The sequence below is a fragment of the Syzygium oleosum genome, unplaced genomic scaffold, assembly GCF_021117445.2.
Source record: "Syzygium oleosum isolate NSW1041296 unplaced genomic scaffold, Sole_v2.1 Sole_v2.23, whole genome shotgun sequence".
NCBI lineage: Eukaryota > Viridiplantae > Streptophyta > Magnoliopsida > Myrtales > Myrtaceae > Syzygium > Syzygium oleosum.
The window spans coordinates 5939471-6065499 of NW_026607507.1; the positions used below are offsets into that span (position 1 = coordinate 5939471).

The 126029-nt window shown below is 40.8% G+C and overlaps 15 protein-coding genes and 3 long non-coding RNA genes across 24 annotated transcripts; 10 read left to right on the forward strand and 8 right to left on the reverse strand.

The window, feature by feature from the left end:
* Window positions 1-2926: 2926 nt before the first annotated feature.
* LOC115680608 (uncharacterized) lies at window positions 2927-5390 on the reverse strand. Its single transcript, XR_008814240.1, has 2 exons — window positions 4667-5390; window positions 2927-3102 (listed from the first exon to the last, which is right to left on the reverse strand). It is a non-coding gene; the product is annotated as an uncharacterized LOC115680608 (long non-coding RNA).
* Window positions 5391-12043: 6653 nt separating this feature from the next.
* Window positions 12044-18050, forward strand: LOC115680759 (arogenate dehydratase/prephenate dehydratase 1, chloroplastic-like). Of its 3 annotated transcripts, none has more exons than XM_030604591.2 (11): window positions 12045-12731; window positions 13503-13570; window positions 13717-13809; window positions 14301-14501; window positions 14646-14726; window positions 14808-14903; window positions 15600-15677; window positions 15771-15860; window positions 15951-16018; window positions 16835-16916; window positions 17362-18050. In XM_030604591.2, exons 1-11 carry the CDS (start codon window positions 12461-12463, stop codon window positions 17416-17418), a joined length of 1185 nt encoding a protein of 394 aa, XP_030460451.1. In that variant the 5' UTR covers window positions 12045-12460; the 3' UTR covers window positions 17419-18050. The 3 variants fall into 3 exon arrangements, with proteins under 3 accessions (XP_056158250.1, XP_030460451.1, XP_056158251.1); XM_056302276.1 differs by having other exon boundaries at window positions 12606-12735; XM_056302275.1 differs by lacking the exon at window positions 16835-16916 and having other exon boundaries at window positions 12044-12731.
* Window positions 18051-19083: 1033 nt separating this feature from the next.
* Window positions 19084-25844, forward strand: LOC115680726 (uncharacterized). 3 transcript variants are annotated; one of them, XR_008814280.1, is made up of 4 exons: window positions 19084-19471; window positions 19563-19709; window positions 23484-23558; window positions 24705-25844. It is a non-coding gene; the product is annotated as an uncharacterized LOC115680726 (long non-coding RNA). The 3 variants fall into 3 exon arrangements; XR_008814279.1 differs by having other exon boundaries at window positions 19084-19456; XR_008814278.1 differs by having other exon boundaries at window positions 19099-19709.
* A 1824-nt stretch (window positions 25845-27668) lies between these two features.
* On the reverse strand, window positions 27669-28710 carry LOC115680725 (aquaporin SIP1-1-like). The gene has a single exon (XM_030604553.2). It carries the CDS (start codon window positions 28615-28617, stop codon window positions 27895-27897), a length of 723 nt encoding a protein of 240 aa, XP_030460413.2. The 5' UTR covers window positions 28618-28710; the 3' UTR covers window positions 27669-27894.
* Window positions 28711-33379: 4669 nt separating this feature from the next.
* Window positions 33380-37745, forward strand: LOC115680724 (L-ascorbate oxidase homolog). The gene is made up of 8 exons (XM_030604552.2): window positions 33380-33937; window positions 34122-34231; window positions 35150-35420; window positions 35561-35663; window positions 35761-36106; window positions 36369-36734; window positions 36903-36981; window positions 37194-37745. The coding sequence occupies exons 1-8, from the start codon at window positions 33788-33790 to the stop codon at window positions 37395-37397; spliced, it is 1629 nt and encodes a 542-aa protein (XP_030460412.1). The 5' UTR covers window positions 33380-33787; the 3' UTR covers window positions 37398-37745.
* Window positions 37746-42540: 4795 nt separating this feature from the next.
* On the reverse strand, window positions 42541-44187 carry LOC130140983 (leucine-rich repeat extensin-like protein 3). The gene has a single exon (XM_056321508.1). The coding sequence runs from the start codon at window positions 43754-43756 to the stop codon at window positions 43301-43303; it is 456 nt and encodes a 151-aa protein (XP_056177483.1). The 5' UTR covers window positions 43757-44187; the 3' UTR covers window positions 42541-43300.
* A 3379-nt stretch (window positions 44188-47566) lies between these two features.
* LOC115680749 (uncharacterized) lies at window positions 47567-50043 on the forward strand. The gene is made up of 2 exons (XM_030604582.2): window positions 47567-48109; window positions 49385-50043. The coding sequence occupies exons 1-2, from the start codon at window positions 47827-47829 to the stop codon at window positions 49765-49767; spliced, it is 666 nt and encodes a 221-aa protein (XP_030460442.1). The 5' UTR covers window positions 47567-47826; the 3' UTR covers window positions 49768-50043.
* An 8877-nt stretch (window positions 50044-58920) lies between these two features.
* On the forward strand, window positions 58921-59677 carry LOC115680753 (pterocarpan synthase 1-like). The gene has a single exon (XM_030604586.2). It carries the CDS (start codon window positions 58985-58987, stop codon window positions 59546-59548), a length of 564 nt encoding a protein of 187 aa, XP_030460446.1. The 5' UTR covers window positions 58921-58984; the 3' UTR covers window positions 59549-59677.
* A 1196-nt stretch (window positions 59678-60873) lies between these two features.
* Window positions 60874-61497, forward strand: LOC130140994 (dirigent protein 22-like). Its single transcript, XM_056321561.1, has one exon. It carries the CDS (start codon window positions 60874-60876, stop codon window positions 61366-61368), a length of 495 nt encoding a protein of 164 aa, XP_056177536.1. The 3' UTR covers window positions 61369-61497.
* A 641-nt stretch (window positions 61498-62138) lies between these two features.
* Window positions 62139-73832, forward strand: LOC130141001 (uncharacterized). The gene is made up of 2 exons (XR_008818956.1): window positions 62139-62366; window positions 73174-73832. It is a non-coding gene; the product is annotated as an uncharacterized LOC130141001 (long non-coding RNA).
* A 1374-nt stretch (window positions 73833-75206) lies between these two features.
* LOC115680611 (mitogen-activated protein kinase kinase kinase 18-like) lies at window positions 75207-76683 on the reverse strand. The gene has a single exon (XM_030604429.2). The coding sequence runs from the start codon at window positions 76476-76478 to the stop codon at window positions 75243-75245; it is 1236 nt and encodes a 411-aa protein (XP_030460289.1). The 5' UTR covers window positions 76479-76683; the 3' UTR covers window positions 75207-75242.
* A 4232-nt stretch (window positions 76684-80915) lies between these two features.
* On the reverse strand, window positions 80916-86094 carry LOC115662873 (aspartic proteinase A1-like). The gene is made up of 14 exons (XM_030584957.2): window positions 85935-86094; window positions 84903-85281; window positions 84726-84786; window positions 84365-84459; window positions 84171-84283; window positions 83731-83899; window positions 83579-83618; window positions 83423-83487; window positions 82401-82514; window positions 82235-82299; window positions 81945-82101; window positions 81740-81859; window positions 81491-81579; window positions 80916-81256 (listed from the first exon to the last, which is right to left on the reverse strand). The coding sequence occupies exons 2-14, from the start codon at window positions 85272-85274 to the stop codon at window positions 81172-81174; spliced, it is 1545 nt and encodes a 514-aa protein (XP_030440817.1). The 5' UTR covers window positions 85275-85281; window positions 85935-86094; the 3' UTR covers window positions 80916-81171.
* Window positions 86095-91141: 5047 nt separating this feature from the next.
* On the forward strand, window positions 91142-94572 carry LOC115662875 (uncharacterized). Its single transcript, XM_056321562.1, has 6 exons — window positions 91142-91318; window positions 93215-93286; window positions 93363-93500; window positions 93660-93702; window positions 94179-94285; window positions 94435-94572. Exons 1-6 carry the CDS (start codon window positions 91142-91144, stop codon window positions 94570-94572), a joined length of 675 nt encoding a protein of 224 aa, XP_056177537.1.
* A 241-nt stretch (window positions 94573-94813) lies between these two features.
* LOC130141000 (uncharacterized) lies at window positions 94814-95999 on the forward strand. The gene is made up of 3 exons (XM_056321582.1): window positions 94814-94995; window positions 95119-95188; window positions 95628-95999. Exons 1-3 carry the CDS (start codon window positions 94835-94837, stop codon window positions 95754-95756), a joined length of 360 nt encoding a protein of 119 aa, XP_056177557.1. The 5' UTR covers window positions 94814-94834; the 3' UTR covers window positions 95757-95999.
* Window positions 96000-97085: 1086 nt separating this feature from the next.
* On the forward strand, window positions 97086-100988 carry LOC115662874 (uncharacterized). The gene is made up of 3 exons (XM_030584958.2): window positions 97086-97421; window positions 99001-99024; window positions 100149-100988. Exons 1-3 carry the CDS (start codon window positions 97211-97213, stop codon window positions 100493-100495), a joined length of 582 nt encoding a protein of 193 aa, XP_030440818.1. The 5' UTR covers window positions 97086-97210; the 3' UTR covers window positions 100496-100988.
* A 250-nt stretch (window positions 100989-101238) lies between these two features.
* On the reverse strand, window positions 101239-106066 carry LOC115662872 (condensin complex subunit 2). 2 transcript variants are annotated; one of them, XM_030584953.2, is made up of 13 exons: window positions 105612-106066; window positions 105411-105512; window positions 104932-105049; window positions 104660-104733; window positions 104501-104561; window positions 104216-104413; window positions 103817-104103; window positions 103552-103696; window positions 103214-103470; window positions 103097-103127; window positions 102877-103016; window positions 102594-102704; window positions 101239-101743 (listed from the first exon to the last, which is right to left on the reverse strand). In XM_030584953.2, the coding sequence occupies exons 1-13, from the start codon at window positions 105867-105869 to the stop codon at window positions 101522-101524; spliced, it is 2004 nt and encodes a 667-aa protein (XP_030440813.2). In that variant the 5' UTR covers window positions 105870-106066; the 3' UTR covers window positions 101239-101521. The 2 variants fall into 2 exon arrangements, with proteins under 2 accessions (XP_030440813.2, XP_056177555.1); XM_056321580.1 differs by having other exon boundaries at window positions 101239-101740; window positions 105612-106064.
* A 1276-nt stretch (window positions 106067-107342) lies between these two features.
* Window positions 107343-112524, reverse strand: LOC115664738 (uncharacterized). Of its 2 annotated transcripts, none has more exons than XM_030586625.2 (3): window positions 112127-112524; window positions 108458-109756; window positions 107343-108047 (listed from the first exon to the last, which is right to left on the reverse strand). In XM_030586625.2, the coding sequence occupies exons 1-3, from the start codon at window positions 112307-112309 to the stop codon at window positions 107820-107822; spliced, it is 1710 nt and encodes a 569-aa protein (XP_030442485.1). In that variant the 5' UTR covers window positions 112310-112524; the 3' UTR covers window positions 107343-107819. The 2 variants fall into 2 exon arrangements, with proteins under 2 accessions (XP_030442485.1, XP_056177556.1); XM_056321581.1 differs by lacking the exon at window positions 112127-112524 and adding an exon at window positions 110089-112064.
* A 1337-nt stretch (window positions 112525-113861) lies between these two features.
* Window positions 113862-119574, reverse strand: LOC115664740 (chitin elicitor receptor kinase 1). Its single transcript, XM_056321583.1, has 12 exons — window positions 118746-119574; window positions 117933-117966; window positions 117830-117834; window positions 117547-117708; window positions 116779-116981; window positions 116355-116444; window positions 115885-115978; window positions 115640-115791; window positions 115477-115568; window positions 114793-114931; window positions 114391-114489; window positions 113862-114301 (listed from the first exon to the last, which is right to left on the reverse strand). Exons 1-12 carry the CDS (start codon window positions 119365-119367, stop codon window positions 114137-114139), a joined length of 1857 nt encoding a protein of 618 aa, XP_056177558.1. The 5' UTR covers window positions 119368-119574; the 3' UTR covers window positions 113862-114136.
* Window positions 119575-126029: the final 6455 nt, after the last annotated feature.

A 126029-nucleotide genomic window follows, 5' to 3' on the forward strand; every position in this document is an offset into this window, starting at 1 on the left:
TTTGTCAACTCTTACATGAATTTAGCAATCTCTATTTGTATTACCTACGAAGTTTACTCTTGATTACTAACTAGGTTTGGTTTACCAACTTTCAGTTGAGTTGCTTACCAACGTTGATATGATTTTTTTAAAAGAAAATTTACCAACTTATCAACCTGTTAAATTTATCAACTCTTTAAACTACCAACCCTAATTGGGGGGTTACTAACTTTTCTCTGATTAGCATAGTAACTAGTCTTGAGTTATCAACTCTTATTTGAATTAATTACTAGCTTCTATTAAATTTTTGATTGAATTATCTCTAACAAAAAAAAAAACTTCTTTATCTTTTACTAACTTTTATTTATATTTTTTTTAACGATGCCTTAAATATACCAACAATCATATGAACTTACAAACCTTTATATAAGCGACATACCAATTTCTCTAATTAATTTACTAATTAGTTTTAGGTTACCAACTTTCAATATAGTTACTTACCGACATTTATTTTCTTTTATTTTAAACTTTGCCAACTTTTTTTTATTGATTACCAACTTTTGCCCCGCTTTTAAATTTACCAATTCTTTATAGAACTTACCAAAATCAGTTAGAGTAATTACAAACTTTTGTTTAATTAAGTTACAAACTAGTTTTATGTAGGATTTCTTCATTGAGATAGTTACCGGTGTTTTTTTAATTATTAATTTCTCTTGTTAATGTTTACTTTTTATATATTAAGGTACCAATTAGTTTGGTTTTACAAACTCTTATTATAGTTAGTTACCAACATTATCTGGTTTTCATTAAAATACAAATTTCTCTTATTTCCGGCAAACAAATCATCCTTATCTTTTACCAACTTCTATCTTTCTAACCAATACATTGAACTTACTAATTATTAGATAAAATTAGCAACCATAATGCATTTGAGTGACTTACCAATTTTTTATCGATTAAGTAACCTAAGAAAAAAGTTGGTAAACTAAAAGAATAAGCAAATAAACGCTGACAATTAATGGCGCGTTTGGCAACCAGCCAAACAGTAACTATATTTATTCTTTTATTCTCAGAATCAGTTTTGGAACAAAAATTCGTTTGGTAAATTTTTTGTTCCTAGGCACAAATTTGCAAACATTTGTTCCCAGAATCAGTTTTGGAATAGAATCAAGAAGCAAAAAAATGTTGCTTCTTGATTATGGGAACAAGAATGAGAAATGGAAAAGATTTTTTTTTTCTTCTTCTTCTTCATGGCCTGTGGCCGATCGCCGGCCACCGGCGACCGGCCAGAGGCCAGGGCTGGCGAGGGCGTTGCGGCCCTTGCCAGATTTGGCGAGGGTGACCCTCACCCAGGTTGCCGAGGGTGGTCCTTGCCCAGGCAGCTAGCTGCCCTGGCCAGATTCGGCTAGGGCGGCACTCGCCCAAGCCACGAGCCGCCCTCGCCGGAGTCGGCGAGGACCGCGATGCCCTCGTCAGCCCTAGCCTGTGGCCGGTCGTCGGCGACCTGGCCATGGCCAAGGAAGGGGAAGAAGAAGAAAAAAAAAAGAAATATTAAAAATTTTAAAATATTATTAATAAAAAGAAATTTTGTGTAGTTACCAAACGCATTTCTGTTCTTTTTCTATTCGAAGAATAAAAATTTTGGGCAGTTACCAAACACCTTCAAATGCTTAGAAATTGTTCCCAGGCACGGAATAAAAAAGAATCATTTCTGAACAGAAATTATTTCCGGAAACATAATATTTGCCAAACACACCCTAACTCAAACGAGAGTTGGTAAATAGCTAGTTGATAAGTTATTAGAAAATAAATGACGAACGACTTAAATCAAAATGAGTAATTTCGTATAGTAGTTAGTAAACTTAGATGTAGTTAAGAGAGATTAATAAAAGTTGGTAAAAGCTGCAAAAAGGTGTCTTAAAAGAAAAATAACCTTTGTAAGTAACTCAACTGAGAATTAGTAACCCAAGTTAGCTTAGCTATTTAAGGTTTTTCATTAAGATTTGGTAAATTTGAGGTTGCTAGGAAAGGCCAATAAAAGCTTGTAAACGGCAAGAACAAATGGAAATTTAATAAAAAAATAAACATCGATAAGTGACTCAAATGAGAGTTAATAACCCAATATTATGTGGTAATTTTGGCGGAGAAAAGTTTACAAGTCATGTTAATTTTGGTTTATATATTTCTAAAAAGAGCTGGTAAATTTAAGAAATTGCTAACCAAGACAAATAAAAATTGATAATTCAATAGAAAGTTGGTAAATATGAAGAAAAATAATCAAACATCGACAAATGATTCTAATGAAAATTGGTGACCCAAAACAAGTTGGTAATTCAATATGTCTAAAGTTTTTAAGTTGCTAATTTCAAATAAGAGTTTGTAAATTTGAAGGGCTAGTAAGTTATGCAAATAAAAATGGTAAGTTAGCATAAGAATTAGTAATAAGTAAACTATTGAAAGAAGTTAGTAATTTCACTTGGTAAATTACCTAGCTATTTTGAAAATTAGTCAAAGGTTTTTTTTTTTGCCAATAATTTTTTTGAAATTTATCCACAATCATTCCAAGTTGCCAGCTCAGAAAAAAATCCTGATCTGTTTGCACATCCTGATCTTTTTGCACAAAATAATAGAGTTTTGCTCGACATGACCTTTTTAATATAGAATTCTGTCATTTTGCACTTTAAAGTTGGCAATTGTACTAGGTCGCCCCCCTAAACTAACGTTGTATGGTAACAAATGAGTGAGGTGAAATGTCAAAACATGGCATGCGTCCCATATTTGGAATTGATGTGATATGATATAATGGGATATGGTCATTATGTTGCCCTAATAATTAAGTGCATCTCCTTTCAGTTCCAACATCCCTTCAAAGTGGGGAACATACGATTCTAGAAAATGACAAACCAAAAGCTACAGCCACCTGAATATCACTTGTCCAGAAATCTCCTCAGCAAAACCCTCGTATATTTACATCTTCTAGAGGGAAAACCAAATTAAATTACATATTTCCTTCAAGAGCACTTCGAGGTGAGCACTGGTACATATACAAGAAATGGGTAACTGTGGAAACCACTGCCAACTGAAAGATTTTCTCTGTCGTGGTTGCCGTCCATTAGAATATTTCTGCAAGATATGCTTTTACACCAGCTAAATTCTGACTGTATTTTCCCTTTCGTTTTCTTGGACATATACTGAATCCAAGCTTGATAATATGAGCAAGCGCACACTAGCGAGTTTTAAAAGCTTTTTGGTCAGCACAATAAGCCTACACTTTTTGGGCAATGCATCCTCATTTGGATGCTTTAACTCTTGACAATGGCGAACACAGAGGGTTGATGGTGGCTCTCGCCCCTTGGCCAGTACTACAAATGTGCCTAAACTTTGAATCTTTTATATGGATTTCAAAATTTGTCTTATGCAACTTATCTCGTCGTCCTCAATCTAAATCTTCTGTCTATGCCGACTCTTGGTACAAAAGAGGGATTGGAATATAGCTGCGATTTCGTAAATTGGTCTACAAAACTGCATTAAAAAGTTCTGCTTAAATTCGACTAAACTACATATCTACTCACGCGCAATTCAATTACCAAACGTTAATATTAATTCTAAGGATATTAGGTTTGCTACAAATGCTTGGGTTTGTCAGTAAGTAGACCCAAGAGAGAAATAAATGCAATCCCAACTGAAACCAGAGTTTGGTAGGCCCAAGTTCACGTACGTCGCAGTAATGGTTGTTGCCGCTTAGCACAACATACCGTCTCAATGTCATCATCCATCGACAACAAATCCCTTGGTTTTGTATTAGATATCCGAAAGGGTTACCAAAAACTTCCTAGTTCGTACTGACTAATCTCTATATGAAGACACTTTAATATAATTTGATCCTTCAACAATATTTATTTTTCAAATCTCGATCCTCACTACCCTTAGGATCCTAGGTATACTTATCAAGGGGCCAATATCATCCCAACTGGCTTCATTTTTTTCCAATTCAACTAAAATATAGAGACTACCTTAGCTTTAGATCAAAGAAGACTTGACATATTATTTGGATAATTATATAAAAGGGCAGGTCCTTTTCGTGCGATTAGTGGGAAGATGAGTTTTTTTTTTCCTTTCTTTTAACTAAATTTTTAGGTAAAAGCTAGAGAGAGGAGATGAGGTTATGGAGGTGGCCGACCCATTACCCGTTTCTCACCTACTCTCTATCTTTTCCAGCTTTCCCTCGTCTTTCCTCTTCATTATTGATTGATGGCATATTGTTACATGCACCCCTCTCTCTCTCTCTCTCTCTCTCTCTCTCTCTCTCTCTCTCTCTCTCTCCGTGGCACAGAAAAACACGAGATGGCTCCAAGAACAGAAAACCCTAGCTAACATGGAGGAGTTAAAAGGTATGATCATGGAAGTTTAATTTTCTGGCCTAATTTACAATTTCAATTAACCCAATCTCGCTATAAGCACTAGGCTTAAGGCCAAAGTTTGAGCACCGTACCTGTATTGCGTTGCAGACAAAATATATATATGCACACAAAAGCAAAGTAAATCAGAGAAATCACTCATGAAAAGGCAGGCAGGCAGGCATGCATGCGTGTATATAATTTCCTCGGCATATTCATCAGGATCGATAAAACAATGGATAACATAAGATTGAGGAAGAGTGTATGGTTAAGTGCGATGATCCACATACCTGTGATTGTATGGATCACATAGAAGGAGAACTAGCTTTTGCGAGAGAGAGAGAGAGAGAGAGAGAGAGGTGTGTGGAAAGAAGGAGATATTGACGCGGCTCAAGCCAATAAGGTGGGGTTAGGGATGAAGAAGAGTCAATTTCTAACCACGCCATTAGTTTGAGGCGCGCCAACATCTTCAAGTCTCTTCATCTTTTGCCACACTTCTCCACTCCCATCTCTCTCCATCCAACCTTCAATTGTCTATCTCCCCCTTCCGTTCTCATTCCTGCTGTCTGTTGATCTCCTCATTTACACCAAGCTCGAGCGCAACCCTCGTACAGAGAGAGAGAGAGAGAGAGAGAGAATCCACATAAGGAAGAGATGGGTGTCGATCAAAATAATTTTGAGGGTTGTCATATTAATGAGCAACTCTCTCTCTCTTTTATAAGGAAACAAAAGATATTAGCCTTTATTTTCTGTTCCCATGGGAGGCGCGTGGTAGATGGAAAAACCCTAAAATTGTCTCTCTTCTCCGTCCTTTCGATGGGCGACGATGCATTGGAGCGAGTCCCAGATGGAAAAAAGATTACGTCCAAATTTTCCTTAGACAAAATAATGTTCTTAAAAATGATTAAAGTAAGAATACTCGAGGAGACGTCAAGCTGACGGGGGAGGGGGCTAAAGGCCGCCTCACCACCAACCCGTGGGTCCCGTCGTTTCATGTTTGTACAAGCAAAATTGAATACAGGTCCAACCTTATGAGAAAAAAAACATATTGATCTGCTCAAGTTGTTTTTATTAGAAACTTAGCTGGTCGTGACGTGATAATATAATCTATATAAGTCTTCCCCACTATTTCCACAAAGGCAAACCCTAAAGCCACCAAGCTAGAGACGTAGAAGAATAGAATGAAAGGTGCCAAGTAGGTTGTAGATGGGATCCGTCCCCTTTCGATGCGAATTAGTCATCGAATTTTGTCGGTTCACTCAAGGATGACGTCACCCCAACTCCATATATATATATATATATGATCTAAAATATAAATGTATTTGATTGGGTCGTTTCATTTTGTAGCATGAACATGAATATGGATATCTATATGTTTGACCTTATGTGCATGCATCTTAAATGACTTGTTATGACATGGTGCGTGTTTGCATATGATATGGGATGTAGCCATGGCCTATTCCGCTCTTTAGAGTGATGCCCCCATTGTTGGGATGCCTCGTTTATCAAGATGATTATATGTTATGGACTACAATATGATGGTATCATACGATATGGAAGCATGGGTACATGCTATATTCTCCGCACACTCTAGGATGCTTCGCTAGTTTGGATGAGTCACGGAATAATTATGGTTATCGTATAATGGTTTTTTGCTGTGTTAGAAAGATACAATTATGTTAACTGGATATCAGATTAAGATCAGATCAAACCCACAAGTGATTATGGATTTATTGTTGATTGGGTTACAGTATCTTGGAAATCGACCAAACAAACTATTCTTTCAAGATCTACTTTTGACTTCTTGAGTCAGGTAGTAGTGAGGCTGAGAAATTCCTACTAGGGAATTCTATTAGACATGAAACCAACGCTCTATGTGTCTATGTGTACTGATTGCAAAGTAGCAGTAGCTGTTGCTAAGAAGAAAACTTACAATTGTAGGAAAAGGCTTATTAAAAAAAAAACATAATATCATAAAGCAACTCCTGAAATATGGAATTATGTTGATCGATATGTGAAGTCAGAAATGAATTTGACCAATCCTCTGACTAAAGTTCTGCGAAGGAAGCAAATATTTGAAACATCAAGGGGAAGTGGATTTATGCTAATTCGAAATATCAACTACGGTGGTAACCCAACCATGAAATAAGTTTATATGTGTAATTACAAGCTATTTTGTTGATCCTGTAGCACCAAAAATGTACTAAAGTCCCTCCACCTGTGGTGTATGTGATTGGTGCTAAACTACGAATTAAGCGACGATGAGTGAAGCTCTTGAAGAACCCCATATCCTTTAAGGGTAGTTTATTTATTTGCAATGTACACTTGATGGAATCACCTAATATAAGTGTGGAGTAGGGTTACTTCCATGATATTCATCGCCAAATCTTTATAGCACTTTTGAATAACCAAATGTGCACGGCTATTCTTGCAAAGCCGGGTTGAAAAAAAAAGAATTGTAGGAGTGTAATGTGATTAGTGAGAACTCTAACTTACAACGAGGGTCATTGGTTCATAGTCCAAAAGACATCAGATTCAATGCGTTGCACTCCACTGTGAAACCGACCTTGTTCTTTTCTCTTCTTTATAAACTTTGGTAAAATGAAACAAATAGAATGTATTTCAAAGAAGTTTATCTACTATAAAATCAAACATTGAATAAATTAAAAATTTAGGGATCATATTATATATTGAGGTAAAGTTCAAGGACATTTGTATCATTATCCCATAAACTTTTTGAAATATGTGAGGGGTTGTTAAGTAGAATGTATTTCAAAGAGGTTTATCTACTATAAAATCAAACATCCATACATGTGACGTTTGACCTTTGTTGCCTTTTTACTAAGGGATAATGACACAAACGATCCTTAAACTTTGACCCAATGTGTAATATGGTTCATGAACTTATAATTTTTTCAATGCGGTCCCCGAACTTTAGCTCAATGTGCAATGTGGTTCCTAAACTTTTAATTTATTCAACGTGATCTCTGAATATTTTCATATAATCCAGGGATTAGTTTGAATATATACCAAAAGTTCAGAGGCCATATTGAACAAATTAAAAGTTCAGGGACCACATTGCATATTAGGCTAAAGTTCAGAGGCCGCATTGAATAAATTGAAAGTTCATGAACTAAATTATACATTGAGCCAAAGTTTAATGATCATTTATGTCATTTTCCCTTATACTAATCATGACTAATTTAATGTACAAGCCATTGGTTAATTATTTCGCCGGCCGTCGTAATATTTATTCTTAGACAAACTAGTCATTGCTCATTTACTAGGTCTTTCTTCTATAAATTAAATACCGACTGCTTTGTTTATATTTTTATTTGCCCAAAACTATGCACCCAAAGATCTTCTTCACACACGAAATGCTCTTTGCTTTTTGCATTCCGATGGTTTTGCATGTCGTGTTGCTCCCATTCTATCTAAAAAGCGAGGTTAACACTACCTGGAAGGTCCATTGAATCCCGAAAGATAGCCGCTACACTTCTTCTTTATCTGGAGGGCTTAACTTATCCTCGAGGACAATGATTGGACACCTCATACACTCTCTATTTATATATCACGTGGATTTTACATGATGAAAATTTGTTATTAATGGTGTAATTTTGTCGCGACCTAAAATTTCTCAGGTTAATGGATTATTAAGACTAAGTCTAACTCGAGCCCTCCTAAGCCCTACCAATTCACAACTTAGGATTTAAGTCCTTAACATACAAAAGTTTTCATGCTCGGAGTCGCCACTAATTTATTTGTAGTAGGTCGATTAGAAACCTAAATAAAACATAGGGAGATATGTTTTATTCCTACGAACCAGAGATTCTAAGCTCGGGGACTTGATTACGCTAGATCTAGTCTAACGCTCTTTCGGTACCTTTTCTTTTCAAAAATGTTATGCAGGCAGTCTAGATCAATTTTAATTTAGTCACTAGCATGTGAGGTGATCATGCGGGTGCGCAAACCACCAAAGTAACACCCAATAATCAAAACATTAAATAAATTGCAAGATTGGGAGAATTACTTACCTCGAAGCAACGTAAGCATCTGCATTGTTAGCTAGAAAATCACATCAACAATCCTAATATGATTTCTAATTAACAAGCAGTTCACTCAATATTTTTTTGGATTCACTTATTTAAATGAAAACTAACCTATATGTAATGATGTGCAAAAATTAACATGCGATTAATGCAGCCTAACATGCAAACTATATGTCATGCGATGACGTGACCTAATTCTAATGACGGACAAATGATTTATTTTTGGTATTTTCAATGAAATTCGGAACAAAAAATTACTCAAATTAACATGCAATCTATCCTAGAGAAAATGATTTGATCTATCCTAAAGTGATTCTTTTTTTTGGGATTTTTATTAAAATTCGAAATTATTGAATATCCTAAATATTCTATTAGGATTAGAATAACACCTAATTTAAACTAGGAAATAAATTATCTCAAGTCCTAATTTAAATTAAATAATTATCCTGTCTTCTAGATACATTTAGGGTTCCCTAAACATGCAAAACTTCTAATTTAAATCTAACTAACAAATTTTTGGATTTTCTTTATTTAAAAGGAAAGCAATCAAACAAAGATAACAATCACGTTCAAACAATCCACGCAATCCGCAAAATTCTTCTTATCAGATTCAAATTAGGCAAAGAAATCAAGCTAACGGTCATATCTATAGGGTTATAGATATCGACGGAAAACTGATTGTTCAAATTTGGAAATCAAATAAAATTTATTATCATATCCAAATGATTATGGATAAGATAACGATTTTCCGTATCGCCGCGTATCGTACCTTAGGGATAAGGTCGGATAGTCGTCCAGATACGTTGCCAAATTAGGAATGATTCCTAATTTTGGGTGTTTTCGAATATTGTGGATATTACAAAATTATCCTAAAATATATAGCTATCCACCAAAATATTTACGAAATATCTAAATTATCCGAAAACTAGGAAATTAAATATTTAAAAGAAATATTCGAATAATCTTACCTAATTTCGCGGATAACTTCCAAATTTGAATCACCAGTAAATCGGGATCGTGGATCGGACGATGTGGCCGACGGCGGCTCGTGGCCAGGGGACCAACGGCGGGTTGCTGCTAGTGCTTGGCTCGGCTTGGAAATCTGCAGATGATGGAGCTTGATGGATGCCTCGGCTTGACTCGTGGAAGGGGGACCTCAATGACTTCGCAAATTGCCCTTCCACTTATAATTTTTCTTCTCTTCAAGATCACTACCTGTATCGTGCAGGCCCACTAATTCCAAGCTTGACCAATCCGTGAGTTTTTTACCGAGGAATCCACGTTCTTCAACAATCCACCGCTTCTTATTTTCTTTTCTGTTTTCGATTTACTCGGCCATTGTTCTTGTGCGCACGAAGGGTGTGAGATGGTCGTCCAAGAGTTGGACACCCCGCTAAGAGCCGTTGAAGGATGAGACTCGCTCACGGACAAGCAGTTCACGGTTTGACTCGTCGTGTGGAACGAAGACCGTCGTCGAGGGGGAAAGCAGCAGAGAAGCAACATCGTTGGGTAGCTCGGGTCGCTCTTTCGTAGTCGGATCAGCAGCTTCGTCGCCTGGGCTGAGATAGCGCTGGCAGTGGGCAAGGCGGGCTCGGGACTCTCGTGGCTGCAGGTCTGGCCGCGAGGAAGGTGGTGGCACGGCACGGGCACGAGGCGGTGCGGTGAAGGTTGGCGCGTGCGCGACCGTCTCTCTCTCTCTCTTGCACTCTCACTCTCACATGTGTTTTCGCTCTCTTCCTCTCACGGATGACTCTCTCTGTGGTCGTGAAAATTATGAGAGCCCCATGATTATGACGCATAGGTTAATTAACTGGGCTTTCTAGTCCTAATGGGCTTAGACTTAGACTTTATCATTTAATTTAATTTTAATTCCAAATGGGCTAAATTAATTCGGGCTGATTTAAGCTCAAATTAAAACAACCAAAGCCTTTTAGACTTGTGAATTTTGGCCCCCAATAACTTGAGTGAGCCGAGTGCTCGAGCTCGGTTTACGCGATGAATTTTCAGCTTTCTCGCCACCGCCGGTCCGATGCGGAATGCAATTAAATTATATGATCCTAAACTATATGCTATGCGATTTTGACGTTTTTGTTTAGGGGTTAAAATTTAATCCCTAATTTTCTATGCAATTAATCACTAAATGGTTAGTCAAAATTTAGGTGTCAACATATATCGAACAAATTTAGCTTCTAATAGTGGCCTAACTACTCGGAGCATAATGAACATATGTTATCGACATTAAACACAAATTCGAAAATGTTGCTGGACATTGTTCACCCTCGAGGCAAAAGAAAAAGAAAGAAAAGAAAATCTTGACTTGGTTGTCCTCAAGGCAACCTGGGCAAAGCAAATATTTGATTTGTTGACTTTTCTTCTTCTTCTTTTTATCAGTCATCAGGTGCGACTACGATTTATCCCTTTTTTTCTTTAAACATCGCATAATATATCATCACCGAAAGGTCAAACGGGAGAAAAAAAAGAATATTTGTTTGACAAAACTAAAGTCTTTCGATATAAACATATGGTAATATTTAGATCAATATTACAGGACCGACCATCAAAGTTGGCGTGCACTTTTCATATGATTATGACACCCTAATAATCTCTTCTCGAATATATAGAAAAATAAAAAAGAACATTATATATCATTAAAAGGATAAATATCTCCACACTGTTACCGACAACCCCCTATTCCTCTGTTTTGAAGTTCATATCCATGATGTCGGTTAACAATCATAGAAAACATCTATTTCTAATCGAGCACATAACATAGCGCGCGCAAAGGAACTGGTCTAACCAAAACAAATATTTCCTAAATGTCATTTGGTTTGGCCTTTCAGTTCCATTGCATTGCATCATATTGATTGCAAAAGACGAGAAAGCTTTAGGTTCTCCTCCTTTGATTTAATGAAAAAAAATAATCGTTACATCTTAAAGCTTCCACCATTTTTGAAGAAACCATTTCTCTCAAAAGATTTGATAACAGCTGGATTATGAATAACAGCTATCGTAAGCCGTTAATAAAAAAAAAGGGATAAGTGCATTGAAGTTCTAAAACTTGTTAATTGCATAAAACTTTTAAAAAGTGCAACTAACTCCTAAAACTTATTACGAAAATGCAATTGAGTCACAAAAACTTTCAAAAAGTGCAATTAAGTTCTAAAGCTTGTTAAATTGATTTAATAAAGTCCTTTCATTAATTGCTTTTTTAAAAAGTTTTAAAAGTCGATTGCACTTTCGTAATAATTTTTAGGACTTGAATGCATTTTTTTTAAAGTTGTAGAGCTCAATAGTACTTTCGTAACAAGTTTCGGGACTTTATTTTTTTTTTTTATAACCCAAGAACCCCCCGCACGGCCGACAGCCGGAGGGGTAAACCTGGGTTGACGCTAGCGCAGGACCCACCACCACGGCGCCACATTTAAGAATCCCTAACGACTACGCTGGGGTTCGAACTCCAATCCCCTCGTGGGGGGACAAGAGCGCAAGCCAACGCAGCCGCTGCGGGCGGACTTCCGGTGTACTTATTCCATAAAAAAAAAAAAAAAGACTTTTTGGCTGTTTGTTCATTGCAATATTTCATGTATGGACTGCCATAAAGTATTCCCTCACCATCTCAAGAACTTTCTCAACAACTTTCTCTATGTACCTAAAGCTTTGATCAAACCCACCATAGCTTTGCTAATGGAGAAATTGCAGACAAGTGGTGTACACTTGTCCGTGCCTATCCATCTACCCATCCAAGTCTAATCTGATTCCAAGAAGAAAACGTGCACTGCACAAACAAATGTTCACCTAATGCTCCCCACCGCCGTGTGCTGCTTCATGCGCTCGTATGCTTTCTCGCCCACGTTGTCGGACCCCCTTCTGACACTGACACACCTGTCCAGATCCTCTGTTTCAAGAATTCGTGTTTTTCAATCCCTCGTTCCAGCGACAAAGGCGCGGCGGATTCGTTTTTCTTCCTTTTTCCTCGGCGAATTAATGCGGTAGACGACGAAGGGTCGTTTGTCGGGAGCTCCCTTTCTCTTTGCGATGACGACGGTGCGAAATTCGGTCGTGTTGGGGAGCGCCAGCGATGTTTGGCAACTGGGTCGTGGTGGGCGTTTTCGGGTCGCGCCGAAACGGGTCTGGTCGCTTAAATGGGCGTGCTTCGGTGGCTTTTCTGGGTTGTCGGTCCGGCGGGCGATCAGGTCCGCCGAGGACGATGGCTCGTCGAAGTCGGCCACTGAATTGCGCAGGGTCGTTGACCAGACGGAGACGAGTGTTTCCAAGAGATTGCACAAGGACTTGGCTTCTTTTCCCAGTGGGTAACATGGAAAAGTTTCCTATGTTTACTTGTTTTTCTATCCGAAGTGATTGTTCCGAGCTACACATGATGTGTTGAAGTCTCTCTTTTCGTGCTTCGACTTCTAACTAATAGTTTGTGTGAAAATTTTGGTGTAAAAGATTAGAAATGGATTGCCTGTGGAGCTTGGATTGGTGTTTAATCATGGTCTTATGTGATGGAGTTGAGCTTGCCTGCATACAGTTATTTCATTTGCAAATGTTTTATACTAGTGGAATTTCAAAACTGTCTATAGGGATTGAAGCTCACATTGGAATCGACTTGCGTGAAAGATTGTGAGTTCAGCTTTCTGAGGGCATAGATGCTGGTAATGCTGATGGACAAGTTTTAACTATGGATTTCTGTAATTGGACTTACGTTTCACGATGAAGATGTTGCAATCCCAGCAAAGGAGAGAGATGATAATTTGGATAGGCTAAACTGACTTCTAAATTTAACTGCTCCATTGACGGGGTGAAGCAATCTAAGAAAGGACCCAATTATAAGCATCTTTTATAGGTTTATTCTTCAAACCAGGGTGACCTGTCAGGGTCTTGTTATCTGAGCTTGTAGCGACTTTCTATTTTCTATACTTTGGCCTGTCCTTGACCTGTCACCCAGAATTTGCTTAAGATGTTAAGTTGTGTAAGGTTCACAGGATTTTGCTATCAACTGCATACTGTGATGGGATCTATACTGCCTTGTCTAACCACGTGCATCCTGATATTTCTATTTCTCCAATAAATGCAGGGCCTTTGACTGTTTCTGATTTCTCTCCTACTCCAGAGAATAAGTCGAAAATGCGGATATCGTTCAAGGTAATCATTTGCGCAGTTTTTCCTTTTGCTTCAGTGGAGTTGGGGAAAGCATAAGAAAACAGGAAAATGAAGTTGAGTAAAATGAGGATGAATACATTGTCTGAGACAGAGTCTATGATCTAATATATGCTGAAAACACATTGCAGGGGGTACCTGGTTCATTCAGCGAGGATGCTGCTCTTAAAGCATATCCCAACTGTGAGACTGTTCCTTGTGATGAGTTTGAAGATGCTTTTAAGGTTCAGAATCAACATACAGATACTTGCACGTAGAAGTAGCAATGCAAGTGACCACATATCTTTTTGTAGTTCTCAAGGCCATGACAAGAGAAAACGTGCCACCCTGCAAAATGCTGAAGCATGTAAATTTATTTAAACAATCTTACAGAATTTTCAGCTGTGTGAGAACTTGCCCTGGTGTAGGCACTTGTTAACAAACCAATTAAGAAAATTTTCAACTTTCAATGCACCGATTGCCCTCGTGTTATGCATAATCAGTGCCTTGAAGACTGAATCATTTCAATATATATATACATATATAAATGTGTGTGTGTGTGTGTGTGTGTGTGTGTGTGTATATATATACACACACCTAACTAGGGGGCACTAGTTAACACAACCGTTTGTACAATTTGCCAAACTGGCCCTGGTGTATGAATTCCAATTTCATGGTCACACATATCAATGGATATCAGCTTTCCTCCTCATTTCCTTTTTAATTTTTTTTGCAGGCTGTCGAACTATGGTTAGTTAATAAAGCAGTTCTTCCCATTGAGAATTCTTCTGGCGGAAGCCTCCACCGCAACTATGATTTACTTCTCAGACACAGACTTCACATAGTAGGGGAAGTTCAGATGACTGTCAACCTCTGTCTATTGGCTCTTCCAGGTGTTAGAGCAGAGCAGTTAAAACGTGTTTTAAGCCATCCACAGGTGAGATTTTTATCCGATCGGTCAAAAAGCAATGCTTAATCATGTCTTTATGTGATGTATATGCAATCAGCAGCAGGACTATTATGGGCTGAAATTTCAAAAGACAGAACCTTTATGTATTGCGAAATCCATTTCCCCTTGCAGGCGCTTTCTCTAAGCGATAATGCTTTGACCGGGTTAGGTGTTACCCGAGAAAGTGTTGATAGTACAGCTGGCGCTGCTCAGGTATGCCATAGATTATAAGTTGGGTTGCCTTTTTCTTCTGCACTGAACAGTACCGATTGTTCTTGACATTAGATTTGGTAGTTTGTAGCATTGAATGAACTGAGGGATGCTGGAGTTGTTGCAAGTGCTCGGGCAGCAGATATTTATGGGCTTAATATACTTGCAGAAAGAATCCAGGTGACTGTTTTTCTTGTACTTCATTACACTGACAAATGCTCCTTCCTTTTGTTTAGAATATTAATTCTCTCATTCCTATCCCTGATATGACGAAATATGGCTTTCTAAAAGTTTCATTTGTTTTCTTGGCCTTCTCTCGTGGTTTAGATCTTCGCAGAACTAGTGCAGAAGTATTATTAACAGAAATCAAAATTAGTGTTGATCTCGTATATTTGATACTGTGGAGGAGGATTGACATGGTATTTATTAATATAGTAAAGACTTCTTGTTGTTTTCGTGAAAAAGTTTTGCTGATTCATTGTAGTCTTGACTGAGGATAATGGCGGTTCCAAGAGGTGGATTAGAAAACTCGAACTACTAAAGAACTGTTCTATTTTATTAGAATAAGTACAAGAAGAGAAGAAGTAGAAATACAAACACATAACCATCTACGGTGGGCACTGTTTCATTCTCTAACTGTCACCGGGACCTATGTTCTTAATTAAACAAAAGAGAACATGAAGAATGCTAGTTGAGATTCTTGTAGAACTGATGACCAAAGCAGGCTAGTAGTGGATGGATCCTACAGCAATGCATGGACATCGTACCAGTTTCTGACTTATCTTCACCTCTTCACATGACTTGAACATGTTATTGCAAAATGAGTGCAGTCACATTCTTTAGTATTCCACTACCTAATAATTATGCACCTTGCAGGATGACTCTGATAATGTCACTCGTTTTCTTGTGCTAGCACGAGATCCCATTATACCAAGGACTGACAAACCTTTTAAGGTGACATTTCGCAGCTTTGGACACACATGCATTACCTATTTTCATTTTTGAGTGAAATTTTTTTAATTCTAATTTGGCCACCCTTCCTCCCAGACGAGTATTGTCTTCACTTTGGAAGAAGGCCCTGGTGTGTTATTTAAAGCCTTGGCTGTATTTTCCTTGAGGGGCATAAATTTGACAAAGGTATGTCTGCAAGGCTTTCTTTAGCTTATATTAGATTTGCGTGACTTGGTAAAATAAACTTTTACCTGAATATGAAACGCATAATGTCAGATTGAAAGCCGGCCACAGAGAAAGCGACCGCTTAGAGTTGTTGATGACTCCAATACTGGAAGTGCCAAGTGAGTTGTTAGATTCCTATTCCATTAGATAATTTGATCCTATACTGCATGACTTTGCATCCTTTTGAATTATTTTAATAGGGAAATTGGGAGTCTTGGACTCTGAAGTTGAGTAGTTTAAGTTGAATTGTGTTCTGATATTTAGAAGCATAGATGTCTGGAAATATGTCATACAGCAAATGTCCAAACGAATTTTTTCTTTTTTTCTTTTTGACAAGTCAAAAGGAAAAGATCTTTGTGGGAAAGAACAGCTGCTTTGTCCACATTTATTTTGTTCCCAAGGGCGAAGTAAAGTCTCTCCATGTTAACCTGCAGATCATGGCTTCCAGCCACGAAAAAGAAACAATCATCTTGTCGTTCCAGAAAAGGACCCAACGAAACATATTTATTGATAGTTACATCCATAAAACATAGGAAATGCCCATTTTCTATGCCAATCCTCTAAAATTTTTAGATTACTTCGCCCTCTCCATGTTAACCTGCAGATCACGGCTTCCTCCCACAGAAAAGAATCAATCGTCTTGGCATTCCAGAAAAGGACCCAACGGAACATATTTATTGATAGTTACATCCATAAACATAGGAAATGCCCATTTTCTATATAAATCCTCTAAAATTTTTAGATCTCCACATTGTTAATGTGTGCTGCCTTTTCAAAGTGTTGCCTTTTTTGGGCATCCTGATTTCCCTATATATGGTTTGACTCCTCTATTGTCAAATTCATACTTTGTCATTGCACTCACCCTCTGTATAGTGCATGCTTCTATGTGTAGTAAGTCAAACAATATATGCGGTCTGATGGCCCTAATTTGGCAGATACTTTGACTACCTCTTTTACATTGACTTTGAGGCTTCTATGGCTGATACCCGTGCTCAAAATGCTCTAGGACATCTGCAGGTATTATCATCATCATTCTCATCACGAGAGATATTCTTTTTGCTTGATTGTTAGCCTTATCTAAGTATTCATAAGTTTCAGCTGCAAAAAAAACCCGAGAAGGAAAATGAAAACACTAAGGTCCATGGACAATTAAGTTGGTGAACCTTTCAACAATAAAACGAAAAATGTTTAACTGCATTTGGTTAATCAGCACTTCAATTGTTGAATAAGAGAGATCAGCGAATCAGAGTTCGGACTGTGAAATAACGGCCATCACAGCAACTGTTGCCCGCTCCAAGTACATTAATCTATTTTTTCTATGCTGACATTGATGAGTTCCATTGGAAAGCTATATTCATCTTAGATTGAAAATTGGTCAGGTAACTGTAGTTTACCCATACGTGGTTTCTGCATTTATGCTGGCATAACCTGCAACTATGACGAGTTCACTACCTCTATGCAGGAATTCGCAACCTTTCTGCGTGTACTTGGTTGCTATCCCATGGACACGAGTGTTTAGTTGCTTGTTCATGCCTCTTCATATCACTGTTATCCTCATAAATCATGGATGAGAATGCCAACCCTTTAGAAATCTGAGTCGGCTTGAAGCTCACATTATCCACTCGTCATTCACTGAGGTGGGATCGGTATTATACACCCAAGTGAGATAACGGCCATTCTGCCTTGGTTAACTGCCCAACTACAGGAGCAAAAGGATAGGCAGGGCTATAGGATATTACTTGCTAGATAGTGGTATGTTGGGACCTTGGCGAGGCACTTATGCATGCTAAGCAGAGGGGAAACAGCGTCGTGTTGAATGCTTAGCCTGTGTTTTAGATTGTGAGCTTTTGAGATATCTTCTAGAGGATCATGCAGGCATGGTGCACGTGGATTTGTTATTTGCGGGGGCGATCAATTCTTCATCAGCTACAAGACAGGTCACAGGTTTTCCTTTTAATGAACCAATGAAGTTAATTCTTTCTTTGTCATCACTATCTGCATTGTTCATGTGCTCCCTCTTCGTGCTATGCTGAGGAAGTTTTCTTTTAAATCTGAAAAGTATGCTTTGTAAATACTAAATTCTCATCTAGCTATTCCTTCCTCCTGTGGAAGATAATAGTGCATGTGGGTGGCCAGTTCTTATTCGGACTCCGACAGAAAAGTCAGATCATGCTTGTCGTTTGGAATTCTATTATACTTGTGTTAGGTGCGACAGAATGGAGTTAAATGGCAAATGGAATGAGTTCGTAGTGAAATTGGGCGAGACATAGAACGGAATTGGCATTACTCCTGCATTTGGTCGTAACTAAGGAATGGCGTGAGATTAACATGCCGGACCTTTTCCTGCGTATGGATGGTTTTGGCATCCAAGTGGTTGAATCAAAATGTTGAAAAATGTCAAGAGTTCTACACAAGGTTTATAGGTGTCAACTTTGAATGTTTAATGCCATTCCGGCTCTCATTTCGTAACCCGATATAAGGAGCAGAGCTGTCCCAAAGTTAAAAGTAAGTCTTATCAAACCGAACATACTCTGAAGTCTTGCTTTATCTTAAGTTTGATGACGGGTTCTCATTCATGTTATGATTAGCAACAGTAGAAAGAACCGTTGGTTAATTATATAATAATTTATTGCATAGAAAATTAGGGATCAATCCCGACCCCTAGCAAAAATAACTTTAAATGAGATTGAATATGGTTTTTAGAAGCATTTCATGGCATATAAATAAAATCAGAAAAATCGCATTTTAATTAGACCGGCGATGGATTATGGACTGAGCCCATGAGGAGTAGCAAAATTGGGCCAAGCATGGGGTGACAGTAGCGGTAAATCACATACGAAAAGTGAGCTTCTGAGCTTTAATGAGATGGGTTAAATCCATATATTTAGGGCTGAAATTTATTGAGAATTTTAACCTTAATTGAGCTCACAAGAGAAATCAAACTCGGCCAAGCCTATGGGGACCTTTGTGGCCAAAATTTACAAGGGAAAAGAAGGTTCTGGACTTCGATTAGAGTTGCGTTAAGCCCATGTGAGTTGGGATTAATGTGAAGGCCTTGGTTTTAATGATATATATCCCATTTAATCCTTTAATGAGGTTGGGCCAGCTTAATGCAGTTAAACCTAGCTCGCAACATAATAGATGTTTACGCCTCATAATTAAGAGGTCAACAATTAGAAGTTAAAGAGCACATAAAAGAGAAAACACACGAGAGAAAGAGCCCGCGGCCAAGCACCTCACGGCCCCACCATCGGCCGTGACAGACCCTACGGCCAAGCGTCTCACGGCCACATCCTCGCCATGACCGAGCCTTGTGACCCGCTCCTGGCCGAGTCCCTGACCGAGACTCCGGCGCCGTCCTTACTCTAGCTCCATCGAGCTCGATGCCGCTGCTGATCTCCCAGCCCCATGAGCTGCTGCACCGACCACCACAACGGCCTGTTGACTTACCTGCACCGTGATGACAAAGCTCCCGACTCCACCGCAACACTCACCTGCGTCGTTGGTGTCCACTGCCATGAGCCAAGCCCTCGCCTCACCGCGCCTGCTCCTAGCGAGTTGCTGTCCTTGCCGTCGATCCCTGCTGCACCTACACTGTGACATCGAGCTGCAGTCACACCTATCCCTGCGCCGAGCAGCACCTATAATTCCTTTGTTTTGCAGGTTGTCGACCATCGATTGAGAATTCTCCTCACCGTTAACTGCCAAGACGACGGGCTGTCCCCTCCCCCCTCACCGGTCATCATCACCGAGAGCACCCACCATCGTCCACCAGTCGCCATGAGCCCTAGCCGTCGGTCTTCAAATTAGGTAAAAATCTTATTCGGATTTAAATTGAATTATTGATTTACAGCCTATTTTTGATAGATTGATATCTAACTTCAATATCTGAGATTTTAGTCATTATTCAATTAGGATTATTTCCTAATTTGACAACGTGCATATGGTCGGTAGTTTGATCTAAAAATTGATTAGGGACGACTCCAAAATGAAATTAATTTGCATGTTAAAGATTGAATTTAAGTTGCGAATTGGTATGGACTTAAGAGAGTCCGAATTAGGTGTAAGTTTAGTAATCCATTAGCCACAACCCTAAGTGGTTCACTCGAAGGGTACGTCGTGACTGAACTACTATTATTCTAACGCAATATCTACTGTTGACCATTGAAAGATTAGACCGAAGAAACTTTAGAGAAAAAAGTAATAAGACATGGTGGCAAAAAATTAGAACCACCGAAAGTTGGAAGTCATAAGGGAAGCTGACTACATGAGTGTTCGAGTTATGCTGTCAAACCTGTTGGTTGGTTTTCTTCTGGGGTCCATGAATAGATCCTCTCATTTCCTTTCTTTTTCCCCTTTTTTTTCTTTTGTTACGTGCTATTTCTGGGAGGTAAAATCAGTGGTCATGTTCACAAAATCAGAACCTCTGAATTCAGTCCAACTTGTCGTCTCCGTGCTCTCTTTTCCTTACGAAAACAGGACAGCATCGTACAGTGTCCATACCATAGAATATGCAAGTGTAGGATCACTAATTACTCAAATTAATGCTCTATGCACATGCTATTAGGCATGTGACCCAGCTGATAAAGAGCTTTGAGGGTGGAGAGTACTAGGTTCAGAGTTCGATCCCTGTGATAAATCACGTTTATATATAAAAGAGATGAGTGAGACAAAATATATATATATATACACATGACACGAAAAAGGGAGCACTTAATTGATAGTACATGATGTTCGCCAAGGGAGGATGTGATGTCCCTTGAAGTTTCTCAATAATTTCAGGAATGCATTTTCTTCTTGTCATTTTTTTTGGCGGAAATTTTGTTCCCTTTGTAAGGAGCTTTTACGGAACCTATCGAAGGACTCTGCGTGGCAAAGTGACGGGATTGTCCCGACAAGACTATACCTTCGAGAGATCATTCATTCTGATTGCATTGAATGTAGATTATACACCACTTAACCCTTATCAAATTGGTAATCACAATGGTGCCGCTATAACTAAAAAGCCATGCATGCACTGGTTCTCCGAACGGTTTGACCACTATAGAGCACTACGCATTGTCAGGAAGCCAAGTGTCCTTACCGATGGAAATTTGTGCACATATAATTGCCAACTGTCACAAAGAGTCATCACCCGTTAGTGACAATTCGACAGCTCGCTAAGAAAAACATCTATATATGAGAAAGAGCTCGTCCCGGGGAGGGGTTGGACTATCAAAAATCCCACAATTCGAGTTCTTTGTACCCTTCTTCTTTTCGAGTCACTGACTCAAGCATCAGAGAGCTAATCCGAGTCTTAAACCCGGACGCCTTAACCCGAATTTTATATTGCCTATTGTTATTAATTCTAGAAGCTGGGTATTGGTTGGCAATCTAGTCCCGAAGTTCAGTATGAACACTCTCCCTTGATGTGACGAATTCTGTTTAGTTATTGGTTTTCTCTATTCGACCCGACTTGAGTTGGTGGAGACAGATATGGTTGCTGTCATTATCAAACGATGTAAGACTGTTTTTTTTTTTGGTGGAATAACGATGTAAGACTGTTGTCATGTTATTCTCCCGAATTTGCAGTAGATGGAACCTTTACGAAAAATAAAGTTTAAATTTTCCGTAAGAGAAATTTTTATTTAAAAATCTTAAAACTCATTATGAGAGTACAATTAAGTTCTCAAACTTTTAAAAAGTTCAATTAAGTTCTAAAACTTGTTACGAAAGTGCAATCAAGTCCTGATTAGATCAAGTTGACAAGTTTTAAGACTTGATTACACTTTTTGAAAGTTTTACAATTCGATTACACTTTTGCAAAAAGTTTTAGGATTTTATTGCCCTTTTTGAAAGTTTTAGGACCCAATTGCACTTTCGTGACAAGTTTTAGTAATTCCAATGCACTTATCTATTAATAATTTTATCATTCACCTTATCAATATAGTGAAACTATTGAGTCCAGTGCAACATACAAGAATAATTTCTCTCTCTATATTTCTTGTAGTCTTGATTAAGTGGGAAACATTCCGAGGGAATTGAATGGATTATAGTGTGTACATTAACTGCTGAGTGAGAAAAATCTTCTACCCTTCAATGACTTTTGATGTGGTAAAACATGGACGTGGAGATACTAGTAAATTTTGTGGTGGTGAAACAAAGTAAAATCCATAAACGATTGATCAAATGGCACTTTCCCACTTCAAAGATTACAAGGTCTTAATCTAAAAAGCAGAATGCTTGCGAAAGCAATTTTCTTCTGTGGTCATGATTATGATAAAAACCCTTGTAAAAATGCAGTAATTTCTAGAAAAACAAGTCCTAAGTTACGCAATTTACAAAAAAAAAAATTGGACATTATTATCAAGAATGCTTCTTACTTTCGCAGATTTATAATGATAAGATATTTAAAAAAAGGTAAAAGGGATGACGTTACTGGAGTCTCTACATTTTTACTCGAAATTCAAAACTATCTCTCTACTTCTTTTTGCAAGAGTCCGCTCAAGGTTGAAGTCTAAGATGTTTTAGAGAAGTGAATGGGAAGTAGAACTCCATCGATTCGAATCTCTATTGATGGTGAAAATACATACACGGGGAGAGAGGGAGAGAGAGAGAGCAGAGAGCATTTTGAATCATGAAAAGAATTTCACATATGCAATCCATGTTTTGGCGTTGCTTTGAAAATTAAACCTACATCAATAGTTTTCAACGACATCAAGTTCACGTCAGCAATCAGCTAAGTCCGTCATTGGAACGGTGCAAAGCCGAACGATAGCACTTCTTAAAAAGTGCGAGAACCATTTTGAACATTAAAAAGAAAAAGAAAAGGAGTAGAAGTACAGTTTTGAATTTCGAGCAAAAGTAGAGAGGACACTGATGACATAATCCCGAAAGGAAATTAAAATATAAAGTGATGTGACGGAGTGCAAATAACTCTTTAGATGACCATGTTTGAAATCGAGTAAAACTATGGAAAGCCAGTTAATATGTCGACTCAGTAAACCCATCATGCCATACTTAACATATTAGTTCAATAACATATTTTACACCCCTCATCAACATGCTTATATATGAGTGAAGTCAAAAAGCGTACTAAAGATGTTGGTTAAATATGTAACAATTCACTTATTAAAATTGATTACACGTAATACGAAAGCAGTCAGGACAATGAAAGCGATAAAACCTTCTTTTATCGAGTATTTTTTTTTGTCGAACTTTTATCGAGTATTTAACAAGTGTCACCAGGACGCTCATTAGCTACTAACTAGGTTCTCTATACTTGGCATCACGAATTGTCAACCCTACTCAGACCATCCATCCGCGTGCAAGCTTTATGTGAAAAAGTCCCTCCTCTTCTCGCAGCCCGTAATTCGTATACCGTCGAAGGTGATTCGGTGGTCGCCACTCTGCTTGGAAAAAGCGTCTTGAGATCATCAAACGTGTCTGTCTGCTAAAGCCTAAAGGGGAATTGATGTTGTCGTCTATGGTCTTTTACGACACCGTGAATCCGAGAACGGGACCAGGTTCAATGAATCTGGCCTTCTTCTTTGCCCCGTCGCCACGCTATAAAATAAGCCCACATTTGCTGAACTGCACTCGCAGGCTGCTTGGGGCTGTGAGATGTTGCACACCCTTCGCTCTTCTTCACCAACTCATCTTCCTTACGACAGAGAAAAGGTATAATTAATCTTTTCCCTCTTTTCTCACCTTCGTTGCAAAAGGGTCGTGCTTCAGTGATATTTATTACCTTCTGTAACCTCAAATTAAACATATGCTCCTGTTGATTTCTGCTTAGAAGAAAATTTTCCATTAGAAATGTTTTTGTCAACATAAGAAATGAATCAGCAAGCTCTCATAAATCTGAAATGAAAGGACTGAGTTTCTTTTGTTTTTATTATTTTTGTGGAATGTTGTCAGATTACCCTTTTTTCATGAATTGATTACATAGATCAGGTTTTCATTTAGAGGAGAACTACGATTTTTTTGTTCTTTTGTGTGCTTGAACTAATGCATTTTTGCGAGAGTTTGAATTTGGTCTTCACATATGCTGTTCACCAATTCACCACACAAGGGTTGTACTGGACTTTCCAATTCAAATCGTAGCTTGAAGTGAATGGACTTTGCCTGCATGTTTAGTTATGTAAACCCTTGAAAGTATTCATTTCCAATCCATGTGCATTTTGGTTCCTCAATCCATCTGCTGATTTGCAGCAGATTTGATTCCTGATGTTTATGGCATCTCACCTACTTGAAGTTCCATTTTCCTTAATAAAAAGATCTATTGTTAATCTTTTTGGGTCAATCTTGTTTGAGCTATTACCAGGAGAAAGTCTCTGACATTTGAGAGGATATGGGAAATTGCAATTTATACAGAGCAACGATGCTGACTGACTGGTTCATAAGCCGTTGACGTGTAGGCTCTACTCATCAAAATCTGCTGTGCTCTCTGCAAGTTAACACACATAAGAAGTCACCATCACTCGATCATGATAATTTAACTCCACAAGATTCTCTGTACCTAATCTAGCTTTACATTCCCTTTTGTTTATGGTCATGCTTTTCATGGAGATTTCCACACATGGGCCATCTCTGCTCTAGTCCCCAGAGCTTTGTTATTGCTCATTAAGTATTAATTTCGAACTTTGTCCACTAGTCTCCGACCACCATGGCACGGTCCCTACATGTATAACTCAATAATAGCAATTGATTGGTTTGCAGCTACTATTGAACAACTTGCCAAATCCCCCTTCGATCTAGTGTGTTGTCCTTTTATTTTTAACAAGGCCTTTCTTGTGATTAGTTGTGCCGATAATGCATATACAGGTTCGAATAGTTTCGAGTGGAAGTCCTGCTTTGTGGATCATGGGTTAACTGGTCACCGGCCCGCCCATCCCACTGTTCAAGCGACTCGAAGAAAGTATGTTTCTGGTGAGACTTGGATTCTTTTATGCAGTGTTGAAGCAGCAGCATTCGTTTGCATAGAGGACCAGTTCAGAGATGAGTTTGATTGTGGCCTTCAGCTTGCAGAGTCGTGGAGTTGTTGCTAATCGGTTCTGAACGTGTGCACATTGGCCTGATTCAAATATAAAAACCACGAGAGATCGACAGAAGCTGAAGACAAAAACCAAAGGAAATGTTCAGGATGATGTTGGTGATCGGGCTACTAAATGGAGTGTGCAAGGAGATGTAGATTGTTTCGCTGCCATTGTCGGCACTCTTAATAGGCAAGCTTTGAAATGTGTCTGATTTGTGACGAATTCTTCGGAGTCTGAAGCATTATCTGCACTGGTTTCAGTACTCTGAACGTGACGCTTTTGCAGAATTGAAACGATTTCTTTGTGGACGCTATTAATTCAGCAGTTCTGTCTGCTCTCTTGCACGTGAATGGAACCTCAGAAGACTCTATCATTGAATCGGCACGGTATTGCTTGGAGTTGTAGCAGTTCATCCTCGACCACGACAAGTAAAAAAGCATTCGTTCATTGGTATTCGGTGGAAATTCTTTTACCTTGCGATGTTTTCATATATCGGGTTGCACATCCACCATGAAATAGAGCCCCAGAAAGGAGCGGCGAAGCGGCTCAGAATGACAGATTGGGCTACGCCCAGTTTGTCTATCCGCGCCGCCACTTCTCTCCACAGACATGCCTGAGGTATAAGTCTTCCTCATCATTTGTGTGACGAGTTCCCCTTTGTGACTTCAATGTTGTCCCACAGTTAGATATTGCAAGACCGCCAGACCGTGCGCGGTTATCATCGGATTCCTTCTGTAGGTAATTTATGAAGAATATGGTGAGTTCCATGCGCGCAGCGCATGCTGGCAAATAATATGTTTCCTAATTGGGTCTTTTCAGCGCGAAATCGCGCTTTCTTTTCTTGTTTGATGTCAGTTGTCACGAGTATTTACCACTTCTTATGCACAATAACAATAAATGCATACTGAGTTGGTTTGGTTTTCTCTTCCCTTATCTTCTTGTTCCTTGTCTATTAGCCACGAACACCTCCGTCGCAAGGGCCATTCCCGAACACTCGGCCTTTACGGACTCGGAGCTTGCTCACTCGATAATGAGTATTCTCGTCGCGACGAAAAAAAGGAGAATAGCTCAATTCGGCTTTAGAGTTGCATAGGGTGGTTTATGCTCCGGAGAACTCTTCTGTGTCATGCACTCCAAATGGATAATGAGAGGCATGATCCTCAGCAGAGAGTTTCTCTATTGACCTCTGTTTTGCCCTCCCCCTTCGGTTATGCGGAGGGATAGTCCATGCTGATGACACAGGCTCCCCCTTTCTAATGCCATCGATAAGGACTGAAGTGTCAGGGACAACCGCCAATGGCCAGACACCAATTCCGAGTCGAAAGACCGGACCAAACTCGATTAGGATGCAATTTGTGCCGGTGGCACGTTAGCACGATGCCGTTAAACAATCAACCGGACATACTCGTCGTGGTTTTTCCAGCACAGCAAGTGGATGAAAAGGGCACGGTCGATTCGACGATACGACCTCGCCTCTTTCACAGGATAAAAGAGTTCCACTAATTTGCACCTTTCACTATGGTTAAAGTTGATGTTTACCGGCAATTCCTTCCCAAGGGAATATATTCCAAGCAAAGTCACCGTTTTGGACCCCAGGATCTACCCCGATTCTTCCTGTAATATGCTCAATCTTGCTTTCCTAGGAGTCCTCATCGCTACCCTGGTTTCGTGGGAAACGGATCGGAATCGGCTGTCTCTACTCCGTCCCGGCACGATGAAATGGTGCGTTTGGTTCGGCTCTCGGGAATGTGTTCAGAATAGAGTTCGGTCGGCCCTTGGGAATTGCGTGTTAAAAGCCCATCAAATTCCCACCTCGTCAGTAAGCTAAGAGCCCATCCAAATCCAGGCGATTGCATTTCGATTTTTTACGCCGAACATAATAAAGAGATCGTGATAGTGACGTGAGTTGGTGGGCCCTCACGTGAAAAGTGGTGGTGGTCTGATTCCGCCAGCACGAGCCACCTAACTTCGTGAGGGTAGCTCTTAATTTATTTAACATCAGAATCATATTTTGTATAGCTCGACCTACCAACAAATTGGGGACAACAAAAAAAAAGTTAAGAGAATACAAATTGTGATTTTCAACCTTGCCTCCATATAAAGTATCTTCGCCACATTTTAAAATTTACAATTATTTCTTTTTCCATCGGATTTCAAGTCACATCTCCTACTTACACATAGTATTTATAGATTGTCATTTTCGTCCGCATATTAACACATTCTCGATATTGTACTTCAAATTTTATTATTTTTTTGGCAGATTTCGGGTGTGCACGAGGAGGCCGGATACCCTTTTCGGATTATAGCGCAAAATATAGGTTTTGAATATGCGAGAAGGGTTTTTTAAAAGGGTTTTTTTTTTCTTATAATAATTGGAAAAGGAAAAAGAGATGCCTTTGCATCTGCATCTGCATTTGCATTTGCATTTGCGAGTAGCAGTATCCTGGTTTCCTGATTGGTCGGATGGGGGAGCGGGAATCTTTTACACGACTCTTCCACCCGCCGAAACTTGCAGATGAGAACAGGACTTACTTGCGTCCAAGAATCTCCCATTCATCCCCTCCCCTCCCCACCCCACGATCAATTCCAGAAAACGATGTCTCGCGGCCTGAAAGATCTTTCCATATCGAATGCGACATCAGACTAGCAAACATCTGCTCGTCACTGATGAAAAAGAGAACTGGAAATGCAATCGACAAACGCCAGGAGAAGGTGCAGAAGAAGATGCAAGAAGCTGATCGAACGCGAGAGATGGGACGATGGGTTTTTCATTTTTCGCTTTTCAGAACCTGCGCGGTGTTCAAAAGCTCGCTCTGTTCTAGACTACAGTCACCCAAAGCTTCTACACATGCGTTAATGGCGGTTGGGATTTGTCCCTTTCGAATTCGATTGTTCACATCGACAAGGTGAAGAGATCGAAGAGCAAGAATCGACGGAAAAGACGAACCCCCTTTTTTTGTTCCTCGTGTGTTCTTTCTTCAGGCCTTCTTCTCCTTGGGTTTCTGGACTGGGAACAGGAGCTTGAACGCCCAACCGGCGAAGACCGCACCCACGAAGGGGCAGATCCAGTACACGTAGAACTGGTCCCACGTGTTGTGCCGGTCGTTCACGTACGCCCACCCGAACGCGTTCGCCGGGTTCATCGCCGGCCCGGTGTAGCTCGACCCGACCACCACCAGCCCCACCGTCGCCATCGCCAGCAGCCACACCTTCACCAGCAGGCTCCTCGGCCCCTTCACGAAGATCACCAGGGCGGCGAGGCTGATGGCGAAGGTCAGCGCGCCCTCGGCGGCGGCGCCCGTGTGCAGGTCCACCTTCAGCGACGGGCCCCGCAGCATGTGCCTGTACGCGGCCGGCATCAGCCGCAGGATGGCGTTGGCGCCGGCCACGCCCCCGGCGGCCTGGGCGGGGAAGCGGGCGGCCATGGAGAGGAGGGAGGCGTCGGGGCGGAGGCCGGCGGCGCGGAAGGCGACGGTGGTGGCGGGGTTGAAGCTGGCGCCGCCGAGGAGGGCGCCGAGGACGCTGAAGAGGAGGACGAGGGCGGCGACGAGGGCGGTGGTGAGGAGGAGGCCGGCGGCGGACTGGGGCGGGACGGAGAGGGCGGTGGCGGCGAGGTAGGTGAGGGTGCCGACGGTGGAGACGCTGGTGACCCAGAGGCAGGTGAGGACGGCGTCGCCCGCCGCCGATCTGAGGAGGCCCATGGCTTTGGTTTTTGAGAGCTCCAAGGCAGTGCCAAGAACCAACAGAGGAGGAGGAGGAGGAAGGAGGAAGGAAGAAGGAAAGGAAGAAATGGAGAGGATGCTTAAGAGGAATGGGAGGTGGGAGATGCGGACTCCATTATCGTGGAGATGATAAACCTAGTTTTTTTTTGTTGACCAGTAGTAATTTAAATAAAATAAAAATCCGTAAACCCCTCCGCGCAAATGAAATTTCAATTTGTTCAATATAATTCCTGAATTGTAGCCCAACGTACACTGTGATTCATAGACTTTTAATTTATTCAACGTGGTGACTGAACTTTCGGTATATGCACTGAAATTTCAAAGATCACGCATATCACATATCGAGTTAAAGTTTAGGGGATTATGTTGAATAAATCGAAAATTCATGAATCGCATTACATATTGAGCTAAATTTTACGAATCATTCGTGTCGTTATCTCGTATACCACGTGCTTCGTAAGTTCGTAGTCGTAGGTGAATCAAGACCCCACCAGTTTAATGGGACCAAAAGGAAGGAACCAACCGATGGCTCGGCTTCTTTCCACGTCTGGAACGAAAAAAAATGTGGACAAACGACGTTCAAGAACCGGACGCGTCCGGATCTGTCATCCGATTACCGCGAATTTTGGTAATTCTATAATAACATGAAAATAATGGCCTCCGTCTTTTACCTAAAATAAAATAATAACAATAACAATAATAACAATAATAATAATAATAGTCATATTTGTAAAAAATAGGTATTGATCATGGCCATTAGGTAGATGGACGATTCTTGCCAAAGACGTGAAGCATTTTGGTAGGTGGAGGACCATGCCTCCTGCATTTTTCATTAGACCCTGAACGGGTTAGGTTGCAAATTCTCAGTGTCTAAGGACCATGCCTCGTGGCCTCCGCCGCGAGGCCACGTCGCTCTCGCCCGAGGACGACCGCCGGAGTAAGGCTCGCCTTCTGCGCCCCGGCTTCTTTAATTCCGACCTTCTTTTCCTCTCTCAAAAAGGGAAAAAAAAAAAAGAGTGCTCGAGTTTTTAATTCAAATCGATTTCAGAAGTTGCGATACCGACGGTGGTGAAAGCGAATATTCCGTTAAATTATTTTTTTCCAATCATGATTTTTCCCTTGCTTTTGTTTTTATGCTTTCTTGGATTTTCCCCCACTCCCTTTTTTCTTTTGTTTGTATTTATCTTCCAAATGGGAGAATATTCATCCGGCTTCATACCAGCCTTTTAATTCATTAGCATTTAAGCTCTCTTGTATAAATATAACTTAAAAAGCTAGCTTTTTTTTGTCAAGAAAATACGGTCGTAATGGAAATTTCCATAGATACGTAGGGAAACGATAAAAAGGTGTTGATGAAATATAAAATATACATATGGAAAATCGCGACGATTTTTATTGCTATTTCTCCTTTTGGAAATTTACCTTTATTCAATGAAATTTCTCCTTTTGTCTCCCTCGATAAATATGAATGAAATATTATATACCTTCATTGCATATTTTGGTGGCATGTGGAAAGAACATGCACCCTCCTTTGTAACACTCCTTTTGGCCTTTAACATGAATATCTATTCCATGGTGTTGGACAGAAACAATCCTTTTCTGATGGAATTGAATAGCCAAATGAAGATCATTTAGGGCGTGTTTGTTTCGCGGAAACAAACGATTTGAAAACAATTTTTTTTTTCAAAAAATGGTCATCTGTATCGCTTATAGAATGAATAAATAAAAAATATTTTCAACGTTTAAAAAAATATTTAAATATAAATTGCTATCGATGATGAAAACATTTTTCATTAATTAATTATTTAGGTGTTATATGTGATCATTTTTATAAAAGTATATTATGAATTATTCATTTTTCGCGAAATAAACGGAGCCTTAATGACTTGATATATTCCGGGGAATGAATAGAAATTATCCAATTAAAGTTTAGACTTAAGGTTTGGACAAGAGAACAATGAAAGCCACTTAAACTTAGGCCTCATGCACCAACCTAAAGCCCAATTAGATACAACTCGCCATTAGGCAGCAACGTTAATGCGCAGCCACCGGAGAGATGGAGGTAGCTTTTCCTTCTCCTTAGGGGCCTACGGATAAAAATAAAGTATCTCGTGTGGCGATTATGCCTGCTCCCATTGTCGCCGCCGCCGCCCCGCCACCGCGATAACCACCGATCACTGCTTCCGTCGATGGCGCCACCAACAGCTCGTGAACTCGGCCCTCACGCCACACGGCCATTTCCCTAGCGGCACGATCTATTCCCCCCCAAACAGGAGGGCACGACTGAGATGTGACCACCAAGTCTGGAGGACCTTCCTGTCGCCGTCGCTACGACTAGCTCGTCGACGACGACGACAAGGTGGAGCTGGGCAGGTGGTGCAAGGTCGACGCCGGCACAAGCTTGTCAAGCTTTATTAGTATTATTATGTTCGAAGGAAGGTTCCAATCTTGTTTAGTGGTCGATGGGGGAACTTTTACCCGTCACCCATCAAAAGAGACCATGACATGGGATCATTCAACTACACGACCCGCCCCCGTCATTCCTGATCGATATCCCACCACAAAACCAGTCCAAATGATCCTCACATCATCGTGCATTGACGGGGCGTTATTGACTATAATTACGTTGATAATTCAACGCAAATCTTGCGTAATCTAAGTTCAGAATCCAAGCAAAAAACCCCAAGTTCCTATGACTCAGATAAGAAGCCAAGCCCCCACTTTTAGAAGGCAAAGAGCTGCTGCAGCTACAGCTACAACTACAACTACAACTACAACTACAGTAGATGGAAAAACGGCCCGTCGTATTAGGGCTCAAAGCTAGCAAAGAACAGCCCATGTTTTGCTTTTGGGGAAGAGACGTCTGTTCGTAACGTGGGTAGGTAACCCACAAATCCATCCGCGAACGAACCCAATCTTTGGAGGTTCCCGCTTTCTGTCTTTTCCGGGGCCAAGACGTCTCGAATCCCACGGCACTGACTCAGAATGCCTGAAAAAGATGCACGTGGCACGTGAGCTAATTCCGCCCCTTTTCTTCCATCTCACGGGTCCGACCCGGATGATGTCGATGGAGCGCCCCATGTTTTTCCATAAGATGCTTCATTAGAAATAGGGAAAATTTACATAAATGATCTCGAACTTTGATCAAATGCGTAACATGGTACATGAACTTTTAATTTGTTCGATGCGATCCCTGAACTTCAGTTTAATGTACAATGTGGCTCCCGAACTTTTTAATCTGTTCGATGTGATCCATAAAACTTTTGGTATATGTTCAAACCAGTCCCTGGGTTATATGAAAATGTACAATGTTATCCTTCCATTTAATTAAGTCAAAGAATGACATCGAATAATTTTATATAGTCTAGAAACTAGTGTGAACATATACCAAAAGTTCAAGGACCGCATTGAACAAATTAAAAATTCGGGAGCCACATTGCATGTTGAACTAAAATTCAGAGACCGCATTGAACAAATTAAAAGTTCGTGAACCTCATTGCATGTCAAGCTAAAGTTTACGGACCATTTGTATCATTATATCTTAGAAATACCAACATCGATTTACAAAATCAGTCGTTCAAAGTATCCGATTTTGGCCCACCACGCCATTGCTTCGGACTTAAGTCTTCCTCCCTCGCTGGGGGATTTTTGCCACTAGATTCTCCTCGTCTCTTCTTGACGCTTCTTGAGTGCTTTCTTCCATTAGAAGATTCGGCAAAACGACATTTAGTGTCGCTCTATATTTTTTTAATTAACTAATAATAAAGCACTCTCATTTATTATCGCTAATCAAAATTGCATGGAACTATCCAGTAATTACTTCGAGATCATAGATTCTCCGAATCGATCGTATTACTTCTTCATACATCTGCAACGATCGCTCATCGGCCTTATAATAAAACGACATGAATTGTCGAGGCCAGGGAACAGAAAGCGACACGCCAAGCGCGGCGCCAAAAATGTCGGTCAATCTCGGACGAAGAATTCACCTTGGTCAAAGGCAGCGCTTCATTTCCCCGAGAGGCCCGACTGCACAGATCAGTTCCGGCCGTTCCAAAACAAATAACAAGTTACAGTAATTATAGTACCGGCTAAAAAAAAGAAATTCTAGTAATTTTCTAAATATTTTTTTTGTAATTTTCATCATCGACTTGGTAAAATTTTAGATGTACTAAGAAACGTGACTATTTTTTTTTTTGGATTTGTCGCTCCTTCAATCCTGAAAATTTTTAACAGAATTCTTAAGAAAATGATATATTTAGGGAAAACGACACAAATGGCCCATGAATTTTAACCCAATGTGTAATGTGATTCCTAAATTTTGACCGAATGTGCAATGCCGTTCCCGAACTCATAATTTGTTCTTTGTGGCCCATTCCTAAACTATATGTAAATATCCAATGTTATCATTCTATCAATTAAAGTTCAGAGACGATATTGAACATTTTCGTACAGACAAGGGAACAGATTGAACATGTACCAAATATTCAGGGGCCACATTCTGAGGACGATATTACATATCGAGTTAAAATTTATGGACCACATTGAATAATTTAAAAGTCTATAAATTATTTTGTATAGTGGGTCAAAGTTTAAGGATTATTTGGATAATTGTTCCAAATGTTCATGTCTCACCAAACAATCTTTGAAGCAAGGGGGAGCATGGTATAGCTAGGAAATGAATTCATTGGTCAGGTCAAGCAAGGACAAGATTTATGAGTTTCAGGTTTCTGGGGTTCTCTGCTGTCACATTACTTCACTGCTTCACTTCGTTCGAGGTCGAGAGGGAAAGACCCGAATCCTGTCCCGCCCTGTCAAGATTCTCAGACCTTCTTAACTCATTCACAGCTCATGGAGGAGGGACTGAGGTCCGTTCTCCAAACACCGGAACGCCCATTTTTAACACACTCTGCAGTCTGCATTGCTGTTGGAGGACATAAATAAAGCAAAGATAAAAAGTGCAAAGCTTCAAAGCAAAAGAATAAAAGGAAGAATAAGAAGAAGAAAAGCAGGGTGGGTAAACATAGGGACAATCTCTCTTTCTCCCTTATCAGTAGATTTCTTTATAGATTCGTGTACCCCAGTTTGTTGTTTTCTGTTCCTTAGTGAAGTTCCGTTGGACCCGTTTGGAAGCTTGAGGAGAGCAAAAATGGGAGCTGGCGGAGGCCCTTGTGCAGTGGTGTCGTTGGCGGTTCTGGTTCTGTCGCTAGCGAGCTGCGTAAATGGGGATGACCCGTATAGGTTCTACAACTGGAACGTCACTTATGGTGATATATACCCTCTTGGAGTAAAACAGCAGGTGCGAATCTTCAGTCTCTTGCGCTCTCTCTCTCTCTCTCTCTCTCTCTCTCTCTCTCTCTCTCTCTCTCTCTCTGTGTGGTGTCATTTACATTTGCGCTGTGGTTTTGCTTCTCTGGGTGGAAGCTGATGGGTCCATGTGTTGAAGCTGAGTTTTTTTTTCTTTTTCGTTTAAAACATGGCAGGGAATATTGGTAAATGGGCAATTTCCGGGGCCTCAGATTGAGTCCGTGACCAATGATAACTTGGTCATCAGTGTCTTCAACGCCTTGGATGAGCCTTTCCTCATCTCCTGGTCAGTCCTCCCTTTGTTTCTTCTTCACTGATCTGGTGGATTTCATTACTTTTATGTGGATTTTGGTATGTTTTGCGCATTGTAGACTTGATACATATGTTGTTTATTAAGAGTCAATCTATGCGATGGTTTCTCAGGTTAATCATGTCTGTGTTGGCTTGTATGCAGACTTTTGTTAATTTTCTTCGGTTGAAAGACAGGGCCGACATTCAAGTCCTGGGACCAATTACTTGAACTGTAGTCCTTGACTGAAGTCGCTTAACCACAAAGTCATATACTGAGAGTTGAGCATTTTCAGAATAGTTAACTTCAATATACAGACTCTGAACTACAGCTGGACAGAGGGCAACATTATGAACAAGCATTTTTTTAAAGGATCGTTTCATTGGAGATGGATTTGTTGGTCGGATCTATTACCTCATCAGAAAACTGAGCATCTAAAAGTTTTTCTCATAGTGCTTAAGAGATGTCTTTTTTTTAAGCTTCTGATGTTGTATTCTGAATTTCGTATCGAAATTTACTGGCTACTTTTATTCGTAAGAAGTCCCTATAAAGCTGCTTCTGTCCGAGAATGTAATGCTTGATGATGTGCTGTGAATGTTTAATGTGCCAAGTCACAAGTTCACTCAAATTTCCTTCTTCAATATATGTCCATAAGCAATTTTGTCTCGGTAGAATAAGTCAAGATCACAAGACAATTTGAACCAAGTGACTCTCCACCTTGATAACTGTGTCAAAATAACTGGCAATGAACTATTACAACAACAGAATAAGTCTGATGAGTTCGGGAAATTCGTGTTACTAACAGAAGCCCCAAGAGTAAAAGCTTCAACTTGGACCTTAAATATATGTCACCCAGCACAAGTGCGCATTTTGCGTAACATATTTCAAGTAGTCACTCATCTATTTTCTATTCAGGAATGGTGTGCAGCAGAAAAGAAACTCGTGGCAGGACGGAGTTTATGGCACAAACTGCCCGATCCCACCAGGGCAGAACTTCACTTATATCCTTCAAGTGAAGGATCAGATTGGTAGTTATTTCTACTTCCCTTCCCTCGCTTTCCACAAGGCCGCAGGAGGCTTTGGTGGCTTTAAGATTTTTAGCCGATCGGTGATTCCTGTGCCTTTTCCACCTCCTGCCGATGACTTCACTATCCTTGCTGGCGATTGGTTCACGAAAAACCACTCTGTAAGTTGCTTAAAACGTACAATCATCATAAGCTTCCGCCATTGAAATAGAGTACAAATTTTGGAATCAAATGCCTCATCTGCAGCTGGATACATGTCAACACATTTCCATTATCGCTTTCTTTCTCACTTGATTTTTAGGACTTGAGAGCAATATTGGACGGTGGCAGTGATCTTCCATTCCCTGATGGGCTACTCATCAATGGCCGTGGATCAAATGGTTACACCTTTACGGTGGATCAAGGTATTTCGATAAGCTCTGGATATGCAAGACAAATTATTTTGTCCCGATAGTGGTATGCATGAAGTATACTGTACCAAAATCCAAAATTGTTCTGCAGGGAAGACGTACAGGTTTCGAATATCGAACGTAGGGATCGCGACTGCCATCAACTTCAGAATCCAGGGGCACATGATGGTTCTAGTGGAAGTTGAGGGGACCCACACATTGCAGAACACTTACGGTTCCCTGGACATACACTTGGGTCAGTCTTACTCTGTCCTGGTCACCTGCGATCAACCCTCACAAGATTACTATATTGTCGTCTCCACACGCTTCACCTCCAAAGTGCTGACCGCTACCTCGGTCCTCCGTTATAGTAACTCGGCTGGAAGTGTCTCTGGCCCCCCTGCTGGCGGGCCGACCATGCAGATTGACTGGTCTCTTGAACAAGCAAGGTCTATCAGGTGTGTCCTGGCATGGTACCTTTTTGCTTGAACTTTGTTCATATGAAAACTAACTATTCTTGCTTCGTCAATCAGAGTTTTTGGTTTTCATTAGGTCATCTATCAATGACTATAACATAAAATTTTTCATAATTTATCACCATTGGATAAATTGTCAAAACAAGACCGATTGGTCATGTGCTGTAAATTTCCATGTACTTTTTCACCGTATAAGCACTGACACCGATCATTTATCTGTTCGTCGTGTCATGTATCTTTTTAGGCGGAACCTAACTGCAAGTGGACCGAGGCCTAATCCCCAAGGCTCCTACCATTATGGAATGATCAACACGACGCAAACAATCAGACTCACAAACTCTGCTCCGGTTATCAATGGGAAGCAAAGATATGCTGTCAATAGCGTTTCTTTTGTTCCAGCCGATACTCCTCTCAAGCTCGCTGACTACTTCAACATTCCTGGAGTCTTTGGACTAGGGAGCGTCTCGGATAGCCCCACTGGCGGTGCCGCTTACCTCCAGACTTCAGTCATGGCAGCTGATTTCCGAGGTTATGTGGAGATTGTGTTTGAGAATGTTGAAGACACTGTGCAGTCCTGGCACATCGATGGCCATAACTTCTTTGTTGTGGGGTGAGTTTATTGGCCCACTGCACTTACGAATGACTATTCTCCAGATAGGCAGGTCTTTGCACCCATGCCCCTGGATTACTATAAAAAAAAGAAAGAAACTCTTTAAATTTTCATGGATATTAGAATTTGAAAGTTTTTGTCTTCGTGATGTGCATTGATATTGGGCAGGATGGACGGAGGGCAGTGGACACCTGCGAGTAAATTAAGTTACAATCTGAGAGACGCGATTTCTCGCTGTACTGTTCAGGTATTCAGGCGTCACCTTTCTCTCATTTCCCTCTAAGACTGATTTCACATTGGATTTTGTTGACATTTTGGAATTTAAAGATTTGTTTCCAGGATATCTGACTGTCTGGCCTTAATTACGATTTATCTGATAACTTTGTTTCCGATACTTCGGTTTTATTTAAACAGAAAGAACAGCTTCCATGTTAATTTTGTTCATTGATCTGGTTTCAGGTCTATCCTAATTCATGGACTGCTGTTTACATGCCTTTGGACAATGTGGGGATGTGGAACGTGCGGTCCGAGAACTGGGCTCGCCAATATCTGGGACAACAATTCTACCTCCGCATCCATTCTCCAGCCAACTCTTGGAGGGATGAGTATCCGATACCTAGCAATGTTCTTCTCTGTGGTAGGGCTGCCGGCCGTCACGCTTGATCCCAACGAAAGAGTGAATCGAATTGAGTTCGTCATTAATCGTGAAGGTGTCAATCCACTAGGAACTAGTAGGAGCTTTTACGGTTTTCTGGGTGACTGCTGAAGATGTAATAAAGGCTTTACTTGAGCCATATGGATTTTCCAGTATGCTTTTTGAAATCGGCTGAATCGAATGTTCTTTTATCAGAACGATCTCTTGATGCGTGCTTTTCTATTCGTTTTTGCCTTACTCACATTATTTGGTCCGTTTTCTTAACTTTTGTCCATTTTGTCCTTCTAGTGAGAGGAAATTTGTTATGTCCCTTGATGATGAATATACCCTTGAGGACTCCATGGAGATTTTGATTATCGTTAGCCCGGATTCTGTCTGTTCTTGGTTACAAATCTAATTAATCGATGCTTTCATTTCACGAAGGCCGTAGTATTCAAGAGATGAGTTATGGACGCTCGTGGACGCTCCCGAGAGTCCCGGCTTTAATCACTGACGAGGATATATATGCTCACTCCGGCCCCTATCGCTGTATGGACAATGCATGGTTCGGGTGAGACTGTCTTCTTCCAAAAGCTGGACACACATATTCTACTATAGCTGTCCTATTGAACAAACGCAAAATACCATCTTTCCCTTCATTTAGTCGCTGATGTCTCAGCTTGTTGCCTTTTCTTCTAGCATTAGTGATCCTTAGACATTCATCTCTTGCAATCAATGCTGAGTACTATGCTTTCCGGTTGAATTTTCTTTTGTCGGCAATACGCGATAACAAATTTATATTTTGAAACAATTTTTCTCAGGTGCAATGTAGTAAACTTAGCGAATGCGAAACCCGGTTGATGCCCCAGCAAAAGCAGTCCGATTCACATGGACGTCCGTGTTTCTGTATATTCTATTTTTGGTAACTAATGGTTGTCCTTGGTACAAATTTTGAATTGGTTACCGATTATTTGTCAAAAAGCATAATGCTGCTTGTCTTGAATTATCTTTTCACAGGGCAGGAGAGGTTTTAGATTTTGTAGACACATAAGCAGTAATATTTGAGTGCAGGTATAGCATCATATGTTGAATTTTGATAGTTTTGATGAGCCTCATGACAATCTGCAATGAAAGAAACACGAAAAGAACTTGCGCAACACTGCTTGCATGGCAAGTCTCACCTGTGGCCTTAGAGCAAAGAAAATCCAATCTTATAATAAGGGTGCGTTTGGTAACCATTACGTTCCCGGAAACAATTTCTGCTTAGAAATAATTTTTTTTATTCTATTCCCGGAAACAATTTCTAAGCATTTGAAGGCGTTTGGTAACTGTCCAAAATTTCTATTCCTGGAATAGAAAAAGAACAGAAATGCATTTGCTAACCGCACAAAATTTCTTTTTATTAATAATAATTTGAATTGTTTTAATATTTCTTTTTTTTTTCCTTTTTTTTCTTTTCTTTTTTTCTTCTTCACCTTCCTTTGCCCATGGTCAAGTCGCTGGCGTCGGCGACCGGCCACTGGCTAGGGCCGGCGACGGCGAGGGCTGGACCCTTGAGGCCTAGGCAAGGGCCACCCTTACTAGATCAGGCAAGTGCGAGGGTCCAGCCCTCGCCCAGGCTGGGCGAGGGTGGCCCTCGCCGCTCGCGGCCTGGGCGAGGGCAACTCGCGGCTTGGGCGAGGGCCGCACGACCCTCACCCAAGCAGCAGGCCGCTCGACCCTCGCCCAGGCTGCGAGGGTCCAGCCCTTGCCAAATCCGGTGAGGGCGACCCTCGTCCTTGTACCCCTCGCCGGCCACCAACCACAGGCCAGGAAAGAAGAAGAAGAAGAAACAAAGAATTTCTTTTCCATTTTTAATTCTTGTTCTTAGAATCAACTTTTTTTTTTGTTCTTGATTCTATTCCAAAACTGATTCTGGGAATAAAGTTGTGTCCGGGAATAAAAAATTTACCAAAAAAATTTCTGTTCTTTTTTTGTTTCCTGAAATAAAATAATAGAATCATGCAATGTTTGGCCGGTTACCAAATATGCCATAAATGAACCCTTTTGTTTTTGGCCGTGCTAATAAATAAGCCCTTCAATCCAATTCTTTTCGTTTATCGCTGGACTATGTCAACCATACAATGATGATACAAGTTTGACATAGTCTAGCTAACTCTAGAGGGCGAATCCATAGGCTCTTCGAGATTGAAAATGAAATTCGAATAATCCTTACAATGTATTTGTTTGAGCGAAAGATATTCGCAAATAGGTTTTCAAACTTTCATACATATGGGTTGCTGAAAATGATGAGTCGGCGAAAAATCATTTACAGTAAAAAATAAAATTCATGCTAAAAATTTGGAAAACGAGTTCCCTAATCTGTGAAGGAAAAAGCCATTTTTTCGAAATCTTCTTAACAAACTCTTCTTCGCCGAGGCTTAGTCGCTTTTCCCATTCTTCAAGGTGCGCTCTTCGTTCATTCTTCTTCGCCGAGGCTTAGTCGCTTTTCCCATTCTTCAAGGTGCGCTCTTCGTTCATTCTTCTTCCCCTTCATCAAGGTTCGCTCTTCTTCACCAATGCTCAACATCTTTGCTGAAGGTTTAACTCTTCTTCATCGGCATTCAACAGCTTTGTTCCAGGTTCTCTCTCCCCGCCAATTTGAAAATAATCACTAAAAATTCGATCAATCTTTTACATCGTGAATCTGTTGTTGATTCTTCTGTGCTACGGTTGTTTGATTCTTGTTTCCGTTCATTTTCTGTGCTCGACAGAAGAGAAAGTGGATATTGACATAGAGGTGGAAAATGAAGAGAGTCACAATGTTTTGATCAAGCATTATACTTTACATCTCAGTTTTTAATACTAAATGAACGAAGGACTCGTTATTCTTTGAAAACTTGTTGCAGTAGCTATTCAAGCAGCTCTTTGTGGCAGAATTTATCCTAACGTATCATGTCATGAGAGAATGATCTATGCTATAACCAACAATGAAATGTTTAGTTTAGGTACTGCCTGGGATATTGTGACGAAAAGGATTAATAAAGATGATTTTATTTTTTTATCTGTTTGTTTTTTGAGCTGAAAGCTACTCCTGGATTAGAAAGGTGAGAGGCATTCTGTTGTAATCTGTCAATTCAAATATTTATCTATTAGACCACCTTCAAAGTAATCTACGAGATTGAAATCATTTTATAAATGAGGTCCAAAAACATTTTTAGTCACACTTTTTAACATACCACCAAACAAATGAAAACTATTCATTTTTCTTGAAAATAATTTTTATGAAAAGCATTTTCTTTTAACATTATGAAGTTTTTTTAGAAACAGGCACCCTTCATTTTACTTTCCAAAAGAAATCGACCGAGTAACAGTTGATATTTTTTCGATAAAAAAAAACAGTTGATATTTATTTTCAGACCAAAAAAAGAAAAAAAACAGTTGATTATTTCAAAGGTTACAACTTACAAGTAGCTGCTTTTCTGAGCGTCGGCCGCTAGGGTTGACTGCCTTCAATGATAAGGTGGGAGCAATTGAGTCGTCCACTGTTTCAACGATACAATCTCAATAGATTTCTTGATAATGTTGTTTAATCATTTGAATATAAAAAATAATGTGATAGAGAGAGAAAATCCCACTTCGGCGCTGATATGATCGAGCATTAGGATAGGAACAACACACACAAGCAACTGCATGCATGCAATTTTTTTTTTTCCTTCTTTTGGTGCTTTACGTAGGTCTGTGAATTTGACATGAAGAATAATACGAGAATTTTCTAGAAAATAATGACTAAAATAAGATAAAAAAAAATAATAAGGTATGGATCCTCTTATTTTCATACTTTATTATCGAGTCTGCTTGTCACAATCATAATAAAAACAAGGGAAAATACTACAAAAAACCCCAAACTATGTTACTTGTGACAAATTTACCTTGAACTTTTTTTTGTGACATGAAAAACCCTAAATTATGTCACTTGTGACAAATTTACCCTGAACTTTTTTTGTAACACGAAAAACTCTAAACTACGTCACTTGTGACATATTTACCCCACAATACTTTGGCCCATGGGCATTTTCGTCTTTTTCCTTTTTCTTTTTTTTTTTTTTCCTTTTTTTTTCTTTTCTTCTCTCTTCCCTCCGCCGTGTCCGGCGGAGGGAAGCCGACGAGGGCTGCCTTCGCTGGCGTCAGGCAAGGGCTGCCTTCACCTGATCCTGCGTCGGGCGACCCTCGCCGGCCTCGGGCGACCCTCGCCGGCCTCGAGCGAGGCTGCCCTCCCTCGCTGGATCTGGCGAAGGCAGCCCTCACCGGCTTTCCTCCGCCGTGGCCGGCGAAAGAAAGAGAGAAGAAAAGAAAAAAAAAGTAGAAAAATGAAAAAGACGAAAATGCTCATGGGCCAAAGTATTGTGGAGTAAATGTGTCACAAGTGACATAGTTTGGGGTTTTTCGTGTCACAAAAAAATTTCAGGGTAAATTTGTTACAAATGATATAGTTTGGGGTTTTTTGTGGTATTTTCCCTAAAAACAACTCTCCTATCCAACTTTTTAGAAACTTTTACAATACACAACATTTATTTCAGGGACTACATGGAACATGTTCTGAAAATCCAGGGACGACATTGAACAAATTAAAAGTTCAGCAACCACATTATACATTAAGTATGTACCAAAAGTTCAGGGATGATATTGAACAAATTAAAAGTTCAGATATCACATTCATATTGGGTTAAAGTTCCTGGACCACATTGAACAAAATAAAAGTTCACGGACCACATTGAACAAAATAAAAGTTCATGGATCACATTGAATATTAGGACGATATTTAGAGACTGTTTGTGTCATTTTTCCTTTATTTTTGTATTTGTGAATATCCAAGTTCGTTCATTCTGTTTGACAAGGAGTGAGCCTATCAGCTAAAAACCCTACCTGTGAAATTCTCTTTAGCTTTTGTTCCTAATTTTCTGCTAATTCCTATGTAAAATGAACATGCAAATTTAGTGGCCTGAGAGTAACCTGACAACTTGCTCCTGGAGTCCAGTTGATGACTCCATGAGTGCAAATCGAAAGTCAAACTTTGACCTTTATTTCCATTTAATGGGCGGGGCGATCGCCCAACGGTTCCACGCGGCACATGAAGTGATGAACATGCACTCATTTATTGGCTGTTTACGGTGGAGCAAGCAGTGACAATGGACAAATTGCTAGGGCTAGCCGGTGGATGAAACCTATATAAATACGAGCGTGGATGACCCAACAATAGCAAGCTTAGTCAGCTACTGATTCTCTCTCTCTCACTTACACACACAGTCTCTCTTTTGGTGTCTGAAGCCATGAGGGTTTCCAGAAAATGGCTCTCCATGGTTCTTCTCGTTTCATGCATTGTGCTCCATTTGAGTGCACTTGCTCTCAGTGACAACAAGGTCGACAAGACCAGGTTCGGGGACGATGATGACTGTCGTTGGGGACGGAGACGCTGTGGCGGCAGATTCGGTGGTGGGCCAGGGGGTGGGGCTGGAGGAGGCGGTGGATTTGGTGGAGGAGGAGGTGCGGGAGGTGGAGTTGGAGGAGGAGCTGGTAAGGGTGGAGGCTTTGGAGGCGGAGCTGGGGGTGGCGTTGGAGGTGGTGCAGGGGGTGGTATAGGTGGTGGCGGTGGTTTTGGTGGCGGTGAAGGTGGAGGAGCTGGAGGTGGAGCTGGGAAGGGTGGAGGCTTTGGAGCTGGGGGTGGCGTTGGAGGTGGTGCGGGAGGTGGTGCGGGAGGTGGTGTAGGTGGTGGCGGGGGTTTTGGTGGTGGTGGAGGCGGAGGTGCTGGAGGTGGCACTGGAAAAGGAGGTGGCTTTGGAGCTGGGGGCGGTGTTGGTGGCGGAGCTGGAGGAGGTGCTGGTGGTGGTGTCGGAGGTGGTGGCGGAGCTGGTGGTGGAGGTGGAGGTGGAGGTGGTGTTGGTGGTGGGTCTGGTCATGGTGGAGGTTTCGGGGCTGGGGGTGGTGTAGGCGGTGGAGCTGGAGGCGCAATTGGAGCTGGGGGTGGTGGAGGAGGCGGTTCTGGTGGAGGTGGAGGTGTTGGTGGTGGTTCAGGCCATGGAGGAGGCTTTGGTGCTGGAAGAGGTGTAGGTGGCGGTGCAGGAGGCGTTGGAGGAGGTGCTGGTGGAGGAGGCGGCGGCGGCGTCGGTGGAGGAGCAGGACATGGGGGTGGATTTGGTGCTGGCGGCGGCGTAGGAGGTGGTGCTGGCGGAGGTGTTGGAGGTGGAGGAGGAGCCGGAGGAGGTGGCGGCGGCGGTTTAGGTGGAGGATCGGGCCACGGCGGGGGCTTCGGTGCAGGCGGAGGAGTGGGAGGTGGAACTGGAGGAGGTTTAGGTGGTGGTGCTGGAGGCGGGGGAGGTGCCGGTGGTGGACTTGGAGGTGGCCATGGCATCGGCGGAGGTGGAGGGTTTGGAGTCGGGATCGGGGTCGGGATTGGAGTTGGAGTAGGGGCCGGTGTCGGTGTCGGTGCCGGCAAAGGGGTGGGCGTCGGAAGCGGCTCAGGCGGCGGAGGCGGAGGAGGAAGATAAAACCCCGGCCAACCTCCAAAACCAACTATCTACTACATTGTCGAAGGAGTCCATCGATCTGCATCGGAGTGATGAAGACACGTTGCCTTGATTTAAACTAAGTGTGCAATCTAAAGACCACATGAAATAACAACTACCCTTTTTGTACCACCTGCAGAATGCACCTTGTTTTTGCAAGTTATCATGTATCTTGTGTCGTATGAAGAACTAGTCTTTCAATTCAGACAGTGAAATGTAATATTTATTATCATGATCTGTCCATCGACTCCACATTTTTCACTCTCATGCTCTCTGAATCCAATAAAGAACGGATAATAAAAATAATACCCGAACTTTGATCAAATATGTAATATAGTCGCTGAATTTTTAATTTGTTCGATGTGATTCTTGAACTTTAACTCAAAGTGTAATATGATTCATGAACTTTTGCTATATATTCAAACTTAATTGCTAAGCTATATAAATATTTAATATTGTCCTTCCATTAATTTAAGTTCAATGACAACATTGAACATTTTCATATAATTCAGGTACTAAACTGAATATGTACCAACAAATTCAGAAATCACATTGAACAAATTTAAAGTTCAAAGATCACATTGCACATGAAGCTAAAATTTGGATATCACATTGCATATTCGGCCAAAATTCATGGATTATATGTGCCATTTTCCCAACAAAGATCATAAGAATCTCGACATTTATTTCGCGAAGGAGAGGTGGTTGAGGCCTCTTAATCATGAAGCAAAACCAGTGCGTGATATGCACAATGCAGCGGATGGCTCTAGTGCTCCAAGCAACAACAGCAGGCTCGAAAAACATCCTTTACTCATCCTACGGACAATCTGTTTGAACAACACCAAATTACTACAGCTCGCTCCACGTACTGACAGATGCAGTTATGATATAAGGTCCCATGTATTAAAGCCCAGCATAGAGAAGACAGGTTTTCCTGCATGAATGAGATTGGGTTTGTGAGCCATTGTTTCAAGGACAATCTTTTTAGAACTAAATTGACACAATTGAAAATTTTAGAATTAAATTAACAAATCATAAAAAAAAATTTGGACTAGATTGACGTAATTGAAAGGTTTAGGAATAAATGAGCCTTCGTACAATAAATTTATGACTTTCTGGATAATTTTCTTTGAGGTAAATTGCATTGTTACTTATGAGAAGTGACGATGCTGTTAGGCTAGCGATGTTCTAAATTCCATAGCATGTTGTGCCTAATACAACATATTCGAATCCATGGGCTAATAAAACTTATTGCATTTGGATAAAAAGTTACTAATGATACTGAAAGTCAGTACGATGGATATAAAAAGTAACTAGTCATGTATGAATATTTATGTAGATACTAATGAAAATCTTCTGATTTGAAAGCTTACTAATCATTGTTCAATATCTTCTTATATTGTAATTGAAATATGGATTAACTGGAAATAGCACAGACTTGGGATTTTTCTACTACAGATCTCCTATAGATATACTTGTTTGTAAAATTTTTAATGGCGGGTGATTTTGCATAAACATATCGCTAAGTTGCTAAAGGGTTTGATTGCATGTGAAAAGGGAACATAGCATTCTAACCAAAAAAAAAAGTAACAATTATAGCATCATTCACCATTATGGAAATGCGTGTAGGAGTAAAATACCGAATGTACTGGGTCGACAAGGAGAAATGCGCCCTTCAGATTGCTCGGGAAGTGAACCAACAAGGTGAGCAAAAGCTAACTCGAACACCACCTGACTTGCTATACCTAGAAAAAATAGATGGATTTGAGGCTGGGAAAATTGTCCAAAAAATCTTAAATTTATTGTATTTTTGTCAAATCATTCCTACACCTTTTAATTGTACCAATTTAATCATAAACATTTTCACATTTTGTCAATTGAGTCCACTCGGTCAATTTTAGCTAGAAATCGCTGACGTGGTCACTGGCCATCCTACATGGCATTACAGATGTTGACATGAATAAATTTTAATAATGTTTTAAAAAATTTATATTTATTTTCCTTTTTTTTTTTCCTACCCTTCTTCCTCTGGCCCCAAAGGCGAGAGTTGGCGAGGTCGACTTCATCGGCCCCTGGCGAAGCTCGCTCCTGCCGGCCACTAGCAAGGGTGAGCCTCTCCCGCCCCTGCCAAGGCGAGGCCGACCTTGCCATCGTCAGGCAAGAGAGAACCTAGCGACAACGAGGCAGACGTCACAAGTGGTGTGGTGTTAGGCTTGACAATTACAAGACAATAAATGTAATAATGTCTGCACCTTGTCATGAAGTTCAACAAATGTTTTCCGTGGATTACCACGCTTACTCGTTGTTTTAGAGGGAAGCACTTGACCCTAAGCGTTCATCTTTCCTCTTAGAACTTGTTCTTTTTATACTCAAGTCTCATTCCTAAATCTTAGAAATCCCTAATTCGCTTATTTTGAGCAAAATTACCTTTTGAATTAGAGATAATTGCACTGAAAATTCTAAAACTTGTTATGATACAAATTTTTAAAAGTATAATTAAGTATTGAAACGTGTCAAATTGATTCAATCATGTCCTTTCATTAACTTTGTCCAGCTAGGCTAATGAAAAATGTTAACGTGTCTTATTTTATTACTTTCTTAAGACACGTGGAGACGATGTATTGTTCAACAAGTGCCACGTCAAAACAACATTCAAAAATTAAAGAGAAATATAAACTTAAATTCAATTAAAAAAATGAAAAAGCTAAAAGTTAAAAGTTAAAAAATGTATAAAACTCAAAAAAAACACACACACACACACAAATCTAGGGCAAGGGTCGTCCCCTATCCCAGAACTGGGCTCCCTAGGTGACCTCCGCCTGCCCTTTCCGGCGATGGGCGGCGACGGCGGCCACCAACGAGGGCTTGTTCCTCCTTTTTTTAAAACTTGGTTTTTTTAAAACAAATTTATCCTTTTAAACTTTTTCTAATCCAATTTAAGTAAAATCTGAAAAAATAAAAATAAAATGCCATGTAAGAGAGCGAAAGTAAGAACATAAAATATCACATAAGCATTTTTCATTGGTCTAGTTGGATGGAGTTAACGAAAGGACTTAATTGAACCGACTTGATAAGTGTGAAGACTTGATTGCATTTGAAAGTTTTAGAGTTTAACTACGCTAACATTCGTGACAAGTTTTAGAATTTTTGGTACACTTATCCTTTGAACAATTTGGGGCAATAGACAGCAAAGAAGAGGAAAACAATGTTTTGCTCTCTTGCTAAAGCTCCCTCTTTCACTTATCATGAATCTGATTTCCAAAATCGAACACCTAATCGAACAGAGAAGTGTAGCTGCGGTACTTCTCGTTCCTTGCTTGCTTCGTCTTCTCGCTCAAAGGCAAACCGAAAAATTACAAAAGAAAGTTTAGCATATGTGTGTACTGTTGAAGGCATGGCACAACCGGACTCAAAATTTACGATTTCCACGACGTGTCAGCTCAGGTAATTGATAAAAAAAAGTTACCATATTCAAGCGAGCTCTCGTACGAAAGTAATTGCACTTCCATCGTCCCAATGACCTCTAATTTTCGAAAAGCAAAACCGTTTGCGAAACTCTTTGAAATCACAAGATATCAAGATTCGGACACGATTTGTCATTAACGAAGAGGGGCGCAACCGTGCAAGGAGGAAGGGGCCGACCCTTGGAACACGGCAAGCACGCGACGACGCGTCGCACATGAAAGAAGCATGGCGGAGCACTCTGTACCGACGTGGTGACCTTCCTTCCCACTGGCAAAAACATCGTTATATAAATCCTCCCCACCAGACAAACACCAGTAGTTGAACCAACCAAATCCGAAACTTCTCTCTCTCTCTCTCTCTCTCTCTCTCTCTTCTCTGCAGAACTTTTCCCCATCACTTTTTCTCGCGATTCCGGGTTTTTCTTGGGGGACCCTTTTCTGTTCCGGGAAAGATGATACAGCTGCTGTACACCGTGATCCTCGCCGAGATGGCGCTGATCCTGACCCTCCTGTTCAAGACCCCCCTGCGGAAGCTGGTGATCATGGCCCTCGATCGGGTCAAGCGCGGGAGGGGCCCCGTCATGGCCAAGACGGTCGGCGCCACCGTGCTCGTCGTGCTCGCCTCCAGCCTCTACAGCATGGTCAAGATCCAGCGCCGCACCGCCGAGGCCGGCGCCGTCAACCCCACCGACCAGGTCCTCATGTCCAAGCACATGCTCGAGGCCTCTCTCATGGGTAAGGATTCTTTTCCCCTATAGCTCGCTCGCTCGCCCCTCCGCTGGTGCGAAGCTGTCCGGTTTCTTTCGTGCTTGATGGAGGGTAGCTGTTGCTGGCGTTCTTGATGCGTCGGCTGGTTTTAGCTCTTAGGGTTCTTCTTTGTTCCGCGTTAATCGGGTTGTTTGGGTCTCCGGTGAAAAGGGTGGGGAAGAGATGATGCTAGATTTGAAGCAATTTGGCGCTGGTGCACAAGACTTGTTAGGAGTCACGAGACTTGTTGAGATAAAAGTGCATCTGCAGTGGGACGTAAATTATGGCAAATTAGCAGTTTTACAAGTTGAAAGTGCTGCTGTCTGTAGTTGCAATCCCGCAATTAGAATGCGAAACTCCATGCCTTGGTTCAGTCGCTCTATACGATAACTCTGATTGGTTCATACTCTTGTGCATTGGAGATTTTGTCTCGTATAGGTTGGAACTGGAGTTCTCTGACACAGGCGTCGGAGAAGTAGCGCATGATATTTGATTGCTAAGCTAAAATACATGGTTCCCATGACCCAGTGGATCTGGATTGTTACTGATTCCTGGACATTGATAATCTGGGTCATGCTATAGAAAACAGAATGGTTGGGGTCCTAGAGGACTAAATTAGTAACTGGTTATTCAGGAGAATTTATTGATTGAATCTGTAGGTTAATATCGGTGCTGTTACTTGGGGTGCCTGATCTTTGCATAATGTTGTCTGATGCGAAATGCATTTTCTCATTTCAGATAATTTCTTCCCTTGTTGTTTTTGCGTTAATGGGTTTACTGGAGCTTGACTGTTGTCTTGTTAGTTCCCACGTTTTGAGCTCATTGCGTTTGCTTCAGTTTGTTTTATATTTGGTAAGTTTGAAAACTCTGTCTGAATCCCAGGGGATCTGTTAGTTTTGATTTATCACTATGGGTTGATTATAGAATGCCATTCAGTCCTGAACTAATGGTTCACCTGTATAGCATTGCACTCTGTATTAACCTGTGTAGTGATCCGATAATTTTGTATCATTTTCTTTTGCAAGCGACTAGTATCCAGCAGCCGTCTCTCTGGTAAAGAAATTTAAAAGAGAAGGGTATAGATACAATTACAAGACCATAGAAATACTAATGATGCGTTTGGCTAAAATTCTGGATGTTGTATGCCAAAGTTTTAAAGCATTGGGTACCTTTCTCTGAAGAAAGGTTACCATTAAGCTCTCCTATATTATCATTGTTGTAGGTACGGGTTGGATCTGATTCTATGTGGTTGACTTCTTGCAGGATTTGTGCTATTTCTGTCTTTGATGATTGATAGATTGCACCATTACATAAGAGAACTTCGCTTGCTCAGAAAGACCATGGAGGCAGCCAAGAAACAGAGTCGAGGCATTGACGAGGGGAAAAATGGCAGTGCAGAGGAGGTCAAAGGCTTGAAGGAAGAGATTGCCACCCTGAGGACAAAAGTGAAGAAGCTGGAAACTGAATACGAGACAAAAGACAAAGAAGCCAAGACAGCCGAAGCCGAAGCCGAGGCTCTAAAGAAACAATCCGAAGGCTTACTCCTAGAGTATGACCGCCTGCTTGCAGATAACCAAAGCCTTCGAAGTCAGTTGGAGTCTATTGATCTCTCCATGTCCAATTCTGATGGCAAGAAGAACACTTGACAAGAAGTTTTGTTGGAGCAGGCGAGTTCTTGATCTAGTTTCATGAGTGTTTTTTAAAAGAGATAATAGTTTTTCGGCAGGGAAGGCAGGGAAGACTGTACGGCTGTCGTGTTGAATCTGCTTGTACAAACAGAAGAACAAAACCTTGCGATGAGTGCTGGAAACTTGTTGGTTTTGGGCGGAATCAGGGTTGTACTAGGTACTTACTCTTTGATCATTCCTTATATATGTAATCAGTATAGCATGGCAGCAAATGGGATTCTGAATTTCCTTCTATCCATTCTGTCTTGTGTAATTCAAAGAAGCAAAGCCGGTAAGTTATGTTTCATTGCAATTTTCTCCTCAACCAAGAGGGAACCAAACGAATGCGAGACTCAAACAAGGAGTACGACTCGGTTAGAAAACAAAGATCGATCTGTTTGCAGGCACAAGAAATGAAAATGTCCTGACCTACTGAGTGAATTGGCCGGCAGCATATGCGGGTACTCCTTAAAAGCCAGTATAAGCAGTTCTGCTTCATAATTACTCTTTATGGATTCCCTGTGATTTCATACTTGGGCAGGTTCAGTGGATGCATAACTCGTGAACCCAAGCCATAATTTATTCCTTCACTTTTGTACCCTACTCCTCGATTTCCGCAGAGGTCAGACCTTGATGATCTAACTCTAAAATTAGATGACCATAGAGTACGTGTTGGTTATGCTAATAAAGATGCTAAATTCAGCCCCCAGTTTTGACCGCCTCGAGTTCTTGAAAGTAAACTGCATATGGGATTCTTCCCCAAGCGATTGCTCTTTTCTGTTCTGTTCCTCGCAGAATCGCCTTCTTACTGTCATTCAGGAGCGTTGCCTGTGTCTTTCCCAATCATTGTGAGATTGGGAAAGAGCTGACTAAACTAATTAGTCCCATTCTCTGAATCCTGGCTTTGCCCAATCCAGGATAGTATGCCTCAGAGCCTGTGGTCTCCTTGCTGGGAAAATTGTTCAAAAAGTCGTAAATCACACAATTCAGTCATAAATCCTTCGATTTGTGCCAATTTAATCCTAAACCTTTTAAGGTCTTGCCAAGTAAGTTCTAAACCTTCTAACAAATTACGTGGCATACCTCCACATCAGCAATTTCCGCCAAAAATTGACCGGAATGACTATTTTGGAATTTCTTGCAAAGTTTAAGTACTAAATTTGCATAATTGGAAAGTTGAGGACTGAATTGGTTTCGGTACAATAAATTTACGAATTGCTGGGTAATTTTTCCTGATCCAAATATGTATTAAGTAACAAGAACATCTTGGACAAAACAAAACGAAATAACTTAGACAAATCTTTTTTATCTATAACCTCAGACGAATCAATAGAATATTGATTAGAAATTAATCAATCGGCCTATATCATTTCATGGTGGATCAACGAATTCTTGGGCCGCATTATGATAGGAACTCTCAATCTACCTCATGTTCTTTTAAAGCAGCATTCATTTTGTAAAAAAAAATTTATTCGACTCATCGACCTTGAAGTAGTTCGATATTTAAAACATTGAAAACTCATATAATCAATCAATGGCTGCTACTAATTCAACAACATCAACTTGACAACAGTTGAAGAGAAGATTGAATAGATTAAGACCAAAATTTTCTTCCCTGGAATACTATTCCCGAAAATTAGGACTCTATGCAAAAAATTCATGCGTTGGCTAATTGTGGATGAAGGCATGTAATGTAACGGTATGACATCTCCTTGTTGGGAAAACGATAAGAACTAGACAAACCTTCTTCACATATGACTGTGCATCCCTCATTTCTGATAGACTTTCTATTTGTGATCAGTGTATCTAGCTGGAGTTCAATTGTTTCCTTTACAAGTCAAAGATTCATCTGTAAATGTCATGGCATGTCCATGACATTACTTTGTGGCTTATTAGGGTTCTTGGGATAGACATGACAGTGGAGTTTATTCTTTATTTATATTATTTTAAAAGAGACAAATTAAGTGATAGGTAACCCAAAATCAGAGAGAGTTCAAAATTTGGATTGGGGATTTCCTCCTCTGAAGGATAAGATGGTTATTGAATTATGGGCTATCCTGTTTAATGTTGGGCTAAGGATTAGTAACTCAATTTGGTGGACATCAAAAGTAGTTTCACTTACCTTTTCTTGCTTGATTCACTTTCGATGTCAAGGTCCGCTACTGGTGTAAAAAATAGATTACACATGCATCGGTAGATTAAAAGCATGTGCAAAAATGCATTTACGAAATTAACTTACAACACACGGATTACTCATCACAAGATGAATGTGTTAGAATACTCTTACACTAACGATGGATCTACCAATAATCCAAAGTAGTGATTTTATTTAGGAAACCACAAGCGAACTTCTTTGTTTGTTGTGTTGGCTAATATGTCAAATCGAGTATATGGTGAATCGAAATCTTGAATCTATGTACCGAGATATGGTTTTGTAGGATTGATAATAACAAGATTTTGCACGTGTTTTGGCTTCGAGGGTTTGGCACAAGATGAAGATGTGTGTTTTGCACTTCATTCTGGGTTCAAGTCTATTTTTGTCAAAGGGTTCCACTACCTCTTAAAATTCATTACCCTAAGCACTCAATAATCACGCGATTACGCCATTAAGAAAACCCTTGAGCCACATTCTTAAAATGAAGACAATAAAAAAATTTCTGCTGTTTGACAGAACAAAAAAAAGAACAATTCTAGAGATAGATTGATTTCCAAAATAGATTTTTATAACTGGTAAGAGGAGTAAAGTCATGCTGTGTAAATACAGCCCACTTTCTGACTAACCGGTTATAATTTCCACATCACTCATTAGTGAACTGTTTTTCTTTACAAAAGCTAATTCAGTGCGATTCAAGGGTGAGAAATCTAATTAAGATGCCAATTAACGCTAATTGGAGATTATTCCATTGCTTGGATTCTAAAGTTGGAATAGTACTTTCTTACACGTGAAACAAAAAAGGCACAATGCCCTGAGAGTTATTATTGATCCATCAAAGTCGACACACCGAAGTCATAAGCACTTCATACGATTACAACATGGGTTTTCTTGTCACGGATCCTTTCAGAGAATTCCAATTATCGCAAAAGTCATACTCCTTGGTTTCGTTGTTGAACAAACATGGACCACTGGGTACTATGTTCCACAAACAGTAGTGACAATTGGGGCGTTCCGGATCATCTTCTTTGTATATATCGTAGTGGTGAAAATTAAACGGCCATTCAAAGCTACAGAAGTACAATGTTGTTCCCCAAATGTTGGGTCGAATTTGAAATCCCCAGTAATCTCCTGGAACAAGCAACTGATAGCCGCGATCTTCATCACTTGATTGGCAATGAACTGTGAGGTTCACTTGTCCCGATACATAGTTGGCGATCTGAACATACACTAGCTTTCTCTTGTTTATCGCTTCACTGCCACATCGGAGCGGAACGAGAATAATAGTCAAAATCAGAAACAATCTAGTTGAAGAACAAGTCATCTTGATCTGCTTTTGCTTTGAAAATGAGTCAATTACTTTGATATATAAAGCAAACGGAAGCGTGGCTTATTTGGTAGAAAATGGGACATTAAGAACTTGAATCCGTCTTTGACAAACAGGATTGAATGTTTTGCCATAATATTAGATAACAATCGTTTTTGAAAGGGAAAAGCATATGTCTATAGTTGTCGTTAATTGAATTCTTAAAGAGTATTTATTCTCTTTTTGGCGCATCTCTATTTGGTGAACTTATAAATAAGATGATATAAAAATTGGATGGATGGACAGTTGGTAGGGGGATGATTGCTATCATTTACCTAAGTGAAGAATAAGGCAAAGGCAAATTACTTACTTGAGTCAAATCCGAAACAATCGATAACTTAGTAGGGAAAATTGTCAAAAAAAATTCTCAACCTATTGCAATTGTGACAACTCAATCTTTTTTTTTTTTGCCAATTAAGTTCTAAAACGTTTGCATTTATGTTAATTTAGTTCATTCGGCCAATTTTGCCCTACCGATGCTGACGTGGACGTCAGCCGTTCTTCGTGGTGCAACTAACGTTGACATGGATAATTTTTATATTAATATTTTAATATCTTTTCGAATTATTTATTTATTTATTTTCTTTTTTTCTCTTTCTGTTTCTTTCTTTCCTTCTTCCTTCGACGACCGGCCAAAGGCATAGGCCAACAAGCTCGCAAGCCCCTAGTGAGGGCGAGGTCCAACTCACCCAGCCATGGTGAGGCTCAACCTCGTCGTCGCCCAGCCTGCGAGGCTAGCCCTTGCCGTCGTTGGGCAAGGTCGAGCTCGCCCTCGCTGTCGTGAGCGAGGCTCGCCCTCTTTAGTGGCCAGTGAGGTCGACCTCATCGGCCAGGGGAAGAAGGAAAGAAAAAAAGGAAATAATAAAAATCAAATAAAGATTGAAAATATTTTAAATTGTTCATGTTAGCGCCCGCGCCATGTAGGACGGATGACATCCATGTTAGCGCTAGTAGGCCAAAATTGGCCAGATGTATTGAATTGGCACAAATGCAAAAGATTTAAGACTTAATTAGCAAAAAAAAGTTTCGAATATATGGTGAATGTTTAAAATATATATTAACTAAAGAGTATTAAATAGACAATCCACATTTTATGCAACAAAAAAGTTATATCATAACTCATGATATATCTAATCCATATTATTTTCGAAATATGAGTTTACGATCTCGAATAAGAGACAAGCACAACTCACCTGGGAAAGCCTAAAACCAAACAACAAAAATTAATTGAACTAACGAGCTTGCAATCACGTCAAATAACCAAGAAACAAAGTCGAAAACAAGTAAAATGCTGCCTCAACTATGAATCGACTAAACTAAACTTAATGGCTAACAAAATAACTCTTACATGCCAACAAAATGCTCGCCCAAAGCAATTATCCAAAGTTGTCCGCTACGCTGAGCTCTTTAAAACTCAACGGCTTTACAACGTTCTAACTTATTATTTTCATATAATTCCACGGCTTAACAACTCTTAAATCGAATCCCGTAATTGGAAATTCACATAACTTCGAATTTATGGTTTAACTCCAAATAGATGAGCAAATGATTCTAATCCTTACCTGGCGCTACGAAACGGAGTTAATCTGGCTTAGGGAGATCTCGAGGCGCGCACTCCTTTTCCTTTTGTTTCCCCTTTCTTTCTTTCCTTTTCCTTCTTTTCCCTCTTTGTACGTGCCCTTTATCTTTTTTTTCCCTTTATATCGCTGTTGCTTCCTTTTTGACCAAGTGAATTTTTATTTATTTATAAATATGTCTTTATTTGACCAAGTCAAATATGACAAGTGACGACTTGAACAAGGAGTATGACCTACGGAGTGAAGTGGCCGGCAGCATATGCTGGTACTTTTTCTTCAAGCTAGTCCCAGCAGTTTTACTTGTCAATTGCTCTCATGGATCTTTGTGACTTCATATATTAGCAGGTTTAGTGGTATTATCTGCACCAATGGATGCATAAATTGCGATCCCAATAGTTATACCTTCCTCTTCGTTCCATACTTATTGATTTCCTCAGGAATCAATGCATGGTTTGTCGCTAAATTAGATGACCGCAGGGCGCATATGCTGGTTACGCTAATAAAGAAGCTTGATTCGCTCGTCGATCCTGACTGCCTCAAGCTCATAAAACCAAGTTACACATGTAATTCCCCCAAGCGATTGCTATTTTCCGTTGTGTCCCTCGCAGAATCGCCTTCTCTCCGCCATTCATTCAAAAGTGTTGCCATCGTCTTTCCTGTGCTCGCGGTCCTCTTAACTCCGAATTCCAGCACAGGGCATTGTGAGATCGGGAAAGAGCTGACTAAGGTGCTGCATGAAAACCATTCTGGTTCTGTCCAAAATTGATTTTTTGTTCCCAGAATCAGTTTTGGACCAGAAACCCGTTTGGTAACGCAATTTCATTTTTCTATTTCCGGGACAAGTTTGCTTCCAAAACTGATTCTGAAACCAGAAATGAGAACAAAAAAAAAGTTGGTTTTTCATTTCTGGAACAAAAGTGAGAACCATTTATGAGGAATTCATTTTCTTCAACACACATATTCATATGGAAGTCACGATCTTTGAGATGAGAAAAAAAAGCAAAAAATCAAAAAATTCAAAACTTAACATAATGGTTTAGAATCTGTGGCTACCCACTTTCAGTGAAATTTAAATTTTTTTAGGTACCGAAAAAAATAAAAAAAATAAATAAAAATAAAAAATTTCAAAATTTCACAAAATGGCTTAGAAAACCTATGGCCACCCACTTTGAGCAAAATTTAATTTTTTTAGTTGCCAAAAAAAAATAAAAAATTCTAAAATTTAAAAACTTCACAAAATATCTTAGAATACCTGTGACTACCCAATTTGAGCGAAATTTTATTTTTTTAGGTGCCGAAAAAAATAAAAAAAAGCAAAAAATCAAAAATTTCAAAACTTCACAGAATGGCTTAGAATACTTGTGGCCATCCACTTTGAGTGAAATTTAAATTTTTTTAGGTGCCGAAAAAAATTAAAAAAATAAAAAAATTCAAAACTTCACAGAATAGCTTAAAATACCTATGGTCACCCACTTTGAGTGAAATTTAAATTTTTTTATATGCCAAAAAAAAATAAAAATAAGCAAAAAAGTAAAAATTTCAAAACTTTACAGAATGGCTTAAAATACCTGTGGCCACCCACTTTGAGCGAAATTTTATTTTTTTAGGTGCCGAAAAAAAAAAAAAAATAAAAAATTTCAAAACTTCACAAAATGGCTTAGAATACCTGTGGCCATCCACTTTAAGCGAAATTTAAATTTTTTTAGGTGCCGAAAAAAATAAAAAAATAAAAAATAAAAAACTTCACATAATTGCTTAGAATACCTGTGGCCACCCACTTTGAGTGAAATTTAATTTTTTTTAGGTGTCGAAAAAAAATAAAAATAAGCAAAAAAGAAAAATTTTCCAAACTTCACAGAGTGGCTTAGAATACATGTGGCCATCCACTTTGAGTGAAATTTAATTTTCTTTAGGAACCAAAAAAAATAAAAAAAAATAAAAAATACCATTTGGGCATCTAAAAAAAATTAAATTTTACTCAAAGTGGGTGGCTAGAGGTATTGTAAGTCATTCTGTGAAGTTTTGAAATTTTTGATTTTTTATGTTTTTTTTCACCTAAAAAAATTTAAATTTCACTCAAAGTGGATGGCCACATGTATTCTAAGTCATTCTGTGAAGTTTTGAAATTTTTGATTTTTTGCTTTTTTTCACCTCCAAAAATTAAAATTTCACTCAAAGTGGGTGGCCACAGGTATTCTAAGCCATTCTGTAAAGTTTTGAAACTTTTGAGTTTTTGAATTTTTTTTGGGCACCTTAAAAAATTTAAATTTCACTCAAAGTGGGTGGCCACATGTATTCTAAACTATTATGTGAAGTTTGAAATTTTTGATTTTTTGATTTTTTTTTTGCACCTAAAAAAATTTAAATTTCACTAAAAGTGGGTGGCCACAGGTATTCTAAGCAATTCTGTGAAGTTTTGAAATTTTTAATTTCTTGATTTTTTTTGAAAAAATTCAACAAATTTCCTATTTTCCCGAAATCTAAATTTTTTTTATTTTCTCGACATTTTGATGATTTTTTCTGGAATTTTTCAATTTTTTGGGATTTTCTGAATTTTTTTAAAGATTTTTATGAATTTTTCGGATTTTTTATTATTTTTATTCCATTTCTAAAAAAATGGATTTTTGTTCCTGGAAATAAAATTTTCTGTTGTTTATCAAACGGGTTTTTATTTCAGGAAATAGAAATTTTGTGCTGTTATCAAACGGGTTTCTGTTCTAGAAATAGAAATTTTTTGTCATTATCAAACGGGTTTTTTTTCTCAGAAACTCATCCAGGAACCAGAAATAGAAAAATCTATTTCTGGTTCAGGAACTCATTCCGGAACAGAATGGTTATTATTCGCTACCTAAGTCACTCAGTCCCACTCTCTGAATCCTGGCTTTGCACACCCAACCCCCCCTCCTATCGACGATAGCACGCCTCATGGCCTGTGGTCTCTCTCGTCTAAGTTGTGAGCAAAATAGAGTTTGATCCATATTTGCCAAACGAGAAAGAGAGTAGTCGGTCCAAGATGAAGCCAAAGCGTTTTGAACTATTGGATTCAATGGGTGCCACTTGGGATTTATTCATACGCGACAATTCAAATCGTTCGGTTCGTTCTCGATGTTGAGGCAAGAACTTGGCTTGAGCTATAGTAGTTGGCCATTCTTTGGTGGAACTTGGTCCTGGCAGCTCGAGTATATTAGCAGCTTGACTTTGATTCGTTCGCTACAAGGGAAATAACACAAATAAATGTCGGGCTTCTAATGGACAGCCAAGGGAAATCCCTTCTAGCCGCTGATCAAGGATCGCAAGCACATGTGCCAAAGCAGCTAAATTTATCCAACTTGACAGCACGATATTAATAGATTAATTGTGTTTACATTAAAAAAAAAGTATACTCCACGAAGATTTTGAAGGATGTAAAGTATCTAGAACAACATTTTATTAGACGGCATGGCACGGAATATATGGATGTATAAGAAATGACAAAATGGAGAGACGTATGAATGGATAAGAATTGACAAGACGGTCCATGTTATCAATTTTTATTACATCCATGCGTACGTCCCATGCCATCTAATAAATTAAAGGTTGGATAGAACTAGTTAATCACATTAATTCAACGAATGAGGTGGCTTCACAAATAATTAAAAATGACAGAAAAGAAAGAAAGCATTTCTTCCTCTTCTATATCCAATATCTATATCATTTTTTGCGTCCAAGGATCGAATTCCTCTCTTTCCGTATCTTTTACTCATCTACCAGTATTATTATTCACAATATATCAAATAACAACTCGTATTTGATTTCAAAAGTCAAAATTTTCATTGATATATAGATTCGTCATTCCTAATTTTGTAGCGGCCAACTCGATCCTCTTTCCCTCGAGATTCTTGCGGGATAAGGATAGAGAGAAACCCAGCAAAAGCTACTTTTTTTGGTCATTAAGCTCGTTGACTCAATCGACATCTACTTTGTTAGCCCGGTCGTGATTGCAGATAGAAAATGAATAGATAATCCAATCCCCCTCCTAAAAAAATAGAAGGAGCGAACCCACATTTTAGCCAAGGAAAAATAGCATCACCCACTGCCTCACCTTCTCTTCTTGTTCGTCAAATGGCACCAATCTCAGCTCCTAAAATTCTCACCACCTCAACATTCTCACGTCTCTCTCTCTTATTCACTCTATCCATTCTCATGCATTACTATTCATCAGAGGCAACCCTACCTCCACAAACCACCGAGATGGTGTTGTACTTCCAGGACTTCGCTTCCGGGGCCAACTTCACTCTCATCCCGGTCGCAGGCATCGCCGGGAAGCTCTGGACGTTCAGCCAGTTCGGGACGGTGTTCGTCACCGATGACTTCATAACCGAGACGCCCGACCAGGACTCGCCCATGGTCGGGCGGGGACAGGGCATGTACGTGACATCGGCGCTGGACGGGTCAAGCACTCACGCCATGTTCTCGATCGTGTTCGTCAACCAAGCCTACAACGGGAGCACCCTGTCGATCCAGGGCACGGGCAAGCAGTTCGAGGCGGTCAGGGAGTATGCGGTAGTTGGGGGCACCGGGAAGTTCCGGTTCGCACGAGGCTACACGACGTTCGAGACTATCTCCGTGGACCCGCCGAGGGGTCACTCGGTTATCCGGTGCAATGTCACCATCCGTCATGATTAGAGGAGTTTCCAACGCGTTTGACAAATTGCGTGTGGATTTAGAGTATTGGGACCTACTAGTAAATAAAGTGTTTCCACTGTAAGGCTCTGTCTTCTCGCAAATGTCATTTATAAGATCAGAAATTTGATAGCTCCATTGCCCGAAATCTTACCTATCCTTGGTAATTTGAAAGCAAAAAATGAAAGACACGGTGGAGAATGCCATGTGATCCGACAGTCAGAAATAAGTTGTCTAAACATTCTTGTTTTATGGCAAAGAAGTCCTCCTAATCAGTAAATAAGTCTCGGTATGGGAAATTTTTTGAACAACACTATTCATATTAAAGAGGTTCCGTTCAAGTATGAGGCTCTAGCTCTTGGTATAAGGAAAATGCCGAGTCCCAGTCTAGAGCGAAAATGGGGATGTCAACCACAAGTAGTACTCTTATTGAGAGAGCTAGATTCAGGTTTGATAAAGGATCATCTTTCTCTATATTTATGAAGAGAAAAGTAGTAGAAATAAGCAAACTTATAAACTCGTTTAGCAAATCCAATGTCCACCGTAATGTACATGCCTTCTGAGAAGAATAACCAGATGGCCCATCTTCTGAAAAATTACAAAAAAAGTCTTAAACCTATTACAATCGTGCCAATTCAGCCTTAAACAACTTCTTTTTTTGCCAATTCAGTCCTAAATATTTTGTAATTGTGCTAATTCAATCAATCCAGCCAATTTTGGCCAATTTAGCCTCTGCAAAAAAGTTTCTGGTTGGGTGGCAAAAAGATAAGCTTCTGGTTGGATGACTGGCTGGGATTTGGTCCTTCAGGGAAATGTTAATAAAGTGAAGAGGAAATGATGGTCAACAACTTTTTGCTTAGAGCAGGTTTTTGGACCTTTTAAATCTTCATGTATTTGATGATGATCTTAACCAATGCATCCGTGCCATTCCTATTGCTCACGGTTCTAGCTCGGAGGACCTCATTGCTTGGAAATTCTCGCGAAATGGTGAGTTTAGAACTACTGATGCCTATGATCTTGTGATCAACAATGAGCCTGATAAAGGTTGTTCCGGATGATTGGTCTTGGATTTGGAAGTCAAAAAACTATCCCTCAAATCCAAACCTTTATTTGGCTTGTGATCCATAAGAGAATTGCCACCAAAGTTTTCCTCCACCAGAAGGGTCTTGTTCCTCACGACTGCTGTAATATTTGTTTGAGTAGCAGAGAGGTCATTCTCCATCTTCTGGCTTACTAAGATATATGTGCATCTACAGGGGACGTAAGTCTGGGAAATTAGCACTTTACAGGTTGAAAGTGCTATTGTCTGCTGCAATCTCGCAATTAAAATGCTAAACCCCGTGCATTACTATTCATCAGAGGCAACCCTACCTCCACAAACCACCGAGATGGTGTTGTACTTCCAGGACTTCGCTTCCGGGGCCAACTTCACTCTCATCCCGGTCGAAGGCATCGCCGGGAAGCTCTGGACGTTCAGCCAGTTCGGGATGGTGTTCGTCACCGATGACTTCATAACCAAGACGCCCAACCAGGACTCGCCCATGGTCGGGCGGGGACAGGGCATGTACGTGACATCGGCGCTGGACGGGTCAAGCACTCACGCCATGTTCTCGATCGTGTTCGTCAACCAAGCCTACAACGGGAGCACCCTGTCGATCCAGGGCACGGGCAAGCAGTTCGAGGCGGTCAGGGAGTATGCGGTAGTTGGGGGCACCGGGAAGTTCCGGTTCGCACGAGGCTACACGACGTTCGAGACTATCTCCGTGGACCCGCCGAGGGGTCACTCGGTTATCCGGTGCAATGTCACCATCCGTCATGATTAGAGGAGTTTCCAACGCGTTTGACAAATTGCGTGTGGATTTAGAGTATTGGGACCTACTAGTAAATGAAGTGTTTCCACTGTAAGGCTCTGTCTTCTCGCAAATGTCATTTATAAGATCAGAAATTTGATAGCTCCGTTGCCCGAAATCTTACCTATCCTTGGTAATTTGAAAGCAAAAAATGAAAGACACAGTGGAGAATGCCATTTGATCCGACGGTCAGAAATAAGTTGTCTAAACATTCTTGTTTTATGGCAAAGAGGTCCTCCTAATCAGTAAATAAGTCTCGGTATCGGAAGTTTTTTGAACAACACTACTCATATTAAAGAGGTTCCGTTCAAGTATGAGGCTCTAGCTCTTGGTATAAGGAAAATGCCGAGTCCCAGTCTGGAGCGAAAATGGGGGTGTCAACCACAAGTAGTACTCTTATTGAGAGAGCCAGATTCAGGTTTGATAAAGGATCATCTTTCTCTCTATTTATGAAGAGAAAAGTTGTAGAAATAAGGAAACTTATATACTCGTTTAGCAAATCCAATGTCCACCGTAATGTACATGCCTTCTGAGAAGAATAACCAGATGACCCATCTTCCGGAAAATTACTACAAAATTCTTAAACCTATTACAATCGTGCTAATTCAGCCTTAAACTTCTTCTTTTTTTGCCAATTCAGTCCTAAACATTTTATAATTGTGCTAATTTAGTCAATCCAGCCAATTTTGGCCAATTCAGCCTCTGCAAAAAAGTTTCTGGTTGGGTGGCAAAAAGATAAGCTTCTGGTTGGATGACCAGCTGGGATTTGGTCCTTCAGGGAAATGTTATATCGGGCCTCTTAATAAAGTGAAGAGGAAATGATGGTCAACAACTTTTGGCTTAGAGCGGGTTTTTGGACCTTTTAAATCTTCATGTATTTGATGATGATCTTATCCAATGCATCCGTGCCATTCCTATTACTCACGGTTCTAGCTCGGAGGACCTCATTGCTTGGAAATTCTCGCAAAATGGTGAGTTTAGAACTACTGATGCCTATGATCTTGTGATCAACAATGAGCCCGACAAAGGTTGTTCCGGATGATTGGTCTTGGATTTGGAAGTCAAAAAACTATCCCGCAAATCCAAACCTTTGTTTGGCTTGTGATCCATAAGAGAATTGCCACCAAAGTTTTCCTCCACCAGAAGGGTCTCGTTCCTCACGACTGGTGTAATATTTGTTTGAGTAGCAGAGAGGTCATTCTCCCTCTTCTGGCTTACTAAGATAAATGTGCATCTGCAGGGGGACGTAAGTCTGGCAAATTAGCAGTTTACAGGTTGAATTGTCCGCTGCAATCTCGCAATTAAAATGCTAAACTCCATGCTTTTGGTTCATTCGCTCTATACTATAACTCTGGTCCGTTTTGTTGAGGAAACTCCTATTGATTTTGAAGTTGACAAAACTTTCCATGTTATTGTAAATCTGATACTTATTCTGAACTAACTTATTCCAGGTATGTATACTCTGAAAGTTCAGAAGGAAGTTATTCAGACTTTACAAGCTGGCAAATACCTTATTGAAGACCTACATAATCTTAGTTCTGAAGATTCAGACGAAGAAATTATTCAGAAGCAGACGCAGAAGTTCTTGCGACACAGACGCAGAAGTTCTTCAGATGCAGACGCAGAATTTCTTCAGACGCAGAATTCAGAACAAAACAAAATAGCTAGTAATCTGGTATGGATTTCATAGAACGAAAGTTTTGATTATTTCAATCTAAGGCTATAATTGATTGACAATCAAACACTGCGACAAGTATGCATTACAACGGATAAAGCTTTACTTATGGAAACCAAGATTCTGATTGTATGGGCGACCAGAATCAGCGGGATTCAGAATCTGTCATCCAACGGCTACTCAATCCTTTTTATACAAATCTGTCCAAGGTGAAGATTGGAAGATGATCATCTGAATGTTGTCCAACGGCTAGTTTGGAAGTAGATGAGTATTTAAGGAGATCAACGAGCAGCAGAAGGAAGTACAGAATCAAGAATCATCAAGTCCAAAGTCTGAGCATATTCCGATCATTTATCTTGTCTTTCTGAGCCAAACATTAAGATCTTGAGGGATACTTTGTAAAAGTGATTGTGTGAGATAGAGAGTCCTATCATACACAAGAGTGCTAACACTCAGAAGTTATAATTTCTCTTGATTACATAGTGAAATCCAGCCGGTAGGCTGTAAGCGTGAGAGAGTGGACGTAGGCTTGCTATAAGCCGAACCACTATAAACTTGTGTGCAGTTTTTCTTTCCCTCATCTCTTACTTTACATTCTGCACATCAAGAGCACCGTCTATACAATCTGTCTTGAATCTGAATTTTATTCAGACTCTTCTGTGATTTGTTTTGTTTCCGCATAAATTATCAAAAGTTGTCTAAGATCACCTATTCACCCCCCTCTAGGTGATCCTTGCTAGCTACATCAATTGGTATCAGAGCAGGTTGCTCATTTATTGAAGTGTTTTACTTCTGAGCTAACGATCTACATGGCTAGCTTTGGTGCTCCAGGGCTCATTGAAGGACAGAGCAACAACAGACCACCATATTTCGATGGCAAGGAATATAGTGTCTGGAAGAATAAAATGAAGGTATTCATAAAGTCAATTGATCACATGCAATGGGATGTCATCATCAGAGGAGTCAATCTAAAATCTTCTGATTTAAAAGAAAAGGCAAATGCAAGCAAAGCAGCAGATCCTCCATTATCTCAAACTGAGATATCCAAAAGAGAAACCTTAGATTCCAAAGCAATTTATTCTTTATATTGTGTTTTATCTCCTGTTGAATATAAAAAAATTGCTGCTTGTGAATCAGCTAAGGAAATCTGGGATACTTTCCACACTACTTATGAAGGAACAGATCGAGCCAAGGAAACTCAAATCAATCTTTTGCTTGGTCAATATGAATCTTTCAAAATGACGCCTGAAGAATCAATTGCTGATATGTATGACAGGTTTACTGACATAGTAAACGGTCTTGCATATCAAGGACAACCAGTACCAGATGCAATGAAAGTCAGCAAACTACTGAGAGGACTGACAAAAAAGTGGGATAATATCAAAACATCTCTTCGAGAGACACAAAGGATCAAGCCTTTATCAGTAAATGAGTTGATTGGAACTCTTCAATCATATGAGATTGAGCATCGGAATGAGGAGAATGAATCCAGAGGTAATAAGTCAATTGCATCAAAAACTAACATTGATTCTGATGCAGATTCTGAAGATGAAGATGTTGACGATGAAGAACTAGCTCTCTTCATAAAGAAGTATAAGAAAATGAAAATCAAAGGAAGAAACCTCAAAGGTAAGAAGCCTTTTGAAAAGAAGAAGTCTTTCGATGAAACAGAGAGATCAAAGGATGTTATATGCTTTCACTGTAACAAACGTGGACATATCAAGCCAAATTGTCCACTTCTGAAAAAGAAGATCAAATTTGAGAAAGCAAAGAAGGCCTTAAAAGCATAAACCTAGAGTGACACAGAATGCGAAGACAGTGATGAAGATATCTCTAATTTCTGTCTAATGGCTAAGTCAGATTCAGACTCAGATTCAGATTCAGATTCTGATCCTAAAGTGAAAATTGAGGTAAAGCATTCTGATATACCTATTGAAGTATCAAATTATATTGATGAATTATGCTTTGAATTTAAGACTGCTCTTAAAAGAATCTCTTCTTTGAAAAAGGAAAATTCATCACTGAGGCAACAGGATGTTTCTCAAAAAGAAAAAATCGATTTCCTTCAAAAAGAATTTCATCAAATCAAGGAAAGTCGAGATTTTCTTTCCAAAGAAAATGCTGTTTTGAAAAAGGAAGTTTCAGAAATTACTTCCAAGTTTTCAAAAGATTCAGAAACCTTGAAGCATATCCTTTCTATCCAAATTCGTTACTATAACAAATCTGGTCTCGGATTTGTGAAGGAAAGTGATAGTTTGATTGATTTTCCAAAGGTTAAGGAGAGATTAAGACAAAGACCTCCTCGACAAGCTTATAAAAATCATTTCAAAAGAAATTTTGTTAAACCTGTTGGCCGAAGTGCTCTTAAGTGCTCAAAATGTGGAGATCCACAACATTTTGAGAATGAATGTCCTAAGGTCTGGAGACCTGTTCGAAGAGACTTTGTTAAGACAGCCTATACTAATCCTCAAGGACCCAAACAAATTTGGGTACCAAAGAAAACTTGAGATGTTGTAATTTTTGCAGGTTACCACGAAGAGAAAAAGAAAGTGGTACCTAGACAGTGGATGTTCTAGACATATGACAGGAGATCCAAGCATATTTGTTGAACTACAAAACCTGAATGGTGGAAAAGTTTCCTTTGGTGAAAATAACAAAGGAAAAATAGTTGGCAAAGGAACGGTTGAAATTGGAGGACTCACAATCAATGATGTTTCATTGGTAAAAGGACTCAACTACAACCTGTCAGCATAAGCCAACTATGTGATACAGGTTTCAGAATCAACTTTCAAGAAGATACATGCTCAGGAACAAGCAAAGACTCTTCTCAAACATTCACATGAAGAAGACATGGCAATATTTATCTTCTAGATGTCAATCCAAACTCCACTCATTGTTTGATCTCAATCAAAGAGGGTGAAGATCTATGGCACAGAAGATTGGGGCATATCAGTATGAAACAAATTTCAAAGATCTCAAGCAAGAAACTGGTTCGAGGTCTGCCAGATTTGAAATACAAGAAAATAGAGTTATGCAATGCCTGCACTCTAGGAAAACAAGTAAGAAGCTCTTTTAAATCTATACATCATGTTTCCACTAATCGTGCTTTGCAGCTTCTTCATATGGATCTATTCGGTCCAACCAGAACTCAAAGTATTGGTGGTAAGAAATATTGTTTAGTTATTATTGATGACTTCACAAGATTTACTTGGGTGCTCTTCCTTGCTCATAAAAATGAAGCATTTTCATATTTTTCAAAATTTGCAAAAAGAGTTCAGAATGAAAAGGACTATTCCATTTCCTGCATTAAAACTGATCATGGGGGAGAATTTGAAAATCAAAGTTTTTCAGAATTCTGTGAGGAAAATGGTTTTCAACACAATTTTTCTACTCCTTATACACCAGAACAAAATGGTGTTGTAGAAAGGAAAAATCGTTCTTTGCAAGAAATAGCAAGAACTTTGTTGATTGAAAGCAAGATTCCTTTTCATTTCTGGGCAGATGCAGTTTTTACAGCATGTTATATCATTAACAGAGCTTTTCTCAGACCCATTCTTGAGAAAACCCCCTATGAGCTTTACAAAGGTAGAAAGCCCAATATTTTATATTTTCGTGTGTTTGGTTGTAAATGCTTTATTCTCAAAAATCCAAATGATCGTCCTGGTAAGTTTGATGAGAAAGCAGATGAAGGATTTTTCCTTGGATATTCTACTACAAGTAAAGCATACAGAGTCTTCAACAAGAACTCTCAGACTGTGGAAGAAACAATGAATGTAAGGTTTGAAGAAAATATTCAGACTCACAAAGATGAATCTGAACCATCTCTCAACATTCAAGAGTTATCAGAAGATCAACAAGAATCTCCAAAGATCGTAGAATCTGTAGAAGAAGGAAAAGAATATACAATACAGACTCAACTAGAACCTTCAGAGTCTGAAGTTATTCAGAAGGAAAGATTTGACAAAAACTGGAAACATAAATCCAGTCATCCGAAGAACCTAATCATTGGAGAAATAGAAGATGGCATCAAGACAAGATCTAAACACAAAGAGAATATCAGCAACTTGGCGTTGATATCAGAAATAGAACCAAAAGAAGTTGGTGAAGCATTATCAGATGAAAGCTGGATCGAAGCTATGCAGGAGAAACTTCAGCAGTTCAGAATCAATAAAGTATGGGAGCTTGTGCCAAGACCCAAAAACCATCCAGTAATTGGAACAAAATGGGTATTCAGAAACAAACTGGATGACAAAGGGAAAGTAACAAGAAACAAAGCAAGACTGGTAGCAAAAGGCTATTCTCAAGAAGAAGGCATAGATTATGATGAAACATATGCACAGTTGCCAGGTTAGAAGCCATTAGGCTACTTCTAGCTTATGCTTGTTTCCATAACTTTAAATTGTTTCAGATGGACGTGAAAAGTGCCTTCCTAAATGGATATATCAAAGAAGAAGTATATTTGGAACAACCACCAGGCTTTGAAGAACCAAGGAAGACTGAGTATGTCTATAAACTCAAAAAGGCCCTCTATGGTATGAAACAAGCACCCTGTGCTTGGTATGAAAGGTTAAGTAACTTCCTTCTGCAAAATGACTTCACCAAAGGTAAGGTCGATACAACCTTGTTCATTAAGAAAAAGGGTAAGGATTTTCTGCTTGTTCAAATTTATGTTGATGATATCATCTTTGGATCTTCTAACGAACTGCTTTGCAAAGAATTTTTTAAGAATATGCAGAATGAGTTCGAGATGAGCATGATGGGAGAATTAACATTCTTTCTTGGCCTACAAGTGAAACAAAGGAGGTACATTCATTTGCCAAGAGAAGTATGCAAAGGAGATTGTCAATAAGTTTAGTTTGCAAAATTGCAAGAAGACAGACGTTCGCATGTCTCAATCATCCAAACTGGACAAAGACGAAAATGGTAAAAAGGTTGATCAGAAGGTATATAGAAGCATGATAGGATCTTTATTATATCTTACTGCATCTAGACCTGATATATTGTTCAGTGTATGTATGTGTGCAAGATTTCAATCAGACCCAAAGGAATCACATTTTTCTGCAGTAAAGAGGATAATCAAATACATTGGAACTTATCCAATGTTAAGTCTTTGGTATTCCAAAGATTCAGATTTTACTCTTACTGGTTATTCTAATGCTGATCTCGCTGGATGTAAAGTGGACAGGAAAAGTACTACAGGTACATGTCAATTACTTGGGAATATGTTGGTATCCTGGTACTCAAAGAAGCAAAATATAGTTGCACTTTCTACAGCAGAAGCAGAATATGTAGCTTTGGGAAGTTGCTGTACACAGATTCTGTGGATGAAACAACAGTTGCGAGACTATGCTATTGAAGATTCAAGTGTTGCAATCAAATATAACAACACAAGTGCTATCAATTTGACCAAGAACCCTATTCTTCATTCACGTGCTAAGCATATTGAAATCAAGCATCATTTTATTCGAGATCATGTTCAAAATGGTGATGTGAATATTCAATTCATTGATTCTAAGAATCAATTAGCTGATATATTCACAAAACCTCTTGAAAAATCTTCATTTGAGTTCATAAGAAACAAACTGTGCATCACTTATCCATTTTCGTGAAGTGTTTGATAGACAGGAATTTTTCAGACTCAAATATTCTCAGTCTGAACATTTTTCAGACTCACAAAGAAAGGTACGTCCTTTATTCAAATTTTGGCGGGTATATTTTTGGCATTTTTGGCAGGATATTTTCATAATCGATACTTTAGGAAGCAAATCAGGTACATATTCTAATTTATCTGATTAATTGTGCTTAATATATTATCATGCGTGTTTGTGCTTCAAAAAGTATATTTCCTTCCTACATATTCGGGTTTACTTTTTATACTTTCTAAAAATAAGTTTTTCCTTCCAAAACCTATCCTCCTCCTTTATAAACCCGTCCTTTTCTTTTCAAAACCCTATCGTACGAACTTTTCCTCTCCAAAACCTATCGATATTCAGAATCGCCTTCTTCTCTTCTTTCTTAAAAAATCTAATCTTTTCACTCCAAAAGTGATCAAAATGCCGTTCAAGATGGTGGCCCGTCGAAGATCTTCACGTATTCTCAACCAAGATTCCAAGTCTTCATCATCGGCAGAGTATATGGATATTTCAAACTCAGATTCCGACCATCATGAAGACCCTTCTGAAGCGACACCACCTCAGCGATCGTCGCCACCCAAAACAACGGGTAAAATAGATTTTCGTTTTAAAAGTATCAAGCTTGTATAGAAAGTTTATCAGAGGTTGAAGAGAAGCAATGCCTCTGAATCGGTTCTACGTGACTGTCTTAAAGACAATGGGTTCCTCTCTGAAGAACATCTTACGGAAAACTACTCTAAGGTTTGTCCTAACACTGACTATGTTCCGGCCAGCTCTACCCCAAAAGAGCATTCTTCCAGAAAGGGCAAGGAGAAAGTCGGAGAATCATCCACTCCTTCTGAAAAGAAATCTGTTCCTATAAGCCCTAAGTCCACAAGTGCCTCAAAATTTGTTGTTCCTGATGATGACGCTCGATTTTTTGATATTTTTGAAATGAAGGTGGGAATAGCATCTGGTGTGCCAGGTACAGGAGGATTATTCAGAAGTACTGAGCATAATGTTTGTTATAAGTTGTTACTTGCTCGAGGGGTCATGAATAATAAGACTGTGGATTTCGACTACCTAGAAAAGGTTGGCATTTCAGTAAAGCACCTGTTTGAGAATTTAGGGATTTATCAATTTTGTCTTCAATCTGCCAATGTTTATGCTGAATTAACTGCCTACTTCTATTCCAATCTTTCAATTCTGTCACCCAATTGGATTCAGTTCACTGTTGGTGACAAGAAGATTGACTTAAAAGATTGTCCAGACGATCTGTGATCTTGCATAAGATCATAATCAACTATTTGAAGCCCAAAGCTGCCTCAAAAACTGACTTATCAAAATCAGAAATCAAGCTCATTTGGGCTATCTTAAAAGGTCAATCCTTCTCTCTCCCTCACATCATCATATTCCATATGTACAGAGTATTACAGAAGGACAAGGGTCAACTTCCATATGGTGCACTTATCACTAGAATCTTCATGTTTTTAAGGATATCTATTCCTGATGAGTTGCGCGAAACCATTATACCTTGTATGTTTGTTGGAGAAAGAATGCTTTCCAAAATGAAGCAGTTTGATGATGTAAAAGAAAGAGTAAGAGGAAAAGAGGCTCAACAGTCGGAGGCAAAATCTGTTGGAAAGAAAATTGAGAAAGAAAAAGAGCAAAGGAAAAGAACAAGTTCAGCCAGCAAGCAGCCTGATTCTCCTACCCCAATCAAAGTGTACAACAAGAAACGACGAATTCTTCTGCATGATGAAAATGATGAAGCAGAAGCAGAGCACTTTGAAACAGGAGGCCAAGAACATGTTCCTGAACCAACTTCAAAGGCTTTAGAATCAGTTCCTGAAGAACATGTTTCTGAAGATCCAGCACCTGTTCAGGGGGAGAATCAACCAGAATCAGCCACAGGGTACAATTAGTCTGAGGAAGCTAATGTCCAAGATCAGCCATCTGAAAATCAGAACATCCTCTCTATTCTGCTCGAGATTAAAGAAAAGCAAGCTGCTCTAGAAAAAGATACGAAGAATCTACAGAGAATTGTTGAGGAAAACAACAAGACTCAACGACTTCAGGCAGCAGCAGATAAAGCAGAACTTGAGGAAACCATTGCCATGTGCTCATCCAACATGGATAAGGCTATAGGTCAATGCAGTTCGAAGATTGAGGAGGCTGTCTTTATTTTGGACAATTTTCAACTCATTCGTACCCCTTCTAAAAAATAGCCAGCTTTTTAACATTTCTCTTCAAATCATCTATTTTTCATTTGGTCTGTAATATTTCTAATAATCCTTGTTAGGCTGTTTTGATTACTTAATATCAATGATTTATTCTCTCTATCATTATTATTTTTGCTGATGAAAAAAAGGGGGAGAAATTATATGCAGATTTGCAAGTTATATACAAAGGAAGAAAAAGACACAGATATCAACAGAATTTGCTCTTTCAATATGTGCTTCATGAGCTTAATATGTTTATTTACTTTCAAATCAATTTCAAAATAATTCAATCTGCAGGAAAGTTTTGTCACCATAAAAAAGGGGGAGATTGTTGAGGAAAACTCCTATTGATTTTGAAGTTGACAAAACCTTCCATGTTATTGTAAATCTGATACTTATTCTGAACTAACTTATTCTAGGTATGTATACTCTGGAAGCTCAGAAGGAAGTTATTCAGACTTTACAAGCTGGCAAATACCTTATTGAAGACCTACATAATCTTAGTTCTGAAGATTCAGACGAAGAAATTATTCAGAAGCAGACGCAGAAGTTCTTCAGACGCAGACGCAGAAGTTCTTCAGATGCGACGAGAATTTCTTCGACCTTAGAGTCGAACGAAACAAAACGACTAGTGATCGGTATGGATTTCACGAAGGAAAGTTTTGATTGTTTCAATCTAAGGCTATAATTGATTGACAATCAAACACTACGACAAGTATGCATTACAACGGATAAAGCTTTACTTATGGAAATCAAGATTCTAATTATATGGGCGACCAGAATCAGCGGGATTAAGAATCTGTCATCCAACGGCTACTCAATCATTTTTATACAAATCTGTCTAAGGTGAAGATTGGAAGATGATCCTCTGAATGCTGTCCAACGGCTAGTTTGGAAGTAGAGGAGTATTTAAGGAGATCAACGAGCAGCAGAAGGAAGTACAGAATCAAGAATCATCAAGTCCAAAGTCTGAGCATATTCCGATCATTTCTCTTGTCTTTCTGAGCCAAACATTAAGATCTTGAGGGACACTTTGTAAGAGTGATTGTGTGAGATAAAGAGTCCTATCATACACAAGAGTGCTAACACTCAGAAGTTGTAATTCCTCTTGATTACATAGTGAAATCCAACCAGTAGACTGTAAGCGTGGGAGAGTGGACGTAGGCTTGCTATAAGCCGAACCACTATAAACTTGTGTGCAGTTTTTCTTTCCCTCATCTCTTACTTTACATTCTGCACATTAAGAGCACCGTCTATACAATCTGTCTTGAATCTGAATTTTATTCAGACTCTTCTGTGATTTGTTTTGTTTCCGCATAAATTATCAAAAGTTGTCTAAGATCACCTATTCACCCCCCTCTAGGTGATCCTTGCTAGCTACATCACGTTTTTCCTATTGCATTGTAGATTTTGTATCGGATAGGTTAGACCTCGGAGTCGGAGTTCTCCAACAAAGGCATGGGACAAGTAGCGTATGATATTTGATTACCAAACTAAAATTCCTGGCTTCCATGACCCAGTGGTCTGGATCGTTACTGATTTCTAGAACATTGATAATCTGTACAATGGCTTTGGGAAACCGAAGGGATGGGGTCCTAGAGGACAAAATGAGTACCTGGTTATTCCGGAGAATTTATTGATTAAATTTGTAGGGTTAATATTGGTGCTGTTACTTGGGGAGCCTGATCTTTGCATAACGTTGGCTGATTCAGATAATTTCTTCCTTCTTTAGTCTTGCCTTGTTGGGTGTACTGGAGCTTGACTGTTTTCCTGTTGGAGCCCACGCTTTGAGCTCATTGTGTTTGCTTCAGTTTGCATTATGTTTAGTATGTTTGAAACCTCTGTCTGAGTTCCAGGGGATCTGTTAGATTTGTTTTATCACTGAGGGTTGACTATAGATTGCCATTCACTCCTGTACAAAGGCTTCAACTAGATAGCATTGTTCTCTGTATCACCATGTGCAGTGTTCCATTTATTCTGTTTCATTTTCTTTTGGAAGCGAATTGTAATTAGCAGCCTTCTCTCTGGTGAAGAGAGTTTAAAAGAAGGGTATAGACACGATGACAAGAGCATAGAAATACTAATTATGTGCTTGGCTAAAATTTCTGGACATTGAATACCAAAGTTTAATGCATTTGGCACCTTTCTCTGAAGAAAGATTACCCATAGGCTCTCCTATTATCATGGTTGTAGGTTTGGGTGGGATCTGATATCAGAGTGGTTTTCTTTACTCAGGATTTGTGCTGTTTCTGTCTTTGATGATTGATAGATTGCACCATTACAAAAGAGAACTTCGCTTGCTCAGAAAGACCATGGAGACAGCCAAAAAACAGGTTTAGGCATTGACCAGGGGGAAAATGGCAGTGCAGAGGTCAGAGGCTAAAAGGAAGAGATTGCCACCCTGAGGACAAAAGCGAAGAACCTGGAAAATGAATACGAGACAAAGGATAAGGAAGCCAAGACAGCTGAAGCTGAAACCAATGCTCTAAAGAAACAATCTGAAGGCTTACTAGAGTATGATCATCTGCTTGCAGACAACCAAAGCCTTCGAAGTCAGTTGGAGTCTATTGATCACTCCTTGTCCAATTCTGACGGCAAGAAGAACACCTAACGAAGAGTTTTGCTGAGCGGGCGAGTTCTTGATCTTGTTTCATGAGTGCTTTCTGATATAGATATTGTTTTTAGCGTGGAAGACCGGATGGCTGTCGTGTTGAATGTACAAAGAAAAGAGCAAAACCTTGCAATGAGTTCTGGAAACTTGTTTTAGGACGGAAATCAGGTTTGTACTAGGTACTTGTCGATCATTCCTTATATATTTAATCAGTATAGCCAGGCAGCAAATGGGAATCTCAGTTTCGCTTGATCCATAATACTGAGTCTATCCAAGTTTCCCGCTAATAGTTGACTTACATACTACTTTCAATTTGATCTTCTTGAGTACTATCAAGGCTTCACAGAACTGTTCATTTTATGGTGCCTCCTAGTATCCTTGAAGTTCCCGTTCTCTCTGACTTGTTCACCCTTTATCAAGGTCCATCAAGTCTCTACGAGACTTTTTAGTTTGTACTTCGAATTACATCAACGCGATAGAGCATCCTTTATATCACGTTACCCGAAATAAAACAATGTCTACAACATCTGCATTTATCGAATAATAATGAGAAGTTGATGGTTTTGTCAACTTCAAAATATCATAAGAGATTTTCGCAATATAATTTAGAGCAAAAAAAGTGGATGTTAACCACAAGTAATGCTCTAGTTAGGATAGCTCGATTCTAACTATAAAGGATGCATTTAGTCGATATTAACTACCCAGATGAGATGATTCCGCAATTCCGAGTATCTTATGTCTCTCGCCTAAAATAATTTCTTCCCCTTGGACTATCTGATGACTCTGGAAGAACAGAAACAGTGAAGTTCTTGGAGAAGGTACATTTGCCAAGGACACTGCCGCGAGAGATTGCAGCGAAGCGGCTGAATATTGGAGCTGTTTGACCAAACCCCATGCCTTAAAAGAAGGCAGGGAGGCCTAATGAGAACTGGCCCCCATCCTAGACCTGGTTGGATCAAGCTTAATACCGATGGCTCAGTGCGGGGTAATCCTGGCATTGGGGGTGCTGGGAGTGTTTTCCGCGATCATCTCGGTAAAAGTATCGGTGGTTTCTCCCGCAATATTCGCATTACTTCGTCTGTTCTTGCGGAGCTACGGATCCACCGAGACGGGCTCTGTATTGCCGTCGACAACACTGTGTAGAGACACTCCCTGTAGAGATGGATGCCTCGGCTGTCGGCCACGTAATGGGTAAGGCTAATATCAACAATGTCAATCTAATGAAAATTGTTAACGTGTCCAGGTCGTTGGTAGCTCAACTTCCGGAAGCTCAGACTCAGCAAAGGCACTGTGAGATGACTAGATGTACAGAGCTTTTATAGCTATAAATGATAGAGACCAGCCGGACTTTGTTGTAGACACTGCTAGGAAAGAAATGCCTAAGGACACGTCTGTTTTCATCTCAGATTTCCGTAGGGAGCACCACTTGAGTGTTGGCAACCTGTTTTCGGCCATTCCGTAATGGCTAAATCAGAACGCGTATTCAATCATCGACCCTCCTCATCATTCACGTTATGGTTTTTGTCGGTCATCGTGAGGTTGGGATCGCCTCGCGCGGACGATGACACTTGTGTCGGAGCTAAGATACGACGCCTGTCGAATGACCGTTTCTTCATGAGCTCTACATCCGAGACGCATCGCGTGGTACGATTTCTACGAAGAAAAAAGAAATCGATGGCTATATGTATAGGCCTCGTAGAAGTATATGGAGATTGAATTAAAAGTAATTATGTCATTAAGGGCCGCAAAAGTATATGGTCACTGTTCCTAATCGCAAAACCAATTTCCCCGCAATCCCATGCCCCAAAAGCATGTCTACTCATTGCTCCATTTAACGCCTCACCGCCGACCTTCCCACCAACCGCGTCCACTTCCGACCAACCATTTGAACCCGCCGGTCCATCGTTCTCCACGTCGTCGTCGACGCATCCCCTGACGTGGATCCAGTCCTCACCGTCGTCGTCGTGGTCCCGCGTCCACCTGGGCCCTGCTGAGCCCACCGACAGCCGCCTGATCCTGTCGCCTGCCGCCGCGTCCCCCTCGTGCGCGCCGGCCGTGCCCGTCGTCTCCAACACTTCGGCCCGACTCCAGAGCCCTCGATCGAGGACGCTCGTCGGAGAAGCCGAAGCGCTCGATTCCCATTCCTGAACTTGCTTCGCGTCGCGAACGTGCAATTCGGACTTGAATTCTCCGAGGAGGAACGGGTGCTCCAGAAGCTGACGGGGCGTCCACCGCTCTCCCGGGTCCCTTCTCAGGCACTTCCCCAGGAAATCCCTCGCTTCCTCCGACAGCCACCCCGGAATCTCCGGCGACTCGCCGGAGTACGCTATCCTGTAGAGGACCGAAGCCGGGTCTCCCCCGCTCCACGGCGCTCCTCCGGTGGCCATCTCAACGGCCGTGCACCCGAGTGCCCACACGTCGCAGGCGTGCCCCTGCTCCTCCCCCCTCGCGACCTCCGGCGACATGTACATCGGAGTGCCGCCGAACGGCGACCCCGCCGCCGACGGGTCATCCACCCGCCTCGCGCACCCTAAGTCGGCGAGCTTCGGGCCGTCTTCGTCGATCAGGATGTTGCTGCCCTTCACGTCGCAATGCGCGATGCCTCGCGAGTGCAGGTGCTCGAGCCCCTCCAGAATCTGGCGGGTGTAGCGCGCGATCGTCGGCTGGCTGAGCCTGCCTCCGAGTTTCCGAGTCAGGTCAGCGAGTGTGCCTCCGGGCACGAACTCCATGAAGAGGTTGTACATCAGCTTGTTATTTCCCTCTCCGGTGACGTCGAAGCCTCTGTACCCGACTATGCGAGGGCAGGCCAAAGAAGAGAGGATCCGCTGCTCCCTCTGGAGGGACGCCGACGACCCCAGCTCGGCAGACTTCACGGCGAAGACCTCGCCGGACTCGGCCGAGGTGGCGAGCGAGACGACGGCGGTGGAGCCGTGGCCGACGGTGCGGCCTCTGGTCCACTCCATTGCGGGGTTCAAAGAATTGTAGAAACAGGGTCGTGGTTTGCGTGAGAGCTTTAGCAGTCCGCGTTGAATGATTGTGAACAGAGTGGCGTTCGTATATATATATAGAGGAGGCCCTTTGAAAAGAACGAAACTTTTTCAACGTGTTGAAACGAGTTTTGGGTTGACAGCTTTGGCCGATTGGGACGGCGATGGCATGGCGAAATGGGTGCGCGACATGTGTAAGATGGTTGGGGGGCGTTAAAAATTTATGGGTGGCGGGCATTGCGTGGGCACCCGGACCATGAGAGAGTCTAGTTCACATGAACTGTTAAATGAGATGAGAACTACGTGACACTAACATAATTATATAATCAATCCGAATTTAGCGCATATGACTGGGATGCAGGAAATATATTCCGAGTTTGGTACGAGTGAGAAAGGGATGGATCGATATGGATAAAACGCACACTTGGATGCTTCATATTGTTTGAGAGCGAGACTTGTAGCTTGCAAGAGGATTCGTATTTGGATTAGGGAGCAGATGGGTTGAACCACCAAAAAGAGAAGACCACATGGGTTGATTTGGAGCATCTTGGTAAGTTACCCGATCACACAATACAATAGTCAAAGAACTCGATATAGAAGTCTTCGGGCTGTGGAGAGGAGATGCAAAAGTGAATATTGGAATTTCGTCAAAAGTCAGCACAATTAGGGGAGGGGCAAAATACAAAGAAATCGCCACTTGGATAGAAAGTTAGGTGCACCTCATAACAAGAATCAGGTCGATGTTTCGGACACTTGGACTAGAAAGACCTTAAGTTATCCAAAGTCAGTAGCACCACCATTTGCGTTCGGTTCATACTTTTCGAATTTGACCCTTGGAAAAAAAGGAGAACATGCCCACCTGGCATAGATTAGCACACAGATTGCAATACCCAATTGAGAAGAAAACCATAATCCCACGTCCATATCTTGTGTATAAAGCTTAGCACAGAGTACCCTACGTGAGGGATTAGGACTTAGGAGTGATCTGTGAATTGCCAAGTGTCTGATGCTTTTTGTGTTACGTGTGAGGTTTCATTACTTGAACGCTCGGTGCTTGGTTACCTGCGAGTGAGGTCGAAGTAATCCTCCGCACCAAGCAATTGCCCCTCTCTTCCTGCATCATACAGAGCTGTCCGTTTTCTAGTTAGTAGTCTGGATACAAAGTGTGATTGAACGTTCGATGTTTTTCCCCCTCCATTTGCCGTAAAATCATTGCTTGACATCACTTGGAGAGACACATGGCAATCGCAATCTTATACGCATACACGCCCAATTGCTTCGTCTTCCTGAACATTGAAACCAAGACTCTGATCTTATCAGTCCTATACGCGTACATGCATATACACATACACACCCAGTTGCTTCATCTTCCTAAACATTGAAACCAAGATTATAATCTCATCATCTCTCTGTAACCCAATTGTTTGTTCATACGTTTATGTGGAGGGAGAATACATATATATATATATGGCACGTGGAATTTGGCTAATAGGGGGTGGACATACATCAGCGAAAGGAATAGCACTGACCAGGCATCGTACGTGCTATTTCGTGGCTAAGGATTTATCGGCCAGTGTACCTCTGGTCAACCCAATACTGCATGCATATAAAGAGCATGTGATGTGAGACGATATTTCAATAAGAACTGTGATGAGATAATATCTTAGGTTCCGTTAGCTGGACCGACGAAACGGTGCGATGAGAATTAGATGGGGACCGTTGAGTTTTGGGGGGTGTACGATGCGTGGCTTGGAAGACAGACAATTGACAAGAGTAGCTTTCACCAAACGCATCTCACGTGGACTCTCCGTGGCTTCTCGTCTCTTGGCCTTTCGCGTATTGAAGGCAAAACGGTGTGTCGGGCCCACGAACGATCGAACCCACCCAAACCCATCAGGCTACGGTGCCACGTGTACCTTGAAGTTCAGTGAGCCAAGACATCCAGCGAAGCACGTTTTTATTGCATACAGAGCATTTGAACTCTTTTCCTTTGATCCATTTTTTCCGACCGACCTTGCAAATATTTGGTCAGCCGCCGCGGTGGTGGTAGAGCCAGAAAAAAGGATGCATTGAATGTCGCTGGAGGACCTGCAGATAGAAAGGATCGATGACAATGAGAGTACGAAACGTGCGTGGAGCCTCCTGACAACTCTGTAAAACGATCTCTAAAACGTCCCTTAATCGAGTTTCTATCGAGTGTTGTTGTTTCCGGTTTTGATTAGGTGAAGGGAAAGAGTTAAATTAAGGGTGCTCGACTGTCGCTATCACTAGACTCTTCCTTCTCTGGTGGTGTTGGGTTCATTCATTGCCCGCCGAACTAAGGGTGCGCAAACAGGACCGCCCGAATCGGAAATCGCCCGGACAGGACCGGACTGACCGGTGCGGTCCAGTTCTCGGGAGTGTTAGTCCGGTTCTCGGTTCCAAAAAATGAAACCAGTGTCTGGGCGGTCCGGTTACCGGTTCCAAGGTGAGAACCGGACCGCTTGGACCGGATCGACTAATATATATGCACGCGTGAGCTACATTCTTTTTTTAGATGTTTTGGCTTTTGCTGTTTAGACATTAAAATGATGTCAGCATATATCTTCATTCCTTTTGAGCATGCTGATATCATGTATGATTTGGGAAATCTCACCATGTTTAGTTGGGGAATTTAAACATTGATCGGTTCCATTGGACCGGACCGGGAACCGATCACCCCTACGCCGAATGAGCTCAATGCCCGTTCGTCGAATTTGTCCGTGAACTTCCACTGCATCTTTCAATAAATTCTATCACCCAATAGTCGATACTCAATGCCGAATAATGAACAACGTGGAACAAACCGTCGTTAGAACTATGCTCATGTCATCGTCTCTTGGACACATGCTGAGTATGCTTGATGTCAATTGGGTTTCAAGCATCGAATCTCATGATCACGACTTTTACCCGCTGTTGAAAATGCTTCCAGAATGTTTAGCATGAACAACAAACATTTTTCAGGTGAGCTGAGAGAACCTCATGCATCAGCTGATGATGATGCTTGAAGATCAAGTTCCTCCACGAGAATCTTTCTGCTTTTCATTGCTGACGAAAGACTCCACCGGCCTAGTGAGGGCTCTGGGGGTGTTTGGTTCAGCTTTGGGAAGGGGCTTTGAGTCTCGAAAGCCCCTTCCCAAAATGCTGGAATGTTTGGTTCAACATTTGGCTTAGCATTGGCCAAATGCTAGCATTCCACGAATGCCACTGTTCACTCTTTTTTTTTTTTTTGAAGCTGTTGTTCTTCTTCGGCGAGGGTGGCAGACGAGGGTGGCCGGCGAAGGTGGCCGGCGAGGGAGAAGGGCCGGCAAGGTCGCCTGGGGTCGGGCGACCGCCCAGGCGACGCCGTCGCTGGGGTCGCTCGACCCACGCGCGACCTCGGGCGACGGCCGCCTGGGTCGCGCGACCCGGGCGACGGCGCCTGAGGTCGCGCGACCCGGGCGACGGCGCCTAAGGTCGCGCGACTCAGCGACCGCTTGGGTCCCGCGACCCTCACCGAGGGTCGTCTGGCCTCGGGCGACGGCCGCCGACCCCAGATCTGGCCCGCTGGCTGTTGCCCGACCTCAGGCGACGGCCGTCGGCGCCAGATCTGGCCCGCCGGCGGCCGGCCAGCGCCGGCTCCGGCGAAGGGTACTAAGACTGTGTTCGTTTGCGGAAAAATATTTTTCCGGAAAATAATTTCCGAGTTTTTCGGTGTTCGGGGGCGGAAAATATTTTTCGTGGGAAAACATTTTCCTTCCCCACCCCCAAATCCTTCATTGTTTTGAGGAAAATGATTTCCTCTTTTCACAAAGAGAAAATCATTTTCCCCCAAATTGAAGGCAAAATTGCCCATGGGAGGGAAAATATTTTCCGTGGGAGAGGAAGTTGATTGCCGGCCGTCCGCCGCCGGCCACCGGTCGCCGGCCGTCCGCCGCGGCGGTCGCCGGCCGTCCGCCGCCGCCGGTCGCCGGCCGCCGCCGCCGCCGGTAAAAAATATTTTCCGAAACTTTTTCATATTGATCGCCGAACACCGGAAAATTATGTTCCGAAAAAACATTTTCCAGGAAAATGACTTCCGGGAAAGTATTTTCCAAAAGGAGAATATTTTCCGCCAAACGAACGGAGCCTAAGTTAGGTTTTTTTATTCCCAAAGTCCATTTGCAAAAAAAAATCACCAAACACAATATTTTGACCAAAGTAACTTTACAAAATATTTTTACCAAATACCATTTACATTGCTCCAATTGACTTTCACCCAAAGGTATTTACATTCTCCCAAATAGCATTTTCAAAGTTGAACTAAACAGGCCCTTTGTCCTCTCCTTTTTGCTAGAACCAGGTGACTGGTGAGTCGGATAAATTTTCGGAATTTCAAATTACTAAGCATTTACATAAGATTCATCCGAGCCACCGACAGGAACTCCTTTCTTTCTTCATTCAGTAAAAAAGAGGCATCACTTTCTGGGTTATATGTTTTTATACAAGGACCAGAATCTAGGATGCCATTAGTTTTACAAAGAGTCATAGAAGACGAGTTGTACACGCCCATAAACTATTATACAGGAGTGTAGAGACAGAAGATGTTTCGTGTCGTGTCCATGAACTATATAATACATGTGTAGAGATAAGATGAGACGTGGCAGTGCAGTAAAGAAAAGTCTCAATCCGTTCACGCTGCTTCGGCGAATCCGACTTGCATATTCCCGTAGTCGAACACCGTGTGATACCGGCCCATGAAGACGTCTCCCAAGATCCTGCATCAGAAAAGCGACACTAGTTTAGTCCCTGTTAAGTTGCAGCAAATATTTGATGGCTTGTGATAAGCAGTGACCCGTGAAACTGAACTATAACTATGACGCCAAATGAACGAATATGGTGTCCAAATGTTGGTCATGATGTGGAATGACTGTTTGAAACACTAGAAAGATTTAGGGTAAAAAATCAGACGGCAATTGTCAGAAAGATGTTGAAGTTAAATAAGAGTATACCAGAGAGGTCCACGAGGTGGCGCCACGTCTAGAGCGATGAATCCACTGACGCACTGAGCGGCAAGTCCCTCCCCGACTTTAAGCACATACTGGGGCAATGACACCACCATCCAAAAGTATATGAACGAATAAAAATCACGTAAATTGCATAGGAATGGGAATGAAACATCGCAAGCTATAGATGCAACATCTATAAACTACGGACAAATACACGGCGAAATGCTTTTACAGTCAGCTTCAATAACGTACCTCTTCTGGGGCAAGATCAAATACTTTACCACCAATTGTGAAAGAAACGCTGGGTAGAGAAGATAGATCACCACAGTCAACCACTGATTCTCCCATTGGACTCGGCAGACGATCACACAGCTGCAAAGTGCAATTGGCATTGAAAAGATGAGTTTCATGTGAGGCCCAGCTTTCTCTAGGAATAGTCATGATCGAAGCTGATTACCTGGTTGACGTAATCCAAGATTTGTTCTTCCGTTTGATTTTTCCTCAGCTGGTTCTGCATCCAAACAACTGCCATTTCACAAGCAGTACACATTCCATCACGCAGACCACCTGATGACTTGTGCTCATTCTCGTCCACCACGCTCTCAATCCCCATCCTGCACAAACATGGTCATGATAGTGGCTCAAAGAATCTATAACTATACGGTTTTCTAAGTCGTCAAAAAAGGAATGTTACTATTTTCTCATACTGTTGTTTCCCACTAGGAGGGGAGAAAAAGGCAAACTGACCTAACGCCACGAGTCCCATCAAATGTACAGAAGCCCATTTGAGAACAGATTTTCTGCGGTTGTGCCTACAAAATTTCAGCGAGAACAACATATGATATACCCCGTGAGGCACATTAAGCAGAAACAGAACAAAAGCTTGATTAAAAAGAACTTCAAAAGGTTTTACCTCGGCTAACAACATCTCCAGGATGGTTTTACCATATTGGCCAACCACCATCTTGCATTCTTGGCTTACCACGCCAGATGCTCCTATGGCATGGTTGATTTGGGTTATCACAGTCTGAAAATTCCACTTAATGTCAGAACAGAGAAGTACTTCTAGAAGGTTACCACTTTAATATAAAAATGATGTGCAAAAACTGTAAAGCCATGCTCAAAAATAGGTACAGTTGGTTGAAGACAAGCTACAAGAAGAAAAAAAGAATTGCACAACATGGAGGGTCTCCATCATTCACAGATAAAAAGAAAATTCTACGCTTTATTCCTGATTATATTAAGTGTTTCGCGGATGGAAAGGAATGAAGCTTTTCACATTGAAAATTTAGGCTAGATGAAACAGACCCCTAAAATATCAAAATATTGGTAAATATTTTGAAATTGTCAAAGTATGATGTTACTGACAAGTTCAACCCCTCGCCAATACAACTTGTGAATATTATTAACTACAGTATAGGATAAGTAAGAAATTCAGTGAATCCTTTTGATTACATTTTTAGTCTTGTAGTAATACTCTTTGTTAGAACAAGATAACAAAAGGCCTAGAAACCAAGGAACTAAACAGCTCCCATGTAGTACTAACGAAGATGAACGGAAAAACTTGTAAATAGTAGTACTAACGTTCTGCGCTAGGCACGACTACCACTCAAAAAAGTCATCGAAAGGTACTAATTCTAGAAAGAGAGGTTCTATGCTATATGAAGCTTATATATTGGATTAAATCCAAAACCAAAAGTGCTTCACAGGGGTATTGCCGCACAAACGCAGGAGAGACCAGATTTTTCAATGACAGCCTCAGGCAATAACGATTTCTTTTCGCAAACAAACAAAAACAACTGACAGATATTGCATAAATTCCACAAGAAATACAGTTTCATTCACCATGATTACCAGCTATGCAGCTGTTTAACATTTAATTAAGGGTTTTATAGGAGAAAGGGAAAACAAAGTTCTGCTGTTAAAAGTACATACTGTAGGGCCTGCCAACAAGGATGTTCCGGAATCAGCAATTGCTGAACAACCACCGCCGCAAAATCCTGCAAAAGAAGTAACCGGATCTCAATACCCTAAAAGGAGGAGAACGAGAAAGTAAATGAAGGAGACGCGAGCAAAACAACGCAGGAATACCAGTCGTTTCACCATCAATCAGCACATCACCCATGTCAAACTGCCAAGAGGATGTAAGTATGAATGAATTTAAATGAAACAGTTGATAAGAAAGCAACAGAAGTAAGCCATGCAAACTGTTACAAGGACTAGTTGGACTTATAAATATTTACCTGCCAGTAGCCTTTCTGTGTCACGGGAACATATGTATGCTCACCCTTGTAGTGACTAGAATCAACCCCACCAAACACAAGCTCACCACCTTCTTCCCCTTTAGTGTTTCGGTTTAGCCAAAATGAGAAAACAGGCTCCGGAACAAGACCCTGATTGACCATGTTATACCTGTGAATTTGACCGAAAACAAGATATTTAATCCAGCACTTGGCACAGAGAGATAGACAGATATGGAAAAGGTGGAATTTATTAACCTGTCCAAAAGCTTAGCATCTCAAGTGTTTGAATATTTAAATACATCAAGATAAAACTGTGATGTAAGATAAGACTGTAACTTGTAGGCGTTACACGCTCTCCAAAAGCTTAGGAAATTACATACAATACCGTCATGTAAATAGGCTTGCAAGTGTAATTCCATTGTTGTAAAGTGCTGACTTACCAGACTGGAACTGCCTTCCCAACTGATATCTCTTGAAAACCAAGCCCCAGTAGGCCATCAAACTTTGCAGCCACGAATGCGATGCCAGGCTCTTTGGTTGCCTCAATAAATTCCTATATGGTGGTAGTAGAAAAGGCATCATTGTACAATCTATTTGACATTATATATAAGAAGCAAATTGCAGAAACTAATACCTGCTTCTTGACAACAAGATCGCCAACTTTCACATTATCCTGGCTAAAGAATCCCGAAATCGCTCCAGATCCATAATGGATATCAGCAGATTTTCCTGCATTATTCACAAAGATATCCTCACTCTGCAGTACTATTTGAATTGCATATCCATGAAATGATAGGAACTACTCATTTAGAACTTCAAAACTATGTCTATGAGTGGGTCGCAGGCAAATCTATCCTACTATTTAAGAGTATAAAAGAAGAGAGAGATTAAGAAAGCCAAAAATAACATCACTTGGAAGTTGATGTATTTCAGTAAAAACAGCCAAATTAGCACTCTAGACAAAGCAAACAGATTTTAGGGATGAGAACAACTACCGTTCTTCTTGTAGGTACTTGATTCACTTGACTTGTACTTAGAATGCAAATAGCATGCAATCTGCAATAAAAGTTTTCAAATAGATAGTACAAGATGGATTAGCAACAAACTCAAAAAAAAAACTATAGCCCACTTAAGTTCTCTCCAGACAAATGATCTAAAACTAGGAGACTAACCGAGAAGTAACACTTTGAAGAGGGCACCCAAAGATTAGAGCTCCCTGTGTCAAATATCACAGTGAACTTTTGGGATGGGGTTCCAATCCCAATCTCGCCATAGTACTGAGCATCCATGTAATTCTTCAGTGATACGATATCAGTGTCCTCGGAGTCGCCATTATAACCATGGAACTTGTACTTCCTCCCAAGCCGCCCCAGAGCCCCTCTTTCCTTGGAAAATCTCTGTCCTGTGACGCGGTTGAGTTGGTCCAACTTCCTCTTCTTCAGTCCAACCCTGATCAGCCCATCATTGGACGAAGAAAACACGGCAGGCGACAAGAGCAACAAAAGGAAGGCAGCAGCCAGAGCGGCTCCAGATTTGGTACCCATGGTAAAACTGCAAAATTCAACGACCCGCAACTCAGAAAAATAATTACCAAAGGAAGCATGTAAGCTCAAAACGATCATGTCTGTTTGAATCACAACAGAAAGCTTAAGACTTTATGTAGACAACGATTTCTGTCTGAAGAAAAAAGAAAAGAATATTCATTTCAGTCTGATCAAGTCGCGAGGCAGAAAGCTTAAGACTTTATTAGTCTCTTGATAATTTTTCCGAAGGGGGGATACTTTCACTTTGCAACCAAAAACAAAACCCAAGTTTCAGACCCGACTTCAGTCTCTCAGTTAGGCTACAACTGTTAAGCTTTGGAGACCAACAATTACAGCTTATTAGCCCCAGCACCAGAACCATCGTAATCAAAGATTTATCGCTACATGCAAAAACTACCCACGGTTCGATAAGAGCAGGTACCCAAGTGAAAACTCAGCTTAATTTCAACCTCAAAGAAGAAAAAAGACAGAAAGGAGGTGAAATTCAGAGCCGAAAATCCCTCGAACGCCGAAGATATACGTAACCGCAGCTCTTGCATACCACAAACAGAGCGAGGTATTCGCTTCTAAAAGCTACTTTTCCACCATAAACCCGATCCTCCAAAACCAAATTCACGCAGTCACGGCGACACAGAGAGAGAGACAGAGGTTGCGTCCTACCTGAGAATCGATTCGAGTCGCCGGCCAAAGGAAGCTGTTTGGGAAAAACCAGACAAGAAAACAAGAGAGAAACCAGAAGAAAGTGAAAGTGAAGGAGAAGATAAGACGGAGACGAAGAGACGATTTTTTTAATATGCTCCCTCGCGGCTCATCAGCCGTCGATGCGGCATCCAACGGCCCGCGCGGCTCGAGCCCGCGCGTGACGTGTCGGCACCTCAGCCGCTGCATGTTTGGTCAGATCATCACGCCAATGTGTTAGAAACCGAGGAAGCCGGTTACCCAGGTGGCCACCTTAAAAAAAAATATCTGCCATTAAAAAAAAATGAAAAAATATTTGGGAAGAGAGAGAGAGAGAGGCATTGGGAAAGTGGGCCGTCGGATGGAGGTCGAAAGTGAGGCCCGATGAACGGACGAGATGAAAGATCCCTCGGGAATCTATCTGCCTTAGCAGTTGGATATACCGATCTTTTCTTTTTTGTGTTTTATTTTTAATTCCGTATTTCTTTCGGTTTCGTCGCCGATGATAATTCTCAGGTGCCTGAGATTCCAAGTTTAGCAGTTGACCCAAAAAAACACAAACAGATTCCAAGTTTGGTCCTCAAGATTTCCTAAAGATCGAATGGGGAGTTTGAGTTCGAAAAGGATTTAACGGTGGTTGCACGAGGACAAAAGGCTCATTTTCATGTTACTGCTCGGATGAGTAAGGTATCAAAAGCTACTTGCCATTAACATGCGGGAAAAATTACACGTCCGGTCCTAAATTTTTTGTACGGCTGCTAATTCAACCCTAAACTTTCTAATTTGACTAATGCGGTCCTAATTATTTGCACGAAATTTCAATATAATCATTCCAGCTAATTATCAATACGGGACGCTAACGTGGTGATCCACAAGTGATAGTAGGTCGCAGCGTCAGTGATTTTTAGCAGGCAATTGGTCGGATATAAGTACATTGGGATTTCACCCAAAATTTTAAAATTACATTGGCAACGTAGAAAAGTTTTTAAAATTGAATTGGATCCATATAATATGTTTAAGACTGATCGGGTAATTATCCCACCATGCGATATTGGTGATTTTGCCGCTTTGGTCATTCAACTTTACAAATGGAAAATGGGATAGTAAATTAGTAAGAATTTAGCATCGCTTAATGCGTCTATGCAATTTTGAGTTGTTTAATATTTTTTCTCAAGAAATGAATATGATTTTACCCCATAATATTGTCTTCTATCATACGAATTGTTCTTCTTAAAGATTGTTGCTCGAATTTCCGCTAAAAGATAAGAAAGAGGAACTCGCTTAATCTGTTTGACCCAATTCTCCTCTCGGTTGACTTTGGCAGTTTCGAGTGACCTCAACTAGGTTTGCACATATTTCAAATTTTACTGTTCTAATGATTTAATTTTTATTTATCTCAAAACAACTTAAAGGTTTCAAAATGTAAGTTTATTGACATTCAAAAATCACACATCCCACGCTCTGCAAAGGCGAGGAGGAGCGTTGCTTGGGTTGTGTGACCTCGGTGAAGGTTTGGCAGGGTCGAGGCCGAGCTGGAGCAGCGGTTTTGGACTCCTGCTAATGGTAGTCACGGCCGACTCCTACCCTCCCTGAAAAACTCTCATTTTTTATGTTCTTCTTTTCTCAACTAAATTTGAAAATTAATCTTGATTTCTTAACTTTTTATCGGCTTTCTCTTTTTCAAAAAATTAAAAATCGTTTTGTCATTTGCCACATTGACATGATTGAGAGTGTTACTATTGACAAAAGGATCCTATTTTGCAACTCGGACAAGTTGAAATAAAGTTTTCATTAAGTTAAGGGATGAGTATACATAGATGTAAATTTAGAGCAAATCAGAGCCCAAAGAGTTTGAGGGGGATATAAGGTCCAGTTAGAAGGAAGGCTTTTCTTATGTTAGGCTTTGGCAATCTAGTTCGCCATCTTATTTTCTTCTCAATTGCAATACGTTAGCTTTAAAAATTTGAATAAAAGCTAAGTTACTAGGCCTGGCTTTCCTTGATAAGCAAACTCACCTCCCAAGAAACTTCTTCTTCACCGGATAAGTCATCTATCATATCAAGTTGATCTAAGTTCACTTCAAAACAAGTACTTGAGCGTGATCCAAAGAATTCAAGAGTTTCAAACAAAGCCAAGGCCTCGGTTCGAGCTGCAGATGATGCCATGACAGTTTGCGCAAAGATATCCACAAGAAGACCAGAGCTAACGCGATTAATACATGCTATGGCTCCTTCATTAGTCTCTTCCAAGTAAGCTCCATCAATGTTTAATTTTAGGATTGATATCACGAAAAATCCTAAACTGGTATACATACGACAAATTTATCCCGAACTATTTTTTTTATCACGAAAAACCCCAAACTTGTACATCTGTGACAATTTTATCCCAAATTAATTGTTTGACCATCAAAAACCTCAAACTTGTATATTTATAATAGATTTACCCTCCGTAAATTGGATTAATACCACGAAAAATCACAAATTTGTAAACTCGTGACAGACGGAGGAGGCTATGTGTCATCCAACTCAGCAATTTGATAGTAAAATTTAATGAAAACTAACGAAAGGTAAATTTGTCACAGATATACCAATTTGAGATTTTTTATGGTCAAAAAATTAATTTGGCCTCCAATCGACCAAATAACCTCAACGAAAACAACTCATAATAACTCAGTTCTTGGTGGGCAACTTGAAATCCTTCATACATTGATTAAACATCTATCATACAAGAGAAAAAAGCATCCAAAGACTTTTTAATCCATTCAACAAACCATTGCAAGGCGTACTCCAACCTGGGTGAAGTTCTTTTCCATAAACTCTACTTTCAATACCTTTTCTCAGTAAGAATACAGTATTGAGTCACCTTATGTGCTGCCCAATCTCTGAATCTAGCATTCCAACTAAAATCCAGGCCAAATGTATGCATTTTCGACAATCTTCAACTTATGTCAATTGTAATATATGCGTTTTTGCTAAGGTTGTTTTTCTTTTTGCCAATTGTATTTGGGTAAGGTTGACATATTTGTGATAAGAGAGGTTACCAATGATTGTCGCGTAGTCAGTAGTATGATGGTGTGCTACTTAGAGAAAATGGTATTTTTACCGACATGAAGTTATTAGGATATCCGCAATTTCAAGTAAGAAATCTCCTGCACCTGCCTTTCCAAGAGGAATGGATATAAATGGTATATTTGCTCCTCAACCAAACAAAATGCCATTTAAGTTGAGCTCTCAAGCTAATCCCAAAAATCAATTACCAAATCAGTGCTAAACTATTATACATACGTCATTTCAGTCCTAAACATTTCGATTTTGTTGATGTAATTCTAAACTTTGGGTAAAATTCTAATGTAATCCTCCTGGCCAATTGTCACGAAAAATTGCTAATATAGTGTTCATTCATTATCGTCCATCCTACGTGGCACATTGATGTAAAATAATTTGGATTACCGCATTAGTGATTTCCGGTGACAATTAGCTGGAAGGATTAGATTGGAGTTTTGCGCAAAGTTTTAAGACTATATTGGTAAAATTGAAAAAGTTTAGGACTGAATTAACATTTGTACGATAAGTTTAATGACTGATATGGTAATTTTCCCAAAAATCAATTATGTGGAGAATTGGGTCAAACAGAGCAACCAAATCCTCTTTCTTTAAAAAGTTAATCCTTTTGTGGAAAAATGTTTAGAAATGTTTAGAAAATGTATTATTTAAGAAGGCAACATTTGAGGTAATATCATCCTTATTTCTTAATAAACCAATAAATCAAAAAAAATCTTGTGAACTGGTTAAAGTGGATCAAATTTATTTTGGCATGAAATTGACTGCTTCCATTAAGAGTAAGTATTCTCATATGGAAAAATACCCAAAAGGGAGTTCAGTTTTGGCAGCAAAATCAACTTTGCATACCATGATTATCCAGAACATCAGCTTCCTTCATAAGAGAAGTTACCCTTATATGACAACTATTCAAAGTAAGTACTCTTATTTGCCTAGTTTTGGTGGTTGATGCTGTCATGTATGGAAAACCATGAATAAACTAAAGGGTTATCACATGTTGCTAGAATGGTGCTTTTTCTAGCACAGGGTTATTACACGCCATGTTCTTTAGCAGATAATTTGTAATTTATCAATGACATATATTCATATACAAACATACATATATGCAGTTTAAACGAAATTAGAACCTTATCCAATGGGCAAAAGAAAGAAATATGCCGTACGATGTATGGATGAGATCCAAGGCTGACATGCACGTTCACTTTTATACTGCAAATGTTGTATTTCAGGACTACGAAAGGACACTCGTCCTCGTGATAAGATTCAACTTGGTGTTGACTTTGTTGCTAGAGGCTTCCTTAAGGTTTTGCCAACATTGTCTTCATTTTTGTCCTGATAAACCATGCACACCCACATTGCACCGCCAGAGTCTCATGTATGTTGGGTGTGCTCGATGATATAGTGGATACATGAGATTATCTCCACCTTAATACTTCTTTTCCTTGTGATTACGCCTTAATCCTTACGTGTATAATGCCCACATCTTAGTTCTCTGCTTAAGCAGATACCATTTTTGCTCATCTAATGGTCACTGTACAATTATGATAGTGCAAATTCTCTAGCCATACGCGCGGTATCTTTCCGTTTCTGCACGTGCACATGCCATTAGCAACTTCTCGCCATTGATTTTGAGACTGAAGCGTATCCGTTTCATTTGCACCGTCCGTTTGGTCGGCATTCAAATAACGCGATGTTTGTTGAGTGAGATCACGCGACTGCTCGGCTGGATTTATTTCCTTTTAGCGAGGCCTTTCCGCATGTGCCCCCGGTTTTATAGAGAAGCAAGTGCTGCCATAAAATTCACTAGATGCAAGATCGTGCAGAACTTGAATTCCGAGTGAGTTTTCTCGCGAGATTAGGTTAAATACAGACTCTCATTGCAGTGGGAGTCTCGCTGTGTGCTTCGTTGCTGAAAGGCAAACCCATATTCTCACAGATCAATATAGCGGTAGTGCCTCCTAAACCTCTGTAGTAAGAATTCAAAGCCCTTTCAAAACCCTTCTCTCTCATCATTAAGATTCTCAGTCCTATCATTGTACAGGCATCATCGCGCAAAGTAGCTTCGTCATCCACGCTGTTATCGCCATCGCCATCGCTCGGTGCAGACTCTCTCTCAAGGGTTTAAGCGAAATGGAAGACTTTGGGAAATGGTTCTTCGGCGAGTCCTCGAACTTGACTGGCTCTTCCTTGTCGAGGGCGGCGGCCTTCTTCGCAGAAGGCCAGGGCATGAGATTCCGAATGGAACTTCAGATTCTTGCCCTTCAACGCGACGAGACGCGAGGAGATGCTCTTCGTTTCCTTGCCGCGGTACAGAATTCACCCTTCTCTTTGGTCCTTCTTTTTGGCGACGGTTTTAGGGTTGACTTTTGTCTTTCCTGTTCATGCGTGTCTTGTATCGCGTTATTGCAGTGAGGACGACAACCGTAAGCGTTCAAATTTTCGTTTTTTGTCTTGCCTTCGATCGTTTGGAGTTTTGATTTTTATTTTGATCGTCACCTTCATGCATTGCATATCCATTCGAGTTTCGAAAGTTCTCGATAATTAAAAAGATGGGGCGGTTGTAATTTTATTTTTTTTATTGATTATCTACTCCATTAACAAATCTTATTTCCCTAATTTTCTAAGTCTCACCGATAAAAACCTACTTTTTCCTTCAATCAAATGTTAAAAATTTTGCATCCACCATGTTTCACGTATCAAGGAGTAGACGACGACATTTCATTTTTCTTGTTCTTTGACATTCAAGTTAAATTAGTGGGTTCTGTTTTATCGATTATTTACTCCATTAACAAACCTTATCCCTAATTTTCTCCGTCTCACCATCCTCTTTTAATTTTCAAAAGATAAAAACCTACTTTTTTTTTGGATCAAATGTGAAAAATTTGGCATCCACCATGTTTCACATATCAAGGAGTAGACGAGGACATTTCATTTATCTTGTTCTTTGACATTCAAATTAAATCCGGTGGATTTTGTTTTATCGATTATCTACTCCATTAACAAATCTTATTTCCCTAATATTCTCCATCTCACCGTCCTATTTTAATTTTCATAAGATAAATTCCTACTTTTTTTTTTCGATTGAATGCGAAAAATTTGGCATTCACCATATTTCACATATCAAGGAGCAAATGACAACATTTTATTTATCTTGTTCTTTGACATTCAAGTTAAATCAGGAGGGTTCTGTTTTATCGATTATCTACTCCATTAACAAGTCTTATTTCCCTAATTTTCTTCGTCTCACTGTCCTGTTTAAATTTTCAAAAGATTATTACTACTTTTTTTCAATCAAATTTGAAAATTTTGGCATTCACCATATTTCACATATCAACAGGTAGACGACGACATTTCATTTATCTTGTTCTTTGACATTCAAGTTAAACCGGGTGTGTTCTATTTTATCGATTATCTATTCCATTAACAAATCTTATTTTCCTAATTATCTCCGTCTCACCTTCCTGTTTTAATTTTCGAGAGATAAATTCCTACTCTCTTTTTTCAATCAAATGTGGGAAATTTAGCATTCACCATATTTCACATATCAAGAGGTACACGGTGACACATCATTTATCTTGTTGCTCGACATTCAAAGTTAAACCGGATGGGTTTTGCTTATCGTGTTGCTCCATGCGCCGCGTGTATCTACGCATGGAAGGCTGAAGTAATTGTGATAATCACGAGGATAAAAGAACCAAACGTTTCTCGTGCAACTGGGTCTGATCACTCCCATTTTTCTACTCATCTTATGTTCTTGTCTTTTTCTTAGACATATAATATAAGATAATAGTCATCCATAGGTTGACAGCTGACCCAATTTGGCACGCGAAGATGGGGTGGGTTTTGTATTTCGTGGAGCAGGGTGAATCCAACGATTTCCTTCTCTTTTTTTATTATTATTGTTATTATTTGCTGCATTTAATTTCTGTCTCTCAGCTTTTTAGACCAGCTGGGAAAGTCCAATTTGACCTCATCAGTGTTCTATCACTTCGGCAGTTCACTTAATGCCAACAATATATAATCAGAAAAAGAAAGGTTCGGTCGAGCTTAGACCGCGAGCTTTATGCATATAGATGGTTGCATCAGCAACTGAAGTGATGACCCACTCAACGGGCCAAAATCACCCACAAAAGCTGCACTATATAGAGTAGATTTTTCGACGTGATTTTAATATATCTAGCATTACTCTTGTCCCCTCGGCAGCACCGAGAATTTCACGCGAAATTGGCGCCCATGCTGTGGAACATCCCCAATACCGTGTTCGTGCTTATTCAGGTACGTCACAATGCTCATGCTTCTCTGGGTCATCATGTACACAAGGCACAAGCAGTTCTCACTTGACACTTGACAGCAGCTCTCTTCTCTTTCCCACCCTCTAATTTTCCTTTCACTTTCACAGGAAGTCTTTTCTGCATATCCCATGCTGAGAACGCCGTTTCTCACCATGGCGGCGGCAGAGCGAGCTTCCAATGCTCTCGTCCTTCTGAAGGTTTGTTATGATCATATGGCTCTGGTTCCTTCCTCGTATTTGTTTTACTCATTAGAGACCTGAACCTTGCATATTGAAATGATTGGAGGAGTCGCGTGTATTTTGCATCTCACCCCCAATGAATGCATGTTTTGATTTCCCTTTTCTCGTCTTGGACAGTGCGTAGCTTCTCATCATGATGCCAAAAGGTCGCTTGTCAATGGTAAGTCGAAAACTTCTGCCAAGTGCATTGTGTAACTTCTGGTGTCCGATATGAAGGGTGATTTGATTTTGAAATCTATGCATACGGAGATAACTCAGGTATTGCATTTGCTTCGGGCATCCTAAATGCTTAAGGCGCGTTTTTCCCTCCATTTTCTGTAGTAATCCAGTTCATCAATACCCGTACTTATTGAATTTCATGCATACTTCTGGTGTTTCCTTGTGGAAAGTTGTTGCTTTAATGAGTCAAGGCATTGATACTTGACAGTTGATACTGCTCTAAGTTCATTGAGGTTGGTTCCACCATCACCATGCTTCAGCATTTCTTGTACGAGACTCGCTGTTGAAATCAATCTATGTATTGTTTTATCCGACCTGCTGCATATGCAATTGAGGATGCATTTAGTTGATATTAACTACTCAGATGAGATGATTCCGCAATTCCGAGTATCTTATGTCTCTCGCCGTTCACTGCAGCTAAAATCCAGGAGTATCTGTATCCTATATTGAGAACCACACACAGGGACAGGCCTCATGAAAAACTGAGGCTGCAAAGCTTGGAGGTCATCGACAAGCTGTTAGAGGTACTCCCGTCTTCTCTCTACAGGATGTTCCTTTTTATTGTCGCATATGTCTCGATAAATTACATCCGCAGAACCTAGTCGCCTTCCACTATAGCTAATTAAGAGTAATGATTTCTCTATCTCATCAATTTTTCTTTCCTTTTACTTAGCATGTGGAGGATGAAGAGATTGTTAAGGGGCTTGCCGAAGCTCGCATGGTGCTGTATTGTCTTCGTTGCATCGTGGCGAGCCACATATCTACAAAGGAGGTCAGGGCTCGGACTTTTCCACTAACTTTGGTCATTTAGTTTGTTTTTATACCGTCTTCCGCACATTAATAAGGAACGCACAAAGACTGTTTGATGTCTGACCAATTTTACCGTGTCTCGTGCAACTCTGAGGCCTTAAACATGCCTAACGATGACATTCCATCAGTGAAGAACTTCTCTACATCGCAACTTCTGCTTTTCTAGAGTAAGGATATCAAGACTCCCGGGTTGCGCTTCTCTGAAATAACATGGAACATAATTTTACAAGCAGGTCGCTGCTCTCATTCTCCAAAGGATCTTGATGCATGAAGCTGGGATGAATTCTTGTTGTTTCCCTATTTACCGCTTCGTAACGATGTCCCATGCTCTGACGTTCGTAGTTGAAGAGCGCGATATTGTGCTCTCTAAACTGCTGCTAAGACGTATTGCCGGTTGTTTCTTGAGCCTCTCAAAGCACACGAGGTTTGCTTAATATTGCTCATTGTTTCTTCAACTGTTGGCTAGATGATGTTTCTTGATGTACACCTTGATGATCACATGCTGCAGAAACATCCTCAAAATCTTTTTTCCTCCATATAATTTCAGGGCACAGGAGGTGCTACATAATACTCTTCCTATGAGACTAGAAGATGCCTGTATAGCCAAAATTCTTGAAGTAAGTGAGGAAGAAAATTGTTTAGCCGGAAGTATTTCTGTGTTAGAAGCAACCTTTTGAGGAACTTTCATTAATTGCTTTCCCATGAGCACAGTTGGAGAACGATGATGATTCTCCGAGCTGGGTTTTGAGGAACTTAACTGTACAAGTGTGGCTTAAATAACTCATAGAACCAAATATTGAAGAACAAAGCTGAACCATCATATTAGTGATCTAGTTTTCAGCTCTGATTATATATCTTCAATAAGTTTCGACCTAACAAGAATTGTAGTAGGCGAGTTTGTTGATCTTGATCCATATTCACTATACATTCTTTACTCAGAAATGTACATCCATAACCATCAAAGAAGGAACATTTCTGGGACTTAGCCAGACTAAGTACATGGGCTATATTCACGCACTCAAAATCAATGACTTTTCATGCTGTTTCACCCTGCAGGCAGAGCCACTAGCCAGGGATTTATTGAGAGAGGCAGCTGACAATCTCACCGGTGGTGGACGTGGACATCACCGTGTGGAACCGCGATTTGGGCCGATAGCTAGACCACCCGGACCGAGGGTGAACTGAGTGACTATGCGCCACCAGCTGAGCAAATGTCCGCAGAGTGAGTTTCTGTTCATGCATCCTCGAGGTTTCACCTATAGAAGTTGGCAATGGGAAAGCAGGCTGGACAGTTAATTGGCCTGTGTTTACTTTGGCTCTATGAACCCTTGGCCAGTGACAGTGGCATACCATACATTTGCCTTGCATTTGATCTGTTGTTGTAAAACAGTTTGGGTTTGCATTACTGTACTTTTGGAGTTCCTTCAAGGCATTGGTAATTATCTTGTGCCCGTAATGTGCGAATCGAGTTACCGTCCAGGGTCTATTGACATAGTGCTACTCCGCCGATCGTGGCATCGCCTCCTCGGACATATCGTAGGGGCTCGGCCGGCTCGGGCCTCTAATTCTTAATCTCGGTCGGGTCAATGGCCATTGGAAACTCCTTTGATACTGTCCTCGGAGGGACCCTTGGCTAGTGCAGTGATGTAAAAGATGAGGATTGGAACGGAGTTCTAAAGATGAAACTGCAGGAATTAGAGTATTTGCGTGCCTGTGCCCGCAAAAGACTGGATTTACGTAGTAGGGCTCGAGGTTTGGCATTTTTGACGTGGTAGTCTAGTATAATTGTACTTTTGGCCCATCCACAGTAGATAAGGATGGGTGGTTTCAGGATCGATTCAGGTTCCACCTAGAATCTACGCATTGGAACGGGAAACCCGAAACCTACCGTGCATATTTTGGAACATGAAACTTACCCTATCATAGGTTTTAGGATCGATTCCAAGGTCTATTTAAGTTCAACTTGTATTATTAATAAAACGATTGTAGTGAATTATCATCTCTAATTATCATCATTTGCTGCTATAATTCACTAATCGCAACTTATATGTAGATACATGAAAAATATGAAATATTAACAGAGTAAAAATCTCAGTTAATTACCGGAAATGGAAGCTCATAACAGTGGTTCCACACTACATGCTCATCATCGGACGCCATGAAATACTACAAGATTGCGCGAAGATATAGAACAAAAAAATACAAAAATTATTTTCTAATTTTTAGAACTCGGAACCTGCCTTATATATCCTGGAACCTGAAACATAACCAATTTTTACTAGTCCGATTCTATCCTGAAATTATGCTCACTCTATGTTCAGAACCCACGAAAATAAGGAGAATACTGGGTTTGCAATTTGACCCTTCCTCCAATTTGACTTATCTCAGGCCGTACAATTTCACCCAAAAAGCAAAAAAGACGAGTGAATCAGTAGATTGTTGGGGAAGACGGTGATCAGATTTAGGTGCGAAGTTATATAAAGGTGGCCGCGAAGAGATCGGCGTCGTCGTCTCACTTTGACGGAGGCTCGATCTCGTCGTCGCCGTCGCGATCCCAGTCTGCTCCTCCGCCGCTCGCGACTCGCGCGATCCCCACGATCCTCTCCGCCGTGCGGCGGACGGAGCGCCGCCTCGCACCGATGGCGCTGAGCCAGACGCGCGCCTGCTCGCCGGCGCTGTTGAAGCTAGGGCTGGGGATAATGGCTCTGTGCATCGCCGGCTACATCCTGGGCCCGCCTCTGTACTGGCATTTCAGGGAGGGACTGGCCGCCGTCAGCGACTCCTCTCCCTCCGCCTGTCCTGCCTGCGACTGCGATTGCTCTTCTCAGCCTCTCCTCTCTATTCCCGAAGGTAATGCTCGGCGGCGCGGATGGATCTGATGATAGATAGTCTTTCTGGATCCGTTCTAGTTCACGGATCTGTTCGGATCTGTTTGTGTTTGTTCTGGTTTTGTGCTGTCGATCTTGTGGAGTCGTTCCTCTCCTTTTCTGCTGATGCTTGTGGCAGCGCGTCCACAATTAGAAACTGCGATTCTTGTGTGCAAATTTGGAATGAGGTCTTACCTATTTTGTTTGAAGCAGATTAATTAATAATTGAATAGCTCATTGAATCTGTTTAAACCAGATTTGATAGTAATAGGCTACTGGATAGCTTATTGAGTCTGCCGCAAAAGGATGGTTATGTGCGTTGCTTCCCTATGAAAAATATCATTTTGTGCTTTGAACTAGTTAACTCATAATGGTTCTAATCTAAATCTATGGCATTATGGGAAGTATATCCTTTAACTTCTTACTTTATGTTGAATTACTTTTTTCATTGAGTTGGTTTTGAAGTTGTATTGGGCTTTGGAACCGTGTTAGATTTTTGTTCTGTCCTTCTTTTCTTATTGAATTCGCTCTCATTTGGAATGTCTACTGTGCTCTGGCATAGTCTAGATCGTGTCGCATTGTGCTCGATGACTAATGATAGAATTCTGATTATGAGCTATGCTTTTCTGAATTTGGTGAGCTGTGCTTATTGGACATGGGAAAATAAACTTCGGTGGCGTAAATGCAACTGCTACTTGCTTGTTTAATGTTTAGCTAGTGCATCATAATGAGATCTATGGTATTTGGCAGGACATATGCAAAGTTCAATACTCCTTTGAAAAGTTTCTAGAATTCATCGAGTAAGATCTTTATCAGATCTTTGGCTTCCATGACAGTAATATCGTAGCATCTAGGCCATGTATTTTGAGGGCATTAAATGCAAATATCCTCAAGAATTTGATAGAACATTTATTTTGTTTTTGAACAACACTATATTCTCAAAATTCATAGTAGTAGCTAAGAGGTATTCATCTGTTTCAATATTGTTGCTTCCATTAATTATCCCGAAAACTCTGAGAGTGGACTTGAGCATTGAAAACTTAAACAATTGATGCTGAAGCTAGCTTGCTTATGGGTAGCAAATCAGTTGTTTTGCTTCTTGACATCCATTGTGCAATGCATGCTACCATTGATGGACCAATCTTGCACCACTGGATAAAGCCCTGTTTGAATTCCATATTGTGTCAACTCTTGGGCTGTCTTGGACTGGAAAATGATCTGCATAAAAGCGCTTAAAAATAAGGCAAGCTGAATGGCGTCTGGCTTTCAGCTGCTTCTTCCAGATTAAGACATGTCATTGCATCATTTCCAGTTCAGCCCTTTTCTTGTAGGCATGACTTTTTTTATTCTCCCTGTGAATGTGAAATTTTCATAGTGTGCTGGTACTTTTGATATTTCTGGCTTGCTTTCAATAAGTTTCCATTCCCTGTTACCTTAATTTTTTGGTTCTTCACTGGTGCAGCGGTTGAACATTGCTTCTGTTGAATTATCCTCTGACTCTACTTTTAAACAGTTAATTGATGGCTAACTTTTACTTTTCTTATTTTCCCATTCGGCTGCAGGACTCAGCAATGGCTCCTTTGCAGGTTAGTCTCTTCTTTGTTATCGAACTGTATAATGATCCAAGAATGTGAAATTTTTCCAAAAAGTTTTTGGCATGTCTCTCATGTGCATGGAGCTAGTCAACAATTGGCATACAATGGTCAACTTGTCTCTGTTAAAGTCTACTTATCCGCATCATAGCAGTCTGTTTACAATGGTATCTAATGTAATCCTTTCAGTGTCTACTACAGAAGTTTGGGTTGTGTCCATCCGTCCAATATGGACAATTCGATGTAAATTCTTCATTGACATGGAGTTTAAAATGAGAAATTCCATCAGAAGTAGAATGGAATGAGAAAGTGAGAGTGCAAATGTTCTATGTTCATTGAAGAAAGCACTAAGGGCTTGTTTGGATAAAAAGATTGGGGAGATGTCAAGAGAATGATTATGGGAGAAACGGAATTCTTCATCCCTTTTCTTTAAAAGATCAAAGTGAGGAGACTGAAAATGTTGAGAATGTTAAGAGATTAATCTAAAATGTAAAACTACCAGAATGACATTGGCATTTTATCCCTAGAAAGCTACGTATAGTTTTTCCTTCTATATTTTTGGTGAGGAGACTAGCATAAGAGTTATGTAGTTATTTGTTCACTTTAATTGGATCCTTACTTATCCAAAAAAAAAGGAAATGGTTGTGATGAAAATCTTCGACTCATTTCTTGTCTTTGGACTTTCCTCCTCTGTCATAATCAATCTTATTTTCCTTCCATTGTCAGCTGCCATCCTCCCATTTTATACCTCGCTATCCCCTTCCTCCTAAATCAACATTGCTATTTGAGAACTCCATCTGCTTTAACTGATGTAGGAAGCATGGAAATGGAGAAATTAGTTCCAATGGAGTATGAATGTTACTGGTTCAGTCTAGTTAAATTATTGGTTCCTTCTTTCCCAGGTCCACACATAACAAAATTTCAATTTCATATTTTGTTCACTTGATCCAGCCCAAGTGTTTGAATGATGTGGTGTTTTATATATGCAAATGCATTTTTCCTGTGACTTGGATGCCTTTTAGTTCATCATCCCTTTTTTTCACTTTTAACATCATTACCTTGGAAATGGTTGCTTCTCAGAACGACATACTTGTCTTTAACTGTTATGTACCTTACAGATTGTGCAAAGCGTGATCTGGAGGTCGGTGAGGATACAGAAAAGAATTTTGCAGAACTTCTTTCAGAGGAACTGAAGCTGCGTGAAACTGAAGCTTTGGAAAGTCAACAACGTGCTGACATGGCTCTGCTTGAAGCCAAGAAGTTGACATCGCAGTATCAAAAAGAGGCAGACAAATGCAATTCAGGAATGGAAACATGTGAAGAAGCAAGGGAAAAGGCTGAAGCAGCATTGTTAACACAAAAGAAATTGACAGCTATGTGGGAATTGAGGGCTCGTCAAACAGGATGGAGGGAAGGAGTCACCAAAACTCGTTCCCAGTCTCAGGGAAAAGTCCAGTCGGCTTAGAATATCACTAGTTGCAAAATGCTCGTGTTCAGTTGGAAAGGCACCAGGGGAAACTGTTTTACGGTGTGCTTTTACTTTCCAGGATTGGCGTTTGGATGAATCTGATCTCAATCTCTGGCCACCGTCAATATCCGTTGCCATTTTCTGTCAAGTAAGAAGTCCATTGCGTTGTGGAGCCATCTGAGAAAGCAAAGCCAGATAAGATGACCCCAGTTCCGGTAAGATACGGTCCTTAATACCTTAGGCTATTAGGTTACCATGCGAACCCTGTTGATCTTGAAAGTGAACAATGAAAGTCCATTGTACTGCGATAAGTTATTAGGATGTGTTATGTAGAGATGCGGATGGAATTAGTGGGCAACCCTAAAGTTCCGAATCAATTTGGAAAACTATGGTCGATTGCTGTATTTCTATTGCATCAAATTTCTGTATGTCCTGTTCTGAATATTTTCTTTCATTTGACAGATAGGATAAATATATTGCTTTTGTAGGTGCTCTGTTTCTATTAAAACCCATCGGGTATCGTATGTCAGGTAACATATCTTCTGCATGATGGAGGCATTTTACGAAACACGCATGCAAGGAACATGGTTCCGTGAGTAGTAATCTTCTCCTTTGTATCAATGGAATTAATCTCTTGCTAGAGTCTTAGGAACTTTTGTGCACACCCCAGTGGCTGCACCTATGGGCGTGAATGTTATATACCCGCTGTCGACGAAACACAACACAATTCTCTCCAAAGAGAAGTGAATGGCAATCAGTGCATGTGCCACTATGATTGGAACAGAATTGAGAGTTTTAAGTACATAAATGATTTCAGAAGTTCCATTCCCACATGCCAGTCGTCATGAGGGGAGAAAACTCTCCATTGTTACAATGATGTTTACGACCGTAAAAAAAGATCTACAGCGATTCAATTGCACACCTGGGACGGGGAGCGAAACTTAGCCACAACAACAGAAGAAACACGACTAGACCTCTAAAGTCAAGTTACGAGGACACATTTGCACACGGCATGATAAGTTTCTAGGCACCATCTTCTCTACGCACATCGTGACCAGGAACACGAATGCTGAGGTCGTCCATGTCGATAGAGCCTTGGATGCTCAACCCGTGTTCGTTCGCCAAGTGCAACAAGCATATGAAGCATAAATGCGGGGAGATCTCGCCAATGCTTGCAGCAGCTCTACAGTCAGCTGGAAAACTGGCCAAGATCTGCTTGAAAGACACGGCTTCTTCTGGATCCTTCTAATCAAAGCAAAATCGATTACGTCACCTTGTCTTTTTTCCAGAAAGGAAAACAATTTTGATATCCAAATTAAAGAATACACAACAAGACGATCAATACCTTACCAAAAAAAAAAAAAAAACAAGACGATCAACGAGTATAGGACTATTCCAGGAGTCGTGAAAGGAAATCAAGAGAGATGAGTAGTCCATAGGCCTTGAGTGAAGTTTTGTACACAATACTTGTCCCTGCCTATGAATGAATGCTCAGACCTACTAGAATCATTCATGACAGACAATGAGAATGCTCAGACCTACTCACGGATGGATGGGGGGTTTCTACAAATCCTCGAGGATTAGATCCTCTGGATTATCTTGGCCTTTAGGATGAAAATGTGAGTAAATCTCACGTTGGAGGTAATTCCTTAAGTATTTGTGTGATACTACACTCTATAAAGTTAATACGACAAAATACACATCATTATGATAGAGTGACGATGACGGATCCGTTACTCGGGGGCCCATATGGATGATTTACATAATACAGTCCTGGAAATTAAGATGACTAGTGATTCCACTTGATTAATTTGACAAGTTGAGTAACTAATTACAGGACTCTGCAAGAATGTGTTCACCAAGGACATCATTAGATTAAGCATAGAGTTATCATCAGCATCTCTAAATAGATAAAACTTTTGATGTTGACAGTACAGCCCTAGTTCAGCTAGAAATGACAATAACGATGGCGTTTTTGGTAGTAACTATGACTTTTACGAAAGCATGACAAGGTCCACCATCTCAGATGTTTAGAAAAGGACGCACTAGCAGATCTTTCAATTAGAGTTGGCTATTTAAGGGGAGAAGAGCATACCTGAATAGACATTTCGGGAGGTTTAAGAATATGGTCCCAGAGAGTCTCTTTCAGTGCTTGGACATCAACTTGCTTAGAGGTTTTGTCATACTGAACTTCGATTTTATTTACCTGATAAGGAAGCCTTTATAACGATGAGTAAATATGAATAGATGCATCTAACGCACTCTGCACCTTAATGTATGAAGAAAGAAACAATCTTCCAAGGAAGCAATATTTCATTAAACTGAACAGACAAAAGAGGTAAACTAACAAAACAAACATCAACAAATTGAAAAACGACCTGGCGGGGCTGAGAAACAAGTGTATCAACATCTTCCTCATCACTATGGATATTCCCATCATCGAATTGTTGGTCAAAGACACTCTCGTGGTCCCAAGAGGTTGAGGGTCCATAACCATCAGATAATTCTCGCGGCTCATCTGAGATTGAAGGCAGGCTTTTCAATACTACCAAAATTGCAAGATATACCTGAATATGCATTCATAGGAAATAGCTATACCTGATCGTTTTTTCTGTTTCCTGCCAAGGCACTGCAGCAAGTGAAGCATATATCATTGGCATAGTTTGGCAGGGTTAAATAAGAAACCAAATATCCACCACTTGTAAAAATTATTACCGTTACATTCGGTAGGAGAAATAATTTCACAAGACTCTCTGGTTGGTAATGGCAATCTTCGGGCAATCTTACGTTACATGGAGCTCTATTTGCGGGCAACAGCAGTGACTTAGGATTCTTGGGAGGAGCAAATATATCTGGCATATCCTTGTCCAGAAAGCTTGTAAAGTCGATGTCAACTTCTGCTTGTTTCTTATATCTAGTTTTTTTAGCAGTAGTTGGTGAACCACTTTCCACAGCATGCTTTTCTTCCTTTCCTAAAATGAGGTTTAAACTACATTATCAATCCACAAAGTGACAGGAATAATCATGCCTTCTGCAATACACATTCACCAAACCTTTAGGTTTCCGAAACTTCCAATGGTCAGGACCGGCCCAAGCATTGTGCTGGGTGTTAAAACCCAAACCGAGGAAAAGATAGCTTTCTACTTCCTCTACCTTGTCTTCTGAATCAGGGTCATGATAAGAATATAATTCATTGTCCTGCAAAAGTCACCAGAAGTAAATGAGAAACAACTTCATCGAATTCCACTGTAAAAAATAGAGGATCATAATAATCTCTATTTGGCTGCAGAAACGATATGAATACGTGCAAAAAAATACCTCAGTGTGCATGGGAACTGTTGGATCCACACAATTTGAGTCTTCCACAACCACACTCGTATCACCAAAATCATCATCCTGATCCCAGGTACTACAGTTTTCGAATGTGTCAGCAGCATCGAACACATTGCTGCTGCTACATGTAGCATCATTTTGCTCTTCTGGCTTCTGAAAGACATGATCCGTTGGCCTTCTATTGTCTTCATCAAATTGATCAACTATTACCCTTAAGGTTGGTGTAATTTCATCCTTCATTTGCACTTCCAGTACCATTTGTTCGATATATTCTGTCAAGTAGGACAGGGAAACGTCAGTTATTCTTGCCACAGCCTCAAGCACATGAGCATGTAGATATAAAATACTATTTGTTGTGTTAAGAGCAAAAGAAAGGCAACAAACCTTTTGCAAATGAAAGATCGACTGTGTCTAATTTATCGTTTTGAATATCTGCCATGCACTTTCCAGGTACTTCCAAAGAGTCAAATAGCACCCGGCACCCACCATATACTCCAAGATTATTCAACAACAAGCCCTTCGCTCCACCTTCATCAAATTGTGCTGACGTCTGATGGTAAAGAGGATCCACCAAAAATGCAACTAGAATAAAAGAGATCAAGCTAATTGTCAGAAAAATTGACCTCTAAATCTCAAAATCATACAAGACGAGGTTGAATGAGCAGTCACCATCAAACTTCTTCACATTGAGAGCCTCAAAGGATGGTTCAAGTGTCGATAATGGTGATATCTGCAGGCAAAGACTTCTGTTTGCTTAAAGATTGCAATTCGATTACTTGGAATTCTAGTAAATTTGTTTTTCAAATTTTCATTATATAAAACCAAAACCTTCTTGTCCGCATCTTTCTTTGAACGACACTCTTCTTGTCCACTATCAACACTAGGATCCTCCACAACACCATCTGAAACAGATGTATAAAGAAAATGCCGCAGTTACATCAGATTATAAACATGAAGCAAATACAAGAAAGCGATAACATATTAAGAACCAGAATCATCTCTATATAAGAAAATTATACCCAACCACACAAATCCGTTTGCAGGTTAACAGAAGATGTTGTATCTACCATTGATAAGCAAACAAGACCGATGCCACTGACCTTGTTCGTTGTCTTGACCTGCTCTGTTCATCCCCCCAAGGACTTTGTAGGCCTCTGAATGCACAGAATCAACTCTCATCGAGTATATCTTAACTCCAGCTTCCAACGTGCAACTTGCCTGAACAGAGAAATGTGAAGGCACAACATACAGATTTAGGCATCAAAATTTCCCATGGAAGGAAAGATATGCAATAGAAGTACAACAAAGAGATTTGGGCATCTAAATTTCCTTGGAAAGATTTGCAACTGGTGACCACTCAAACCCATCTTCTAAACTTCTAGTAAGAGTTGCTTCTGGAAATTGACGAGCAACTTGTTTTTACCGCATCTACACAGTTACACTGTCTTAAACCGATTAGCTGCTTTCAGAACTTTCATAATTCCCCCAACAAACGAATTTTATATAAAATGCGAGCCCATGGACAATTGTTCCTCAACTAACCCATAGAGGCACAATAGCAACGGGCACAAGAGCTCACCTTTTGAAAATTCGTCTCCGTGTCACTTTCTTCTTCGACCTTAATAATCTCATAGAGATGGTCTATCAATCCCAGCTCCCACGTGTTCTTTTGGTTGATTTTCTGCACCAACCACATTCCAAAATAACCACACGAAATCAAGAGCGCCGATGATACTCGATCGAGGTTCAAAAACAAGGAAGCCGAAAAAAGAAAACGCACGTTCTCGCTCGCGAGCTTAATGCAGTTGTGGAACAGCTCGAAAATCTGCTGCTTCCCGAGGCCGGGATCTGGCGGGGCGGCGTGGGGGGCGGGGCGGGGGGCGGCGGCGAGCTTCCGGCGGACGGCGGCGGCGCGGGCGGCGCGGGCCTGGGCCCGCTCGAGGTCGTCGTCGTTGGAGCCGAGGAAGAAGGGGCTGGTCGGGGACTGGATCCGGCCGGCTATGGACCGGTGCCTAGTAGGGCTGAGGATCTCGGCCATGGAGGAGGCCGAAGCGGAGGCCGGCGACGGAGGAGGAGGGCGGCGGGCTTAGGGTTTCGACAGCGTCGGAGATTGGGTGGGGGGGAGGGGAATCTGGGAGGAGTTTGCCTTGCAGTTGAAGGACGAGAAGCAGGAAGCAACCGGACGAAAATGGAGAGGAGAGTATAGAAGAGAACCAGATCAAAGATCCGGTTTCGGTTTCCCTCCCGTCCTGGTGCCGTTTGAATTTTTCTGCGGGGACGACGGGAGAGGGATTCGCTGCGCTCGGGTGTATGGTGTTGTCTCAGTCGAGTCGGCAATGGATTGGCGACGCGTGTGCCTCAGCGGATCGAGCGAACCGGCCGGGGTTTGCACCGGCTGGATTTATTAGTTTCGGGATCCCTTAAGCCCCCTTAATTCTTTAATTTCTAATTTACCATTGTAAAGCTTTTTACTGGAACCGGAAAAACTGAAAATAATTCTTTTAAAATTTCAAATTCGCGGGAGAAGATTAAAAGAAATTTGCACTTGGCGTGCATTTTTGCTGCATGTGTTCCCGTATTTTGATCATAGTTAAAAACCACGTGTTCCCGTATTTTGATCATAGTTAAAAACCACTGGGATATACCTCAATGGCCACCCTTCCAGTGAGGAGTTTGGTTTTCCACATTTTCAGGAGTCAGGGGTGGGAACGTTTAGTTTCAGATGTGAATTTCGACTTTCATGCTCTACAAAAAGGCAAGACAACCACCGCCCGCAGCGGCTGCGTTGGCTTGCGCTCTAGTCCCCCCACGAAGGGATCAGAGTTCGAACCCCAGCGTAGTCGTTAGGGATTCTTAAGTGTGGCGCCGTAGTGGTGGGTCCTGCGCTAGCGTCACCCCAGGTTTACCTCTTCGGCTGTCGGCCGTGCGGGGGGTTCCTGGGTTATCAAAAAAAAAAAAAAAAAAGGCAAGACAAAAGTCTGAGAATAAATTGAGAATTAGAGTAGGACAGATAAAAAGTCCGCCCATTGGATTTACATATCATACTTTCGAAGTAGACGATTGAATTTACAATAACAAGACCTGTTCAAGTTCAATCGATTATTTGTGTAAAAATTAGATTCTATTTGTTTCGCGAAATATGAATGATCTAAAAAAATATCTACCTAAAGCTAATCGCTTATATCTCTTCAAATAGTTATTTAATAAAAAATATTTTCAGACAAACCATTTTGAAAAATGATGTAAATATTTTTCAACCATTCAATTTTATAAACAATACAAGCGATTATTTTTAAGAAAATGTTTACTTAATCATTCATTTTCCAAGAACCAGACGGAGCATTTATGAGTTTTTTTAATCAAGAGTAGGTTCGACCAAGCATGTTCAAACCCGACAGTCAGATACGGCCAGCCCATGCCGGGTCTCCGGGCCAGCCTTCTTCGGTTAATGTATAACAGAATCAGATGCTACTCGGTTTAAGGCATCAACCCATCAGAGACCATAGACAAATTACTGTAATGTAGCCATCCAGGTATGACATACTGCAAACGCTCGGCTCAAACCAACAAGAATTTGAAAGAGAAGGATACAATATGAAAGAACTCTCCGAGTAATCCTTCTCCATATGACCCAGGACCCGAATTATACACCAGCGAAGACTCACCTTCCTAACCTGTTGTTTGATGCAGAAAGATCCAAAGCAACTCGAATGACCTTTCGGCGCTTTGAAACGGACCACATACATCGATAAGCAAGCTGAAGACAGCACGGTAACTCTCTCAAGAGAAGCATTTCCGAGCGGCAGCATATTACACGCAAGTACAGAGAGCGACATTACAATCACAACCGTTCTCGAAAGATAAGACATTCACCGTTCAATACCGATCTCAACCACAGGAATTCTGGGAAAGCAGTCTGCTGCTGATATACACAGATAGGTTGATTCGTATAGTGTGGCGATCGGGTAGAATTCAATAGGCACTTCATCTAATTCTTTTGGTGAACAGCAATTTGGTGTATGTCCATGTCCTTCAACATGACGGAACGGCCACACGAATCACAAGGAGCAGTTCTTGACCCACAGATGCTCTCATGCTCACACAGACCTCTCAATCTGTCTCTCATGTCCACCGCAGTGTCTCCTGCATGAACCATGTCCCCACAGAAACGACACGTGATCAAGCGTAAGGGGCAAACTGAAGCTTGGTGCTCAACCTGCAAAACAATTAACAAGATAAGTACAATTATTGAGTAGATGTATTCTAGCCTCCATTTTTTCTCTCCTCAAAATGCTAGGTATCCCAGAGATGTAACATCATGTCTAATTTCTAAATGCATATTTGCCACAATGTGCAGTCCGAATGTATCGTTTTGAAAGGCTATATACTCGGTATATGCGTGTGTAGACAACATGTTCCAGACAAGCATTCATATTGGATATCCAGACACATCGACTAGTTCATGACGGTCAATGAATCAAGATAATGTACTGATGAAAGTAAAAATTGCAAGAGCCCGTGGAAATAATCTAAGATGTTAACATAAAAGATGTTAAAGCAATTTTTTAGCAGGAGGAAAAGCTGTTTAAATCCTAAAGAGCAGAAATACAAGAACACATAACTTACCATTTGCACCTTTTCTAGGACAGCTCCGCAAGGACATTGGATTGGCTCATGGAACACTTTCATATGCTTCTCCATTTCTACTTGCTGAAAAGCTTGTCCGCATTTGTCACAATGCACATGGTTCTTAGCCTCCTCGACTCTTAGAACTATTCCACAACCCACATGCTTACAAACTACGTTATGTCTGCTGCAATATGCTTCATGGAGTGCTATAGTTCTACTGGGTATGAAACGCTTGCAGTTTCTACACTCCACAGTATCTATCTCTGCAGATGAAGATGAGGATCTGGCTTGTTGACCCACCGTCCTCTCAATTTTATCATTAATAGTAACTGATACCAGAAATTTGCTTGTTCCCTTGAAGCCATAGATACCGACGCTATAAGTGCCTGCCCCAAGACCCTTATCCTTGAAGCTAAGAATCAGTGTCTTTGAACCCAAATCATGTGAAGACCATTCATGTTGATGTCTGTTTGGGAATATAAGGGGATGCCTGGATATGTAAAGATCAGTGTCTCCCTCATCCGTTTCTGCTTCTACCGTCACCTCCACCATGGCATTTTGAGAAGATATCTTCTCCCAGACATCATTTTCGATGGAAAACTTGTAATAAACATAGTTACCTTCATCAACCATTCCAGACTCAGACTTTCCTGGTGTCAGGGGTATGAGCCTGCGCTGGTCTGTCCCCTCCAGAGTAGAAGCAGGGCCAACTATATCAACCTCAATGTCAGTTTCTAAAACTGACACACTTGAAGCAGGTTTCAAATCAAGTACACGTAACCTGTATATAATGTCACCATAATTTACAGTTAGAATCTCATTTTGAGAAAGAGTTGCATGCTGCCGCAGGCTCGTTTCAAGAACAGCCTTGTGATTGGGCAAGTCGGAGAAGCCCATCCCATCAGGCTGAAGTTTCGCATAAGTTCCTTTTGGGAGCCAGACATAACGGACTTCAACCAATGGAGTCGCTGGCGAATCTGACTGGAACATGTTACTCCATACATGAGGTGGAAGTCCAACAGAACCTTCATCTGCAGTAAACTCTAACACACCACAATGGGTGGCCCCATTCTCCTCATCGTCAGTTTTCATATCCACAGGATTACCTTGTTGAACCACTGCCAACCGAAAGTACATAGGCCCCTTATCAAAGGCACCTTGATCAGACAATTCAGTGAAGCAGGAAGGTGGCAATTTGATCTTATCGCCACTGCCCTGAAATGGCACTGCCTCCAGCAGGCGGTGGAATGAAATTCCTTTCCCAGTCAGCAAACTCTCTCTCATTTGCTGCTCAACCTGTAGTTAGGTAGAGGTAGAGCTTAGCTAAAGGGAGCATCTCCTAATTACGTGAACGAGAAAGAACATACCACAAAAAGAGCAGAGAACATATGTAATGTGCCAGAGTATTATCATTACTTTAGCTGACTCCAATTTGAGAGATACACTTTCTTTGCAACTTATTCCAAAAGCACAAGACATGAGGCAACAAGATGGAAGTTGAGAGAATTCTAATCACACAAGCGCAGCTTGATCACAATGCACATCAAAGATTCTAATAGTTGCCATCTCAAGGAGAAATAACACGCAATAAACACAACCAATTTGGCAAGTAGTTTTTCGAATGCTACCTTGTGTGACCTCATGTCACCATCCTCTTCTGTTAGAGTTGAGAGGTATTAGATGGGGCCCCACTCCTTTGCGGTTTGAGTATATGTGGCTCAAAATAGAAGATTTCAAAAAGGCAGTTATTAATTAATGGAAGAATAGTTCTATTGGAGGGCATGCCAGCTTTAATTTTGCTTCGATGCTCAAGGGGCTAAAATATGTTCTGAAACAATGGAGTCACAAGAAGGTGGGAAACCTGGGAAACAAAATTAGGGAGGCAATTCAAGAAGTTGACAAGCTTGACGATAAGGAGATCCAGGTGACTCTAGCTGAGGAAGAGAGCTTTAGGAGAATATAATGGGAAAAAAAACTCGTTTTTTTAATTCAAAAATGGAAGAAACCTCCTGAGACAGTCGGCAGATTTGGCTTGACGAGGGTGACAGAAACACCAAATTTTTTCATAAGATGACCTATGCTCGTAGAAGATATAACTTCCTCAATAAGTTGGAAGTCTTTGGGTAGGTTGTTGAAAATGTGGATGCCATGAGAGTGCAATTATCTGAATTTTATGCTGATTTATATAGGGAGAGATGTGTCGAGCGATCAGAATTGGAGGGGATAACTTTGACTTCTCTTGATCCTGATATGGCTGATATGGAAAATACCTTTTGAGGAGGAGGAAATTAGAAGGACACTCTTGTATTGCAATGGAGATAAGGCACCGGGTTTGGATGGATTTACTGTTTTTCATAAAAATTTGGGAGCTTGTTAGCGAAGACCTTCTGAAAGTTTTCAAAGAGTTCCATACTTCTTCGAATGCTAAAAACTTTGCATGGCTCATGCACTTGAATAAAAGCATAAGATATATGTTCTATTCTCAAAAGAAATTCCAAAATGGCCGGAGACGAGACTAGTTAGTACTGACAATCATCTGGAATCTAAAATTGAGCATAACTAGCATGCCCTCACCTTGTCATACAGGGTGTGATATGTTAGTCAGGAACAAAGCATGTAAAATTTGATTTTTTTTTTTCGTTTAAGTTTTCCAGCAACTAGAGTGACTAATTACATGACTTTAAACCTCAGGAGTTCTTATGCATGATATCACCACCATAACACCATTCGCATGAGAATATAAACTTAAAAGATGGTTCTGGCTACATGAAAGTTGCTTTATCCAGATTCAGCATAATAATCAGCAGTTGCCTAAGACAAGAAGGGACATCTTAAAGCATAAATGGCTACGTCTGCACCGCTCACTCAACGAGTTTACCTAAGCAAAATCAACTTGGGACTCAGCTCTACATTGCATGTTATTTAAAGTGAGAGCCTACTTACATGTTTCAGATCTTTACTAACAATAGCCCTATTCATTTAACTTTCTCACAGCTAATTCTATTAAGCACTAAGCAGAAGGATACAACAATAGTAAGCCATGGGGATAACCACGAGTCTGAAACTGCGCAACCTATATATCTAGCATGGTTCGTTTGACGGAAAATCATTGAATATAACCGAAGGTCTCATAAAAACGGAAACATCAGTCCACGCAAGAACTTCAATCAAGGCTATATGGCGCACGCATGACATCAATGGCAGTTGCAATAAGATGAGGTCGAGGGCAATGCTTTCCTCGCTCCACAACGGACTTAGCAATATATCAAGCTTTAAGCCGATTCCTCAAGCGGAAGTTTTGTGCAGATATGATCTAATACTAGAGCTGTAAGCACTAATTCCATAACGGGTATTTTGCCTTGATAAGTAATGAACCACCCATTAACATTTCCAGTGAAAGCAAATTTCAGTTGGGAGACTACTTGAGCACGTTCATAAGGAACTACCCACTTCTGACGGCAACAAATTGTGTCTAAACCAATTATAAGGAAGCACCCAAATCTCCACTGCACCAAAAGAATCGAGCTTCCCTCGAACCTGGGAGTCGGGTTCAAACTCGAGCCGTACCCCGAGCAACAAAACGATTCGAATTAGACAAAAACAATCGCCGGACCAGGATTACGATCACCTCATCCCCACCGGGACGGCGAGGAGCGAGCGGCGTACCTTCTCCTGCGCTTCCAGAGCGTCCAGCCTCCGAGTTCGCTGGACCGCCTCGATGGCCTCCCTCTGCTTCCGGGCCTCCTCCTTCGCCTTCCGCTCCCGCTCCAGCCTGGCCTTGGCCCGCGCTTTCCTCTCCTTCTGCTCCTTCTCCAGCTTCTCCCTCGCCCTCCTCAGCTCGAAATCCATCCTTCCTTCCTCCCGAGTCTTCTTCCTTCGCCGCGAGGACACACGAACACGAACCGACACGACGCGGCGATCTGGGTTGAATTTATGGGAGGCGACGAACGATCGAAGGAGCGATGGGAAATTGCAAATCGATTTTCCTTCCTTGTCGAGGAAGAAAGGAGAGAGAGAGAGAGAGAGAGAGAGAGAGTTGGATTCGTGTTCTTGCTCTGTTCGCTTCCGATTTTTTTTGTTCTCTTTTTCCATGGAAATTGAACAGAAGAAGCTCCAGAACAATCCGGGCCTTTCTTTCGGCCCATATTTCGCACTAACTTTGGGCTGATATCTTCTCATTTTCGGCCCACTTAGATCTTTTCTTGTCCAAAAATAGGCCCAATTAGCACCTGAATATGATGAAATCAAGGTCCGAAATTGTCTATTTGGGCAAATTAGATTGTTTTAGGGATGTCGTTGCAAATTGCCTCCCTGACATTTTCGAATTTCACAATTTGTCCCACGGATTTCGGGAATTTGGCTGCGGTGCGTCCCCCGGCATCGGCTCCGATCCAAATTTGCTTGGAGCTCTGGCCATGTGACGGCACGCGAGTAATTACCGAGGGAACAATTTGTCGTATAAGTATATACATATAAAAATAGCAGAAGAAGAATTTGGAAATATAATGCATGTGAGAATATGTGACTAAAAGTTGTGGTGAGATTTTGATCGGAGTCAACGCTAGATGCACGTCGATATATGATTCTGCAATAAGTTTTGGAATAGTCCCTTTTTTTTTTTTCCTCACATATATATACACTATATATACACTATATATATGACCAAGTCGCGTTCCATAACTTAAAAGAGTGCTTAATCGCATATCATATTCTTCTTTAAATTTGGTTGGATCCTCAGGATGACATAGTTCATCAATTTATTTCTCAGATTAGAATATAAAAGAGAGTACCACGTGATGTGGCTACTCGCACTTGTTAAGTAATCTGACCAAACAGTGATTTGCGGGAGATTAACGAGACTCGAATCAAGTCTCAACGCCATTTGTTGATCATTCTCTGGCTTATTTAGTAGTTAATTAAACTTCACCGTTTGTTCTCTTATTTTTGATTTCTGTAACGTGAAAAGTCATGGGGGTTGAGCAACAGCAAGTCAGTGCCGTGGAAACTGCACAGTTTCCTTATCTGTCCCTTCTAAATTGCATCCATCGCAAACGTCGCAAGATTCTGCGAAAACCGGACAGAGATCTAGAGAAAGAGGTCTCTTGGTCCGGAAAGAACTCTCGGTTTGCCAGTTTGTTCTTTTGGTCGCAAGCATCATATCTCAAATTCAGTTTTTGATAACAGTGACATATAACAAGAAGTACGCCACATTTTTCCTGGTACATCTACATCTGATAACACCTGGCCCATATGCAAGAACTCAACCATGAAAAGCATTTGGCATTTGATTCTCTCGATTAACCATCCTCTTTCTGCTAAATTATGCATCTCAAATGTGAGTTACCGCGTCCAAATTAGGCTAGGCCAGTTCAAACATCAAACCGACAAAGGAGATCACAGGTTTCTGCTACCTCAAAGGTTTTCTTTTCAGATCATCCGATCATGCTGTTTGTTGTAGCACGACAGGGTCTCAGTATGTATATACTCTATAGGAACGTACATACAACCAATGCACATCGAACAAGCTCCACAAGAATTCCTTTTCTAGGGAGAAGAAAAGACTCAAGAGAATAATTTACAATTCGTCCATGACCAGCTACATGAATATACACATACAACATAGGAACGAAAGCTTGAAAAATGTGATTGTATGATTCCGGCAAAAAGGGGAATTTTCTACCTTCCGGACATTAGATTCACCAGAGCATGGTTCTCGTAGAAGGAGCCAACATCCCAATCCTCCGTCGTAGATGAAAGCGTCATCAGGGCCACCACGATAGATCTCATGCTGGGGCGCAGTTGAGGATTCTCTTGTGTGCAAGCTTTCGCAAGCTGGGCCATCTGTGCACGTAGAAAACTCAGCAGTTATAATGTCGATTTACCGAGAAAGGAAAACGTAAATGGCCGAATGATTCTCTCAGGACCCCCACCTTCTGGGCAGAATCAAGCGGATAATTATCTCCAAGCCTAGGGTCAACAAGCTTGTGAAGGTCCTCTCTGGGATTGGGTTGGTTAAGAACCTCTTCAAACTACAGATGATGAGATTACAGCAATTAATCATATGATAACTTTGTCAGAAGCAGTCTCTGAGTTTTAAAAGTACACAAGCACATCACAATCATGACTTGTGTCCACGAGTATAGAAAAAGCCCCTCACTAATTCACATGAAACCGGTAGCAAAGAAAAAGTCAAAATAGTAGATCCCAGATATAATTTGCTCGCTCAAGCTAGAGATTAAGTTGTAAACCTATATTGAACATTTTGGGGGCAAACTCCAAGTTTCTAATTACTATTAACTAGCTATAAAATAGAACAAGGGAAAGAGAATAACCAAAGCAACGAGGCCCTTTGATTCAGCAATAGAACCATTTGCCTTGACTACAGCCTCCTTGGCAGAAATAAGTTCGTAAAGGACCACACCAAAAGCGTACACATCAACTTTAGGAGAGACATCGCCATACTGGGCATATCTGCACAGAGAAGGAAAAGTAATTACGCCGTGTGTGTATTTCCAAAGCCGAAATGAATCATTACTCTCAATGATTTGCGTTAATGTTTAGGTTCAATTGCAAAGGAAAGAGAATTAAACTCTTCCACACTAATTTTGACTTCCAACTGAGCAAGACCGGTGATGGATGGTTTATTAGTGTTGTTTCTCCAGTCATAATGATCATATCTTGTCAGTCTGGATTGATTAGATCCTGCATAGCAAATGATATTCTACTTCATAAATAGCAGTTTTACTTGGGATAGCCCTTTCCATTTTACTTGAAACCTGGATACTACTTATCACAATCCCAAACATGCTCACAATCTCAAATCAGTGACGGCAGCCATGATTGCATTACAAAGCGCACGGCTTCCTAACTTCTTCCAATCAGAGGATATCTTTAAGAACTCTAAATGAATAAGCAATTGCTTGAGTTTATTCTATCCTGTCAGTGTGACCAGTGTCAATGCCCTCCTACATAGATATCACATTGAGAGAGAGGGAGGGAGGGAAAGAGAATCGTACTCGGGCGGCATGTATCCAAATGTACCTACAAGTCGTGTGGGAAGAGATGTGCTTCCAACCTCAGTCAATTTTGTCAAACCAAAATCTGCCACCTGTCGTACACTACATTGTTAGTCCAGAAACCGAAGGGTACATCCAGGTGCAAAATTCAATAGAGAATAACCTTTGCATGGAAGTTCTTGTCTATCAATATATTTGCCGATTTAATGTCTCGATGGATATAAACCGGTACTGTATGCTCATGGATATATTCAAGACCTCTTGCAGAATCAAGGGCAATCTGAACCCTGGTAGACCATTGAAGTGGTTCCCTATCTGGAAAATAGATGGAATGTACAAATCATCACCGGTCAGAGATTAATATACAAAACTCGCCAAACAATATCCTCAAATTGTGTCCAATCTCACCTGAGCCACGCAAATGTTGGCTTAAGTTTCCATTCTCAATATACTCGTAGACAAGGAAAAGAGAACCCTCAACACAGTATCCAATCAAACGCACCTGAATCAACCATTAATATAAGTCTTTATTTGATGACTAGTAGAGAGTAATGACATGAATTTAGCTGCAGTGCAGGATTTTTGCAGCAATAAGGGCAGCTTCTCAACAACAGATTTTACAGTGGACATATCCAGATGATCTGCATCACTACATTTTGGTAAGTCAAAGAGAAATGGAAACGGATACACCATTTATTAATCATGAACAAACAGCACGTGAAAGCACTATGTCTGTGCACACGAATGTCACAGCCACACATGGTCCAAAATTTCCACATCCCCACATAAACTGTAGGAAACGCATAGGATTGACTGACGTGGAAAGGTGTTTCCTTCGTAAAGTACAAACTCATATAGGCTGGAAATTATGGATTTACCAGGTTAAGGTGATGAACATGCGTTAGAACCTTCAATTCAGCGAGAAATTCTCTTGAAGCTTGCATATCCATCTTCTTAATTGCAGCCTTCTGCATGGTTTCCAAGAAGAAAGGTCCGTGAGTGTAATAATAGAAAATTGTACTGACAAGTAAGTGTAGCATGGTAGAGCATAACAGCGGTTTCAACTGAATACAGAATCCCTTCATCTTAATTTTAATTATTGAACCAGATAGAAGTCTACTGGAGAATTATTGTGAGCTAAGCAGCATGTCAGCTCTAGGGTCCGTAGAATCAAATGCAGTGGCGCTGCCCAGATTGAATTTCAATGAGTTCTCCCTTATAATTAAGCTTCTTATGAACTTACACCACCTTATCTAACCATATTAGCCATACATTAAGTGCAAAAGCTATTTTTCGACGAACCTCGCCTCTCAATTCAGCATAATAGACAGCTCCAAAGCCACCTTGCCCAATTTTATTAGCCAGGCTAAAATTTTCGGTAGCCTTGGCCAATTCTTCGTATGAAAACTCCACTGACTTGTCCACAGTGATTCCTGTAAGACCTGTTGAAGCACCACCAGCTGGACCAGTTGATTCAGAAGGTTTTGCTGAGTCACTTCCCGGAACTAGACCAAGAAGATGGGGGAAACATCAGTCAGGGTACTCATTTACTCTGTAAAAAAGTTAGGGAGACAAACAAATCTTCTTTCTTCTGTAGACAAGAGCTAAAACTGCTTGCCAAAGAGAAAACACTATGACACCAATAAAATTTAGGAAGGTACGATGAATAAAAAAAACATATGAACTACGTATCCCGTGTTGAGACACAAAGTATTCTCTAGTAACTCCTTATCTAGAACACTGGCTAAATAAGTATCTTAAGCAGCATCAAGTCTCGTCTGCAGTATGACTGACATAATGTGCATGCACTATTGGTAACCAAAGACACATAGATTGGACTGATTTCATCACGACAGTGAATGGAAATTTCTAGAAGCATATATATTATCTGCTCGTGCTTCATTTGCCACGAGTTATTTTGCCACAGTCACAGTATTTAAGAATGTACAAACCAGTAAATCCTTAGTTCAGATATATATATATATATATATATATATATATATATATATATATATATATATATGGAAAAACAGATGAAAAGTGAGGGATTAATCTCAGCAACAAAACTACCATTCCCTGCTTGAGCTGATAATTCATGAGATCCTGAGAGCAACATTGCCTCCTTCACTTTGTTCTTTCGGTATATTCCAGCGTATAGACAATATGCCAACAACGACAACACTGCTACTGCTGCGACAATTATGCCGACAATTGCTCCAACAGATAGTCCTCCTATGAAAAAGTCAAAGATAAGCCTGAATTCCTTAAGTATAGTTATGGTCCATCATCACCCATTAGGATATTGAAATGAAGTTGCAATCAGAAAATCAACATGCGGAGAGGGACATTCCACCTGTGCTGGAAATAGGAAAAAACAAAAGGATAAGTTAGACAGTTGAAACGAGGATGAAATGCTAAGAAAACTTCCATTTGATGAGCAGACTACTGCAAGCTACCTTGAGTTCAGAGCTGGATAGGTTCCATTTGCATCTGTAAGAAAAGGGAGACTTAAGTCAATACCGCTATTGCAACTTCTGTCACCAAGTAATTAAAGCTCAATACTTAGGCCAGGTACAAGATTTCTAGTACCCAATACTTCACCACCGCCGTGATATCAAAACAAAGGAATGATAGGCAATGTCACAAACATGACTACTTTTACGTTGACCATTAGGAGATTCTCTTTAGAGACTATGAACTCCAAGAAAACATGTTCGGCTAGCCAAAACAAATAAACATCCGGAGAAACCTAATCATAAAGAAGCAACTCATCCGTGCTATAATGAGAACTAAAACAAAATTCATAACCAGTAAAAGATAGCATGCTAGCTTCAAAATGATCGGCATCGTCTAAATAGCACAATTGCGTCTGCTGCTACTTTGCTCCATATGCCGTGTTAATCCGGTCGTAATAGACAGAATTAGATACGATATTATGTTGAACAATGACCATCGGGATTAGATAGACGAGTCAGCACTTCATGTAGAATAACCAAGCCAGCTTTTCTTAAATGACTCCCGCATCTCATAAAGAACAGTTCCACCTCATTTGTCTCTTCGGAAACATCGGACATAATTAGAAAGATACAGAGATCCACAAGCTCATTCGAACACTCGGGGAGATACATCTAAATCCAGTATAGACAGTCAATTTTAGACATCAAGGCTCCTTCGTGTAATCATCTGGTCGCCTGAGAATTTTATTGCTCGGACGGAAAATTAGCAAAACCAAAGGAGCATGTCCTGAAGGGGAGTTTAAAAAACCTCACCTTTCCCGGGAATATACACCAGACCACTCCCTTGGCTAAAATTCACACCAGGATTATAGCTCTGCAGCAGAGTAGCGTTCAAATTCACCTCCGCCGCGACCGACTCGAGAGTTTCCCCCGCCCTCAGCGGATACGTGATAAACAATCCGTACTCCTTCGAAACCGCGCTATCCCCGCACGAGCAATTGACAACCACTCTCAAAACGGAGGAGGCCGGTATATTGGTCGCGGGATAAGAGTTGAAATTCTGCAACCACGCGGCGGTCGTCAAGTTCGAGTAGTTCTGCGTCGCGACCAAGCCGTAGGTGTCGCCTGTTTGCACCGTGTAATTGAAAATCTGACCGGGGAACTCGTCTTCGATGCAGCCGCAGGTGAAGGGGATGTTGATCCTGATCCCCGACCGGACGCTGTCCTGGTTCGGGATCTTGTCCTTGTTGTAGCTGACGATGTCCGCGACCGGCGCCGACAGGACCTGGCCTATGAACGTCAAGGTCGTGCCCTGCCAGACGTAGTACGAGGCCAGGGCCAAGCAGCTCTTGCCACACTTGGATTCGACCCTGCAGCAGGCCGAGATCATCATCAGCATCGCCAGCAAGCCGGCCGTCCGTAACCGCGGCTTCATCTGGTCGCCGGGAACGGCGAGAACGGAGCTCGAATCGGCCGGAGGAGTTCTCCGAAGTCGAGGTTCCGATTTTGGGGACTTTGAATGGTCGAACGAGAGTCTGATCTTTCCTTCTGCTTCTTCTTCTTCTTCTTCTTCTTCTTCTTCTTCTTCTGCGCTTCCTGGCGTTGACCGGCGATTTTTGGTTGCTTTCGGGATAAAGAAATCGAGGAAGATGACGAGGCTCGGCCGTTGTTGAGCGTTTTAAAGCGTAAACAAAAGCTTCGATTGTCGTACTCTCGGACTGGACCGGATCGACCTATAACGGTAAATTCGCCGCGGTTCCGTTTGACGGTCCGTAGGGGAAGAAGGCGCGTGGGCGCGTGGGGAAGAGAAGTGCGCTTCGCGGTGTGACCCCGCGGGACTGCTCATTTGGCCGAAGGTCTTTTTTGACGATATTGCCCCTCGCCGGGTCGCTATTGGGTCGGAAGGACCGGTAAAAAGGTGCGATTTTCTTTCTTTTTTTTACCGGTTGGACTTGGTCTAACGAGCTTCAGTTTCTCCGTAAGCGCGTTTGGATTTATTGAATCGAATCGAATCGAATTGGAAAATTTGAAGTGTCGTTCGTTGAATTCGTCAAGTGACTCTGTTGGTTAAAAATGGGCATTTAGCCGATTTTCGAATGTTCAAGTATTACATTTAACGGAACAAGGTTGTTTATCTCACAAAACATAATAGCGACATGGATTAACCGAGAATTCTCGAGACTGTTATCGACCTAGTATACTTCGATGCTTTTTGTCTTTCTTAAGGCTTACCTCTTTTGGCAGAGCGAGCAACAAGTAACGATCGTTTCTTCTCATGACATTCTTAACATAAAAAAAAATTTACCCAATTAATTCATAAATTTACTGCACGAGATGTCAATTCAATCATAAATTTTTCAATTTTAATAATTTAGTTCTAAATCTTGTGCTAAATTCTAATGGAATCCTGCCTGTCAATTTTCACTGGAAATTGTTGACATGGTAATCCGGTCATCGCTGGCCGTCTTACGTGGCACACGTCATGTCGGCAATTTTCGGTGAAAATTAACTAGAATGGCTATATTGGAATTTCGCATAAAGGTCCAATCCTAAATTAGCAAAGTTGAAAATTTCAGGACTGAAGTAGCACCCGTACAATAGGCTTACCAATGTTCGGACAATTTCACCCTTAGGATAGTCGGCACGCCGTCAGTCACGGGGTCCCGCACAAATGGAGCAACGATCCAAACGATACCTCAGAAAAGAGGAGGGCGTTTCGGTAACTTGACCCGGTTTTGTTTTTGAATATTTTTAGTCAAGAGACGTGAAACATTTCATGGCGTTATTGCAGGGTACCAAATTCAGCCAGGTGTCTCCACACACATACGTCCAACAATTATAAGAATAATAATTTATTATAATTATAATAAATAATAATTATTGTTAATCTTCTAGAGAGGAGGCAGGCCAGCAACTTCGTACCAAAAGGAAACGGGTCTCCGCTCCATACTAACCCTTTTTAGTTACAAGTTTGTGTCCAACTCTTTCGTAACCATACATGTAACTTGGCATGCACAAGAAGTTAAATCCGACCCCGGACCCCGAGGATTAGAGGTCCGGTTCCCGATCCCCTTTCGCAGAGAATAACAGCCTAGATAATAGAGATCTTTCCATCCGCTCGAGATTACTTACGGATGATTTCAGCTCGCGCAAAGACGAAAGAAGCAACCCTCACGGTATAATCATCCGCGTGCGAACTTCGATGATCGCTCCGTGTGCATCGGGAGAGAAAGGACGCTCGCTCATCCCCCCGATGTGAATCGATCGAGTCCTCACGGTGCAACCCGATACTTTCACCTCATAAAAAAAATTCGAAAAATTTCATTATCGGTATGATCCGTGTATATTCGTCATGCTAACAGTTTATTATTACCGTTTCACTTTTAAGCAAAGTGGAAGACGAAAACTGATCTTTTTATGTAGTTTTGACTCGGTCAGTGATTCCGGAGAGCAGCATCGCCGCCGATGTCCCAGACATTGTTGAATTGGCAACGTATGTTGACATGCTGCAACTTGAAAGGCACGGAACGTAGCGGCGGTCAAATTTCATTTTGGAATGTTTCTAGCAAAAACTTTCCTAACACAAACGAGACATTATAATATAAAAAAATAATCGAAAAATATTGTCGCCTTCTCGAGTAGTAAGTTCGAAATTAAGTTATTTGCAAAAATCCCGTATCAACACACGATCGACGGATGCAAGTTTGACGGCGTAGAAGGCTACTGGATAAGACTTTTTTCCGGTAATTTCATGTTAGGAGGGGCTTTTTGGTATCACGATGAGAAAAAATCGATGCATTCGTATTTGATAAAAGTTAAATTCAGTGCCCGAATGTTGTGGATCCGAATATGTTGAATTTCTATAAAGATCAAGTTGTGTTCTTATGTAATGCGCCGTGATATACCATGTCGTATCATTTCAAGGATTGCCATACATGCATGTACATGGGCAAAAGCCACAAAAAAAAAAAACCTCAAATTATGTCTACCGTAACACATTTACCTTAAGCTTTTTTCCGTAACACTAAAAATCCTAAACTTATACTTATATGACACATTTGCCCTCCGTCAAGATTCCGTCAATGAGCATCATTGAAAATCTGCCTACTGGATGCTGGAAAGTAAACGATGTTGACATGGCACCCGCGTGGCTTAAGCAAAATACAAACGACATTCATTTGGCCAAAAAATTATCTCACGAATACTTGACTTGGAGTAAACGTGTCACATAAGTACAAGTTTGAGATTTTTTATGTCACAAGAAAAAGTTTAGAATAATTGTGTAGCGATGGGCATAGTTTGGGGTTTCTGACGTCACAAAAAAAAAGTTCAAGGTAAATATTACATTGGGCATAATTTGGGAGTTATTGCGGTTTTTTCCCCATATATAATTAATGATTTTTAAACTCCACAAAAATAAGGGAGGCATATAAAAAGGATGTGCTTACAGGATAAATGGGCCTCAGACAAAAAAGAGAGAGGATAAATGGGCTAAAAGCCTAGGCCCATTAAGGCATTAAGTGACCAAAACTAACCAGATGAACAATGTCAGATTTAGACACTGATCATGCACGATCATCTGGCTTAAAAACCCAGTTTCAGTTTCCTATATCACTCGTCAACAATATATTAAGTCACTAGACCCGTGTTAGTATGCATAGCCCACATAAAAAATGTATATTACCAAGGCAAATTGCCTTATAGTATTTATGTGTATTACGCTAATTAGCGCGTCACATGGTGCATGCGTTGCACGAAACAATTTCTCCACATTCGTGCTCTTAGGTACGACCGGTCATGGGCCGAATAAACCCAACTTTTTGCACCCGAGACAGAAATAACACGACCTTTCAAACATTTCCAAAAGAAAAAGAGCCCCAACGTTTTCCTCCTCGAATCAAAATGACAACTTTTCAAATGTCCTTGAAAAGCCAACATTCCACCCCGTGGGACAGAAATAGCTCGTCTTATGAATTCCGCCCACCGTTATCTCACCACGTGTCGTCATTCATGGGATACAGTGCCGACGTGTAAGTAAGCCACATTAGCCGGGACTCGCGACGATGTCATTTCACATGCACAATCCAAGAGTGCGATAACAAAGAGTGCAACTTACGAATAACATCATTCTTTGCATCAGATAACGTAGCTAACCGTGCATACCGGTACAGTGTGCCAAGTAGGATGAGGCGCAACGTCGAAATGGTGAGAACGTATTAATGTGTAATTTATATGTATTATGGGGTATTTATGTAATTATGTTTCTATATGTACCCTTTCTGTAATTAGTCTCTCCTATAAATACATATCATACAACCCTAATTAGGGTTGAGCCACCATAAACACTTTGGCGTTGTTTTCTCTCTGTCTCCAAACATCAACATGGTATCAGAGTAGGAAAACGAATCGAATTCTTCAACATCTCTACCCCAAATCAACACTTCCTTTGCTCCAATCACTATCTCAACAATGTCCAATACATCTCTAAATTTTTCTTCTTCTCTACCATCTCTTGACCGACCATCTTCTTTTTTTGTTAATCCCAATTTCCCATTGCCTCCCGATAATAGTGCGCCCACTTTCCCCTCTTCTTCCCTCTTCATTGCTGCTCCGATCTCTGCTGCTACTCAAATTACGGCTGTGCAATCATCCTCGTCGTCTCTTGTTCTTCCCAACATCACAAGTCTCGTCTCCATCAAACTCGATGCAAACAATTATCTTTTGTGGAAATCTCAGTTTGAATCTATTTTAATCTGTAACGATTTGCTGGGCTATGTGGATGGTTCTTTTCCATGTTCGCCGAAGCTTATCACTGATCAGACTGTCACTATAGTGGTTAATACTTCCTATTCCACCTGGGTAAAAGACAGATCAATGCGTTCGTAGTTTGATCAATTCGACCCTCACAGTCGAAATTTTCCGTGAAGTTCACGACCTTCGGACATATCGGGAGATTTGGCTCGCTCTAGGACAACGTTTTACTAATCGCTGCGCGGCCAAGGAAATTGGACTAAAATTGGATTTTCAGAATACTGTGAAGAAACCCGATCAATCAATGTCTGATTATCTCCAGCATCTGAAGTCAATTGCGGACTCTCTCACCGCAATCAATTGCTCTGTCTCTGACAAGGACTTGGTGATTCAAGCCCTCAATGGGCTCCCATCTGAGTATGATCCTTTTGTCACTATGGTCACAAACGGCCCTACAATTCTCTCGTTTGGTGATCTGCAGTCACGCCTCCTCATCCAAGAAGAATGATTTCTCAAAAAATCCAGTGCATCATCTTCATCTGATATTCATCATGCTTTGCTCGGTCATACCACTTCACCCAGTCCACCATTTCGAGGATCTCGAGGTGGACGTAATTCTAGAGGTCGTAGATCTGGTCGGGGACAAGGTGGACAATTCTCGCGTGATAAATCGAATTGGCAATCTTCCTATGATCGATTCGGTTCGCAATCATTATCGGCTCCCTATGCCTCATTTACCTCCTCTGGTCGGTCTCGTGGTGGTTCAAAGCCCTATGTTCCCCCTTTCACGTAGGGAGGTATTCTCGGATCTAGGCCTCATCCTACTTGTCAGATATGTAACGGAGTCGGGCACACCGCACTACAATGTCGACAACGATTCAACCATGCTTTTACCACTACTGATCTATCGGACTCGTTCTCAGCTCTCTTAGTTGGTGAGACCTCTGATTCAACTTGGTATCTTGACAGTGGAGCGTCGGCATACATGATCAGTGATATTGGTAACATCCTAAATCCTAGACCTTTTTACGATTTGACAAAAGTCTCGGTTGGTGATGGTCGTTTATTGCCTGTTAAGCAAGTCGGTAAAGCCTTTTTACATACTGGTTTTCGATCTTTACTATTATCTCCCGTCTATCATGTTCCTAATCTTGCTCGCAATCTTCTCTCAGTTGCTCAACTTTGCCATAAAAATTCTTGTTCCATTGATTTTAATGGTTCATCCTTTTCTTTGAAGGACAAACAAACCAGGAAAGTTCTCCTCCAAACTGATTCTTCTCATGGTCTTTATCCAATTTCCAACTCAATGGTGTCATCTCATTTGCATCCTATCGTGGCTTCCTCTGCTTCATTCACTCGCTGGCATGCTCGTCTTGGCCATCCAAATAAACAAGTTTTGAGTCGTGTTTGCAATTCTAGTTCTAAGTCGATATCATGTAAGTCATGTCTTGTAGGCAAATCTCATCGATTGCCTTTTGAGTTTGTTAGTCATCGTGCATCTTTTCCTTTAGTTGTAATTCATTCTGATGTATGGATGAGTCCAATTTTATCTAATTCTGGTTTCAAATATTTTGTGTTATTCATTGATGATTATTCTCGGTTCACTTGGGTATTTTCCATGAAAAATAAATATGAAGTACCTACACACTTTCATCGCTTTCGTTGTTTTATCGAAAATCTGTGCAATGCCAAAATTAAATTTTTACAAACTAATGGGGGAGGTGAATATACCAGTAATGCGTTCCAAACATACTTACATGAAAATGGTATTATTCAACGTTTTTCTTGTCCACAAACCCCATCTCAAAATGGTGTATCCGAACGCAAAATTAGATACTTAGTTGAAATGTCTCGAACCTTATTAATCCATGCTCATATGCCTTCTTCATATTGGGTCGATGCTCTTCTCACTACTATTTACACCATTAATCGACTTCCCACTCCTGTCATATCTAATATTTCTCCTTTCCACTGTTTATTTGGGTTCAAGTTTGATTACTCGTTCTTTCGGATTTTTGGGTGTGCTTGTTATCCTTTTCTTCCGTCTCGTGTCTCTCATAAGCTGGCACCTCATTCTGTGCCATGTGTGTTTCTTGGGTACGCATCAAATCACAAAGGTTATCGTTGCCTTGATCGGTCGAGTGGTCATGTTTTTATCAGTCATCATGTTCGGTTTGATGAGGAGAATTTTCCCTTTTCAACAAAACCTTCAAATTATAGTCCCGTATCCCACTGTTCTAGATCACCTCCTTCACTTTTTGTTTACTCCAATCAATATATTCTTCCTTCTACTTCCTTTGGCCCTCAAGCTTCTCATCCATCTCTTTCTTCTTCTCAAGCCCAACC

Bases quoted from the DNA above. Each gene is read 5' to 3' on its own strand.
- LOC115680759 (XM_030604591.2), top strand. From the start codon at position 12,461: ATGACGACGGTGCGAAATTCGGTCGTGTTGGGGAGCGCCAGCGATGTT. The intron at 14,502-14,645 runs GTGAGATTTTTA...TTCCCCTTGCAG, and splicing joins GTGTTTTAAGCCATCCACAG to GCGCTTTCTCTAAGCGATAA. The intron at 15,861-15,950 runs GTATGTCTGCAA...GCATAATGTCAG, and splicing joins GGGGCATAAATTTGACAAAG to ATTGAAAGCCGGCCACAGAG.
- LOC115680725 (XM_030604553.2), bottom strand. From the start codon at position 28,617: ATGGGCCTCCTCAGATCGGCGGCGGGCGACGCCGTCCTCACCTGCCTC.
- LOC115680724 (XM_030604552.2), top strand. From the start codon at position 33,788: ATGGGAGCTGGCGGAGGCCCTTGTGCAGTGGTGTCGTTGGCGGTTCTG. The intron at 35,421-35,560 runs GTAAGTTGCTTA...CTTGATTTTTAG, and splicing joins GGTTCACGAAAAACCACTCT to GACTTGAGAGCAATATTGGA. The intron at 36,735-36,902 runs GTGAGTTTATTG...GATATTGGGCAG, and splicing joins CATAACTTCTTTGTTGTGGG to GATGGACGGAGGGCAGTGGA.
- LOC130140983 (XM_056321508.1), bottom strand. From the start codon at position 43,756: ATGCCATGGCCACCTCCAAGTCCACCACCGGCACCTCCCCCGCCTCCA.
- LOC115680749 (XM_030604582.2), top strand. From the start codon at position 47,827: ATGATACAGCTGCTGTACACCGTGATCCTCGCCGAGATGGCGCTGATC. The intron at 48,110-49,384 runs GTAAGGATTCTT...GACTTCTTGCAG, and splicing joins GCTCGAGGCCTCTCTCATGG to GATTTGTGCTATTTCTGTCT.
- LOC115680753 (XM_030604586.2), top strand. From the start codon at position 58,985: ATGGCACCAATCTCAGCTCCTAAAATTCTCACCACCTCAACATTCTCA.
- LOC130140994 (XM_056321561.1), top strand. From the start codon at position 60,874: ATGCTAAACCCCGTGCATTACTATTCATCAGAGGCAACCCTACCTCCA.
- LOC115680611 (XM_030604429.2), bottom strand. From the start codon at position 76,478: ATGGAGTGGACCAGAGGCCGCACCGTCGGCCACGGCTCCACCGCCGTC.
- LOC115662873 (XM_030584957.2), bottom strand. From the start codon at position 85,274: ATGGGTACCAAATCTGGAGCCGCTCTGGCTGCTGCCTTCCTTTTGTTG. The intron at 82,515-83,422 runs GTATGTACTTTT...TGGAATTTTCAG, and splicing joins CCTTGTTGGCAGGCCCTACA to ACTGTGATAACCCAAATCAA. The intron at 81,580-81,739 runs GTACGTTATTGA...TCATTGCCCCAG, and splicing joins TTGATCTTGCCCCAGAAGAG to TATGTGCTTAAAGTCGGGGA.
- LOC115662875 (XM_056321562.1), top strand. From the start codon at position 91,142: ATGGAAGACTTTGGGAAATGGTTCTTCGGCGAGTCCTCGAACTTGACT. The intron at 93,287-93,362 runs GTACGTCACAAT...GACACTTGACAG, and splicing joins CCGTGTTCGTGCTTATTCAG to CAGCTCTCTTCTCTTTCCCA. The intron at 94,286-94,434 runs GTACTCCCGTCT...CCTTTTACTTAG, and splicing joins TCATCGACAAGCTGTTAGAG to CATGTGGAGGATGAAGAGAT.
- LOC130141000 (XM_056321582.1), top strand. From the start codon at position 94,835: ATGCATGAAGCTGGGATGAATTCTTGTTGTTTCCCTATTTACCGCTTC. The intron at 94,996-95,118 runs GTTTGCTTAATA...ATATAATTTCAG, and splicing joins AGCCTCTCAAAGCACACGAG to GGCACAGGAGGTGCTACATA. The intron at 95,189-95,627 runs GTAAGTGAGGAA...TTCACCCTGCAG, and splicing joins GTATAGCCAAAATTCTTGAA to GCAGAGCCACTAGCCAGGGA.
- LOC115662874 (XM_030584958.2), top strand. From the start codon at position 97,211: ATGGCGCTGAGCCAGACGCGCGCCTGCTCGCCGGCGCTGTTGAAGCTA. The intron at 97,422-99,000 runs GTAATGCTCGGC...ATTCGGCTGCAG, and splicing joins TCTCCTCTCTATTCCCGAAG to GACTCAGCAATGGCTCCTTT. The intron at 99,025-100,148 runs GTTAGTCTCTTC...TGTACCTTACAG, and splicing joins CAGCAATGGCTCCTTTGCAG to ATTGTGCAAAGCGTGATCTG.
- LOC115662872 (XM_030584953.2), bottom strand. From the start codon at position 105,869: ATGGCCGAGATCCTCAGCCCTACTAGGCACCGGTCCATAGCCGGCCGG. The intron at 103,697-103,816 runs GTATTTTTTTGC...TGACTTTTGCAG, and splicing joins CAGTTCCCATGCACACTGAG to GACAATGAATTATATTCTTA. The intron at 101,744-102,593 runs GTATGCTCTTCT...TGCTTTGATTAG, and splicing joins CTCCCGAAATGTCTATTCAG to AAGGATCCAGAAGAAGCCGT.
- LOC115664738 (XM_030586625.2), bottom strand. From the start codon at position 112,309: ATGGATTTCGAGCTGAGGAGGGCGAGGGAGAAGCTGGAGAAGGAGCAG. The intron at 109,757-112,126 runs GTACGCCGCTCG...ACCTAACTACAG, and splicing joins CTCTGGAAGCGCAGGAGAAG to GTTGAGCAGCAAATGAGAGA. The intron at 108,048-108,457 runs GTAAGTTATGTG...ATTGTTTTGCAG, and splicing joins TCCTAGAAAAGGTGCAAATG to GTTGAGCACCAAGCTTCAGT.
- LOC115664740 (XM_056321583.1), bottom strand. From the start codon at position 119,367: ATGAAGCCGCGGTTACGGACGGCCGGCTTGCTGGCGATGCTGATGATG. The intron at 116,982-117,546 runs GTAGTTTTGTTG...TTCTTGGTCTAG, and splicing joins ATCAGCTCAAGCAGGGAATG to TTCCGGGAAGTGACTCAGCA. The intron at 116,445-116,778 runs GTTCGTCGAAAA...GAAACCATGCAG, and splicing joins ATGCTGAATTGAGAGGCGAG to AAGGCTGCAATTAAGAAGAT.